General features: G+C 39.8%; 1 protein-coding gene across 3 annotated transcripts; it reads right to left on the reverse strand.

The window, feature by feature from the left end:
- Positions 1-26,493: 26,493 nt before the first annotated feature.
- CPNE8 (copine 8) lies at positions 26,494-118,352 on the reverse strand. Of its 3 annotated transcripts, none has more exons than XM_061366215.1 (20): positions 118,156-118,352; positions 105,681-105,721; positions 98,881-98,927; positions 88,211-88,314; positions 86,458-86,497; positions 83,386-83,462; positions 74,882-74,945; positions 72,504-72,607; positions 70,677-70,781; positions 65,472-65,513; positions 60,281-60,356; positions 53,587-53,640; positions 50,870-50,931; positions 43,286-43,332; positions 42,464-42,645; positions 40,512-40,639; positions 37,292-37,394; positions 33,477-33,534; positions 30,644-30,717; positions 26,494-28,457 (listed from the first exon to the last, which is right to left on the reverse strand). In XM_061366215.1, the coding sequence occupies exons 1-20, from the start codon at positions 118,293-118,295 to the stop codon at positions 28,269-28,271; spliced, it is 1,737 nt and encodes a 578-aa protein (XP_061222199.1). In that variant the 5' UTR covers positions 118,296-118,352; the 3' UTR covers positions 26,494-28,268. The 3 variants fall into 3 exon arrangements, with proteins under 3 accessions (XP_061222199.1, XP_061222198.1, XP_061222200.1); XM_061366214.1 differs by having other exon boundaries at positions 42,464-42,522; positions 118,156-118,336; XM_061366216.1 differs by lacking the exons at positions 26,494-28,457; positions 30,644-30,717; positions 33,477-33,534; ... (2 more) ...; positions 42,464-42,645; positions 43,286-43,332 and adding an exon at positions 46,442-50,071 and having other exon boundaries at positions 118,156-118,336.
- Between the last annotated feature and the right edge of the window lie 22,487 nt (positions 118,353-140,839).

The following is a 140,839-nucleotide window of genomic DNA, read 5'->3' on the forward strand; positions in this document are numbered from 1 at the left end:
AGGTCCATAAAAGAAAATTGTCTCTCTTGTTAGAGAGAGGCAGAAGGAGACTCTGGTAAATGAACATCATTTAACTTAATTCTGATTCCCAGAAAAAGCACTGGAACAAACAAATGTCCTATTTGTAAGTCCTTCAAAAGTAACAAATATACAAGGAATAGTCACTGTAGAATTGTCGTATGCTAATAATGTGCATTGATGGATTCGATAACGTCTCACATGGGATTTTTGTTAGTAAGATGGGTGGATAATACCTACGAAAAGCTGAAGGTGAGCATAAGCCACCAGTCAAAGGGAAGGGGTTTGAAAAGGCCAGTCAAACCTGGCAAATCACCAAATAGTCACAGGACTATGCCACAGCCAGGGGTTTGGCTACTTAGACCATGAGAAGAGCAACTGGTGCCATCTACCTGAATTTATGCAAAGCATTTTACACTGCCCTGCAGTACTTCCTTGTCTCTAAACTGGAGAGGCATGGATCTGATGGATACGTCACTCAGTGGCTAAGGAATTGGCTGGATGGTTGCATTCATAACGTTGCGGTCAACAGCTCAATGTCCAAGTGCAGACCAGCGATGGTGTTCCTCACAGTTGGTATTAGCACCAGCACTGTTCAACATCTTTGTTGGCAATACAGGCAGTGGGATTAAGTGCACCCTCAGCAAGTTTGCTGACAACACCAAGCTATGTGGTGTGGTTGACACACTGGATGCCATCCAGAGGGACCTTGACATGCTTGAGAGGTGAGCCAATGCAAACCTCGTGAAGTGCAACAGGGCCCAGTGCAGGGTCCTACAACCTGTGTAGGGGCAATCCCAAGCACATATACAGGCTGGGAGAAGAAAGTTTCAGTTTCAAAGGAGTCGTGCTGGGTCTGGGGTCTCCGATCAACATTTTCAACCACAACTTGGGTCAATATAGTTTGCACATTAGGTTTACAAAATCTGATGGAGTTGGAGGTGCTGCTGAAGGAAGGGAGTTGGAATTAGTGTTATGTGGGTAGACTGTGAAAGTGACCTGGAATTTTGAATTCAGTTCAACAAAAGGGAAGTCCTATGTCCAGATAGGTCCTGTCAGCAGCACAAATAGATGGGGTATGTGGCCATCGTGCAGAACAGGCTGTAGGGTTTTCACTAGACCAAGCAGAGCAAGGGACAGCCTTAGTGTTCTGACCAGGAACACTGCAGGGAAGTGGGACCACTGCTGTATGAGGAGGGCAGTGGGAATGGGTCAGACCAACGTCCCACCCTGCTTCATGCCCCAGACTGCCCCAGGCAAGTGTGGGAAAGGTGCTTCCCTACTAATGAGCCTGTGACAACCCAAATGCAGCTCCAGGCACCTCTCCCCTCCAGGCACCTCTCTCCAGACACCTCAACTCTCCTCTGCCCTGTGGAGTGGGTATTACCAAGAGATCAGCAAGGGCTGGTGGAGGCTCTTTGATGTCTTCACCAGCTGATGTGGGATCAACTTCAAAGCAGCCAGTGCTGGTTCCCTACTTGTGCTCTCTCTGCAAGTGCACCTACAGGGACCCCCCCTGCCCTGGTCTCAGCCACAGCCGGCATCCACGAGCTATCCCACCCCCTGCTCCAGCAGCCAGGGGAGCTGCTTTCCCTCTGTGGTGTGGGGATGAGCAGGATCATGATTGCAGGTGGCAGGATCAGTTTTGCTCCTGGAGACATGAAGGAATCAGACAAGCAAAATACAAGTGGTAGCTGACACTGAGCCAAAGGCTCTTGCGGGACACAAAGGAATTAATTCAAATAATTATCAAACAATGTCAATAAAACAATGGAGAACAACATGGGTTACGTGCATCCTGCTCTCACAGGTCCTAATACTTTGGCCTTTTCTTTCTAGCTGCTTTTTGGAGAGACCCTAGCTGGAGAGTACTGAACGATGTCCTTGGGTTGATCTTAATTATCATGAGCACTCTCTGCGTTTTCCAACTTTCATTACTCAGATGCAACGAGCAAAGACTGCTCCAAAAAAATCAGACGACACAATGTGAAAATTGATTCATGATCACTGTCAGGGAACTTGGATATAATAGAGGAAGAAAGTGTTTCTTGTAAACCTTTCCTTGCCTAATATTAAAGTATGGTTCCTTTCTCTTCTTCTGCAAAGAACACTTTAATGGGACTCTGCATGTGAAAAATACATTAAAAGCAATTATGTCTCTAATTACTATCTTGCTTCTCCTGACCTCAGAAAACATAATCTTGGACTCACTGTTGGGGAATTATTCCTGGGCTAGATGCCTATGTAAATGGAGTCAGGTAAGTGAGACATTTAAGACCAGTGGCTAACAGAAAAGCAGAGCAATCAGAGTCAGCTTGCGTTTTTCCTCGCAGAGGAGTTGCTCGGAGGCTGAGTTCGCAGCATTTCTCACTCCTGCTGCTCCAAGCACTCACAGAATCACCATGTCTCTGGCACTGAACAGCCAATATTGATGCTATCTACCTGATTGCAGCAGTGTTCTGAACTGCTTCACACACTGCATTATTTGCTCATGTTTCCACATACGATGATGCCTGGCACTTAGTAAAAAAATCCTGGCAATGTTCTTTGTGTCATGAGAAAGACGATGACCCTCATCCCAGATTTGCTATGCAAGAGCTGCATTTTAATGGGAAACATATTTACAAAAGAAAAATGAAGTTTCAGCCTACCTTTTAAGCATGACAAGGTTAACATTTGTGGTAAATGGCTGCTGGATTTAGGATTCATTCTCTAAACTGTCCTGTGCTGCTGAGGAAGGCCTCCCTAGTACATGGAAATCAGCCAGTTGAGTTAAAATGAGCCTAGTAGCAGGACTTCTTGAAAACCTATTCTTGTGCTGCCTTTGCACTGGGAAGTTGGGAAGTATCACCATGTTTACTTTATTTCCTGCCCTCTGGCCAGATGGCTTTCACTGCTGCTCAGCCACCCCATGATGCATCCCTGCTGCCTGCCACCTGCAGCAAGGTAGGGGAGAGCCAGTGCTTGTGCAACCCTTCAGTGCACCCCAGAGAGTGTTAGGGCAGATGTAGCTGTGGTTGGGCTCACTCAGCTGAGGCAGTCACAGCTGTCACACAGCATGACACTGGTGTCAAGGGTAACTGAGGAGGCTCCAGCACCATGAGGCTGTTGGAAGGATGCAGCTGTTTAAATGCTCAGGCCTAGAGGTTTCCATGAGCTACCCCCATGATGGCTGCAATTTTTAATCACTTCAACCATTGCAAGTAATTCAACAAGAGGGCTTGTCCCATTGTGCTCAACTGTGGAATTTGGGGATGGAAAGCCATTTATTTTTCCCTTGATAAAACCAGATGTCAGGCACGCAGTGGCTTGGGGAATGTCTTCCCACTTCTTTTGCATAAGACAAATCATGTTTCTTGATCTTCTTGTCATCAAGGCAAATATGGAGTTCTCTGAAAAACATGCCACTGTTCCCCTTGAGTCTGCAGATAGCCAGAAGCACCAGGCTGGGGGTGTCCATCAGCCTGGGGGGCATCCACCAGCCTGAGGTAGTGTCTACCGCATTCACCTGAATGGGACACTAGGTGTTAGGTCTGGCCATGTCACAAAGAGCTAAGCTAAACAGGCTAGAGAGGCCATTCTGATCCTTCTTTAGAGGTAAGGGTATTAAACTGTCCCTAATGTGCTGGGGCAAACAAGACTGGACACCCTGGGGAGAATTACAGCTCATTACACATGAGGAACAAGGGAACATGCAGGGAAAGAGGTATTCTTGGATTTATTTCTGACTGAAACTGAGGACAGATGATTGAGAACAGGATGTGGCAGCAGGGTTTATCTGTAGGTATGAACAGACTCCTGCAAGTAGATCTATACTAGTAAGTGTGTCAGCACAACACTACACAGTTACAGCAACCTCCTCTCCAGGTAGCCAAAAGAAACTGCAAAGGAAATTATATACCTCCAGAGATATAACCTTGTTGTAAGCATCTCTTGACAGGAATTAAGTTCAGCCTCCTTGGAGGGAAACTCCTGCTGCTGCTCCTTCTAAGGAGAAACCAGCTCCCAGCAGTGCCTGCACTGCCTCTGGGTGTTTCTCCTGCTCCCAGGCAGGAAGGAATTAGGTGACCAAAGTTACTATTCCTGAGTCACAGGCAGTGAAGCTGCTCCTGGATGGTGTTAAGGGAGTTTGCCAGTGATATGAAATCCAGATTTGAGATCAGAGTAAAAAATTCTTCCACTTGTTTCATTTACTTAATCCATTTCTTTTGTCCTTGGTGACTCTTCCAGCTATCAGCAAGGACACAGGCTCTCTGGCATGCTGGGTGCTGGAGCTGGAGACGGCATTATCAGTTTTATTGGGTTGGTCTCACTCCTGAAAAGCTTAAAAGGAACTATTATTTCATTCCTGGTTGCATTTTCAATGCCTCTTCAATCTAGAAATGGTTTTTCCTTCTCTCTTCTTGACAGTGAAATAATCAGAATCCTTTTCTCAGGCCCCTTTATACATTAAAATTGGTTCTACAAGCAGGTACCTTGCCAGTTATTCTGCTCTCTTGGAAAAGGATCAGACATATTTATTGTCCTTGTATTTGTAACCATAGCAAAGTATCTTACGTTATCTGTTCTGATGCTTATGTGGCAGTGCTGCTGTTTCCTACTTTAAGTATGTCAAATTACCTCCCAGTGCTTCTAACTTTATTAGCATTTTCATAGGCCCCTTTCTTACAGATTTATAGGAGTCAAACGTACAACCTGCTTGGCAGATTTTGGGCTTTGTGTTTTGTAAGGACATACATCCTGTGCTCGCATGATCAGGGCTGGATATCACTGGTTTTACTTGTGGATGTAGAAGAGAAGGAGGAGTAACATTCACTTGCCCAGAAATGTGACTGCCTCCAGGCAATGCTAAATCCCTGGGGCCCTTCTGCTGCAGAGACAGACACGATATCTTCTACAGAGACTTGCTAATCAAAAAGCAGAGCTTTTGGGGGCTGCAAAATAACACCAAAGCACAGAAAAATAGGGAAGTCCACGTGCAAGGAAACCGTGTGAAAGTCTGGGTAAATTAAAGTATCATATGAGGGAAACAAAGCTCATGAGAAAAAGGGGAAACATTCTAGATTCATCATCAGGCATCAAGGACTAAAAGGAAATATATTGGAGGAATAATGCAAACTTCTGCCTCCTGTATTAAACAATTATATCCTATTAAAACCTTCAACACAGCATATTTTCTTGCTTAATTTTGTGACCTCACTTTATTACAATTGATTAAACATAACTAAATCAATTAGGTCGTCTTTAAAGCTGGCCTGAAAAGGAAAGAAGCCATATCACTTCTGCTTCATTACCAAGCAAGCATCTTTTTTTAACGTCACGCACAAGGGTATAAGACTTCCTGTTGGTTCTGTTGTTAGTTCTTCATTGTCCTTTGGAGATTTCTAATTGATTTTCACAAGGCATTTGTGTACTCTTAGGTGTGTGCATGTGCAATCAGACCATACAAGTAATTTTCCTGCAAGGCTAGAGAGCGAATGAGTTGGTAATACAAAGGAAATGGTGTTTGAACAACTGGGAGAGGTCTGTTAAACACTTAAAAAGTTCTTACTTTTTCCTCAGTGCTTACTCCCTCCAGATTCCCACAGTGCTCTTTGTATCAGCAATAGTGTGGCCAGCAAGACTAGGGAAGTGATCATCCCCTTGTACTTGGCACTGGTGAAGACAGCACCTTGAATACTGTGCTCAGTTCTGGGCCCCTACAAGGGAACTGGGATTGTTTAGCTTGGCGAAAAGAAGGCCTTATCTCTCTCTGCAAGTACCTGAAAGGGGGTTGTAGCAAGGTGAGGGTCAGTCTCTTCTCCAACTAATAGGCTACAGGACAAGAAGAAATGGCCTCAAGTTGCATGATGACAGATTGAGGTTGAATGTTAGGAAAGATTTCTTCACAGAAAGGGTTGTCAAGCACTAGAATGGGCTGCCCAGGGAAGTGGTTGAGTCACCATCCTTGGAGGTATTTAAAAGACATGTAGACGTATTCCTTAAGGACATGGTTTACTGGTGGACCTGTCAGTGCTGGGTTAATGATTGGAGTTGATGATCTTAAGGGTCTTGTCCAACCAAATGGTTCTATGGTTCTATAACACCACTGCCTTCAGGAAGAGGAAGAGCCCAGTGAGCAGCACTATTAAAAAGATCCAGCACTGCAGGCAAAGGCAGAATCTCATTTTGTCCTGGGCCTTTCACCCTGCAACACAGCCCAAATCCTCATGCACCGGCAGCAAAGGTTCAAGCGTGCATTATCAGGATGATGGGTTTAGGGGTTACCATTTATGAACATGGGGATGAAAGAGAATGCACAAACTGCATCAACAGGGATGAAAGTCCCGGAGATGTCAGAGGGCAACCACCATCTGCGTGTGCGAACACCCATGTCTGAGCTGGTCTTCCTTCATAGTCAGTAGAGAGAAATAGGCACAGCCTATGTGAAAACTCCATCCTAATGAAGCTGCCTGAAACAGACAGCCTAGCTGCTAGCTAAGCAGTACCCTGTAAGAGCCAATTTCTCACTCCCCACTAGAAAGGGAGCTCAGGGTGATGGGCTCATCTATAGATATTTGCACCACAAACATCTAACATTAAGGCAGATGAATCCTTTGATTCCTCCATAGCTGGTTTCAGTTGCAGTGCCTTCTGCCTCTGTGTGTATTTTTTCCTGTCTTCAGAAGTATTGTATGACTTATAAGATAACCTTCCTTGGGAAAAGAGCAAACAAAATTGATCAAAAAAGAACCATACCCTCTTGATGCAGCAAATACTCTGATGAAAGCCTGGCAATATTTAAAGGCTTTGTAAATGGATAATTCTGGCACTGTTGTGCTAATTTGCAGCCTGTCTGCTGCTGTAGAGCCCAAAAGTGCCCCTTGCTCCTGTTATTAGCAGTCATTGATTTGTACCCTGCTGCAGACATGCAAATTGCTTTGCCAAAGAAATTGATCTTTGGAGGAGTGCTAAGTCCAGAAAACCAGTTGACTGCCCTGAAAATAGAGGCTGCTCAAGTAGAAGCCAATGCAGGCTCCCAGTCGTGGTATTCAGAGCTCTCCCAGCAGCTTCCTTTCACTGAAGGTCTGAGCCTCATGCACACTTGAGCTGGTATAAATGATCTTTTAAAAGTGCTCACACTCTGAATATCCCAGCAAACAACTTACATTTAAAGAAGCAGTGAGCCAATACAGCAGAATACCCTGTTCATACAAACTCTCTCCTATAGCATGATTTTCTTCCACTGTTTGTTGGATTTCATCTTTGTCCAGAAGAACGTGAGTTAAGGGCTTTAGTGGCCCTCCAGCAGCTCTGAGCTCTTTTCTCCCTGGATGCTGGGCTGTTGGTGAGATTAGCTTGACATCATAGTACTGAAAGCTGAGAGAGTGAAAAAAATGTGGTGTCTGATCCAAGCTCTTTAGAAAACAGCTTAACAGTTATTACTGAGAAGTGGTCTGTGCTCCTTGGTCCATTACAATCAGAAAGAAACTGGACAGGGCTTTGGGATCACAGAAGGCAGAACCAAAACATATTCAGTCAATAATTTAAAGACAGTCTTGAGAGATAAAGGAAAAGCCATGCTGTCCATGGCTGACCACAAGCATGAAAACTGTGCTCACAGTTGACTGGTGGCACAAAGGATGGAAATAGATCATTTAGCACAACACTTGGAGCCTGGCAGGATGCAGAACCAAAACTTGCAGCCTGAAAAGAAAGTCCAGGGTTATTGGAGTTCTCACACCAAAAGACCCCCATGCTTGATGTCAGTGGCAGCTGATGGAGCCCAAGGGACCGTTACGTGCTCCTGCAGTGGGGACACATGTGGTGGTGAGGGGACAAGCAGGCATCACCCTGCTGGGGACAGCAGGGCTCCCAGGCTGCAGGCAAAGTCTCAATAGCACTTTGGAACAGTGAGCAGCAAAGATTTATTATCTAGCCTGTATGGCCCATTTGCTGTTATCAGTTTTAATTTGGAGAGGGTCACAGTGCATTCTTTTACCGTATTGCCTGGTTCTTTGGCGAGAAGGCTCAGAGAAGCACCTGATTTATCTTCCTTCTAGCACTTATTGCTCTGTGCTTACTGCTACATTCCCTTTTCTGCTTACGTAAAGCTTAATAGGTCCAACCTTCCTGCTGCCTTCACACAGCAGTCCCAAGATACTGCTAATGAGAACAAATTGTATTTTGGCATTGAAGTTTTGAGATCCAGCGGAAAGCCTAAGGTTCAGTAATCTAGAAGGCGTGTAATATCAATTTGTGCAATGACATTAAAATGGCGCTCTAGTGACTGGAAGATGATCCTGGATAGATTTAAGCTAGCAGCAAAATAAGGACTTTCTGCAGAGTAATTCATCAGTAAAATGGCTGGGCTGGGATGATAGAATATTCTGTGTCTATTGAAGATCAGAAGTCTGCTTCCAGGTGTGTGAAATACTGGAACTTCTTTTCTGGTCTTTAAATTTATGTTTTTACTGGTTTTTTTTTTTTGGGGGGGGGGGGTGTTTTCTGCCTTTTTTTCTTTTTTCCAACTTTGCATACTTTGGCAAAGTTTTCTTATAGTTGAAACAGCAATTAACACAGGGGCATCCATAGGGAAATACTGTGATGTGGGCCATGCTAAGGGGAAGACCAGCTATCTCCCTCTCAGATTTATAAGCCTGATTCTGAGTCCCTGCTTTTCTCTGTGCTGTTCGGTAGCTGGTGCAGTGCTGTGTTTTTGACTTTCAGCCTAGGAACAGTGCTGATAACACCGATGTGTTTCGTTGCTCCTCAGTAATATTTACTCTGACCAAGGACTTTGTGAGTCTCATGCTCTGCCAGGGAGGAGGGGAAGCTGGGAGGAAGCAGAGACAGGACACCTGACCCAAACTGACCAAAGAGGTATTCCATACCACAGCACATCATGCCCAGTATATAAACGGGGGGCAGTTACCCAGAAGGGCTAGATCACTGCTTGGGGTGGGCTGGGTATCGGTCGGCAGGTGGTGAGCGGTTGTATTCTCTTCCCTTGTTATTTCCCTTATCATTATTATTATCGGTGGCAGCAGCAGTGGTTTGTGTTATACCTTAGTTACTGGACTGTTCTGATCTCAGCCCGTGGGAGTTACATTCTTTCGATTCTCCTCCCTATCCCTCTGGGAGCTGTGGGAGGAAGTGGGGGGAGTGAGCGAACAGTTGTGTGGTTCTGGGTTACCAGCTGGGCTTAAACCACGACATGTGGTTAAACTAGAGCTGCTACCTTGTGCTTCAGCAACTGGAGGGGCTTTAGGGAGTGAGTGATGTCTACAGACATCATGGATCAGAGAGCTGCTGTTGAAGGTCCATCTGCACATCCAGATACTAAAAGACATGGGGCCCTCTTTTCCCTGTGTGCTGACCAGTTTCAGGAGCCACCCAGCGCCCTAGGCAGAGAGGCAGGTAAGAGCCCTGGACTGTGGAAGGCTTGTGCCCTGCCTGCTCAGTGGATGTGTGTTTGCCGCATCCATGAAGAGCAAACCAGTATTTGATGTGCTCATGTCAGAGAAGTGGGGAGCAACACAAGGAAGGAGACCATGGTGATGCTGGCTAGGGAGGACACAGGCTGAGCCTGGTGCCTTTCTTTCCCTGCAGTGTGAAGGAAACTGCATGGAGTAGAACTGGACTTTAATTAATAATCAGTTACCTGACAGGTTAGGCAAGCCTCTGCTGGGAAGGGCTGCAGCAAAGGCATAGGGACACCACCTTGGTAGCCCCAGGAGGCTCTTTCCAGCCCTCTTTTTTCACAGCTTTAAGTGCAATATGAATCTGACTGGCTCTTTCACTATGTCACACACATGCCAACAAGACCCGTGCTGCTTGTACCAGGACTGGATCAAGTCCACACTGCCAACATCTCTTTATCCTGCTTCCCAGCTTGTGCAGCTTTTTACCCTCCTGACTGCAAGCACCCTCATTCAGCCACAAACCAATGTAGCTCAGGATCTGTAGGCATTTGCTGTCAACTCCTAGTCCCACTGTGGCACTGGCGCAGGCTGCCACCACTGGCCCCATGCAAGCAGGGACAAACCTGATGCACCTTATGTCTGCAGAAGTCAGGTTTTGGGTGGAGCAGTGGGGTCTGCTGCCACACTCTGCCACATCCCCTGAACATGCTGTCATATCCCCTGAACGTGTCAGAGCAGCAGCATTGCCCTTTACCAGGCTGGGGAAAGAATCTACTCCCAGACTCTCTCTTCTGTGCTGTTTGCTTTGCAATGGCTCTGGCAGGGAATGTGCTTTGGAAGAGAAGGCACATGAACCTGTAGTAAACCTGGCTGATGGATATTTCTCATGCACTCCACCAAAGGACTCCTCCTCAAGCCTAAAGACCTGCTCTGTGCAAGGCACGGACAGGAAAGTGGAATAGCAAATGGGCTCTGTGCACTGTCAGAGGTAGCTGGACCAGCGTTTGGAAAGCTCTGGCCCCCAGCTGAAAACACGTATAACACTGGGTGTCAGGATTTCAGGAGACCATTGCTATACTTGGGAAGAGTGATGGAGCACCTCTTCTTCAAGCAAAGAATAATACAGCACAAGTCAGTCTTCACTTGTGAGATTGTCTCAGGCACTGCTATGAGAATTTCCCCGACCTATACTAAAGAGAAATGCAGATCATGCAGGACATGTAGTGATAGGACAAGGGGTAATGGCTTCAGGCTGAAAGAGGGCAGATTTAGTTTAAGCATTAGGAAGAAATTCTTCCCTGTGAGATTGGTGAGGCCCTGGAACAGGTTGCCCAGAGAAGTTGTAGCTGCCCCATCCCTGGCAGTGCTCAAGGACAGGTTGGACAGGGCTTGAGGCAACCTGGTCTAGTGGAAGGTGTTTCTGCCCCTGGCAGTGGGGTTGGAATTGTATGATCTTTATATTCCCTTCCAACTCAAACCATTCTATGTTTTTATGATTCTACAATCATAAAGTCTCTTTGTCTTTTAAAAATGGCATTACTATTGCTGAGAGCAGCTCCTGGCAGATAATTCTGCTGGTGGAAAGAAGGCAGGAAAAGGCACCCTGCTCCAGCCAGGGTAATTGGAAAATATCTGCCAGGAGCCACTGCCCAGGAGCTGGGGAAGGGCTCACACCACTGCACAGACACCACTCCCAAGGCAGCCAAGCAGAGCAAGGTGTCCTTTCAGTGCCTAGCACCACTGGTAAAGAAAAGGTAGCTTCCAAGCCCTTCCTAGCTGCCAGTGAGATTAAACCTGGCCTGGCCCACAAGGCTCAGCAGCAAATGATCCAAGAACCAGCTGTCACCCAAAATATATGGTGATGGCCAAAACAAACTCAACAAGGTGCAGTGTCTCACCTGGAATCTTTCCACTGCTGGCCAGCTCCCGGATCTTCAGACAGCCATGAGCTCTTGCACCTCCAGCAAACTGTTAGAAGCTCAACATGGTTTACTGCTGAGTGTCTGTTGACTATTACAGCATTTATAACCAAGGGGAAGGCCTATTCTTCTCTGACAGTAAATCTATGCCACAGAACAGAAGAAAAAGCTTGTTTTGACTTGTAATATGAGTAAACCTGACAAGGATGGAACAGAAAGGTGAAAGAACAAAAGGCCATTTGTATAGCATTTAAAAAGTACCAAACCAAGAACAAAGCTGAAGTAAGGCAGCTGAAATGTTTGAGGTGCTGCTGCCAGAGCACTTCCCTCTCTTAGTTTTTTTCCAAAGTCACTTTCTAAACAACTAATGCAACTATTGTCTCTGCAGCCATGTCAAAACCACTTCCACATTCCTCTGGAGCCTTATCAGCTTCCAACAAAGGGGTCGGAACAATCCTACCTTTGCAGTATGGATAGCCAACATCCTTGTTATCTGCTTTGTTTATGCCTCCCATGGTCAGATGCAAATGGTGCTTGAGAGAAGCTCAATGTCCAGGTTCTCACATGACCCTCAAAAGGGAGATCCTGACGCAGAACAGAAGAGACAGACATGAAGGGATGGCAGAGCTGTGAGCTGAAGCAGGATGAAGCACGAGAGGGACATGTACAGGAAGTGAAGGCAACGTGGACAGTGAAGGAAAAGGACATGCAAAGGACATCTATTTCCTTTTAACAACTATTTTAGTAGCAATAGAAGTTCTATGGACAAGGCAGACTTTGTTCGTACAGAAAGCTCTTGCAGAGTTACCTGAACAAGTCTTTGTCCTTGTACCCCCACACAGAAAGGGTTCTGCCTCCCCACGCCAGGCAGAGACATGCCACAAAGGAGTAGACCCAAGTGGACATAGCAGCAGTGTTTCCTCCAGTGCTTCACTGAGGATGAAGTGGAAGCTTTGAGACACAAAGAGCAGCCACAGATGTGTGAGGGATGTGGTGGTTATCAGTAACATCTTCAGCAGCCATGCCTGAACCCTGCAGTGACCTGCTCTCCTCAGGGATTGCCCCATTGCCCTTTTCTTTGAACAGGGAGGTCAGCCCAGAGGAGGCAGGCAGTGAGGTATGGTGCTGCCCTTGCTGCTGCCATCTCCTCCAAAGAGGAGTGGAACAGGGGCCTCACTGCTCCCTGGAGGAGACAATTCCAAGTCCAAGTTGAAGAGCTGATGCTTCACAGTCTGTATGGGTGAAAAATCAAACAGAGCAGACTAAATCGATTACACTAATTAAGAGATGCAATATCCAGAGAAGAACAGGACAGTATCTTCTCTGGGGGACATTAGTTGTTGCCCAGCTGAAAAATACAGTTTTCCTTACTGATCTGTCCTGGCTAATGTCCTTACAGATGTGCTTTGGAATAAATTAAGCAGTCATTGGCTAAGGTTTGTGTCTGTTCAGTTATTCCACACCTCCAAGGGTTTTCTTATTTAAGCTCAGACATTAAAAGAATGAACAAAAAATACTCTTAGTAACTGAAAGGAAGACTATTTTCCCAGCTGCTGGCAACACAAGGCATGTCTTGCATTCCGCTATGTCAGAGCTAAACCTTGTGTAATCATAGTTGTAGGAGGTTTTGTTCTGCACCCCTCTGGCCAGGAGGCTGCCGTGGCTGCCGTCACATTCATCACTGTCCAACGTGATTCCTGCACAGCTGGCACAGATTGGGATCCAGCCCATCAGTGCTGAGCCTCTTGGTGCTGCAATAGCCAACAGCCCTATCCGGATAGAGACTGCTGGTGACAGTAACATCTGACACCTCTTGTGCTTAAAAATGGAACAGCAGGACCCAAAAACAGGGCAGGGATGAGAACCAGAGCTGGGAAATGAAACAGCACTATGAGGAACAGGGCAAAGGGCTTGCTTATTTATCACTTCTGGGTGAATGGCAGCGCAGTGTGCTGTGAGTGGTAAGTACTAGAGAGAGCACCAGTTTCTAAGGTTTAGTGCTTCTGTCCAGCGTGCTGGAAATCCCGCTGTGCCCGCCACACACAGACACTACACTGTGAGGCAAATTAGCAGTGAAGGTCTCTTCTGACTGAAATCCAAGTGAGTTTTAATGCTGTCGTGTGAACCCCTCCAAACGTTGCAAAACCAGACTTGGCCCTGGCAAATCATCCCTGTGGTGAAGGGCAGAAGGATGTTGCTGTTGGCAGTCCCACCGCATGGCTGTGAAGATGCAGTGTCTTCCCAAGCAGTGATAGTTTTTTGGCTGCTTAGTAGATGTAGCCAGATGCAACTACTAAACAGATGAGTCCTTTGTTTATATATTCACATTTTCTTCAGCCTGTTTGTTCCTCATCCAAGTGTTTAATCAGTGATAGTGCTTAAGGAGGCTGTATATTTGTTACCTACTTAATCAGATGAAAGAAGGCCCTTTTATCTTCTTTTATTTATTCTCAGTTAAGAAAATGCCTCAACTTGTGCATCGGAGTTGCTCAGCCCTGCACCTCCTAGGCAGGAGTAAGCAACGCTGACAGGGAAAATGCTTTGTACACAATCTTCCTTTCAGATCTGGTTAAAAAAGGTAACTGGCACTGCCATGGTTGATATAAACACCAACCACTGACTTACTGAACCCTCTACCGACCCTGGACAATTGAAAATGCACTTACTAGAACAGCTTACCCCTATTTATTTTTGTAGATGGATATATAAACCAATATATGTAATTAATACATGGAGGTTTCTTTTCTTTGAGGCTAGTACTGACTGCAGCAAAGTGTGAATATGCTGAGAGAGAGAGAGAGAAAAGAAATATAAAATATATGTTTAATCGAAATTTATAACCCGCTTGAACAGCTCTCTGCTCTTCCCAAGCCATCTGCTTCTCAGCTGATTGCAGCAGGAGCACATCCCTGGCCAGACACCAGGCACCACAAGAAGGACCCAATTTTACAGCAGCTTCCCCCCTCACTGGTTTTAGGTCAGCAGCAACTCATCAGTTTTCTCCCTTTAATATTAAATTCACAGCTTTCTGTGTCATTGCTATTCCTTTTGGGGACTGGGGCTGTGCTCAATTCCTTTCCTTATTGCTACAAAGAATTAGACATAAATGCCTCCACTGGTTCCCCTCTCCTGTAAGGGAGCCCCCCTTAGCCACTTGCTCTTCCGCAGGCTGGGGTCACTGGGCAACGGCATCACTAGTGTTGGTCTCTGGGATCCAGTGTCACTGGTGTTATAGTGCACACTGACAACTGCAGTGATGGGGCTGTACCACTCTCCTTGTGCTGTGCTTGTTCCCCTATCTCCTACAGCCTTGCCATGGCACCCAGCACCCTCCAACCATGTACCCAGCACTGCTCCAGCAGCTGGTCCCTGGATATCCTGTCTGCTGGCTGTGGGGCTGCCTTCTGATCTGGGAAAGAAGTGATGGGAGTATTTGGGTCCCTTTGGAGGTGTGACTGTGTTTGCAAGTCTTCTTGCCCTCCTCTAAGTGCAAGACGGATGCTCATGTACACAGAAGTGCTAACACCCTTGCCCTCTCCTGCTTCTTCCATGGAGCCCACAACAACAGCTGAACCCCTTCTAGACAGCCTTTGCTTGCGTCGCAGTCAACACTTGAGGAGGGATTTTCATTAGCTGCACAGAGCACTGCAGTGCCAAGTGCTTCTATTGGATTTAAACCTGGAGGCTTCCTTGGACAGGCTCCTTGCATGCCAGGGCTTCTGTGCAATTCACTCCTGCACCCTCCAGTGACAGCCAGGCACCAGTCGAGGCTCCAGGCAGACTCCTGTCATGGGCAGTGAACAGCACAGTTGCTGCTGCTGCTGAAATGCCTCAGAGCACCTCAGCCAGGGTGCACAGCTCGGAGGTCACTTGGCACAGGCTGCCTTCCTCTCCCATCTCCTGCTCCAGGAACACAGGAATCACTGTTCATGACTGTGGGAAGAGCCTCGCAGGTATATTTGTCTCACTGTTCACCTCAGCGAGCATGCCCGTGTGCATGTACATGGGATCAGGGCAGAGGTAGATTTGTGTATGAGGATTCCAAAGGTCTCACCACACACCTGGAGGAGTCCAGGCATAGAGCAGTGCCATGGGGGCACAAGCAAGAAGGAAAAGTTTTCTCAGACATACGTGTAACATCTTGGCCTCAGTGCCTTTGTGACAAAGTTGGGTGAGCCCACCTGTTTAAATAAGACAGAACAAACAGTAAAGCAGTGATCCTGCAGCAATGTGAAAATGAATGGTGGAGAGGAAGCAAGAAAATGTTGTAGTCTTCAGGCGCAATCCCACCAAAGATAGCTCAGCACAAGCCAGCTTCCCGTGGTTGTAGCTGCTATATGAAGCCTCCTGACTGGAAGCATCTATTTGGCTAATCCCTTCCTTTTGGGGTGTTTGGGGGTTTTTCTCAGTTTCCTTGTGAGGGCAAATGCCAGCCCCAGTGCTTTCTGGCAGCAGGTGCTATTTGCCTTGTTGGATTTTACCAGTTTCATGTCTTTGATCCTTGTGAAATTTACCTTTCCCCTTTGACACACCAGGACTGGGGGTTATTCTTGCTTAGGAAGTCTTACCTCCCACCTGCAGCTGGGAAAATAATGTCCTTGTGAGAAAAGTGCCCTGAACAGGCTCTGATTCTGCTTTCGTTTTGCTCAGGTTGTGCTTGAGTTTAACTGAACGTTTGTCAGTAGCCACGCAGGTGTAAATCAGAAATAGCCTCATGCCTGACTCATGCAATACTCTGCCACATCTTATCCCATCCAGTGAATGCTCTTGTTTGGCTGCTTCAGTGCAGACGTCTTGCTCCCAGGAGGGTCACTATGTGTGACCCAATTGCTACAAAACCACCCCAGAGCCAGGCAGGAGCTATTGAACCAACCCATCAGGCTGGGGCAGAGGCAGCAGCACAAGGCTGCAGCAGCCGGATAGGAGTCCAGGATGGGGTCCCCACTGGCCCCACTCCCCTCACCCAGAGCCCACCAAGCCCCTACTGGGGCTTGCTCCCAGGAGTGCCTGCATGTGGGGAGATGCACTGAGGGGTGGCTGTCACAGAGATGTCCCCATGCTCCAGCACTGCATGTGGGAGAAGGTGCTGGGTGAGCCAAAAGGGTGGAGGGATGGAAACCACAGCAGAGGGAGGTGCCACTGCTCTGAGTCTCACCGAAGCTCTGATCTGAGGTTAAACACAGCACACAAAACAAGCAGGCGGGAGTTTCCAAGGCATGCAGGGACTTTTCCTTCCTCCTTCACCCCTGTGAGACCTGCCTGGGAACAATGAGCCCAGGCATGAACTAGTGGGGAAGGTGAAGCAGTACATCACCCAGCTCTGTGATCCAGCAACTAATGAAAGCAATCCAGATGTCTGGAGCTTCCTCCACCTGTCCCTGGCTTGTTTCTAGCGGGAGCTGTAATGAGGTGCCTGGAGGACAGAATCATTTCGTTTTCTTTACGGTAATCGCAATTAAGATGGTCTATAATACAATAACAGCAAGAAGAGAACAGTAACTGGAGTGGCTCGCCCGCTTCTCAGGCCTGATGAGCTGAACACAGCATTGCAGTCCTATCTTTCAACAAAACCTGCCCATTGCAGGAAAAGTACATATTTCAGCTCCTACCAACTCAGCTGGGCCTCTCTGAGGACTCTCTGTTGCCTGAGTGTGTGGTCCAGCATGGCCTGAGCATCCCCACAGTACTGAAGCCAGAGTGCAGAGGCACATCTGCCCTTGGAGAGCTCTGGCCTGCACCACAAAGCACTGCCTTCAAGCTGGAAATGTTACCTACAGATTTTAACATGAACATAGAGCTTGGTGCATCTGCTTATGCATTTCATACACAGATATACCTGCAGCTGGCTGTGAAACAACTCCTGCACTGCACTGACCAGTGAGAACTCATTCAGCTCCCTTTACATCTGGACAGAGCTGGTGTTCATCACATGGGCAAGAGCTGCAGGCCACATGCAGGCTCTCATGGGTCACCAGCGTGATGAGGTTTGGTGCCCCTTTGCTTCAGGGATGCGCATCAGGTCTGGGGCTCACTGCCTCCAGCCCTGCAGGAAGAGAATCAGCTCAAGCACCCACACTGCTGCCAGCTGCCCCTGGCAGGGGTTGGCACTGAACTGCTTTCACCTTCCCCTAACCCTCCCACATATACGGCTTCACCAAGGAAGGGGGCTCAGTACCCTTTGGCTCTGCCTTTGGTGTCTCCAGCAGTAACTTCTGCATGATTGAAACCTAAAGGACCGTTACCAGGGATATCTGAAACTCTCGCCCGTGACCATCTGCTGTCTCCAGAGACATGAAGGAAGAAGCATGTCCATTGAGGAGGACATCTTGTGCTGGGAACTGTCCTGGAAGAGGATGCAGGCAAAGATGGCTCAGCCTGGACAAGAGCAGCCATGGCCCCGGTGGCTCTGCAGCGGGTGGCTGTGGGGCTCTTGGCTGGGTGTCAGCTCCAGCAAGCAGCACTGCAAAGGAGACACTGCTGTCTGATGATACAAAGATCACTAATGCTTCTCTTACTGTGTTCTCTTCAGCGGCTTTCTCAACTGCTATTCACATCCCTCCCCCCTATCACCCCATCAGCTCTCCATCATCTCTCAGCTGCCAGACACATTCAAGGTGCCTGTCAGGCTCCTTGCAGCAGTCTCCTTCCATCCCTCAGTCCTTCCTGTGCTCTCCATAGCCCAGCACTGATGCAGAGGATAGCCAGGCTTGTGGCCCGTGGTCCCCATTGCTGCCCCTAGAGCTGGGGCAGATGGTGCCACAGGTCCCCAGCTCTAATGTCTTTGATGAGATTAAGTTGCACTGGTTTTGAGTGTCACTGCCCTCAGCTGCTCACATTCCTGGAGAAATAAACTTTCCATTACCTTTTTCCTCACTCCATTTTCTCTCTTTACAAACCTCAAGGACTACTTCATTCTCAGGTAATCACAGCTAGTCACTCTTATTTAGCTTCCACCCACAATACAAAACCAAGCCCTAAGTGCCGTATTTATCACCAAGGAGTGCTTGCAGGTGGTGGTGGATATTTTTCCTTTGCTTCCTAAAGCTTTCTTGAATCACCGATGTCCCTGCTGCTCCCAGCTGGCCTTACAGGGCACTCTTCCACAAGGAAATGATCCTAAATGGTTGGCTTTTATCTTATTTGCTGTGACGCTCACGCAAGTACCCTCAGACCTGAGCCTTCCCACAGCAGAGCTGGGGATGCAACTGCTGCTGGGGTCCCACCGGTGTGGGGTGCCCAGGGCATGTGTAGCGGGAGGGAAATGCTATTCTCACCTTGCCATCCAGCTTCTGGGACATGACTTGGTGGCTCTGCTGATGCAGTATGGTGCTGGGCTGGGTGTCCAAGCTCATTTAGCACCTCACTGCCCATCCCTGCTTGGGCTGTGTGCAGCAAGCGATGGAGAGCAGCTCCTGCCCCATGCCATGGACCCCATGCAGTGCTTCTGCAGCACCAGGAGTTCAACATTCATCTCGTGCTTTCTTCCTATCAGCCCCAGGCACTGGTGTGAGGGGTGTCTGTGTGGGACCCCTGCCTGGTGTGGTGGGGAGTAAATGCCTATGCAGGGCAGGGGGGAAGAACCTCACCTTTGTGGAACACGCTTGGAGATGGAAGAGAAGGGAGGAAAGTGAGGGACAGAAGGGAGCCCCTGCCCACGGAGTTCAGCAGTACCTCAAGTATCTTGGTTTTCATTTCCTACCTCAGACTAACAAGTTTTAAATAAAGCAACATTTCAACTGGTTTTATCACTGTTAAAAGGAGGTTTTGGAAGTCTGGCACTTCTTGCAATGGCAGGTAATAGATGGATCTACTGACAATGACACCGTGCACATACGAGCAAGTATTTAAAATCTCTCTGTAATGTGAGGTATCTAACAGTGCCAGGAAAAAACCCTTGCTAATACCATGTGTGTGTGCTGAAATGTGTGTTTCTTTTCTGTCTTATTCTTCCAGGTCAGTGGGAAATGCTGCAGTGCTGCCGACAGCACCTCTCAAGTAATGGAATACTGCGATTCAGTGGTTTTCCACACTCGTGATGGCATCACCTTCGTGCCATTTGTATTCCTCCACGAGGCTTAGCAAGATGAGAAAAGCTACTTCAGAAGCAATTGCAGCGTGTCTGCAATTGATTTGTGGGTTTGGGGCTTTTCTTCTTAAGGCTTTACTTGCTGTAACACCTCTTCTTATGCTGGAGGGAATTTAGCACAGGGCAAATGGCTAATTTCATTAGCAGAAGTAATTTCTTCATAGTCTGAGTTGTACCAATTGAATCACAGTAAAATGCTAAAAGGAGTTTAATTCTCAGCTTTTTGAAGGGCTACCAAAGTGGTACTTGCAGAGGAGACTTGTATAGGTCTGAGTTAGAGACAGGTAACAAGTTTTGAGGTCTAGATAGGAGAATGTGAGGACGACTCAGGTTCAAAAGCAGTGGGGTTTCTTTTATCAAACACTTGTCATAGTTGCAACAGAAGTGTCTGCAACTCCAGCTGGAAGAGCAAACCATTAGCTCAACAGGTCAGTGCGGGAGAGCACTATTAGACGACAGCTTGCATTGTAAAATGCTTCGCTCCCCACCAAGGAGGCATTTGTCTCTGAATTCTTACACGAAGAGCATGCAAGCACAGATTTAAGGGCATCCGATAATGTTAATCCAATTACAGTTCAATTCCAACATCCCTTAAATGTTTCTTCAATTCTTTTATCAAGAGACTTCATTCTCTATTACAAGTGAGGGAACTAGAGGTACAAGGAAAACAGCAGTTCTTGCTACTGAAGAAACAGAGTGTTTCTATACAGCCTGGTGCTATCAATCCTGAGGATCCAACAGAATATTCCATGTCCTTCCCTGTAAAGGAATTGTAGGGAATATTTCTGTTGTGGTTTTTTTGTTTACCATCCCACATGCTTAAAACATGAGTTCTAGCTCCCAGGCTATTAAGTGTCAGTTCCTGGAGTACCCAGCACCCTGCTGTAGCCCACACTGGACACAAAGATCCTTCTGGCTCCATTGCTTCAAGTTCATTCCTGAGACTCCTTGAACTCTGTGGTCCTCCCTGAGCATGTGCTTTCACATCCAGATGGAGGCACTGGTGACAGCAGCAAGCTATCCATATGCTTGCCTTCTGAACCGCCCATGCTCCATGAGCCTCCATGAACAGTCTGTGGAGGGGAGATGTCTCGTGCTGAAGGCGAGTGAGGAAAACAGAACACTGCAGAATTCCCAGATATTGCAGGCAATAACCTAGTATTGGTTCTTCATAAACTCATTTTCTCTTGGAAACAAGCCAGATTTACTGCTGTGCCAATACCTTATCTCAGTTGTGCTTAGAAACCTCAGCTGTGCAGACAGTGACTCCCATCTTGCTGTCCTCTTGTACCAACTCGCTTGGCATGTCTTGCTCTCCACCTGATGGTCACCATTCTGGTGTGACCACTGAGACACTTTTCCCACTCATAGCCTTTGCTCACAAAGAGGGGCTGGTCGTCTCACCTGCCCACATAGCAGAAATCTCTGAAGAGCTTCTCCCTTCACCAGCCCACAGATGGAGATGGACGGAGTCAGACAGAGTCTTGGGTGACATGGTTTAGTGTGTGGTGTCCCTGTCCATAGCAGGGGGTTTGAACTACATGATCTTAACGTCCTTTCCAACCCAAAACAGTCTATCATTCTATGAGTCCATCACTTTGAAAATGACTGACTGGAAGCATACTCATATTCCAGGCAAATCTTACCAGAGTCCTCCCAGAGCCTTCCCACCCACTCACTCCCTCTCGCCCAGTGTATTATCCTTGCCTCTATCTTATTTAGGCTGACTACATTTGCAGCACTGACAAACAGGTCTTTGGGAGGATATTTAACTGTTTAATGCATTATTTCCCTGCTCGGAGGGAGGCCACACAACTGGATCATCCTTATCAGCTGTCCTGAACAATTTCTAAGACAAAGATGATGTAATTTCCCTGAGATGCACTAGAAGGGGCCTCCAGTTAGTTAGGGAGGTTTGTCTATCAGCTTGTGTAAGCTTTCCTTGCTGCCAAAGATGATAACATCACCCGTCATCGCTGACCTTTGAGAACAGCTCATTACAGCACCCCTTTGCACGGACACAGAGTGAGCACACTCCCTCTGGTCTTTTGCACACGAAACATACCCAAGTGCTTCATTTGTTTTCCTCACAGGTTAAAACCCATCTGCTTTTTTTTCTCTCCTGGGCTCTTTCAAAATTGTTTGCTTCATTTAAAGTGTGGCCCCATGGTCCAGACACAGTTCCAAGATAAGGCTTTAGCACGGCTGTGCCTGCAGCAATGATTGTCTCCCTCCAAATAAGAACACAAGTGCTGTTTAACATCTTCCAGAGTGATCTTTGGTTTTTATGCAGCAGCATCACAATGTGATTCATATTCTGTTTGGAGCCCAGCCGCGATCTGCAGATTATTAAGTCCAGAAGTGCTGCTTAGCCAGGTATTTTTCATTTTCATTTCATTTGTGCTTATTTATTTCCCCCCTGAATGCAGTATTTTCCACTCTTTATTTTTCACAGCAGTTTATCTAATTGATTCCTGACCTGTCCTCCAATTAATCAAAACCAATTCTGAATTCTCATCAAGCCTCCCAAGCCTGTAGCCCTGGCAAGCTAATACATTCATTGGTTTTATACACATAGACTCTAATCCTTTTGTTAATTGCATTAATGAGAGTATTTGACAGAAACAGCCATGAGAGAATCCTGCTGGGCTCCTTTCCTCCAGGTTTGACAACCTATTGATATTTTCTGTCCCCCTTGCTCACAGAAAGCAACCAGTCAAGGCTGTGTGCTCGCTCCTGTTCTTTTGGGTGTTGCCAATGCCAGTGGAAGTATTTAATGACATTGTGAGGGGATTATCCACTCCCTTCTTCTCCACAGAGAAGTTCCCCCTAGGCAGCACTCCTGTGCTCAGGGAAACTGGCCGGTTCACTTCCTCCTGAATTCCCTTTGGCTGGTGATTGCACCCTGATGGTCCACTCAGCTGAAGACATAGCATTCAGTGCTGATCACTTGGCACATGCATTCAATTGCTTTGATTTCATGATCAGCCTGAAGCAAACCCAACTACAGGACGCAGTACAGGCCACCCAGTTATGACAATCATGTTCCTCTTGAGGCTGAGCAGAGATATTGCTCCCTGGGGGATGTACGAATGCAGAAGTGATGGACTGGCTCAGTGCAGAGCCGCAGCCCACCACAACATGGGAAGGCTGTCCCACCACCCATGGCACGCATGGTGCTAGAACTATGTTGCGTGTCCGAGGCGCAGCAGCTGTATACCTTCTGTAGCATGGAATAGCTGTAAGAATCCTCAGTCACTTCAATGCCTTTGTTTGCAACATAAAATCATCAAACAGGAATCCTAATAATGGAATTGATTATTGTAAAATGTTTGGCTGTAGGCACACATTCAGGAATGTGGTACTTTATGCCCTTTGTTTAGGTGGCCAACTTGAAAATACCAGTCACCTGCAGTCACTTGCACTCTAATGGTAATGAACATAAATGCACAGTGCCGGCCTGAAATAAAACCTGAAACCATACTGTATCAGTTCAGTGGCAAAGAAGAGATAACACACCATGGAGTGTTGAAGAAAATTTGTACTATTGCCATAAAGCAGTTTGAAAGAAAGTTAAGAGTGTATTTTCTATGGAAACAGTGAGCAGTACGGAACAACCACCTGACAATGTGAACGGGTATGGTCAGGCCTTTGAAAGTATTTCTGCCACGATGGCATCGATCTGTTTCTCTCCTGCATTCACATCAGCAGGGCTTTGTCTGATCTCATACAGTGACTCCTGCTGTAGTAGCTCATTGTGGTCATCAGAAAGGGTTAGAAACAACCTCTGTCAGGGAATCCAGCCCCACCAACACCTTCCCTAAACATCTGCCCAATTTGCTCCAGCATGCCTGGGTGACCTACAGTCCTCTGTCATTTCTTCCTGTTGATTCATGTGTTATTTGAAGTCTCAAAACGAGCTGGGACTCTAAGCTAAGGCCTTACCATTTTGAAAACAATGAAAGGATTATCTCAGGTGGCCTATATTCAAAACTTTGACACCTTCCCTTCAATGCCATTTTGTGATCCTCAGACACTATTCTGCAGAACTGCTGTGCAGCCAGAACCTACCACAACCATACAGTAGTTTTTTGTTACTGAAGTACTCTTATTTGCGCTGATTTAATTTGCTTCTATTTTTCAGGTATTTTTTCTAATTCATAAAGGTTACTTAAGTTTTCCATCTTCGGAAGTGATTATTTCCAGTTGCTATAATACACTAACTAATAACCATCTTTTGTATATTGCATCATCAATGGAAATGACTGAATAATACCAAAAGCAAGAGAGATCCCTATGGAACATCAACTGCTGTATTTTTCCAGCTTGATAATGAAATACTGAAAGCATTTTTCTGAGCAGTCTAACCAGTTTTGTAGTATTTTGTAACACTTCAAATGAGGCCACTAACTCCTGCTTGCTTTTAAAATGCTTTTAAAGCAGCTGTTTCTCTCTTATCGTCAAGTTCATTATATTGCTTTTTAACATAATTGTCTCAAAAGCATGTATTATAAAAAAAATGAGTCATAGATGTAAACCTAGGCTTTGGTTTATTTTTTAATTGACTATTTAATTCAATGATTATCCCTTTTCTGTAAAGTGTGAAGGAAAAAGACATAAAGCATTTAATTTTCCCCTAGATTACTATTTGCTCATTCTTTTGTTAAATAACACTCACCTTTCCTTCCCTTTATAGCATGGGTTTTAGGAGGCTTTACCAGTCACAATAGTTTAATGGTTTCATCGTTTAGTGGTGGACTTGGCAATCCTTGGGTAATGGCTGGACTTGATCTTAAAGGCTTTCTCCAACCTAGTTGATTCTATAACCTGCTCTGTGGTTCTGTCCTTTTTCACACATAGCTGTGCTATCTCTTACATTTACCCACAGCAACATCCTCTCCCTTTCTATTCTTGTTGATTTTTCTGTTTAAAGAACTTCTGATATGGTCATAATAGCCTCTTACTATGCTGCCTGGTTTCCCACTGCATTGGCATAATTTGTCACTGTGTGTCCTTTTATTAGTTCGCAGAGATGATAATCATTTACCATTCTGATTATTTCAGCCATTTTAACAAGTATTCTGGAGTGAATTTCATTTGTCCCTACTTAGGTGAGAATTTCCAGCTTTTCAGAATGTGTCTTTTCAGAGAATACCTGCTCTCCTGCACTTTGTTCCTCTCCTTCAGATACCTCTATGGGGGACCCCACTTCACAACCCTTTTTGTGTGCAGAGGCGAGATGATTTGAAATCCATGACAATTCTGCTGTATAAGTTGCCATCTTTGCCTAGAATGACAAAATACTATTTCTCAACTTAGATCAAACCAGTTTTTCTTTCAGATTAGCAAACAATTCCTCATTAGAATCATAGAATAGTTAGGGTTGGAAAGGACCTTAAGATCATCAAGTTCCAACTCCCCTGCAATGGACAGGGACACCTCACACTAAACCATATCACCCAAGGCCTCGTCCAACCTGGCCTTGAACACTGCCAGGGATGGAGCATTCACAACATCCCTGGGCAACCCATTCCAGTGCCTTACCACCCTAACAGGAAAGATTCCCTCCTTATATCCAATCTAAACTTCCCCTGTTTAAGTTTCAACCCGTTACCCCTTGTCCTGTCACTACTGTCCCTAATGAAGAGTCCCTCCCCAGCATCCCTATAGGCCCCCTTCAGATACTGGAAGGCTGAGTCGAACCTAAACTAGTCACTCTTGTGTTATAATCTCCATGAAACCATGCCCTTCCTCATTTGTAGCAACATTTGGGCACCTTGGACACTGCCATCACATTTCTGTCTGTGGTACAGAGAAAATATCTGTTCCAAGATGGACACCAAAGGAAAAGAGCTTTTGTCATGGCCAACAGCTTCCGTTTCTGGGCAACTCATCTGTCTGCTAATACATCACATTATACCTTTCTTACACATAAATATTCCCTGCTGCTCTTCATTCATAGAAAACGATCAAATTTTGGTAGGAACCAATATTTCTTGGGAAGGAATATGAGGTTTGTGTTCCATTATTTTGAAAATAAAGCCAGAAGTACAAATGGCTGCATATGGTATTTTTGAGTAATTCAAGTTCTGACCCTTTACTCTCGTCTCTCATACTGGCATGCCTGAGACTACTACATGAGTCTACTTAACAATTCTCATTCATATTACAGAATTGAGATGTCAAACATATAGGGAATGTCACGGGTCTGTAAGAATTCTCTTTTTCCCATGAGAATAATTAGTCCACTGAACACATCCATACCTTTCCATTAAATAGGTTAGATTTAGAATCCAACCATAGAATCATAGAATGGTTTGGATTGGAAAGGACTTTAGTTCCTTTAGTTCCACCCCCCCTGCCATGCACAGGGATACCTCACTCAAACCATGTCACTCAAGGCTCTGTCCAACTTGGCCTTGAACAACACCAGGGATGGAGCATTTACCACTTCTTTGAGCAACCCATTCCAGTGCCTCACCACCCTCACAGTAAAGAACTTCTTCCTTATATCCAACCTGAACTTCCTCTGTTTCAGTTTTAACCCATTACCCCTTGTCCTGTCACTACAGTCCCTCATGAAGAGGCCCTCCCCAGCATCCTTATAGGCCCCCTTCAGATACTGGAAGGCTGCTATGAGGTCTCCACACAGCCTTCTCTTCTCCAGGCTGAATAGCCCCAATACAGAACAGAAGGAAAAACAGCAGTGCAGAATAGGCTGGATAGACAAAATAGTGATTAAATAATACTAATTTTTAAAAGTTCCTTCACTTCTCAAATCAGTTGTCAAATCAGCTTTGAGACTGATCTTTAGATTAATAAAGATGCTGGTTAAATGAGAGCTAAAAAATTACTGTAAGCTGAATAAAAGACATTTGTAGTTCTGGCCTTAGAATAAAAACCTGCTAAATACATGGGCCACTAGAAACCAATAGGAAAGTCAGCATAAAATTTGTCTAAACAAATGAAACAGCAGAATTCTAATATTATTTCAGTTATTTCTAAAATGCCAATAGTAAATATGAAAAAGAAATGCAGAAGACAGAAGAACACCACCACCATTCAGTAGATTTAAAGTTATTCTTTATGATGCACTTTCATCAAAATTTGCAGTTGCCAAGTATCAAATTTCATTCATGCAACATTAATCCACTAAGAAATACATATTTTGGTGAGAAAATTAAAGTCCATATTTATGTAAAAACTGTTTTGAAACAAAAATAAAACAAGATTTATTAAAAAAACCTTTTTTTTTCTTTTTTCTTTACTAACAGAATAATTATCTGGAAAAAGTAATTTCCCACATGAGATAGTTAAAGTAAGTTAAATATATTTAAAAATGGAAGAGTCTGCATTTACATAGTTATATACCATTAATATTGAAGATACGCTTTCCAGCAAAAAACTTCTCATGCTTAAAAAATGCACCTTGGTTTTATATTGTACATTACAACATATAGTAGTAAGAAACAGAAGTAGGAAAGAGGTCATATGCAAAGGAGAAAAGTTACACTACAAGACAGCTACAACTGTGACACAAAAAAATTAAAATGGTCCATTTTAACAGTATTTGAAGGCAATTCACAATCATTTCAGGAGTTTTGTGAAATTTAAGGCCATTAGTTCTAAATAAAAGGTATTTGACACAAACTCACAAAACTGTGTATTTTGTAAAAACTATACGTGCAAAACAATTTTATAATTATATATGAACAGGCATATCATAAAAATTTTGGGTAGTTCAGTACACAAAATAGTGCACAAAGTAACATGGTTGTGTGATCTTTAAACCAGTTTATCAACACCATCGTTCATGCATCCTGAATGGCAATGTGATTAAATGACAGTATTAAACCCCAATATTAAGAGTCAGCATCGCTTTGAATGGGCAATCTAGACAAAAAAGTTAAAATTTTAAATTAAGTTTAAAGCAGTCTGTTATAAAACATCTCCTGTAATCATTCCAGAAGACTTTTCTGATGCAGAATTTCCAGTGCTTTAAGGGATGCATGATAAGATTTAATGAGCTCAGTGAGTCAACTGTAATACTCTGATAGTTCTGATTTGAGGTAATTTTCTTTAATTACTTATAGCAAGTAACTCTTCCAATTTGCTTCAGTAACTAGTTTAATAAAAGACTAAGCTGAGATAAACTTAGAAATTGAAGAACCTCTGAAAAAATACACATACCTCCCCCTCAAGGTTTGGAGTTAGTCATAAGTTACAGGCAGTTATGTTATCCACATTTTAGGCATTTATTCTCAAATTGGGAGATGAATGGATTACTAAGCACTGATTGAAGCAATTCAGGTGTTGGCAAACACAAACTTATTTGTCCTTAGCTTTCATTTGTATTTGTCTGGACAAACATTCAAAGAGATATTGCTTCTCTTGTTATCTTGTGACAAACTATTGCAAGCTAGAAGACACGCGAGTCAATATTCCAAACTTTAATTCTTAAGAATAGTTATAAAAGTACAGAAATTTAAAAATAGTAACATGTAAACATTGATATAGAGGAATAGCATTCCTATACATTTATATACACAGTATTCAGAGAGGACAGTATCTTCTGAGTTGAAATCCTGACTTGTGCTTTCCCCTCCAATAAATACATCAAAAAGTAGGTTTTTTTTGTAAAAAATAAAATAAAACAAAGTAAGAGCTAGAGAGAACATCAGCATTTTGCTCCTACCATTTAAAAGCTTTCCAGTTGCTTATGCAACCATAACAGAATTTTGGTATGTGAAGAGAATCTTTCCAGCTCCAAAAAGTTATCAGAAGCTACTGCTGCATCCAGAGACTTTTGACTTATGAGGAATGCTAAGCACTTTGGAGCAGTCAGATCTGAGTCTGCAACACATGAATTGGTGGTGTATAAGGTGGTGGTGCAGGTGATGGCTTTATTCCTCTGACTCTCATGTAGGACAGAAACTGCTCTGGGATCTCAGCTAAAACATCTTTAGCAAGTCTTGCCATGCTTAGCACGTGGTTTCCACTTCGGTCAATGTAATCTCGGAATGGCACAAACTACAGAACAAAAGAGAGGTCCACAGAGGTCATTATGCAGCCACAGAATGCAACTTACAACACAAAACTAAGGAAGTTTTATTTAGTGAGATGGAGTACACACATTATATATACATATATTTATATGTTCCACATTTTATATATATGCACACACAATTTCTATTATACTTTTATATGTTTATATAGTATATATAAAATATACAGAAATATATTTTCAAAAGTACCTAAATATATTACACGTTTATTTTAAGAAATTTATATATAGCGTATTTTATATTGCATTTTTACATATAATAACAATATACAAAATTTTCAAGAGACACAACAGATACATTACTATGACTAACTATTTTCCTAAAACATCTTCAACAGAAAAAGGACAGAAAGGGAGCAGAAATGAAATAAACTGAGGAAGAATTTGTAATAGTAAATATAGCAGAGACAGTGATGCACTGCTAGCAGGCAATTTTTTGGCTTTACAAATTTTACTGGAATATTTCACAATACTGTTATAATTAACATTGATTTCACTAGCTAATTTTAACTAATACACAAAAAAGATAAACTTTTTGTATTTGAGTAGTTAATTTCATTAAAGCAAATCAGTTTTATCCCACCAGATATAAAATACAGGTCATACCAAACTGAAAGGATTTGATGCTATTCCTTTTTATTTATTTATCTAGCCTATAATGTATTTGTTAGTATTTAGACAGAAAATGAGCACAAAATGGTATTGCTTTGGGACAATGACTTGGGGCAAGTTCAGACTGTAATATGTTAACAGTAAAAAGATGTTTTATTGCGTTTCTGATATTCAGTGAATTCTGAAGAATACAAAAGGGTATTCATTGCGTATGATTTTTCATTTCTCAGCAGAAATTAGAACTTCTGATGCAAGGCATTTTCATGAATCTTGTTTACAACATTTAAAGAATTCTATATTTTTATGCTCTTTGAATGCAAAACCAGTAGCTTTGGGAGCTGCTGTTGTTTGGAGAAATTATGTGCAATTACACTGTGTGTATTTAATGCATTTAAACATAAGTGCAATGCATGCCAGGGATATCTGAATCAGCTTTAAAGATCTGACATGGCACAGGGCTTCGCAGAAACACTAGTCTGGTGTCCAGAAACGTTTCCATCTCTGGAGGAAGATCTCCACATACTGCTCTGTTGAACAGCATGGATATATACAGCATAACAGGTAACATACAGCTCCTCTCTAACCCGGTATTAACTACCAAGGAACATTATAAACAATGGAAGTTTAGATTAGATATAAAGCAGTCCTTTACTGTAAGGGTGGTGAGCCACTGGAATGGGCTGCCCAAGGAAGTTGTGAATTCTCCATTCCCTGGCAGTCCCTACAGTCCCTAATAAAGAGTCCTTCCCCAGCATCTTTATAGGCCCCCTTCAGATACTGGAAGACCATGGGGCTGACTACATGATTGTAGAGAGCAGGCACAGAACCAGAGTACTCTTGCAGAGAAATGGAGGTGTCCATGGAATGCAGATGAGAGTAGCACTCTTAGGGCTTGGTTCAGTCACATAAACACAGATCACAGAATCATAGAATAGTTGCAGTGAGCAGGGACATCTTCGACTGGATCAGGTTGCTCAGAGCCTCAACCTGTCCTTCAGTGTTTCCAGGGATGGGCCATCTACTGCTTCTCTGGGAAACCTGTTCCAGTTTTCATCTGAGGTTTCTTAAAGCATGAGACATCTGCATGGTTGTATGTGGCAGACACAACACAAAAACTAGAAGACGCTCATGGTCTTCTGGACTGGCAGTCAGAGGTAAGACAAGATACCACAGGCATCTCAAATGCACTTGTCAGAAACCTAGGTATTGCTGACTTCCAAAATTTGTAGTTTTGCTTTATAGAACCATAGTGAGATTGCAGTAGAGATAACTAACTTTTCTCCCATGGCTCTATAACCCTAAGACTTTATAACAGTGTCCTGCCAGCTAGGGGTCATTTCCTAATGAATGCAGGTTCACTACTATGTGCTATATAAAAGCTTATAGGTATCACAGAGAGTTTCTGAGCTTGTTATGGACACCACAAAGTAAAGTATGCCAATGCTAAGGTAAAATGAAATCCGGCAATACAGATAGAGACAAGAATTCAAAACAAACAGATCAGTAAAATCTAACTATTAGAGTAAAATTTCTCTCCCACCTGCACAATGTCTCTTTCTGCAAACTTTCCTCTTGAAGAAATCCTCACTACATCACCATCCAGCTCTTCCATGGCTTAAAAAAAAACAACAAACAAAATGAATTCATCTATGAGTTCAGCTCCAGAACAAAAAACAAACTTACTGAGAAAAACTTTAGTCAATTTACAGTTTAGGGCAACAAACCCAACAACTCTTATTTACGTAGCTCTTTAAGATCATTTGCACCATAAATTACATAACGTTTTGTAGTTATTTTGCACTTCTTCATACTGAAAATATATTTTTTTTTGCCTTTTTTGTCACCTTTAGAGAAAAACCCAGACCACGATAAAGTCCTTACCTTTCCAGCTCTCCAAACAGTGAGTGTATCTGATTTAGTAAGGCTTTTTTTATACATTCATAGATGGAGAAGAATTCATCTTCAGCTGTTAGTCTTACAGAAGGTATCATAGGATACAGCACAAAGAGGTAATAACTCACATTCATACTGGAAAAGTAATAACTGTTACTGCATAGGAATGAGGAGTTCTTAAAAAATACTACTAAATTTACTGGGCAACTCTTCTTGTATCTTTCTGAGCAGGATCCAGGAGAACTCTCAAAATTGGCCTGATACCCAGAAGCCGTTCTAGGCAGAAAGGTGTATCTGCTGTCAGTGTCGAAATGGATGGACTTGGCATCACAGATTTTTGCCTGTTCGTTGGATCTGCAATCCTACAATCTTTCTTTCAGCATATGCTATGAAAATCAAAGCCCTGCGTCACTGAGCTTCTCAGGGGCTTACAAACTGTGCTGAGTTCAATGAAAGCTGCATTTCAAAACCTAGTTCTTCTTACGCAAGAAGTACAAAGCATAAATGATGCTACCAGGAGACAAGTTCAAGCCAAACAAAAGAGCATGTTTGTTGAAAGAAAAAGCTAGCAAGTCTGTAAAGCACGTTGCCAGATTATGTTGTTGATGCAGAAAAACTGACGTGTGTTCAAACCAGGAGACTGAACAAGTATTTGAAGGAGAGACTCACTGGAAATTTCCAAAATAGATATAAAGCACATCCTCCTCAGGAAATTCAAATCTAAAAACTGTATTCAGGGAAGCATCATGTTTGCTTATTCTGTTCTTAATGTTCCCCAGATAACTACCCATGGCCATGTCAGATACAGAAGACTGGGCAAAAATGGACCCCTGACCTGACCTCCTGTAGTCATCCTCACATCTTTATGTATGTACCATCTGTCTGAGTTCCAGACTTTTAGAAACTCCTCTGGTAGCCCCCATGGGCTAGGACAAATAAAGGCAGTGATATCATGAAAGGAGTAGCTTAGTTTTTTTATAGCAGAACTGAAGCTTGACTGGCATCTGAATTGTGGCTGAACATATACCCTCCTACACACACACTTCCTCAGCATCCACATCAGACATAGAGTCTGTTGTTTTATCAGGAAGGAATTTCTTTAGATGGAAAAGTCATCTCTCTTCCCTCTTAGGCACTGAAGGACTACAGGTTGGGAATAAATCTAACCCGTGATTTTCACTGAGGCAGCATACTCAAGGAGTGGGGGTCCAAAGACCTGCAGTACAAACAGAATCCTGCCTTAAGAAAAGCGATAGCAGTGACACTCCAAGAACTCTGCAACGACAACCTCCAGAAGTAAAAAGAAGGCAGAATCTACATGTTCTGACTGAATTAAGGGGAGTCAGGAAAAACCCAAGGACTGGACAAACAGGGAGAGGGGGAAAAGGCAAAAGAGGGGTGAGAAAAAAGTAATGCACAACTAAAGTTGGAATTCGCAGGGGTAAAAATGAAGTTTGCACGTTTGCTTCATATGCATTTATGAAAATAAACTGTCTTTTCTCATTGACAGTCGCATACAATCATCTGAAGTGTATGCATCCACCTATACAACCTTTTCAGGGAACATGACGCTTAGATCACTAACACACCACTTGCCAAAATGCGTAAGAAAGTCAACACCCAATAATTTTTTATGTTATTTTCTCATCTTCTTTTCATACTCTGAGAATATTTGTACAAGAATTAAAATGTACAGTCATCAGTGACTACTTACATTATACATTTGTGGTGGTACTAAGTATGTTTCATGCATAAAAGAAAGCATATTGTTTAACCAGAAGTACTAGAATTAAAAAGAAAGTAAGTAGGACTTTGAGGAATAGATATACAGGGAACGTCTATACTTCATAATGCAGTGATATACATGATGGCACTTAATAAAAAGTTCAAATAATGGAAGCAGCTTAGTTATTGCAATAGGGAATGATGTTCCAGGATATCACATCAAAGGGTATGCAAATAATCCTGGTAATTTCTCTCCTGCTGTAATATTCTCTCAGTGCTGCTACACAGTAAGATTCACTCCTCTTATCCAGTGAAACTCAGTTTAACCCGATCACCTCCTCAAATGCATTTATTTTCCGCAGTATTTGATTACTGCGGTAATAACAAATGATCAATATTTCCCGTGAACTTACACTTCATGAGGCAACTACATATCCGCATTGAAGAAATTCAACATTACTTGAACGCACTTAATTTACTGTGGGTTTTTTTTCTACTTGTCTTTTGGAGCTCTCTAAATGCTGAGCCCCCATATGGTTCTGTGACTTGAACAGAGAGCCTGAGGGGCTACACAGCTCCACATGGTAGCTTGTAATCACACTGAGATATCAATCAGTCCAGCTGGAAATGTCAACAGTGCTTACAGCTGGTTCCATATTATGCTCTTTTAAAGAACAACATTTATTTGAAAAGCCACATATTACTAAAATGTAAACAAATCTCAAAAATTCTAGGAAAAACACTGGAACACTTACCATCAAACTCCGCTGGTCCTACCCCAACTATAATTATTGACATTGGAAGCCTTGAAGCCTTCAAAAGAAGCAGAAAAAGAGGTTTAACGTATTACATAACCTCTGCCAAAACGTGTGAGATGTGAGGACTCTGAATAAAAACATGTGGAAGTAATGTGTTAAAAACCATAGTTTTTTCCACCTAGGAAGCTGAGTGGTCTGAACTGTCTGCTGCAGTGGCACAAAATGTCTGGGAGGAAGAGAGAAAGGCAGATGATTATTTTAATTTATTTTCCCTTCTAAAGTCTTTGAATCATATGGGACTATAATTAAACACAACAAACTGCATTAGGATTTAATACTGATATGACTACGAAGATGACAAATCTATCTTAGAAAATTCTGTTAGCTGACAATAATTGCAAATATGTACCTAATGACAGTTTGACATTTATTTAAATGTTCTTTGCTTCTCCTTGATATTATGTAGCTTCCTGGTACTATGTGACACTATCTTTTACATAGATTTTATGCCAATTTTTCTCAAGAGAATAAATCACCTATTTGAGCAATATGTGTCATATATTTCTTCCATGAATAAAATTTTAGTCAAGGCAGTCATTTGTGCCACAAATTAAACAAGATATTGAACTGGATTATGATCAGATTTGTAATTTTAGAAACATAGAATAGTTAGGGTTGGAAAGGACCTTAAGATCATCAAGTTCCAACCCCCTGCCATGGGCAGGGAGACTCACCCAATTCCATGTCAGCTTCCCACAATCCAGGCCCTAAGGAAGGCAAAGCCTAACCCTTCCCCATGGAGAGGGGCTCAGCAGCTCTTTACCACCAAGTAATTCCTGGAAAAACCAGCCCCAGATGAGGATCTGAAGCTGGTGTGATGCTGTTCACCCAGAACTGATGCATCAGATCTTGTTTTGCTTTGTATTTTTGCAGTTCACAGCTTTGGCATACTCCAAACTACAGAAGTAGCTCTGACACTTAAGAGGACTTAATCTTTTTCATTCAATAGAACAAAGAAAAGATGACATCTGGCTTTTTCTTAACACACTCTCTGTAAAACCTTTGAAATTACAAAGTCAGTATTATAAATATTGGATTCTCCTGCCCTGATAGTAGCAACAGATATCTGACAGTTGCCAGAAGTAATCTGAAACTGCCTCTGTTGAGGAGGGTAACAACAGGAAAAAAAACATCTTCCAAATGTTATGGATGACAACTGTTTTTTTATTGAGATAATCTGATGAACAGTGAAATATCTATAGGCATTTTAAACAGGACTATACTCTGGCCAAAAATCACAGAAGTATACCGTCTGCTAAATTAAACTCTGCTTCTCTGAAATCAGGTGGCTGTAACACAGTACTGTATTCTTCTTTTGGAACGTAAAAAGTATTTTTCTTCCTCATTTAAAAGATATCCTCATTTTAGATATATCATCACCATTTCCCATATTTCATCTGTCACAATGCTTCATAGAAAACTAACTTTAAGCAGAAGATTTGCAGTTAATTACTGTAAACATGCTTTTTAAAACAATGAAAATACACTAACCTATAAATCACTATTTAATGCCCTACACCACTATACTTTATATACATTGACTGCAAATTCATCACAAATTGTTACTACATAGTTGATCTTCCAGCTAAAATTTTGCAACAGAGTAAAGAAAAAATGAATAAGCCTTTGTTAGTGAAATACTAATATGCTACTGAAGATAACAGTGAAAGCTGTCTGGCCATGATCCTGGGCAAACAGCTCTAGGTGACCCTGCTTGTGCATAGGGCTGGACAAGATGTCATCCATAGGTCTCTTCTAACCTCCACCAGTCTGTGATTCTGTGATTAAAGGCCATAAATACAGTGTAACTGTAACTGAAATACAGTGTAAGTGTAACCGAATTACTATTACTTCCACCTAAGTCAGTAATAGTACAGAATGTTTCCAAGACACGAAGGCATTTCTGGGACCAGAACACCTTCTGTTTTTCAAGTATTTTTTAGAATCTTGTTGCCTGATTGTAAAGAAAACATTCTTTAAAGAGATTCCTTCTCACACAGACATGGTATTATGTGATATAATGTATATGAAACAGTAAATGTCAAGGACAGCATAAAGACAAAGAGTTAAACTTTTGCATATAAGTGTTGGCATTTCCCAAATGACAGCATAACCTTTAAAGAGTTTGGTAAAACAGAATGTGTCTGACATACATGTAATGAGATAGATGCCTAAAAGCACAATTATTGTTAAAAATGAAATATGTTCCTCCTGAGTTTTATACATATCAGGCTGCATTGAACATCATTGCCCTTTTTATTATTTATTTATTATATAAGACTGAAAAAACTGCTGTTGAATAACATTTAATTAATTCTGTCATGGTATACTGTGCTCACACTTCAAGAAGTACACAGAAAGATGAATGCATCTTCATAAGAAGACAAGACAGCAAATATTCCCAAACTTCAACTCATTCCAAGCTAACAACACATCTGCTGTATTTCCAGACAGCTGCAGACTAATAGGTATTATTCCTGGAAATGAACTATTACTGGAAACATGTTTTTTTCTGTATGTCTTAGTGGCAAATTACTTAACCTTACAAGATACCAGCAACCTGACTTGCTGGTCTCTTACTTAACGGACTTCAAATTGAGGGGGGAGTTAAATTAACAGCTGCGCTTTTTTCACCACAGAGCCCTTTTGTCACCTAACAGAAGCTCATCTAAGAGAAGCTATGTTCTAAACTGCTAGGCTAGATAAGAAGATGAACTTCTAAGCTTATCTCCTTCAAAAGTGAAAGTCAGTTTATCCTATTTTAATACTGGAAGCTGGAAGAGGAGACGAAGTAAACTGGTACTTTCAAACACAGTAATAGCTTTGGGTGTACATACTTCCCAGGTGGGCTGCCAGAGTCCTTATTAACATGCAGACTTTGCTTGTATGCTGCTGGCAAGAACCTGAGGGCATCTTGCTTGCCAGTGGAAGACAGAACATTTCAGTAATATTTTCATGTGCACTCTACAAACTGGAATGTATTGAATCTCTACAGGAGGTATGAAAGTGGGGCTTCAAAAATATGCTGCCTAATTCTACACTACTTATTTTGACATGATGCTTCATTATTTTAATGAAGGCTTTTCACCCACCACTTCATTTTTAACTAGATCCACTGTGGTATGTACCAAATTAATGGTATAGATCTTTTGAAACCCTGTCTGGAAGTTCTGTGTGTACTTCTATCTGACATTTCCCAGGGGCAAAAGCAAAATGGAACCTGTTCATAATACAAAGTAATACTTATATAATTACATCCATAGCAGTTTTGAAGAGAAAAATATTGAAAATAATGCAGAAACTGAGAAACAATTAAGAGTTAAGAAAATCCTAGGGGACTATTTAGAAGGAAATCATATTAGTGGTATGTTTGCCATCTGCGGTCAGAAAGTTCGGGGCAGTTTTTACAAGGGGGGGGATCAAAACTGTCTGCAATTACTAGAAAGATAAAGAACAGTTCACTATGAAAAAACTGCATGGTGGGGTTTGCATGAGGAAGGGCGGGCAAGAAGCAGGTGAACATACAGTACTGGAGAGAAGAGTATCATTTCCCATAGAATACTATCTAATTAAGCTGAGATTCAAGTTTTGCTTTCTTTATGTCTTTATGCATAATAAACACCTGATGTTTGGAAAAAAATACTTATTTATGGAACAAAGGTAGTGCCTAAGTATTATTTAGTTTATTGACTGAAATAATAATTCACAGCAAAATAATTCTTTAAAATGTCAACACTTTTAGCAGAACTTACATTCACTATGGATTCTTTTGTCTGAGCCATATCAGAAATAACTCCATCTGTAATAATGAGAAGAACAAAATACTGGGAGCCATCTTTTACTGAAGCAGCATATCTAAGGGAAGAAAAACAATATTATAATAGAAAAAAACCCTTTATGCAAAGGAAATATTATGAAAAATAGCTGTATTTTAAAAATGTGACTACTAAGGACTAATAAGAAACCCCATGATACAGTGGATTTTGAAAAGTGAAGACATTCATGATTAAGATGGACATTCCATTTTAAATGAGAACATTAGAAAAATGTAACTAATACAATATTGAAATTGATAATCTGCATGTGTTGTATCAGTGAAAAGTGGGAACTATATCACTACCAAGAGAAGCATGGACAGAATGTCCTTTACAGAATCATGAGTCATTAGAAAATCTAAGTTATTTAATAGTTATTACCTCTGGGGAAGATAACTTGGTATGAAAGGCAGACATTAATACTGAATGGTTGGTTTTACAGCACAAATAAAATTTATCAGGAATCAGCACACTGCATAAATATTTCTTTTTTGTTATTGTTGTAGAAAACCAGGTTATTTACTGTTGGCCATACTTGTGGATATATAGTTCACATTTATGTGCACACTTGTAAAATGGCTGAACATGCACCCCGCAACGCTGGCCTAGATATTCGTATCTTTGCACTACCCACAGATGCCCTTTCAAGACTCAAGCTTCTCCCTGTGCTGTACAAAAATACAAAACACTCCCAGTGCCCTCCAGTCCCACTTCGGCCAAAGGACCCAAGAAGCAACTGATCTTTGAAGAAGAGCAGCTTTTGAAGATTTGGAAAGTTCTGGAAACAGAGTCTGTAGCAACCCCACTGAACCCTTTGGCCTTCACACCAGAAACTAAAGTTCATGTATCTTCGACTCCCAAGGGTCAAAGTGTCCTATATAGTTAGAGACGAACTTTTTTGTTGTGTGGAGCAGGCTGCTCCACTTCACTGCTTCACCTGGCAGCAGCCAGTACAGTTCCTACTTCCAGGAAGGCTCTTAGGGCCATGATAGAGTCAGACACTAGAACCTTGTAATAAAAGTAGCAACAAGTAGTATGGAGAGTAGTACAAAATCCAAAAGTTTGTCTCCATATGAATATTGCGGAATATATGTCCAAGTTCAGAAGAGGAGTGTCAAAGAACTCACTGCCTATGAAAGTCACAGAACATGAAAGGCCTGGGTCACTGGACATGATATTTTCTAATGATGCTCATGATGACTGCATGTGCTTAAGAAAATTCTAACTCTGATGTTTCACAATGCATTTCCAAGAAAGTACTGCCAATAAACGATGTGGTAACCACAATATTTACAAGAGTTTGGAGTAATCTGTGTGAAATGGAATCTACAGCTCACAGAAAGACAAATTTTTCTCCCTTCCTCCCCAAAACACAAATGGGTGGAGAAACCACACAGACAATAAACCTGTTGAACATTATGTATTTGCATGCTAATAGTAGGAATTGATCATTAAATATCTAGATTAGCAAGACCTACTGTGGAATACATTTTTGCTACCTGGCAGACACTTCTTTTATCTCATTTTTTCCCACAATGTTTCCAATGATGACTGCAGTGCTAAGGAACGATGAGAGTAAAATAAAAATTCATTATCCTTTCTGAGCACTTAATACTGTCTACATACCTACACTGAAGAAATGGAACAGAAATTTGCTTATTTCAAATTTTCCACAGAATAAAATATTCTGAAGTCTTTTGCAAGAAAGATCTATGCAGAGAGGAGATGACAGAAGACACTAGGTTGAATCTTATGTAGTTTAGATAACTTCCTAGCCAGGGAAAGGATAATATTATCTCCTTAAAGAACTCCTGAAGTGCTCTGAGATCACAACAGGATAGTAATATTTGACATTGTTTCCAGAGATATCATTAGAGGCATATTTTTAAATAGAAGGGATGCAGGAAGAAGAAATTTCTTTGAAGCTGAAGGTAGGTTCAAAGATTAAGTTCAGACTAAGTCATAATTTCTAGTACCATGTCCATGAGAGTCAAAAAAATAGCCAAGAAACTACACCCTAAAGGAAAATGTACACAGATTGTATTAAGAATGATCATGAAAATCATAATGAAGTTACTCAGCTTTCTCACTATAATGTAGTGTGATTTCCTACCAGGATGAGTTCCCAAAGTTTGCAACAACCTGATACGCAGACAAATGTTTGGTATAAGAACTACATATGTGGGTAACAGGCTTCTACAGTTCTGCCAGAGTTGACAAATATTCCTGAGAAACAACTGGTGAGAAAAGAAAGTCAATTTATGCCAATGCTTTGATGGTACTAGATCAAGATTTTCAATTTTAGCAATGAACAGGTGGTTTGGCATTAATTGTGGAATTCTAAACCAGCTCATCTGATATGACCAGTTCTAAAGAAGAAGAAAGAGCCAGAAAAGTCAGTGGGTTAGATTTCCAGTTAACACTGTCAACACCGACACTCAATGCCACATATATGGAATCCAACTGCCATAACTTTTTTCATATTTCTTTACAGTCTGAAAACTGCTAGTGGAGAAATCCTGTCAAAGGAAAGATTAAAAGGAGAGAGCTAGTTGCTAAAGACAAGCAATGGAATATACATCCACACAATTTGAATGGTGTGATTCAAAGATGGAACAACTAATCCTACTGACAAATAACTGAAATCAGCTATCTGGCCATGCTGGGGTGCACAGAGAATTCTTTGCACCATAGAATTTGCAGATTAATTTTCATTGGGCTGTAGAATTAACAATTAATTTTGTTGATGATTTGGCCATTTGAGATTAAGAGAGCTACACACACACAAAAATTCGCATTTTTAAATTTTTGATAGGTTTATGTCTTTTCTCTGAAGCAAAAACGCTGTGATCCAAAAGGCAAAAACGGAACAAGGCAGAGTGATCTCGAAATACTGTCTTTCATTTTGGTTTTAACATGGGATGGATCAATTGGATCACTCATATTTATTTTTAGCCAGTGATGAAATTCTTCAAAATACTAGCACATAGTCTTCAAAGCTACAAGTTAGATACAAGTTAATTGTGTTACACTGAATAAACAAAACAACTGTTAATACCTTTTTAAATGTTGAGCATCACATAGGTGTTAGCCTTTTATATGTGATAGTTATAATGACAATAAAAAGTTCCCGCAAAGTATCTGTTGTGATGCTTACCTGGCTACATGATTTATTACAGGGGCAAAGTTTGTTGGTCCATAAAGCTGTACAGATTTTAGACTCCTGTAATATGCCTCCATTACACCATCAATTCCATGGCAGTATGGATTTTGAGGGTTTCCATTCTAATGAAAATAAGAGATGATTAATCACTAAAAGTAATTATGAAGCAAAATTGATGTAGGTTAGTGAACACTACCCAGAGTACATTTTTAAACAGCAACGACCTAAGCATTCTAGGTTCTATTCAGAGATTTTACTACAAATGGCTAACGTCAGTGTCGTGGCTGGTTGGGAGGGTTAACTGCCTACAGAAGGAGGTTCTAGCAGGCTCATGTTATATGCAGTCTGAATCACTGGAACTGGTTCCTAGGCATAAGTACCATCTTAACTGGAATTAAACAGTCTTTGTTACATGCAACAGCAACAAGTGTTTTCCAGTGCACATTCAAGGTATGAATTACAAGGGCAGATATAAAACTGGCATATTGTTTAGAAACGCAGTTCAGGATCAAAGATTTCTTACTTTAAAAACATCAATGTTTCTGCATTGGAAAACTGATTTTCAAGCTGGTATAAAGAGACGAAGAAAGGAACTTATTCTTTGGAAACCCACTGACATGGTTGTAACTGTAAATTTTTGAGGTAGGCATTTTACTCCCTATCTCCATAATGACTCTACATAATGAGGATACCTATTTACAGATAACAATACAAACATATAAACTAAATCCCAGATTAACAACCTATCTTGGGCCATATGAATGATCCAAGTAAGGCTTCAAAATCTTCCAAATCATCTTACTCTCCTTCAGGTACCAATACCTCATTGGCTTAATGTTCCAGTATCTTATTCTAAGGTACAGTATACCTCCCTGAGAATCTAGCAAAGTAAAGGGGGGTTTTCACTGAATTGATCTAGAACATTAAAAGAGAGTACTGAAAACACTGCTTAGCTTTAAATGTGAAACACCTATATATGTTTATATATGGAGGAAGGAAATAACTACTTTTTCCTCTGTAAAAGCACCACAGTGCCTCATGAATTAATTTTAGAAACACGTTTTAAAACTCAAAGTAGCCAGAAATAAGCCTGCTATTTTAATAACCCTAAGATTATATGTATCAATATATTTGAACTTGCTACATAAAAGTCCAAACAAAGCCTGTGAGCCAAATGAATATCTGCAAAACCTGTTTTAAATTACTATTCATGTGGAAAATTACTATCCATTGTTTTCTAGCACAGGCTGACTGAAGAAATATGTGTCTACAAACACCAGTCTTCTGCCATGTCTTTGCTGCTATCTAATTAAAACTTACCTGATATACCTACACTTGCTGTAATTGTGGCAACTTTATCCTACTCAGAGGAGAACAAAAACCTCAAAATAAGCAAGTAGATAAATATCCACACTAATCACAAGCATCAGTTATAACACATTAACCTTTCTGGAAAATCCTGTTAAGATTTAGCTTTGTAATTTATTATTGGCACATAGACCAATCTCAGATTTGTTCTTGTACCTCAGCTTATAGCCCACTTAGTTATCTCTAAACTAGCAGCCTGTAAAAGATAAAGAGATCCTAGAAAATTATAAACAACAATAACAATAATAACGAAGGATTATCTTGGATCATGGTTCGCTTGCTTCTTAAAATAGATTAGCTTCAATCTGAAGTCTTTCAAGCATCTGTTTCTGTTGCTGCTACAGCTGAGGTTAAAGATGATTACTTTCCTTTATGACTATTTTTGGCCTACAGGGACTTCTTGGCTCTGGATTTTTCTCAGTGACTTCACTATGGTGAAAAATTTTGGAAGAGTCTTTTATACAGAAGAATTAGCACATTCTCTGCTCTTTACTTGTCCAGTAACTGCTTCAGACTCCAAATTTAACACCCAAAATTTTGTCATAATTCAAACAATATATAGATACTTATTTACTTACCAGTGCAAATTCATGTGATACTCTTCCATCCGGAGGCAGTCTTGCTCCAAAACCTAGAGCTGGGAACATTTTATCACTGTCATAGTCCTGAATGATTTCTCCTACTGCTTTCAGTGCCATGCCATAGGCATTCAGTTGATAGGGATTCATGTAGTGCAGTGAAGTAGGCTGTGAAGGGTTACCTGTCAGAGCAAGAACCAGATTTACTTTAAAACTGAATCACTTCAAAATTTTCTCTTTCAAAAATAACAGAAACCTAAGAGAGCAGAGATTGAAAAGAAAAGATCATGAAAAGAAAATGAACTTATTTCATAGATACATAACTGTGGTTGTATGAGGTAAAAATGCAATGTTCTGAATACATTTTTAATAGGTTAACAGTAGTATCTGTAAAGCTATTCAGCATGGAAAGGACAGCAAGAAATTGTGATTAGATTCATGAATTCGTATCTTTATAATATGATATATACTTTTAAGATGAAATCTACAAAAGTATTATCACATTCTGAAAGCAGCCTTGAAGGAAGGTCAAAACTTATCTTGCTTCACCCCACTTCAGCCATAATTCCACCTGAAACTCTTTTTTTTGCCCCTCCCACTGGGCTCTTCTAAAATATCCAGGTTTCTCCAAACAATTAATACAGAAAAAAATAATCAGAAAATACACAAGTATTTTCAGACTGCTCCTACTTACTCAATTTTATATGTAGCAATAATACAATGAAGTTAAGCAGAATACTGCTATAGATACATATGCAAACACATGTACACTTAAAACTGAACACAGCACATACATACACAAGGTATTTCTTTTATTCTTACCATTTGAGGCTGTGAAATCAATAGCTACTGTGAAATTGATTTGGGTTCTGTAGAAAAAGCAAATACAAATCTTATTAACAGTTGTACTGCCATGTGGAAAAATAAACAAGAGATTATAAAGTTGTTTGTGGACAAACTGTAGGACACTGACTTTCTAATACAGGAAATAAACACTGAGAAACCTCTTTTATAAGGTTCCAGCCAAGAGCTATACAACACTAATTTATTAGCATACTGAAAACTATTACTTTACTCCATCCTTCTTCATTGTTTGTGAAAAACCTAAATCTTTAATGAGATTATGAACATCCATAAACATTATTAATTCAGTTTCAACAGAAATACCAATTAATCCTTGCGCATATTTTAGCCCTAGTCATGGAAGACTTTGACAAGGGAAGTAGGTTTTTATTAATCTGCTCCTTTCAGCATTAAGAAAACCATCCTCAATCAGAACATGTTTCAAATCATGCTATGTATAAAATCTCTGGATGGGATATCACAAGTTTTGGCAGTGGATTGTTTTTCATGTGAACATAGTGACTACTTCAAGCAAGTGCATCAGAAAACAAAAGTAAAAACTGGAAGCAGGAATACAAAGACCTGTATCTGGAGCAGTAGCTACATAAAGCCATTATTGTGGATGGATCAGATGTTAGCATAGGTTTACTGTAAAAAAAATAATCATTAATGGACTTCTACAGAGCTGCAATACTATTAAATGCAGTTCTGTTCTGCAGCTTCCTTCAGGACAAAATACTGTCATTCTGGGGATAATCACTCAGCTATAAGATTCTATCAGGAAAAAGAGTTTGTATGAATTTGCTCAGATTGAGTCTTTTACATCTTCCTTCAAATTTCTGCCTCTTAGTGTGTGCAACAATGAACTTAATGAGCAAAAATTAAAGCTCTTTGAAAGTTACTGAACAGATTTAACTCATGTACATTTACATTAACATCAACAATCTGACACTGGGTTCTGCAGTAGTGGTTCTGCTGTTCAAATAACCTGATGTGCCCAGAGAAAATACTGTTTATTTCACAAAAATATGGGTATGAAAAAAATCCCTAACATGGAATCATTTTATCATACTGATCAAGGCTAAAACAAACTAAGCTAGGTTATGGGTGGACTGTCTCCAAAAAGTAGTAAAAGCCTTCTAATGCTCACATTATCAACATGGTCAGTCTGGAATACTTCTAAAAATGCTGTGGCCTCAACATAGACAATGGTGAAAGCTGCTGCAATCTCTGAGAAGACCTAAGCTTTATAAGAGAAGTTTATCATCAATATTTCTGTATTATGCTTTATGCAGCTTCACCACAACTTACTAATGGCATGACAATTTAGATTTACTTTGCTCCATTCTCAAATGTCAGGCCCTGTGGCTTGTTAATCACAATGCCTTTCTGCACTGTTAGCTAGTTGTAAGAATAAAGATCCTAAGAAATGCGCATCAACTAGTTTTCTATCATCGTCACTACAGTGTGCAGACAAATTGTCCTCGTTAGGTGAGAAGAGGTTTGGAAAAACAACAACAAAAAAGTCTAATAAAATACCACTTCTATATTTATGCTTAGAGTCCCTGTTGGCACTGCTAAGTAAAACTGCTTTTGGGCTGTAATCCGGCTGCACTTAAATTTTAAGGGCTCTGGTGTGGTGCAATGTTTGAAGAGTAAAACAAGCCTCCTCCAAGCATTATATGTCACGTACCTCCAGCACAAAGATCTTCAGCGTGCTGAAGATTTTTCCAATGAGGAAAGAAAGAAACCTCCAAACAGTTTTTCCTCAGCATAAGAACGGCAAAACTTATTTGTAAACCCATTTCCTGGATCAGCTGTTCTGATCCAATTAGCAAGAAGAAAAAGATAAAAGGAACATGGCTAACAAAAGAAAATATTAAAACCATATCTAATGGCAAAGAAGAAAAAAGTCCTGTGGCTACAGGTAATGACTGACAGCATTCATTTCTGAAGTTTTCCTCAAAGTGGTGTATCTGTATTATATTACTTCAGATAACAGAAACCCAACTGATAAACTAGAAAAAATCCCTTTCCCATTTACAACCCACTATAATCTGGATGATTTTTGTCCAAGCAGAAGGGTATATATATCACAGTATCTGCAAGTTTGACAACTATAAAGATCATGATATAAAGTAAGATCAAACAGATGTCTACATCTCTAGAATTTGCTCCCATCTGCATGTACATTTTAATAATATCACTACAGAAAACATGCAAGAACTTAAACCAACTACTTGATGTCAACAATTTATAGATGACTGTATATAGATTAGATTCCAGTTTCCTAAATATAGCTTCTTAACGCTATTTTAAAGACCCCAGTGTATTTAGTACACCATGAAAATTTTGGGAAGTCTAAAATGGCATTAAAAGCCTATATAGTTCAGAAAACCAGATCCCACTCTTAATAAAGCTGTCATTTGCATTATGGACACATGACCACAGAGAACATCATTTATGGCTTATAAAGAACCACGGAAGTCAGAACAAAACTCTGTTGCCCCAAAACTCTGTTGGACCAAACCTGCAAACCATGATTGCCCTATGTTTTCAATGACTGTTTTGTTTCATGGTATCACACAACATATGTACGGAGAAACGGAGGCCCAAGGAAGACCTGAACAGTCTCTACAGCTACTTAAAAGGGGGTTGTAGCAAGGTGGGGGTCAGTCTCTTCTCCAAGTAAGAAGCAATAGGACAAGAGGAAATGGCCTCAAGTTGCACCATGACAGGTTTAGGTTGGATATTGGGAAAAGTTTCCTCACAGAAAGGGTTGTCAAGCACTGGAACAGGCTGCCCAGGGAAATGACTGAGTCACCATTCCTGGAGGCATTTAAAAGATGTGTAGACGCCCTTAGGGACATGGTTTAGTGGTGGACTTGGCAGTGCTAGGTTAGTGGTTGGACTTGACGATCTTAAGGGTCTTTTCCAAACAATTCTGATTCCATACTAGAAACATCCCTCTGAACATGATCTCATGGAAAAGAGATATGGAATACTAAGTTACACAAGGCACCAGTTTCCTCTGAGGAAAGGAATAATAAATTGTAAAAAGGTAAAAAACACAGGTCAACCTTGTAGTCAGAATTATCAATTAATGCAATTAAACCTTTTTTGAACACGAAGCTGGGTCTTTCAAACAATTTAACTTCAAATTAACACCATTACAAAAATATTTTCAAAAGCAGCTGTAATATTGTGAATGATTTTTGTATTAAAGATTAAGAAAAGCTATTTATTTCTTTACCATTTCACCAAGACTGAAACAATTAACCAGTCATAACTAAAATTTAAGCCAGAAAGGCTAATTTAAAAGCTGTGTGCCATGAAAACATCAGATATAACTACGTTGGAAGCCAAATGGGATGGCTGGAAAATTAATCTGGATGACATTTCAAGAAGTGTTTTCATGGTAACACACATTATTCTAGAACCAAATTAAATGTAATGAATACAGCTGAAAGTCCACTGTCCTGCTTTTATTTCTCCTGCATGTTTTATTTCTTTTTAATACACTAATTCTTAAGTTGCATCAACTACATATTTTTAAGTTACTGTTATTATTAACCTATTAGCCTTCATCAACAAGTACCTATTTTTAAATAGTAGTCTTGATTAATGTATTTTGTATAAGGGACATTAGCTCAAAATTCCTTAATTCAGAATAAAAACATTCAAAATTTTAAAAAGCTGATAAAATTGGAGTCCGTGACACAAATTTAGGTGCCTGATTTAATGACGCAAATTTTAAAATACATCAAAAGAACACAACTTCTGTTTCTGATAAAGACAATTCTTTGTCTAAGGCCATGTCCTTGCTTTTCCAGCTGTGTTGTTCTCCAAGGAGCTATACTAAAAGCTCATGACACCTGCTACGAGTGATGCTGCAAGGTCATGAGGCTTTGCAGAAAAGCTGCTAAAACACTGACACCTGGCTAGGCAGGCTGAGATGCTTCATGTCCCATCTCAAGGGAGAACTACAGTAAAATATCCAAGCAGAGCAATGTCTCTTACGGATTCAGAGCTGGACAGATCACTACTGCTCTGCCAGTATTTAGCTGGTATAGAAAGACATGGCGTATTTGCTACCTGTACAGGTGATTTTACTCTATACTACCATGAAAAATGGAGAAAGTATCCTAAAAGAAACAGTAATTTTCACCTCACAGTGACAGAGTAGCCATTTTGTTTGTTTCTTTAGGAAAGCAAGTCAAAACTTACTGTCTTTTAATAAGAGCTCTGTCATCACTGATATACATAAGGGAACAAACAAGTCTGGATGTGGCATTTGATTAGTCTTGATAACATTTGTAACAATTAGGGTTTTTTAAACAGTACATTGGAAGGAAATACATATTTCCTCCTGTGGCTTCAGAGTGACAACCAGCTGGTCTGTTAGCGGGGGGAGCTGTTGAAGGTTTGAGGATCACTTACTGCGCAGAACTCTACAGTGGAGCTAATGGAGTAAGTAACACTACCAACAGGCTGCATCCTCTGCATGGTATTTAAGTCCCCAGTGACAGTTATAATTTCCCCTTTGCAGATTCCTGTTTGGCCAAATGCTGTATCAACTTAGAGAACATACTTCTGACAAAGCCTCTACAAGACCTTGCTCTTGTATAGTCTTATTACTCCTTATTATTCTCCAAGGATACAAGAAATATATGTAAAGCCTCCAAAATGTGTAGTTAGGACAGCCATTGCTTCATAAGTTTATCTCACAGCAGGTCTGCTCTGAACATCAAATATGCATGCCACTACACTATATGGTGTAGTGGTTGGATGGAAATAGCTGTCATGAAAAGAGTTCTAGATTTCCATTTGACCATTAATGATTAAATACAGTTACGTTAAAAATGTATGTCGAAAGCCCTCAGAACCTAAACAATGTGTGAGTGTTCATTTCCAAAAACCTGGATGAAGGAAAGGCTTTTAACAGGACAGGAGAAAAACATTTCTTCCTATCTTCCACTAATCTGGGACATAGGAGATGACAATATTTTTGAGTTGCACAAAGATTCAGCTTATTGAATGTCACTGATTTAGATGCCTAGAGTAACTTGGTAGTACACGCCCTATTCTAAGTCAAAGAGTCTAGGAACTTCTGCACAGAAATATCCTTTCTGTCCTGAATCTTGCAACTTTTTGCCTCCTGGTTTCTCTTCCAAACAAAACCAAGCAGACTACGAACTAACGGTTTGACAGTCATTCCTGTAAACCAGGATAATTTCAATTGCTCTCCTGTTCACGGCCTTATACCTTGCATTCCGGAGCTTATCCATACATTTGGAGGTATTTTGATAGGGATATGTTTTTCACTGCTAAGTGGCAGGAGAAAACAGATTTTGAAATATACATCAATTCTTAGCACACTGTACCTATTTTAAATGTGGGAAGGTCAGTATGGCAAAATACAGGATAAAGTATCAAGATGTAAGCAAACGCCAGCTAGTAAGATGTAAGATTCTTAAGAAGTAGGTGGATGCAAAAGAGACATCCACCTCTTTCCTGTTACACTGCTATAAAATCCAGTGTTGTGTAGTAAAATGGAATTAGAATTTATGGACAAACTTCTATTTAATTCTTCAGACCTTTAAAAAAAAACCACAACCAAGTCATATTGATGATACTGATAATGGAATATCCCAATTAAACAGATGCAGACTCAAACCAAAAATGAAATTAAGACTGTAATCCCAATTTATTGCAGTTAAAGCTGTTAAGATTTCCATTAAATCAATATTACTTCTAGACACCTCAAATCAATTACAATGAAAGTTCTGAACATCAAGTATTTCATAAGCATCCATTTACCAAAGATTCAATATTGTGCCTATTGCAGAATCAGTGTTTTCTTACCCTTGCCTAACTAAATGGAAGAAAACCAGGGAATTAAAAAAAACAATTTTGGAGGACATGATGGGAAAACAGACTGATTAATGATGAAATCTTCTCTTCCCCCTTCCCTCATAATCTGCCAACCGGACTGCAACTGATATGTAGTAGTATTAAATGAGATAAATGAAGGGAGAGAGAAGCCAAGAGAATGAGTCTGAGTCTCAGCCTCCTGGTCATGTTTATAAAACTGTATATGTTGCAGAAAGGTAACATTTTATACAAGTACTTCTACAGTTTTCACTGGCATGTACACACAAATAACGGTATGAATCGCTAAACAGGATTCTATATGAAACAATTAAACAAGAAGTATTAATGCTCTGCTCACACTTTTAAGCACAGAGCATTCTGCTGAATTATACTCTATATAAAAGAGCAGAAAAAATCTTAAACTGTAATTATCACCATAGGTCTTCTTTGACTTGCAGTTACAGAGATATACACAAAAATATCAGTAAGAACAACAAAGTATTATTTGTAATCAAAATTTCTATTATTTGTCTACAGAATGTAATTAGGTTTATTAACTTGTATTGTAACATCTCAGTGAGAAATGTGTTAAACCACTCTGAAAAGATTACAAATGCATCCACCATATATTTTTCTTTCCAAATTTAGATATAAAACAATTCTTCAGATCCTTACACACACTCTTCTTGTAGAGATGAATATTGAATGAATGGGGATAAGATGGTTGTGGCAAATATGTACAACATGCTTCACAAAACACTAGAGGTAAAAACTGTTTCTTTGTGCATTTGTGCATACATATACTTCATTCAGTACAAACTTCCGGTAAACACGGATGGATGGCCATTTTCTGCTTCTGTTAAAGTCCACAACAGGAACATAGGATTGCCACTGTTGGGAACAAAGTCAAAGCCCTATATTGCTACTGCCAAAATACAACACAGAGTCCTTTTTCATTTCATCTGAAGCCTGGCTGAAAAATGGCACAAAAAAAGTAACTTTTTTCTTCACAGGTAATCAATGCTTTAAAATACATGTGGGATGTATATTCAGATGGTATGCCTCAAAAATCTATACTAAGTGCCTAGGAACATGTAACAAAGTATTTTCATTTATCATAGAGAACTATGTTCTGGCAGGGAGGTTAAGAGCCTGAGGAATTCCTGGGATTCAACCTAGGCATGCTCTAGGGTAAGCCATGCAATGCTTCTGTCTCTACTTCCCTTTTGGGAAAATGACAATAAATGAGAAATGGAACGTGTTATAAATTTTACATAATTAGTAGTGAAAAAATACCTTTGAAAGGGAAAGGCTCTAAATAAATGCCAATATTAAATACACCAAAGGTCAGTGTAATCACAAGAACTAAACCAGCATTATACTAATTTTATTGTAACTAGGTAATTCCCTTTCAGTTAATCCAACTTTCACTGGCTGATCAGAGGTCATTACCTAATCTCAGTGTTTTAGTACCAACACCAATTCCAACATTTTAAGCGAAGTTCCATGACTTAACTTACATTGGTAACTGCAGGTTTTATGTAGCAAAGGACAGCCTCTAAAATGAGGAAACAATACATCTCTTTACAGATACTACTCAGAGTCATCATATGCAAAGTACATACACAAATTGTTAGTGAATTACATTGAGACTGTGAAAACAAGAAAGGTTTGTTGTCAATCACATACCCGCCTTTAATATAGTCAAGGAATGAAACTTCTGTTTCAATTAGGAAGGAAAGCAATGTTACCTGAAAGCAAATAAAAGAGAGTCAGACATGAATTGTCATTTCCCAGTTGAACAAGTAGAGACATAAGCACAATGTTTTTGGAGCTCTGTCCTTAAGACAAAATTTCCTACAGTATTAGGGAAAAAAGATTAAAAAAAAAAAAAAAAAAGGCAAATTTGGAAGTCTACCACAACTGTTTGTTGGGGGGGGGGTTTAAGCCACATTTAAGCAATAGAAGATTGTGTTCCAGGGCAGGTTACCACATACTCATCTTCTGATCACACGGGTAGTGGTCTAAATGTGTTACTGGCATTTTCAGCAGAGTCCCAGAAGTATAAACTCAAGTGGAAAAGAGCCAGTATTTAAGATCTTCATATACTGCACATCATTTATGAAACAAATAATTTAATTTTGTTTTATCTACAAAGTGACACAAAACACAATATAAGTGCATCAGGCAGTCAATGAAAACTGCCTAAATAACTACACACAGCAAATTCACCGATAACGATACACTGAATAAAAAGGGGGTGGAAGTTTGTCATGAAATTTGATTTGCTTCCAACTACAGCAAAATATAAAACCTGAAAATATCCTCTGTTGTAAACTTGGACTCAGAATGAGATTATAGGCAGCAATTCTGCCTTCCATCCTACTTTCTTTGTCACAGGTTCTCTGTGAGTCTTAGTGACTTCCAAAGTTTAAAACCATCAAATTACCCTTCAAGCTGAGATCAGACAATCATACATAGTTATATATATATATGCATATATATATATAGTTCCACCAGACTATCAGTAGCATGGTCTTCCATATAAGATTGAAAATTTTTATGTGATTTCCCACTGGACACAGCCATTTTAATGGTTCATTTGTTATTACAGTTGGTCATCTTAACTAGTTAAAGAAAATGTTTTCAGTGAATCTGATTTTAAATGGTAAAAAATGAAAACAGACAACAATACCCTTTCAAAGCAGCCGAAGTGTTTACTTCCATACAGACAATACCAATGTTCCAAGTTTTATATGGTTATTTTACATTTCACTGCTTGGTATTGTTCAAAACTAATCATGTATAAACATTTCTGCTTAGTATGTCATTTTGGCTGTCTGAATTTAAAATGACCCCTTAAGTGATAATGAATCGATATGGTTACTGTATGTACACTGTCCTTAAAAGCAGCAGTGAGAGAGTGGTCAATGATAGGTATCCAATTCCCTTAAAGTTCTCCAAAAGCCAGCTCCTATTAGGGAGAATGATAATTTGAAATGTGAAAATTTAGACAACTGTAGGATAAGGAGTATCTTGGATTAATGATGGGGACAGAAAAAAACCTGCAAGCAAACACATAGGAAAGTGACAATTTGGAGAAGCATAAGGGAAGCCTGAAGGAGTAACAGAAGGGCAAATGGATGCAAAAAGGACTTGATAGAGAAATTACAAAGCCAACAGAACACTGATACAGAAGAAAAGAGCAAAGAAAATTGCTAACTACTGTTTATTGGAAATTTCAATGTAATTTGAGACAAAGGCTAACAAGACACAGTTGATTCTGTCTGTTCAAGTGTGACTAAAATATGTTCTTTCAAATGCAGATACATGTGAAGGTGTTAAAATACTTCAAACCAAATTCAACAGGAAAATAGAACATGTAAATGCATTTTTTGCTTTCCTGTACCTTAAGCCAGATTTCATATCATTCTGAGTACACTTACTTTTAGTATTGATTTAAAATAGCAATTTTTCATAAGTTTCTGACTCACTGATTTAGCATAACAGAACTTTAAACACATTAAATTGTAGTAAAAGGAATATGTAAGAAAAAAAGTTACCTAATGAATCAGATCTTGAATGGCAAATGTTCATGGACAAGCTGCTTATGCTTATTTTTTACAATTTAAAGCAGAGGTACAAAATAAGTGTTTATTTTCCTACTGATGAACAGACTTATACAAGCTTTGAGAATGACAAAACATTCCTTCAAGGCTAGAGTTCAGAGTGAAAGTAGCCCTACTGACTTCAGTGGAACTGTTCATGTGGAAAAAACACCCACATGCTGGATCTTTCAAAAAACCTATCTTACATCTGATTAGTTTTGCAATATACAATTCCTCAATATTTATCTTCATTATTTTTAATGATATTTTGAATTTCATGGATTCCAGAACACAGAAGCTGAGAAAATGGGAATTATTTGTATTGCTAATGGTTCATAAAACAGATTATGAACAACAGGACATTAAACTCTCATCCCAAACTGAAGTAACAGATCTTTTAACATTAACCTACAAAAACTCCTATGTAATAAAAAATGTTGACTCATTTTGGTTTAGACATGCTAAGCACACTAGCTTTTACTGATGCTAACTCAGCAGCTAAATTTAAGAAGAAAATTGACTTCTGAAAGTCCATCTGTTTCAGACAAACAGTCCAGTAATTTCAGAAATTTGACTGAAGTTTTAGTATAACTTCTTTTGGAATTCATTACACACTTGGTCAGAGCTTTTATTAAGAGTCTTTAAATTAAAAAAATCTGAAATGAATGCTGTATAACAGTAAATAATTTACTGTTGTGGCCTTCACAGCAGCTTCTGCTCTAATCCTGTTAAATTACAAATCAGTTATATCCTATTTCAAGTTAAAAGCATCCGGTAACATAAAATACATTTACTTACTGTTCCAGAATTAACATACTTTTTCTTTTTTCCCTTTTTCTTTGGATTTATTACCTAGAAACACAGATACAAATATTAAAGCAGTATGATTTATGATCTAACATAAAGACAAGTGTTAAGATACTTTTGATACAGAAAATTGTCTATTTTTAGTGGATTCTAAATTCACTAAGCATCCTGTTTACTTAAGCACCCCAATGCTGGGATACAGGCATATCTGAAAACCAGTGAATTTATCTTCATGGTACCTGCTAGGTAAGACAGTGCTGCTATTGACAAATAGGGGACCTGTGAAACAGAGGTGACAGTCTTCATTAAATCTGAGTACTCAGTGAAACACTTCATTGGATTTTCACAAGATTCTGCATTTTTCTGCGTGCCTGATTCCAGTGTTTCAGTGTACTGTGTCACAACTTCTCCATCTCAAAATGTACCTCTTCACATTCCGGTCAACCTGCTTCCATCTTCTCAGTATTATCTGAGAAACATGAGAGTTGTTCTGCTCCTAGTTTTTGTATTTGGTGCAACAGGATTTGGCTGACAGAAAGAGCAACTGGGGCAACAGATCATACTGTGCCTGAATGAAAGCTAGTCAGTAACTTAATGAAAATAGCACAGATCACCAGGTTACTGGTGTGCAGGAGTTGTGGGGGCTCTGTGCACGCCCCATACTCAAGCATCTTCACAGAAGCCATGCCTATGAGATTTCTCACTGTAGCCACCAATAAAAATTGTTTCCCTTCTGAATACCTACCCATTCAAAGGCAAGTCTCAGTCAGTTTTATCATATACATATTAAAATGTACTGCTTTTTTCAAAATAGTGCATGGAATTTGGAAGCAAAACATTATTTTGTTAATTACGTCAATCCATGATCTGCTATATAACCAGGAAACACAAATCCTCGTGGCTTACTGTCAAGTTCTGATGTAAGCTACTCACAAATGTTCCGTGAACGACAAAGAATGAAAACATTCCCAACTGAAATTTTAGTCACTTAACTGCTATAAAACATTTCAAGAATTTTGCCTGAAAATGTGAAAAATTGTAATATATATCCTCCAAAAATTCTCTCCCCCAAAGCAAAATGGTGTTACATTTGAAGATCATATTCCCTGTGCAACACAGAACAGCTGTGAAACTTAAGGCAGAAAGAGGTAACTATCATTTGAGGTCTTCCCAAACAGGCTAAATGACAGTGACTGCTTCTTTCCTTCCAGTATGCCACACAGTTATCTATTAAGTGTTCATAACAGCTTTTACTGCCTTGCACACGCATAAACCCTTTAATACTTAAGAAAAACCACCAACCAGATAACCCTTTTCTCTTATTAGCAGTATGACTGGCAAGCAATGGATTAAATCTGTGTAATGGTGGTTTATTAACAATTCTTGCTGAACCTCAATTTCATCCAGAAAGTGACTCCTGCTGACAACTGACCAGAAGAGGAAGGTAACAGACTGCCTGCCTGCCCTGTGGCCCTTCATTCATAGCTCTCCAGAAGCCAGTGATCAGGCCTGAGTTAGCAGCATATTTCTTGCCAGCAGTCAGTAAATGCCAAAAAGGAGATTCATCTGAACTTTCTGCTTCAAGCAACTTGATAATTGGCTTAGGAATTGTGAGGAAATGCACTAGAGCTTGGAGTGAAATATCACGGGAAACAAGGCATCTACTTGATCAAAGATGAACTAAATGGCAGCTGATCTCCCTCATGTAATTCCAGATACTACAATTACTATAATATTGATGTGGGGTTTATGTGTTGTTTGTTGTTTTTTTTTAATATATTTTATTTGTTTTGTTTTCTCAAATTTCAGGTAACTATAAATAAACTGAAGTCTCACACCCCTGCAGTAATCTAGGAAGCTACATGAACTCTTACCTTTTATAACAAGGTCAATTGAAAAGTGCTTGTTATAGCAATGTTTCTAATCTAAAAATATGGGATTCCTACAAATTTCTCCACCTGCCTTGGGTCAGTTTGTAAATGCAAAACAATGAAGAAAGAATTTGTCCAGTCTCTTTTGCTCTGATACTGCACAGACAGATCTAGTAGAAGCAATACCAAAGTACAGAGGACTGCAGTGTGGGGAGGCAAATACAAGATGCTCAAGAAATGGACAGTATTCATGGGAGTGAGATACTGATATTATATTCAAGAAACTGCAAAATTAATTAAGATGTTATGACAGAATATTCCTGGTAGAGTAGAAGTCATGTCAGCGATACAACAGGAGAGGACATTTTCACTGCATACAGTAATCTGTGTTGTGACACTATCCATAGTAAACCACAGTAACGCTGGGTTGATCTTGGATCTAAATATGAAAAACCCCCATGGCTTTCAGTTATCTTTGTCCTGCTCTGCACAGTAGCACCTTTGATCATTTCTTAAATATAATGCAGTACATAATTGGAGCACCCTATTTCCCTACCTTGCATTAGTGCTTGCCTAAACCATCCTACATGTGATCACCTATATTAGGAACATGAAATTCTGCAAAATACTGAAGTTAAATGGCAGTAGTCCAAGACCAATTAAAGGATAGCTTAAGGACTAACACAGATCTGTACACCATACAGGAAAAAAAACAACCTAGGCTACAGCCACATAGGCCTGTCTTCTCATTATTAGCAAGAATATCATTCCATGAGGAATAAAAAACATAGTTCAGTTCAGAGAGACACTGAGCATGCAAACTGGGTGACATTGGAACTCATGGCACAAATAGAGAAGCCGACCTAAATACTTCAAAAAGCATATTCACAAACCAGAAGGAAGTCTTAAGTATTTACTTTGAGGGACATAAGAGGTCTTGAAATTAAACTACCATGATCACCATGACTAATTAGCCGGATTTGTATTACATCTGAATCAGCCTTGGGAGAAGCAGAACTTGAAAGAAGTTCCAATCATGGGATTATGATTGCACCAATGAAGATCTTGCAGCCAGGAGGGTCAGGAGTTTCACCAACCTGGACACATATGAGTCTAAATTCAGGAATAGGCTCTCCTACCAGAATGGATAAAGAGGGAACAGAAGTGCAGTCGTCAAGACAGCTAGTCTTGCAACTGCCCCAAAAGCAGCTACAGCCCATATGAGTGGTGCTGTGTGTGAAACAAAGACTTAAAGTATATTTAAGTCACAGAATCACAGAATCCCAAGGGTTGGAAGGGACCTCGAGAGATCACCTGGTCCAACCCCCCTGCAAGAGCAGGGTAACCTAGAGTACATCACACAGGAACTTGTCCAGGCGGGCCTTGAATATCTCCAATGTGGGAGACTCCACAACCCCCCTGGGCAACCTGTTCCAGTGATCTGTCACTCTCACAGTAAAGAAGTTCTTCCTGATGTTAACGTGGAACCTTCTAATCCACAATTCACCAGGTGGCATCATATAGCAGAAGCACTTGTATTACCTGCAGTATAATTTGAAGGCAGATTAGCTGCCAATTTGAAAGAGGAGTTGGTCATACTAGCAAGACCATGTCAAAGGCAGATTCGGTGGAAAAAAATGATTTTTCCTGTTTTTTCAGATGGCACATATGACCATTGCTCATGTTTGGGAGCCTTAGATATTACTTTCCTCTGGGGAAGGTAGGGGTGAGAGGGGTATGATCAAAATCTTGACTTCCAGTAACACCAGAGATCAAGGACAGAGTCACTAAAGAAATACCAAAAAAAAATATCCCACGCAATGTCCCAGGTAGAAGCTGGGAAAGAATACAGGAAAGAAGAATCACTTTTAGAGACTTTCTAAACAACAGGGGGAAAAATACTAGGTGCCTTATTTTTTTCTTCAAGTACTATATTTGGTCTGCATTATATAAGCCAAGGGTTGAAACTGCTAATGCAGTAAGAGGACCCATTTTATGCTATCAGAACTCCTAGAGAGCACGATTGCTCTGTGTACGATGACACTTTTCAAGAGAGGGCTGCTTTTAACTAGAATAATACTTCGGGTAATCAGACCTAGGAAGGAATGTGCATTTGTACTGTGTTGTGATGACAGCAATCTGTTGCATGAGGATAAGAGCCAGGGTCTAAACCCAAGAGTGAGGCTCCAATAACCAAGGCAAAATGAAGGCAATTTCTAGTAGGATGCACTGTCACCTTTCTTATCTTTCCCTCAGGCACCTTGGCAGATGCTGTTTTCCTGGGTTATGTTCATTACTCAACTGATACAAACATTTTGTAAGTTCATTAGAGGAGATTGTAGACTCTTCAAAGTGAAAGAAAGGAAAACACATCTAAACTCAAAACTGGACCATTCCTGTGTTCAATACTATTTGAACACATATATTTATTATATACTATTATAAACTCTGACGGGGACAAAATATTTCATCAAAGGATCTGTCAAGAGTTATCAGACAGAGGTACTGTCTGGAAATTGTAAAAGAAAAAAATGCACACCAAAATAGTCTCTGTATATCACACAGTCTTTGGGTTCATGACTCTGTGATGTGAAGTACTGAATGTGAACTCCATGTTCGGACTCTTCTAAAGTTCCCCTGTCCCCAGTATATAGACACCTTAGGACAATAAACACAGCACAGACTGTACCTTGCCTACACAATAGTCTTCTTGTGTTGTATGAATGCTCATATCCAGAAATGAAAGACGGCAAAAATTAGAACAGAAATGAGAGAGACAACAAAACAGTGAAGTTAAAAATAAAGATGACTCTTTGCAAATCTCAGTAAGTGAGGCTATAAAAGCCCTACAGAGCAAAAGCTACAGGTACAGCACTTCACCTTAGAGAAACTGAAAGTATGTGGCACAATTCATACACTTTGTCTATGAGCATGTGTGAGATGGAGGGTGCTAAAAACCTTTAACACACATGGCTGGACATGTGCAAATGCAATAACATGTATTTTCACACAGGAGAATAGAAAGGTGTCTGAAATACACACATTAATTCAATGTGAAAATTGCTGTTTATGAGTCCTTGCAGGGGCTATATGGTGACACTGCTCTAATTAAGCAGACCACTGCTCCCAAACACCACCACTACATCAGTATCAGGAGACAGCTGACGGGTTTTGTGTAAATGCACCAAGAATGTCTATCATCAGAACAGTGAATTAGATGCTTAGGAACTAAGCAGTAGCTGTGTGCTAAGCACTAGGCTACTGCTGGGTGAAAAAGAAACTGTAAAGGGCAACACAGGGTTTCACACATACACAGACAAGAGGTGAAACTTGAAACAATGCACATTGTTTTACCATGTGAAAAAAAACAATTCCTTTTACAGGAATTCTGGAAGACAACTCCAACAACACAATGCAATAGACTGCAGACACTTGACACAGTATGTGCCAGTATGGGTACACAGCACAGAGCAGACTTCCTATCGCTGGTCCTAAAAGAAGGATAACCATGTCTTGTCAGCACCTGAACTGATCATTAGTAGGACAACCTAGGCAGAACTTACTAGCTCAGATGAAGCGTAACTCCAACTCACCTGTACTGCTTCTAGCTGGGGAGCACATTCACAGTATTTGAAGTTAAGGTACTACACACTGTTACCTGCTGAAGACAATGCTGAAGTGATCTAAGTTATGCATAAGATTAACGGGGACTCAAAATGAAAATGAAATTTCTTGGATCTATAAAAAAAATGTAGTTTAACACTGCAGAATGTAAACTGATACTTCTCAGTAACAAAATACATTTTAATTCTCTTCCATTAACTCTCCTTATTTAACACATTTTGAGATATCATGATATACTTCTCATTCAAGACTAAGATTCCTCTGGAATATTAATTTAAAAATGAAGTTTTTAATGCAGGAGTCTTACTGATTTATTTTTTTTTCAGTCAATTTTTTGTGCCCAAATCTGGTATATTTTTTAAAGGGCTCTGTCCAAAAAAAGAAAGATGCCAAAAATGAGTCCCTTTATGACACTTCAATTTTATGCATCTTAATTTTTGTTTCCACAAACTCAGTGATTGCTTCTGAGAGTAAATTACAGCACATTTTGAAGCTCAATAAGGTTTGATCTTGGAAAGTCTATTTTGGAAAATCCCAATAATCTCAAACTAAATTCAGAAACGAGTCTTAATAAACAAGCCTGCACAATAAAACTCTACGACTGAATTGACAACTTCCTGTCTATCCCAGTAGCTGGTAGATGTATGAATCCTAAACCAGAAGAGTGATACAAAGGTGGCAACTGATCACAAGAAAAACCCTGCCAATAAATAAGATAAATTATCTGTCACTTGTAAGCCCTGTGTCAAAACTCTAAAGATTCTAAAGTCTGCACTTAATGTGAAAGGCATTGTGACTCTGCATTTGCTGTAGGAATTGTCAGATATTCCTCAGATAGGATAAACCCACATACAACACATGTAACAGCTGGCAAAGGAAATAAATGACAAATTGTTCATACACAAGTGGGGGTAACCCAGTATCTTCTCCAAGCATGCCAACCCAGCTGCCTGAAGTGCTCTTTTTGCCCTATCACAGCCCAGCGTGCATACACACATATGCACACATACCTACTTGTCTCTAAATCTTTTTATGAAGCAACACTTTTAGATTCCCTGTTTTTGTTTATAAAAGGGAAATGTGAAAACATTCCAAAATTTGATTTTTACAAGTACTGTGCAAACTTAATCAATTTGCCATGAAAACATTGGGAGTGTTCTCTTTTATTTCCCGATGCTCACAGTACTTACCTCATACACATTGAACTGAGATTGTCCCCTCGACAACTCTCTGTAACTTGTTGTGAATTCTCCGATGAAATCATGGCTGTATAAAGAAAAAGTTTTCAAATCAAATGCACTGTAAAAATCATGTGTTACAGCTATTCACAAAAGAGAGGACAGTCAATATGAACTGGCAAAGAAAGGAGCAATGGCAAAAGATACAATTTGTTTAAAAACCTTTATTTCTTCCTCTGTTGTGTATTCACTCTATTAGTAATAAACATGTAAAGATGAAAAGCTTAAAACTTTCTGATGGCTTCTGCTTAACTTAGCTGCACAATGAGGACTAGGCTGTAAATCAGTCACCTGACCCCAATATGGCCTTATGGAATCTGAAAACCAAAGCAGGCTATCAAAAACTATCACCATTTTCTCACTGGATGACCATTGGCACCACAGGGTAAGACCATGTAGGAGAAAGGGAGGTATTATGAATGTGAAAGGAGTAACTGGAACCAGGAAAGACCATCCCTACCAACTTGTGCAATGGGACACTCAACAGTACTTTCAAGAGTAAGACCCTCTGGGAAGAGAAAGATCTGAGAAGAGAAAAGCAATCCACTGAGGCTAGTTAACTTACAGCATTAGACATCACTGGAAAGCAGATCTTAAACTAACACTAAAGCAGCGGTTACCAAGCTTTTCCTTTCTAAATTCTATTCCTTCTCGAAGAATACAGTCAACATGCCTGTGCTGTCACCTGTATTTTGAAAACTCCTTTGTCAACTCTTAATGAGTGGATGTCATGCTGCAAAACAGCCACTGTGAGCAGGATGGCTGAGGAAGCCAAGTGGATGAAGCATTGCTGATTAAGGTGGCTGAGTAAGAGGTCAGGAAGCTTGGGCACAGAAACCACAGGTCTGCCAGAAGTGACTGAACTCTTACCTCAGATAAGAGGAGAAATTGCTTCCAAGACAGACTAAGACTCTCCTTAAGAACCCAGTTTTGGAGGTATCATCTCCTTTGACTAAATGCTTTCCAGACTGCAATGACTACTTAACCAGGGGAACAGAGGAAGTCATCCATACAGGTTATGGAATTTCAGTTCCATATAGGCTGTAGCATGTAAGAGATATTTAACCTTGGCTAACCATGGCACTGGAGAAAAGTTCACCTTGGTTAAAGAGGAATCTTTCCCTTTTGTAACAGTTCATACTTCAAATTTTCAAGTCAGCTTGTATATTTCAAAGGCAGAAATTCAGACAATAGCTCAACCACTACCTTTAAACATCCTGTAGCAAGCAGAAGAAACATAAACAATTCCAGACAGGGCGAACTACGGGGAAAAAAACCCACACCATATTGCTTAAAAGTGGTTGTTTAATTCTGAGAGACACTGGAAAGCCTCCTTTTCTTGCAGCAATATGCACAGACTGACAAGAACCGAGCTAGAAAGACATAATTCCTCTGAGTAACAACAGTAAAAAGGTATGGGCATATATAACCAGTCTGAGAGTTCTCTGCACTTCGAATATCATCAGCCTGGATCTTAACACTCAGTATTCAGATGGATGTTATGCCCCTGCACAAGGTTGGTGCTGAAAGATGGGTGTCTGTTAGCATTTGCCTTTGCCATTAGGAGAAAAAGGTACTGACCTCTCCTGATATTCATAATCACACTTCCCCAGATGGATATCCTTATTAGTCTCTGGACTGAGAATCCAAAGGTGTTCTCTTTGCCTTCCTAACACCAAATATTCCTAGACTGGAAGACTTTTGTCCATGAGTGACATATCAGAATACTGAATCACTCTTAGCACACAGAATAATCACTTGATCCCCATCTCCCTAAATCTTCACATTTGAGACTGTGCTCTGAAGTGCTGAAAATCACTTTTGGAATTGCATTAACTTAAGATTTTTATTTTTTTTTTTAATAATCTAAAGGAAAAAAAACCCACAACAATGGAGGAAAGGCAAATAATCACCAGAAATATTTCAATGAGTAGGGGAAAAGTGCAATAATTTAAAAATTAGCTATCTAGCTGGAGAAGGAGGATGAAGATGGAGAACAAGAAATATGGTGAGAAAGCCTGGAATCTGAGATTTACAGTCCCTCCTGCAGGGTTTAGATTCTTAGATGAATGTTTCGATGGCCCCAGGTTAGCATGGTAATATTTACAGTTTTAAAATTCAAGGCAAACACACTTCCGTGTAAGAGATCATAAACATGAAGTCTGCAAAATGGCTTTTGCACCATGTATGTAAGTAGCAATTTCTCTGAAATTAAGTGAAAAAGCCTTCAGAAAGAAATAAAAACACCAGAGTATTGTCAATGTGCCGATGCGAAGCTGCACATCATCCTATTCTTTCCTTCTGCAAAACTTGTCTGCATGTACTTCCCTGATGAGAACGTTCCACAGAAAAGTCTCTGTTTCATGCAAGTGGACTTGTCCAAAGTAACAAAAACCAACTTTTGTGATTTCTTATAGTATCAAATATTTTGGATTTGTCACAGCTCTTAGAAGCAATAAAAAACCTGTTTTGAGACAAACAAATGTTTGCTAATTGTGTTAATGTTACAAAGGCCCTATATTACTATTACTCAAGAAAGTTTAAGTGATGTTTGAATAAATGAGAGCTAGGAATATACAATTACTCTTATCAATGTAATTCATGAACATGACAGTAAGAAGCTCAACACAAAGCACCCTGGAACCACTTTTTCAAAGCACAGATACCACAGAATGGGGAAAAAGCAAAAAAAAACCTGCAAGTCAGGACTTGAGGTCAGTCAAGTCAAGATTCAGAAATCAAGTATATGCACAGTAATGCTGCCTTACTGACTGCAGAATAACCTGCAATACTCAGCATAAATTGCTTTGCTATCTAGCAGGCTCTCTGATGACCTTTCAAAGGTTGTTTCTGCCCACTCTGCACATCTCTGGAGCAAACAAATTCAGCACAACAAGGCGATTAGTGCAACAACAGCTTATAAACAATCCATCGAAAATGGAAATTAACATTAAGTAACAGCAGCACTGTACAAAAACTTGATAGACTAATTCTTGAGAAGGATTCACTTCAGATACATTTGGCAATGTCAAAATTAAATTAGGCACTTAGGTTCTTTGCTATGATCACTAGTAAGTCAGGGGCTCCATGAACTGGCAATTTATTCCAGTTAGGATGGATTCAATCAGACTATTTTTCCCTGTAAGCTACTGAAGTAGCTTAAATGATTAGTCCAATCTAGTTGTCTGATTTTTACATTGTCTGAAGTTACATGAGATGAGTGCTGTCTCATCTTTCTGAGGAACTGAACATGTGAGATGCCAGTGTCCTGCCTGTTTCTAAATGCAAATATGTAGAAAGAAAAAGGCAAAAAAAGTCACACAGTTAGAGTAAGAAGGAGTATATGTGAATAAGTATCCTTCACTTTTGGGGTTTTTTAGATACTGATATTACAGGTATTCAGAGTGGGAGGTAAGCAAAAGCAGATAATATTTCAAACTGTTTGGGAGAGTGTAGAGGCTAATGACTGCCTAAATTGCACAGTATGTTGAAAATTTCACTCAGAATTGCAGCTACATAATACTATTTGTCAGATTTCTTCATTTTCTTTTTAATCATACCTCAGACTGTGATTTTTGATGAAACGGGACAGCACATGGAATTTGATATCTTAATAATGAATGATCTTTGCTTTTTATTAAATTGGTAATATAATTCAATTGTTATTTTTACATTATTAAAAATATTGCAGTTTATACATAAAAGTATAAATATGTCACATTTTTTAAGGATTTGGCAAATCTAAGTGACGAATGAAGGATATTAATAGAAACACATCATTACAGTGATGAAGTGATTTTTTGCTAATATGGCTTTGTTAATTTAAATCCTTGTATTTTTAATTGCCAAATATGTTATTTTGTCTCTCCAGGGAATATCTAATCAAGAAGGATGAACTTGCATTAGAGGTATTTATAGAAGGTATAATTGTGACAAGAATGCTTATAAACCAACAGGCTTCATGACGGAATCAAGTTGAAGGTATAAGCTGAGAAGGCTGAAACTGGTTTTCGACCTTGTCAGCAAGGAAATGTATGGCAGCACACCATAAATTTGCCTATTATGATTACAAAATCTGTTGGGCCACAGAAGCACAGTATCATTAGCTGTAACACTAGAAGCAAATTGCATTAGCAATATTGAAGACACTGCTGTATAATAAATAATATACTCTGCAAAATACAAACAGAAATGCATATCCATATAGTAAAAGATGTAAATTAAGATTAATAGGAAATATTTAAGACAGGCCAACTGAAAGATAAATAGAAATCAATATATTCTTTTATTGCATACAAGTTCTACTACCATGATCTATGAGTAAAGTTTCTAACCAAAATATTAAGAGACAAGCTCAAACATTCTTAAATGGTATCCATCCAGTCAGATAAAAAAAATAACTCTATCTAGTTTGTCAAAGTAAAGGCAATTTGAAAGCCTAACTTCTTCAGAAAAAAGGCACACTCAGATAGCAAGCTTGAATAATAACAGAGTGCCTTTCTTGAATTTAGCAACAGAAACGCCAAGTATATTCTACCATCCTCTTTCTAGCAATGGAGTGATTTAAAACCCAGGTCTTTCAACTCGAGAGTTTAGAACCACATTTTGATGAAGACAGGCATGGAAATGAATGTTCAAACCCAATCTGAAATGATGATAATTAATAGGTAGTTTCCACATTGCAATATCTAAGCAACCATGAAAGAGCAATTGCAGGCTTATGCATTTTATCATACTTGAAAAGCAATGCTTTATGAAGCAGTGGTTTAAGCAAAAGAAAATAGATTACAAAATATATTATGCCTCCCTTCATATGCATACATTAGCTGATAACATGAGATTCACGAAACTGATTTTACAGATCACAAAGCATTTCATCGTGCTTGTTCTATGTATGAAAATACACATACCATGTTTGAAATAGGCTTACCACAAATGCAAAACAAAACAGAACTGTAGCACAGCAAAACTTTTTATCCAGTACCTGTACCTCTAAATATTGATAAATACATTCTCTAGTCCTGTTCTGGCCACTGTGTGTTTATACATTTTAAAACATGCCTAAATGTATAAATATATACAGGCTAACCTATTTATTAAGCATGGCTAGCCCTACAGCTTAACAATAGAATTAATGTCTTACCTTCCGTCTCTATCCCAATCATACACTTCTACTTTAATTGTCCTGAAAAAATAGAAAACACAACCAATTAAAATATATATTAAAATGTACCAGGATTACCTTTAATACTTGTACTTTAATAGCATATGGGTGTAACAACTGTGCCACATCCAGAAGGCATAATTTTCTAGTCATTTCTCATGGGGTAGAAAATAGCATGACACTCAGGTTACTCAACGTATCTTCATGAGTTAAAATACAGCGGAAACTAAAGGAACAATTTCTGTTTAACCAATATATTTTTATCTTCCGAAGCTCTGAATTTTCTGTGGGATTTGTTGGTTTTTTTAATAAATGATTCTTTAAACCTAAAATATTATCAATGTTTTTATGAACAGTAACTATCTAGAACTTATTGTGAAGGTTTCTTTGGTACGTGCCAGGAAAAGGGGTAACTACTGTGGGGTAATAACATCTTACAAAAAAAGTAATATATCCATATTTGAGAAGTGTGCAGAGATTGAGAGGGCCTTTATAACACAAAATCATTAAGCAGCAAAGTACAGATGACAAGCAATGTTCACAATACAAAGTAAATACAAAGTAAAGCACATTAAAAGCAAAAAGGAATTCTAATCTGTGTATTTTGGTTCCTAAATGAAAGTAACTATTCCAGAACACAATCAAACTTCAATCTTGTAGACAGTATTAACCTTTTCTAAACACTGTGCAGTGATGGAAAATAAAGCTGGTGAGATCCACCCAAAATTTTGTGAAGGCCTTGTCTGTCTGTGTGTTCAGAAGAAAGAATTCGTAGCTCTTTACAGACTCCACTCTTTCCCTCTTAAAATCCCCTCTAGCTCTTAATAGAAGAGGATGCTGCTTGGCCAACTGACCAAAGAGGACACAAAAGTGCAGCATAATTTTCTTTTTTTAATTCCTATAAAGCCAACAGGATAGTTGTTTAGTTCTTTCATTGGACTACACTAGTTAGCCATCAGATTACACGACATAACCATGACTCTGGTTCTTTGGAATGAAATGGGACGAGCAGCCTGTGGGATGAGGTAGAACACAACAGACACTGGGTACCAGTTCTTCCCAAACTGCCAGATTGCCCTGGACAGTGTGGGAATACTCATCCTCCTCTTAGTGAGTAAGGAACCGGTGGGTAAGCTGCAAATGGAAGAGGAATGTGGAGATGAACTTTTTCCTTATGAGTGAAGTGAACCTCAAAGGACAGCTCTAACTAGTTTTCCTTCAGGGATGACTGGAAACACACAAAATGTGGAAAACAAAATTTTCCCACGTAAAGGATCAATCTTATTTTACATACTTACTTGAAGAGCCGATTTCTTATAATGCAAATACTATAAAGTATATTATCATCAGCATCAGTAATGAAACAGGAAGCATACCAGGATGGAGACAGTTTACAGTTTTATTTCTCTCCCTTTACTGGAGAAAGAGTATATATAAATTCAGCAATTAGAACTAATGAATCCTATCTGGCCTAAAGTGAACTGAACATGGGATAGAAAAATAACACCTCCAGACTTTCTATATTTTAAGCAACAGCTTGCTTACTGCTATTCTTCAAAACAGTTTCACATGAAGTGATTAGGTCTGTGGTATTAATAGATGAGACAGGAATCCAAGCAATGACATTATAATTTGCTTCCACGGAAGCTGCTCCTCATTCTTCCTATGAAATACATTTGAATATGTGTTGAATAATTTTATTCACAAGGAAGCGACAGTTTTAGGAAAAGGCTGATCAACAGCTGATACTATGTGCACCAACAAATTCATACCTAGGTTTTCATTTTTTATGATATTCCAGAAAAGGCAAAGGATTTGCTTTGTCTGGATGTTTCTCTTTTCAACTCAAATTTAATGTCTCCAACCACAGCATTGCTAGCTTTTACCTCTCTTCTAGAATTTCAGTTTGGGGTTAAGTCACTTTAGAATGAAAACTGATTATTCTTTGGAATGAAGTCAAGACCAGCTCCAAACCTTCTCTATCCCACCAAGTATTTGACCCTTCAAAGGAAACTGTATTTAATTTGAAGGACCTTCAAATATGTAACTTCATAGAAGCAATTCTTCCTTGAATAGCTCCTCTTTCCTGAAATTTATTTCATACTAAAGGCATTGATAACAGATCTTGAGTTTACCTATTTTGCATGACATGCAAGGCATTAAAAGGCCTTTCAAATCTTCAAATACTGGTATTTTATCATTTCTACACTACTATTTTAACTTAAATGACATGGTTTAAAAAAATTTTAACTTAAAAAATCAAGGTTAGAGAATGTTTGGATTTGGATATTTGTGTCTTCAAACCTTTATGCAGAAACCAACTATGTGTGCTATTTGAGAGCCCAAATCAATTGAATCAAAATTATTTTTTTCTATCCAGGCTATTCTGCACTGCCATTTTTAATTCTGTTTGGTGTTGGGGCTGTTCAGCCTGCGGAAGAGAAGGCTGTGTGGTAACCTTACAGCAGCCTTCCAGTATCTGAAGGGAGCCTACAAGGATGCTGGAGAGGGATTCTTCATCAGGAACTATAGTGATAGGACAAAGGGTAACAGGTACAAACTTAAACAGGGGAGGTTCAGGTTGGATACAAGGAGGTTCTTTACTTTGATGGTGGTGAGGCACTGGAATGGGTTGCCCAAAGAAGTGGTAAATGTTTCATCCGTGGCAATGTTCAAGGCCAGGTTGGACAGGGCTTGGAGCAACTTGGTGTAGTAGAAGATGTCCCTGCATGTGGCAGGGGGTTGGATCTAGATGATCTTTGAAGGTCCCTTCCAACCCAAACTGTTCTATGATTCCATGACTAAGTATTCTCATGAGAAAAGGAGACTTTTTCCAGACCTGTGACATTCCCTATATGTTTGACATCTTGATTCTGTAATATGAATGAGAATTGTTAAGTAGACTCATGTAGTAGTCTCAGGCATGCCAGTATGAGAGACGAGAGTAAAGGGTCAGAACTTGAATTTCTCAAAAATACCATATGCAGCCATTTGTACTTCTGGCTTTATTTTCAAGAATAATGGAACATAAACCTCATATTCCTTCCCAAGAAATATTGGTTCCTACCAAAATTTGATCGTTTTCTATGAATGAAGAGCAGCAGGGAATATTTATGTGTAAGAAAGGTATAATGTGATGTATTAGCAGACAGATGAGTTGCCCAGAAACGGAAGCTGTGGCCATGACAAAAGCTCTTTTCCTTTGGTATCCATCTTGGAACAGATATTTTCTCTGTACAACAGACAGAAATGTGATGGCAGTGTCCAAGCTGCCCAAATGTTGCTACAAATGAGGAAGGACATGGTTTCACGGATGATATGACTTGAGAGTGAGTAGTTTAGGTTTGATTCTGACTAATGAGAATCGTTTGCTAATCTGGAAGAAGATACTGGTTTGATCTAAGTTGATCCCTTCCAAACTAAACCATTCTATGATTCTATGATCATACATAAAATAAAGCAAAGATCTGGTAGAAAACTCCATTCCCTCCCAAAATGATAATTTAATACCACTTTCTTGGGGAAAAAAAAATAAAAAAATAATCACAAGTCAAGTAGCTTCTGACTTTTTAATAAGCCATTTATAAAGACAAAGCCTTATGACTGTGAGTGAAAGCACTATACTTAGTCCAGTGTATGTAAGCACTTTCTACTGTCCTGCTTCTTCATATTGACTACTGAGACTGCCAGTTGATTCAAGAGTTGATTTGTTTATCCTCTGGCATTAGCTAGTAAATTATAAATTATAAATTCAAGGAATGCTTCCCTGGAAGACTTGGTTTTCATGGTAACCAATTAAAATAATTTTGGTGTATGTTTCATGGAATAATTAGCTTGATAACATAATGCAATGGAGTTATGACATGGTAAAATCATGTTGTACTACAGTAACAAAGTGCACATGAAGGAATGGCAATCATGTATATGGAAGCTGAAAATAAAAGCTGAGGTAGAGAAGCAACTCCTTAAATTACAGATTAAAGACACTCACAGGAAAATCATCAATTTAAGCAAAGCCTTACTTAAATTCCTTACATGCAGTAATATATTTCAGCAAAGGATTTGGCGTCTGCTGCTTGAAACATTAGCTCATGTTTAACAGAATGCAATACTGAACCTCTTTGTATTTTAATCAATCAGATAACATACCTTTTGCCTGTGAAGTACCCAGACAAGTGCATTTTACATCACTTGTATCTTTCACACAGTCTACATAAAGGTGAACTGAACCTTAGCACACTTATCTACTACATTCAGCTTATGTATTATGCATATTTTTATTCTAGTCTTCAAACATTTTCTTCATGATTTTAAACTAAATATTGCACTCAAGACTGCCAAAAGCATTATGACTAAGTGAAAAATTTATACTTCCTCAGAGTCTTACTTAAAATAATGCCAGTACTCCAGGTTTCAAGTAGCAGAGATAGAGAAACTACCAGAAATTTAACTGGCTACTTAATAATAACACCAATACCTAAATGTATTTCAAAAATATGAATGGTGACAACAGAGCAAGAAGTCATCAATAGGAAGGTAAACGCTTTTCTTGCTGATATTGCTGTAGGTTAGCATGCCTATGTTTTAAGGAGTCTAAAAATATCCATCATTCCTCAATTTAACTATTTTGCTTGTTACTATTGGGGAAGGATTGATTAAAAACATGGTATTATTATGATTATAACCATCCAAAAGTGGATCCTTTTGCATGGGATCACAGAAAACTTCCAATATGAAGAAGACTACCTTCTGCATTTCCCATCTACTTACCTTATATATTTTAAACGCTTTCATCTATCAGCATCCTCTGACATTACAGTGTCACAAAAGGAAGACAGATCATCATTATTTTTCATTGAAACATTATTAAAAATACTGTGCACACTAGGAACAGTGGCCATTCTTCAGATCAGTCTTTTCTTTTAATCACACCATAGAGAGCAAAGCATATTTTTCGAGAAATCACCACTAACATTTCCTACAGAGTTACCACATTGTCTTTATTTTATTAAATTCTTTAATGCGATGACTGGCTTTGAATATATATTATCCTTTCAAAATTGTGATTAAATAACCTTAACAGCATCAGGAAACTGAACTGCATAGAAAAACTCACATAGAAAAAAACACATGAGTTTGGGGGGAAGAACTGTGTATGCTAAGAAAGTTTAACCTATAGCTTACCGGTCATAGTCTCCATTACAGAGTGCTCTGACAGAAATCTTGAACGCCTGCCACACTGGATTTAATGTATTTTTTATGACTTCAGTTTTGTGGCAGATTGTAAAACTGTAATAAAAAAAAATAAAGTTTTTTACTTTTTCTTTTGTGTCATCAGACACGGAATCGCTATTCATTTACACAATGTCCAAACAGAATTTAAGATAACTAAAAAAGAAATGCAGTGACATCAGAGAGGAGGAAGAACTGAGGAGGACAGATGGGGCTGAGAGAGATTACACACTAGGGTGCTCAATAACTTTAAACCTAAAACGTTCTTACCCAAAACTTTAGCAAGATTTACAAGCATTCGGTGAGTTATTTCAGGCAAAAGCAGCCCCCATACTACTTATTTAAACAGGCCTTGTACAGCCAGAATCAGTCACAAATCGAGAAAGAAAGCGGTCTGCTACAGTTTAAGAAATGGAGCCAAGGGTGTCCCGGCTTTCTGATTCTTGTTCCCCATTTTATGTCTATGACTTTTTAACCAGGGCTGTCTCAGGTAAAACCTATAAGGCTCCATAAGACCCTATGATCATCTTCTCTCAGGCTTTCTCTAAATAATGTAAAATAAAAATACATGGGTTTAAATCCTTGCCTTGGGACTGAATTGTTCAAAAGAAAACAGGAGGCAAGGTCACTGGTGAAATTACTACTGAAATTCTACATACAGATGTGACTAAAGCTGTCCTGTAAGGGAATATCTTCTTTATGTTCCAAAGGCCTGTTTTTATCCTGGCTATGGCTCAGAAAGCATGCCTGAAGCTGAGACAGAAAAGTGAGCATCCTTCTGACCACTGCTGGATTCAGGAGACCAGTAAAGACCCAGTGGCTCAACACTCACCTCTTGGAAGGAAGTGGAAAAGCATGACAACCAAGGCCAAGAGAAACTGCATATACCAGCACTCCCAGTGAATGCCCAGAGAAATTTCACTAATGACCTTAATGCAATTCACAAAAGAGCCCTAACATTTCCAGGATCACAATTTAAGATATTCAACGCTTATTAAGGAAGTTGTTTTTATAATCTGCCTCCAAGAGGAAAAGAGCAGGGAAGAGACACACGGACCCATATATAGGTTTATGTTGACACCTGTTTCAGTTAAGCTACTCAAACAAGTAATATCATGTATGTCTAGCCTATGGCTTGATATGAAGTTATATGTGACGACTATCAGCTTCCAAGAAAAATTGCCAGCAGACCTCCCACGTAAGTAGTATGTTGACCTGAAGTTAGCACGTCAAGTCTTAGCAGCAGAACAGGACAGATTAATCTACTTTAACAAATTAAAGCATAAATGTTGCAAACAGCCACTTATTTGATAAAAAAAACCCCAAACAAATAAATATCTATTGAAGGTATTTTTGAATTCTATTTCCTAGAAGTATGACAAAAGATAAAAGGTGTTTCCAAATTTGCGGTATCTTTTTATCTAAAACAATTTCTAAGGATTAACATATTCTGCAGCTACAATTTTCTTTGAGAATTCTATTTAACATTAAACGCATACTTTTCCTAGAAAAAGTAATATTATTTTACTATTTTTATTACAATTAATTTTATAGTGCTCTATATCATACATTTAACTCTTAAAACCCTGAGCCGCAATATTTGATCTATTTGTTACAATAGTTTTATTCCTGTACTGCATAACTTTATATACTTAAAACCAACAAACATGACAAAAGAAACAGCTTAATCTGACACATCAGAAATTAAAACTATATTACCATCTGCAAATAAGTAAATTGCCTACTGTTTAGCAGCAGAAATACTTAACAGGCATCTACCTGCCATCTTCGTTGCTTCGATGAAATACGAGGAAAGGATCAGATTTGCCAAAAAAGTCCTTCTTGTCTAGTTTGTTCGCACAAAACTGCATTAAAACTGAATCCTGAAATGGGTAATACAGAAAAATTACATACAGCATGCAGTTTATTACACTAAAATAGAAAAGTAAAATTCATTAATAACCATGTAAATAGAAAAATAATGAGAGTAGCTGTCTTCTAGATGGCCTCTACGTATTTGCATTCCTGCCACATCCTTTTACTGTCGTTTGAGCTGCTGGAACCAAGAATTCTTCTGTAGCAGCTGCAGAGGACAGGTAAATTCCTGTGCTAAACGCCTCAGGACTTTTCCATTATTTTCTGACATGCAAAATTGTAGCCTCAAGGAAACAGATGCACAGGCAAGGAAGGCATAATAGAATTAATGTTAGAAACTCCAGTGAGACATGAGTAAGCCTCCTCTCTTCAATGACTTGAACCTGCAGTTGTCTGCTCTTGCTGTCTGTAAAGCAAGTCACTTAGTAGCTTGATATTAAGAGTCTAGAAGCTTCCAGAAAATGAGCCTGGAACATACAAAATACACCCCTTCTGATGACAAACAAGGAGAAAAGTTGCTTTGCTGTGGGCAGGCTAAGTGATAGTCGCACATAGTTCTTCTGTTTGGGTAGAGTCAAGAACGTGAGGATTATAAATGCAAAGATAAATCTGCAGGCTCACCTGCTAACTGCAGCAGGGTCTGCTGGAAGACTGGTCTACAGGTGTAACAGCAGCAAGAGGAAGACTAGGCAAAATGTGCGATCAGCACTGAGTGTGGCAGGGGACCAGGTGACAAAGGACATGGAAAAGTGTTTCTCACAGCCTTCTATGCCTTGGCTAGAAAACCAAACAAACATGAACCTCACAGAATTCCACAGAGGGAAATGCCAAGTACTGCACTTTGAGAGGAATAACCCTGGTGCAGGTTGTGGGACACACAGCTGGAAAGCAGCTTTTCAGGAAAGGACTAGCAGGTGTTGGTGGGCAGCAAGTTGAACAACGTGCTCTTGGCAACAAAGGTGGCAAATGGCCTCCTGGACTGCATCGGGAAGAGTGCTGACAGAAAGCTGAAGGAAGTGACACAGCACTGGTGAGGCCACTCTAAGGGACTGGACCATCTTTCATATGGTGAGATGCTGACACCTGGAATTATTTAGCCTGAAAAAGAGAAGGGATCTTATCAATCTGTATAAACAGCTGCTGGAAAGGAGTAAAAAGACTCTGCTTAGTAATATGAAGTGGAAGAACAAGTGGTAATAAGTGCAAATTGAAGCACAGCAAATTCCATTTAAATACAAGAAAAAAAAATTTTGCTGTGGCTGTGGCAAAACACTGAAGCAGACTATGGTGTCTGCTTGGATGCATTCAAAACCTCAAGTAACCTGCTCTATGAAGAGCAGGAAGGTTGGACTAAGCAATCTCCCAAGGTCTCTTCCAATTTCAGCAATTCAGTGATTCTAAAAATCTTTGCTATTCTGAATACGAGCTATAGATGTTTGGTAAAAAAACCTCAGAAGATCAAACGAGAATTATTATAGTTAATGAATAAACCTAGGTAGGAAAATATCTCAATAAAAGTCTACAAGAGATGGTGACAAACTGCATGACAGAGTGTGCACATGAAAGAGCATGACAGGCAATGCAGAAGAGAGTACAAGAGAGACTGAGTTCCAAATTCTTCACAAGTTCCCTTCAGTGATTTTGAAATAGTCATCACGTATGTAAAATCTGAGTGGGGTGAATTTGGAAGAACATGTGGACCTTGGAGGCAGCCAGTATTTGTCTTCTTAAAAGGGAAAGAAAAAAAAAAACCCAAACCTGTTCTGATTATGGATTTTATAACATATTTGTGGTTTTTAAATAGTTTGTTATAACTGTGATAAAAATGCTCATCTTGGAGGATAAACCCAGAATATCGGGAAAAAAATTCCTCACCAGGTCTTTCCCTTCACCAGACAAATTCCTCACTGCCTTTTAATTATAAGGTTAAAAATCCCAAATTTTACTTTGATGTTCATGTAATGTTCCCTTCCATAATGGAAATATAATTCCATGCCTGAAACAAATAGATCTTTGTTAAAAATAATAAAAGAGATTAAAATATGATTGGTTACTTGGGGAAATAAAGATTAAAGATTCATCTAAGAATCAAAACCTTGATGCTGATGCTTTTTTCTTCTGCTTCTATCTAAAACTAGGAGTAACTCATAGGAAAAAGGTACTCTAAATTCTGTATGTCACAAAATATAAACTTCTACATCACACCTTTGAGAATCTGGTGCTGTATAAATCACAAAATCATTATAATTTAGTTTTTCAAAAAGCAATGAACACACACTTACTCGGCAACAGCCTAGTTCCTCTGCTGTTACTATGACTGTCCCACATTTCTTCCCAGGAATTCCTCTGCAAGAAAACACAACTACGTCACCTCAGTTCCTTGATATCATTTATGAAAGTTACAGCTAACACAGATAAACACAAGGGAAGCTTTCAAGTCACAAAACTGCTGACATGCTGTACAATTTCCCTTTTTGACACTTACTTGTCCTGTGTAAAAAAGTTGATTTACCCTAAGTGAATTGGTACATGAGTTGTATATTTATTCTAACTAGCAAGAAACAAATCAGTTTAATTTTTAAAAGAAATAGCGTAAAAAGCTTAATGGGATGAAATGACAATACCAGAATCTTATTTTTTTGCCCTCCCACCAATACTTTATTTAAAGATGACTCTACAACTTACTGCTTTGTGAAAAGCACCCATCTGCAAATTTTCTTTAAACAAAATACCTAAAAAATACTTTATACACCAGCCTGAAATGTTTATGAAGACACATAATAACCTCACCATATCAGATACAGTAGTTGCAACATAAATTATAATTCACCTAGACAGCCATTAAAATCATGCTGCTGCAACACCAGAAAGCGCAAACCAGATCCTTACATAAAGAACTATACAGGGATGGAAAAGCCACACATAATCTGACAGCATTCAGTGCCAGCAGCTTTTTTTTGAGGAGCGAGGGGCGTGGCAGTGGGAAATGCACATACTGAGATGCAACCTTTTGCATGACGCTGTACTATAAATGAGCAGTTTGCAATATTCAAACGTCTACTAGTGTGTCCGTTAACACACACCTTGGGAATTACTTGTAGATCCTCTTTTCCGAAACTAATGCTATTTCTTAGGCTCATTTTTAGTTCAGAGTTTTAGTTCAGATATTGAACATAAGTAATGATTTGAATAAAAATACTTTCCAAGAAGACATTTAGGTAAAATGACATTTTAAAATTGTATTTCTTTTTTTCTAAAAGAACTAGAGGGCACTCCTGTTCTTCTGTTAAGACATTAATATAAACATTTACTTTTGTTCTTATTTTGCTTGTTAGTTTCCTTAATCCTTTTGAAATTTTGTACAGTGCTCTACAACTCTCATTAAGTGAGACTTAGCTAGACTTACCAAGACTGTGGCATAATAAAAAACTGGTGGGAAAATAGTTCTTAGAAGCAGATAAAAGTTTACAAATTGTGAACATAGGAGCAAATCCTGATGCAAATTTCTGCAAGCTCACTAAAACTCCTGTTTAGAAGTTGATTTTTAAGTCTGTTAAGTGTCGTGGTTTAAGCCTAGCCATAAATCAGAACCACGCAGCTGCTCTCTCACTCCCTCCCTCCCTCCCCCCCCAGTCCCGGAGGGATGGGGAGGAGAATCGAAAGAATGTAACTCCCACGGGTTGAGATAAGAACAGTCCAGTAACTAAGGTATAACACAAACCACTGCTGCTGCCACCAGTAATAATAATGATAAGGGAAATAACAAGGGAAGAGAATACAACCGCTCACCACCCGCCGACCGATACCCAGCCCAACCCGAGCAGTGATCTAACCCTTCTGGGTAGCTACCCCCAGTTTATATAGTGGGCTTGATGTGCTGTAGTATGGAATACCTCTACAGTTAGTTTGGGTCAGGTGTCCTGTCTCTGCTTCTTCCCAACTTCCCCTCCACCCTGGTGCATGAGACTCCCCCGAGCATGAGACTCAGAAAGTCCTTGGTCAGAGTAAACATTACTGAGCAGCAACTAAACACATCAGTGTTATCAGTGCGGTTCCCAGGCTGAAAGTCAAAACACACAGCACTGCACCAGCTACTAAGAAGGAGAAAAAAAGACTGCTACTGCTGAATCCAGGACAATAAGGAACACACAAAGGAATGCTGCTCCTTTACCGTTGCAGTCATTTGCCAGTGATCAGAGGTGCACATGACTGCTCTCCTGGACCTCCTCGGTGCTGCATGCTAAGTCTGAATTTCACAAGGAGAGCAGTGGATAGGGAAGCTATTCAGGGTTTGTTGTGAAATTTTAAATGACTATTCATATACACACAATTCTTCCAGCATTCTTCCATTTAATGCAGTGTGACACAGAGTACAATACAACCAAATCAGAGAACTTTCTTCAAATGACAGGAAAAATAATCTGGACATTCCAAATATTACATGGTACAATTCATGGTTTTATCAGCTTCTTCAAGTCATAAGGTTTTATATCTGCCACTCTTCTACAGCTCAGGAGTGAAAAATACCCATTTTAGCCTCTGTAACAATGGGATATTGAAATTGAAATCTCAGAGTTTCAAAAGATTAAAAAGCTGCATTTTTTTTTTTTTTGAAGAGTACTTCTTGAAGCTTCAAAAACTTCTGAAACGTTGTAGTAACAACAGTATGGAAACCACTTAATTGGTAACATTGCCCAACCCCAAGAGATAAATATGTCTGCAATTATTACTCTGAAGGCCTGGGGAAACCTGGAGATGCATCCCCTGAAGATATTTAGGTGGGTATGGGTAGGCAAAAAAAAAAAAAAAAAAAAAAAAAGGAATTATTGGTTGGTGAGTAGATGTGAAAAGTGCACACAGTATAGTAATATCTAAAAGCACTTAGGGTAAGCTTCGGCTTCATGTATCTCCAAGGTTCTTAAGGACACATGCCTTATAAAGGAAGGATAATATTGCCATGATGGCTGGCACAGAGGTGAAATGCTTAATTAAGGCTAGCACAGCATTTCTCTACAGAACAGAAAGTTCTCACTATTCAGGAACTGAAAACTCTATCAAATGACCTCTACAGTTTGTGACAGTATTAAGTACAATCTTTAAATGCTTGTCTTGACTCTACAAGCATAAAAAAAGTGCTGGATCATTTGCAGACACTAAAGAGTTTGTTCTCTTATGAATTCCCTTACAAACTATTCATTAAGGTAAAAATCCTCAAGTACAAAGTCAGCACGCCGAAAAAAACTTCAGTGGTCACAGATCAGCCAAATGGCAAGACCTTTAAATAGCAATAATGCCTTCTGAGAATAACAAAATAATTTTAAACTGGTCTTATCACTGTATGAAAATACACTGCTTAGAGGTTCAGCAATACAGATCAGTCCGTCCCACTGCCACAGAAATATTGACTAATATTACCTTGAAGATGAGCATGTAAGAGTTCCACCTGTTTAAACCAAGAATGCAGTGGCACTGCCAGTCTTCTTTCACTTTCATGAATAACTGGTACTGAGTCGCCATGGAATTGCTTCTATAGCACTGAAGTGACAATACAGAATTTATGTTTAGACAGCCAGTTTCTCAGGGTAGATTTCTGTGGAAACCCTGAGGGTTTGTGGGGTAATAGTGAGGCAATCTGTATGCATAACCACTGTCAACTCCAATAATCAGTGCTAGCTATCTGACACTCAGATATGGAAAATGTGCCAGTCTAAGTATGAATAGGGTGCAAACTGAATAAAAGATGGTAAAATGTGAGGAAGATCTACGTTTCAGTGGGTCCTACTGGTTTGAGAGCTAGAACCTGCAGGTATTCTACGATCATCTCTTTTTGGACAGTATTTGCAGGAGCAAGTAATTTGACTATTAGAGAAATCAACCAGAAAACCATCAAATGAAAGGCCCTCATCAATATATGCATGTCTCTGGATAAGATACAGGCTTGAGGAGTACTTGTCTTAGAGCAAATGATTCCACGACTGAGACTCCACACCTGCAGCACCTACAGAAGTTTGAAAAGACACTCTGAAGACCATTTGGGCTTCAACAAGGATGGAAAGGAACTGGTGATAAAGTTGGAGAAAGATGACAATTTATCTGGGAATTCAAACCTGAGAGGTTAAACAGAGCCTCCAGTTTTGCAAGCTGAAATGGCAATGCGGCAGAGGAAGGAACACCTTTCTGATCATTAAAACATTTAGTCTTATCCCTGAATTTACAAAACCTAGCTCTGGCAGTCACAACCTCAGATAAGAGGATAGGACAAATATATAGGAAGTCCCAGTTCCAGGGTTCAGATGTTTTTCTATCAATTATGTTCACAGAAAGATAACAGGAGAATGAACTTTCCAAAATAGGCCAGCTGGCTCCAGTGCAACCTCATTAGCAGACAACAGCACTCAGATGTGAATAACTAGCATGGAACGCTCATTAAACTTTGCAATGTCTCTGCCTCATCATTAAAGGGAATCCCTACAGGAATGCACTTAGTAGATCCTGAAAGAAACATTGCTCAGTTATAAAAGTCGCTAGCATCTTCTCTCTAGGAAGACAGAACATGAAAATATCTAATCCTGAAAAAAGCCTGGGAAGGTAATGCTCTGTTGAGAGAAAAATGAAGCTGTGTGATTTCTGGAAGTAGATACATCTGTACCTTGTCCTTTCGTGCTAACACAACTGAGGCACACAAGGCCGGCCTGAGTAAATCTTGAGCATGGAGTTTGTCTTGCGAAGCCATTTAATGAATCTAGTAACCCAACAGGTAAAGAGAGTAAACATTACTGTTAAAATGTCAGGTTCTCCATTTCACCTGCTTTGTATGATCGGATTTACTTTCCAAGTGAAATAATCCCAAGCAAATGTTCATCTCTGTACCTGGCCAGTCTTTAAAATGAAGTGCAACACTAAAGTATGTTCTTGAACAAAATCGCTCATAGTCACAAGGATAGCATGCCAGCACGCTTCCATTCTGAAAACAAGGGTCTTGTATGGCAGACTGCATTGAATTTAAAGCCCTTAATAGTGTCAGAAATGGAAAGGGATGCTCAGGAGACATCTGCATAACTGCCAAGACCAAATAATATTAGGTTCATGCCTCAGATGAGCAATTTTCTGGTTCTTGCAAGACCAATGAAACTTCAAGTCATGCCTGTCATGAAGGCAAAGGAGAAAAATGCGTGTGTACATCTTCACTTTTGTACTCACCATGAAGGTTAGCAGCAAGCTATTCTTTAGTCTGCCTGATAGACCACTGTTTGTCAACCCTCTAGGCTGGAGATGATTTACCTTTGTTTTAATGAAGAACAAGAGTATCCTAAGGGAATTTTACCTGGTGATATACATCTCACTTAGAGTTGGCCAGCTCATGGCAGCCATGGAGTCTTGAATCTCCTGAGTCTTCTGTAAATGTGCAAAGTAGATAGATCTGAAGTTCAAGCTTTTGAGTATTTATAATTTTCATTTCCAAGAAATGTCACAGCTTTCTTGAATGCCACTCAGAGAATGGAATACAAGCTCCTCAAGCTGCTTAAGTATAAAAAGTGCTACTTCAGTAGAGTAGCTGATTGGGACTAAAACAGCACTGGGCATTCTCTTCTTTGTACATCCACTGGCTGAGAACAGAAAAGGCAGAATGATAATGAACTTCAGAAATACTGTAAAGAGAAAAAGCTCTCTGAACTCTAGTCACAGATCATAAAGAACATCCAAATCATGTGAATGTGGACTTGACTTTGTAAAAAGAAGGGTAAATTCGAAGTAGGAAATATCCTTAGGAACAGAAGACATGCAATATTGTCAATTGAATTACTGCTATATGAATATTAAGAAACATTAAACACATGCCAATAAGCAAACAATGCTGAAATGCAATGCTACAGTTTAATGAATAAAATAAGACAACAAACGTCTCCTAGTCACCAAGATGTCTAGACCTCAGAGTGAACAATCAACCAGGGAGAGTTGCCTAGCCACAGCACTGTCAAAAGCACCAGTGACAAAATAAAGTCTGAACACTGGGAAGAGCTCATAAAAAGTCATGAACACTTTTTCATTAACAAATATCTACCCACACCACATATACCAAAAGGAAGTTGTATTTCAAAGTCTTTCAGGTGGACAACTGATTCGGGTCCACTTAGTAGCTGCCATAAAACAGAGTAACAGAAGCCAGACCTGAACAATGTTTGTTTACCCAAGAGAAAAATGTATTATACAGTCCCACACAACTGTGAAATAATTGTAAGACCTTTTTTTCATAGAATCTTCACTGATATCTTTTCCTTCCTGTTACATCAGACTTCACTTAACCTGTACCAAGTGATAACAAACTGCTGAACGGATGATGTTTAATCTATATGTTTAAAACAAATTTCACTAATTTTCTCAGAAAAAAAAGTGTAGTGTGCTGAGTAATTTACCAGTTTTCAGAAAGAAAAAAACTATAAAGAGCTTCGAGAAGTCAGCAAGATTTGTCTTACTAAATATGACAGACTGAGAAAGTTGAGGCAGTTCAGTCTGGAGAAGAGGGAGGAGCTGATCTCTACCTGCAGCCATTGGAGGTCCATGGTGGAGTAGGTCTCCACCTGCAGCCCAGGGAGGATCCTACACTGGACCAGGGGGATGCCTAAAGGAGGCTGTGACCCCATGGGAAGCCCACACTGGAGCAGGCTCCTGGCAGGACCTGTGGCCCCATGGAGAGAGGAGCCCAGGCTGGAGCATGTTTGCTGCAGTACTTGTGACCCCACAGGGGACCCACACTGGAGCAGTCTGGTCCTGAAGGACTGCACCCATGGAAGGGACCCACACTGGAGCAGTTCAGGCTGAAAAACTGCAACCCGTGAGGACTCAATTTGGAGAAGTCCATGGAGGACTGTCTCCTATTGGAGTGACCCCATACTGCATCAGGGAAGATTGTGAGGGGTCCTCCCTCTCAAGGAGGAAGGAGCGGCAGAGACGTGTGATGAACTGACCACAGCTCCAATTCCCCATCCCCCTGTGCTGCTGGTGGGGAGGACATAGAGAAATCAGAAATTAAGCCCAGGAAGAAGGGAGGAGAAGGAGGAAGTTGTTTTTAAGATTTGATTTTATTTCTTATTACTCTGATTTGACTGGTAATAAATTAAACTATTTCTTCCCCCGAGTCGAGTCTGTTTTGCCCATGACAGCAATTGCTGAGTGATCTCTCCCTGTCCTTATCTCAACCTGTGACACTTTTGTTACAGTTTCTCTCCCTTGTCCAGTTGAGGAGGGGAAGTGATAGAGAAGCTCTGGTGGGACCCCAGTGTCTAGCCAGGGTCAACCCACCACAAGCACTCACGGAATTCAGCAAGAGAGGTAACGGCGTATAATTGTTACAAATCAATTTGGATCATCTGCTGTTGGCTATAAATTAGGGGAACTAAATCAAAGGCTTATTTTGATAAAACACCATGTGAAAATGTTTTGCAAAGACTTTTTTTGTCATGTTACTCTTATTTTTCAGCATGAACTGTAGGATAAATGAGTCCTGCTGAAGAGCTGAAATGTGCCTTTGTACAAAACCCAAATGACTGGAAATAAGACATCTACAGACAGAATTTAGTCAAGGCTAATGGACTGGAAGGGCATAATTACAGGAATGCCTCCCACAAAGCAGTGCTAGCCAACCCCTTATAGTTATGATTCAAAAGGATTTGTTTCAGGTATGCACAAGTCTCAAATTCAAGCAGATTAAATCACATTGAAATACCTTCTAAACTTAAAATATAATTAAAGTTTGCCATAGTTTAAGGGAAATATTTCTTTTACTTTAAAATAAAGTTTTTATTTCATAAGGTTCCTTAGATTCAAGGAAATCTATGTAAATTGTCTTTTAGTTTATCAATTTAAATGGTGTGTTCTGAACTTCTATTTCATCCAGAATGTGTTCTAGACACAACCTGAAATTATTTTTGGCATGGAAACAGGAAATTTTAGATATTTTCCAGCCTAACACTTGCACGGGATTTATAAAAATTTAAGTATTTAATTGGGTTATTTAGTTTTTAGCATTTTGTCAGAAAAAATGACAAAAATTCCAAGTCAAAAGTTGTTACCATTACACAAAATGTCCAGCTGAGCCTTTAAACATTTGCTTTTAATGTAATAGGTGAATTTTTAGCATACATTTAGATAAAAATTGTACAATATTTTCAATTATTCAAACACTGAGGAACAGAAAATGAAGATTGTTCAAACAATTCTTATTTTAAATACCCACACATCCCTATGAACAATGTCTTGTAAACATCAAAATCCTCTCAGTGGGAGAAAAATCCATTGATTCTAAGAAAGTTTTTGATAAATTTAGTAGGATAAATAGAAAATATTTGATATTCCACATTGCCTCATTGTTTGGGAATTGGATTAGTGGGAACAATAGAAATACAAGTAGGAACATTTGGACTCGAAACACTGAGAAGTTTTTTTTCCTTGATGCTTGAACAAAAGGCAGTAAAGATTTATGATGTGCCAATTTGTGAACTAAATAGAAAAAACAATTTTAAGATTAGTTTGCTCAAACTATTCTTAATGCAAGTTGTAATGAAGCTGACAAAAATCTTGGGTGAGTCAATTCTTTTGCTAATTGTCCCAATTGAAACATAAATTATCTTAGTCTATAAAGGACTTTTATTGCACCTAACAGTTTATTCTCTCTTAGAAGCCTTGTCTGTTGATCCCAAGTATCCAGATACCTCACAGAACAAAAGCCCTGCAACTCACTCCATGAAACAGTACGTATTCATCCAATGTTCAAAAATGACATACTTACACAATTGGTTTTTCCAATCTGCTCCCCTGTGATCCAACTATTTCTCCCAGTGTACAAAACATCTGTCCCAAAAAATCCTGAAAAGCAGTAACATGAAACTCAGAATTCATATTTCACATTGAAACAAATCTGGTTTCCCATTTATCTGGGCTGTTCATTACTGCAGACCACACTGCTGAACATCACATCTAAATAATAAGTATGCAACAATCATAAAAAAAGACTCACTATTATATATTTCACATAACATTGGTTTATATTTACAAAAGTAACTCTAATACAGTCCACTTACTGGTTTTTTTCCTGCCTGTTTCATCGACAAAAATTAAACTGAGATGGAAACAAATTAAAAGGATTAGAGACATGACTATTTATTTACCTTCTTTAACTGGAGCTTTTTAATAAATTTCTCTTTTATGAAGATATTGTACACTGATTCTATGAATATCTTGGAAGCTAATTATGTTGGCAACATTCAAGCCTGTGCAGGATCTGTATGAGCATCCTGGACTGCAATTATACACAAACACTGCCTTAATGACACACACTTTATTTTCCTGTTTTATACTTTGCCAGTGAAGACTTTCATAATGTTTCCCTGTGACCTAAGTGGTATAAAAATATGAATGGATTTTCAAACTGTTGTATACAATGATTTTATGCTGCAGACCCACTCCTTATGTTCCAAGTGAAAATAGCTTGCTAGCTCTGTTCTTCCCAGCATCACTGGCAGTAGTGCTAACAGTAGCTTATAAGGTTTGCTCATAAACAGTAATGATCGAGACACTATGATTCCTATGCAGCAAACTGTAACTTCATGATATTGTGTACAGTAGGGAGTATCTGCAGAAGTAGTTCTTACTCTTCTCTCAGCCTAGGTCACTCATTGATGTCTCTGAGCTGTGCTAGTTATGGATCCATATAATGAACTGGTTTTGAGAACTAATCCCACCAAAGAAAATAATTGCAAAAAAAAAATACTTTTTTTAACTATGTCCTTTAATTGATCTGACACCACAACACTGCTTCCATAAAGATTAATTTTTAAGCCATTTTAAAAGACTTATCTGAAAAGACTTATCTCCTCTTTCATTTTTAAAAACATTTGGCATGACATATTCTAAAATAACACCATTTTCTACACTGAAACCACAATTTTCTTTCCTTTTTTTTTTTTTTGGTGGCATTTGAATGATTAATTCCTATTAATTCCACAGTCTGTTATTAATGACAATTGTCCATTACTCTGTTCTTTCCTTAAATCAGGAAGTTACCATGAACATAAAAGTCTGATTTCAGGTAGTCAGGTTTATAAACATTATTAGATACAGCTAAAATCCATCTAAAACAGCTGAAAAACTACAGACAGCAGCACTGTCTGGTCTGGTTACTTTATACATCCATTATAAAACTTGGCAAACTGAGAAGCAAATGAAGCAAAACTTGAGTCGCTGAAGCTGAAATTCTTCAGGTTGATTTTTTCATTCCCCCAAACTGTTCAACTAGGAAATGACACTGCCCAAAGGAATGGGTCAACAGATTTTTAGAAACAAGGAAGATTTTACTCCACACAAGGTGACTACAACACATGAGCAGTCTAGCTATGCAAATACTATTGACATGCTTCAGAAACAAAGCTGCCAGTGCATGATACGAGCAAAGCTCTGCTCACTTCCTACCTACTCACTGCCTGAATTGTTAAGAGCTACTGGAAAGATACACAGGAACCTGGCAGCAAAAGGAACAATCCAGGCCAACCTTGAGCACTTCAGAAATGACAGAAATTATCAGCTGTGGTTAAGAAACACATTTCTAGCTACCATCTTTCATAGCGTTCTCAGAGCCACCATCTTCTTTGTTGTGCATATATTCTATGTGCATAGTTTGGATGCCTTCAGCACAAGTCTACACCAACTCATATAGATTTCCTCTGGAAGACAATGGACGAAAATAGGTATTTCTGATATTAATGTTAATGTGTAAAGAATAAAGCTTCCCTCCACAACTGAAGATTCCAGGAAATAGGCTCTGTTTAAAAAACAGGACCTAATGCATCCAAACATGCTTAGCCTATACTAATTGGAACATTGCAGGCACATATGTAATTTAGGAGCTACTTGAACAGTCTTCAGAAGAACAGTGATTTGTTTTCTCATTGTTTTGTTCTGGTTTCCCATGGGCTCAGCAAGATATTCAAAGCTGAGTTCCAGTTTCCATAATCAAACAATGAAATCTAGGCTGTATATCTGTATACATCTTTGTTTGCACTTCCTTAGTGACTAACTTATATTGTGTCTTCTTTTTTTCTTAAAGCTTAATTACAAGTTTTTTTGTACAAAGAAGCATGTTTCAGGGGAAAAAAAATAATTCAGATAAAGTAGGTACCACAGAAGTGCAAATAATCTTGAGCAGAAGCCCAGGATAAGCCTTTATCCTTACTGAAGACAGTATACAGAAGACTTCCCTTTTCTGCATCTTCACAGCTAGCACTGCAATTATACAGAGCATCCTTCCAAGATGACAGAGATGAAAAACAGTTTGCCAGGATGTTTAAATCATTACACGGTGGATCCAACTGGAGATCAATGGCTGAAAGTCTTTTATTTTCACTGTGAAACACACACAACATTGCTTCTATTATTCTCTTTTGCTCCAGGCTCCAAAAGGTTCACTTATCAAAGCTATCCTGTACTTATTTAAAAATAAGTCACTCAGAAGCCTATGAATTCTATCATCACATCTCTAAATTTTAAAGTTACTATTTAATCCTTTCCACTTCAGGATGATATGAGTATAAAAAGTTTCTACCAATACTAATAAGGAAAAAATCAAAACATGTTTACACTTTTTAAATCCCAGAGAAGTAACAACAAAATGCAGCATATCACATATCTGAAAAGGTATGCATGGATGCTTAAATATGCCCTCTCCAGGACAAATGTCCCGCTAACATTGTAACACACAACAGCATTTGTCTCCATTCATCTGGTATTACAGTCAAGAGGAAATAAACGTATTTAGGAAAGTGTAAGCATTTCAGCAGGAGAAAGCATAACAGTGAGGAAAACTTACATGTTTTGATAGGTTCGGGCTCTTTGAGTCAACATCATAGCTTAAAAAGGAAAAAAAAAAAAAAAAGAATGTGATAACATAGTTGCCAGATGACAGATCCGAGATAAATGGAAGAAGACAGAACCCAAACAATTCTTTCACCTGTTTCAGTGTGTGGAATTTACACAGATACATGAATGGAAGTCTCACCAGTAAGAATGGCAGACTGAATCATCACAGATTATAGGATTAGGTTCACTAGCTATTTGAAATGAAACCGTTTTCAACAAAGTGCAGCCTTCTAAGAGAAGTTATTTTGATATTCTTATTTGAACAATGAAATCTGCCAAGGAACAGAGCAAACATTAAAAAATAATCTTAGAAAACAAACTTGTGAATTATTTTCTTAGGTAGTTCTTCAGTCATTTCACTAATTAAATAGAAATAACTGACAATAAATTGAATTGCTTCTAACTATAGTTTGACTTGCTCTTTTCAGTTTATCAAGAGATATACTTTCTTTCTGTTTATCAAGAGATATACTTTTTTCTGTTGCAAAAAAGAATCATACGTGGAGTCTCTTTCTTTGAAAAATAACATTAAAAACAGATACTCTGGTTTCAAGTTCAGAACAGATTTGTGCTCTGTGGAAGAGGCAGCCAAATCAACATTCCTACACAGCCCCAACTGTGTCTTTATTTCAGCAACGCCTTACCTACTTGGAAGAAAATCCTTTATTTCACAAAGTGACTATCTGTTAAAGTTATTTTCAATAGCAGGCAGTAGTTACACTCAGCAGATTTAATGGCATTGAGCCCAACTTTTGAAATAAAAAATAAAGTCTGCACCAGGCTTCCATGGTGACGATGAGAGAATTCGTACCTGGCCATTTAGAAGCACCCTGCAATCTATCTTGGCATTGATTGTTTCCTTTCACTCTCTGAAACCATTTAAGCCTAGATGGAAACAGCTAGCTGCTACTTGTGTTTTGAACACAATGAAACTTTTTTCCTCACTCATCCCTCTGACACTTCTGCTAATTTAGGAAGCATTCTGACCTGCTATTAAAAGACATTTACAGCTAAAGAAAAGTGTATAGTTTTTGTTTGTTTCCATGATACAGGAAATGCTGCCATTCAAAAGCACTTCAGTAAAAGCTTGATTATCACAAAGACTGAATTGATAAGAATGGGGCAAAATGTAATAGATGACATGCAAAGTGACCTGATGCCTAGAATCTCAATTCTGTTTAACAAAGAATAAAGTGAAACTCAAACCGATCCCACCAGTGGAAATAAATTAGTACATCAGGAATAATGTCAAAAGCCACCTACTTCTAGAACAACGGCTGTCATTTTAAAATATTACAGTTTAATATACTTAGATGCATACTGGCATTTATTTCAGTAAAGAAAATTTTGGCTGCGTACTACGTGTACAACATTATATTTCTGGACAGTACGTTCATATCTGTTTTTTTGGCTATGCTGCAAGAATATTTTAACATTTTGACATCCTTAGATTTTTAACTATTTCTAAAAGTGACGACTGTGAGTAGGATTGTACTTTAACCAGTTAACACCAGCCAATTTCTTAAAAGTCAGTCATTGTTATGTTACACATTTATTTCTGATGAAGCAATGCTAAATCAATCATGTTTATTGATGTATCCCGTGTGAACACACACTATCTCTTTCCAAGTTAATTTTATGGTGCACAAAACTTGCTATGTTTACAGAGACTGCAACATTAGAGTCAGAGATTTTTAACTTACAAATCAAATCGCAGATTCTCTCTTTCTTCAAAGAAGTAGTCCATTATAAATTTTCTAACAAAATCTGGATTTAAAGTATTATCGATTACTTCTGTTCTTCCAAACTGTAAAACAAAAGTGTAAGTTTAAGCCACATACTATAATGAAGAATAACAATACCAATAACATGTGAGATGCGAGAGAGCCTGTAAAAATTCTTTGGAACAGATGCCATGAAAGAAAATGACCCTGTTTACATTAACTGATCAGTTATCTGTGGATGGAGACAGACTGGCAGAAGACTTTGTGTTTCAATATAGAGTGGTGCACAACTTCTATTGTATCATTTGAGATTTATAAACATCAGGTCCCAAAGCCAAGCAGAATCCACAAAATTTTGTGGAAGAAATTCAGTAACACAAACATCCACCATAAACTAAAAAACAAAACAACAAAAACAAAAACCCCAAAACCACAAAAAAAAACCCAAACCCCAACAACAGCAAGCAAAAGTTTGCATATATTGCTTATTTCAGACAGCTTTAAATATTAGGAAACATAGCCCATCTGCTAGAAGTGTGTAATTTTTGCATTACCCAGCTCCTACTTCACCTCAGTTCAGCTCTCTCTTAATCTCTTCTCTATGGTTTCTGCGAAACACATTTTCTTTCTTGGTGTTTACAGGAAGAGCCTCAGCTTTTGTCAACATGAAAATGTTTTAAATAAATAAATAAGAACCCAACCCACCAGAACCAAAACACTTCAGTTCCTTTACATCACAGATAGACATGACTGATCATAAAATATCAGTGTGATTATTTTGGTCTTGTTTTAGCTGTTCTTTCAAGATAGAGAAGAGATTCAGAGCAGCCCCGCAGAGAAGGACTTGGGGGTGTCGGTTGATGAGAAAATGAACATGAGCCGGCTTCAGTGTGCTCTCACAGCCCAGAAAGCTAACCGTATCCTGGGCTGCATCAAAAGCAGCGTGACCAGCAGGTCAAAGGAGGTGATCCTGCCCCTCTGCTCTCGTGAGACCTCACTTGGAGTATTGCATGCAGTTCTGGTGTCCTCAACATAAAAAGGACATGGGACTGTTGGAACAAGTCCAGAGGAGGGCCACGAGGATGATCAGGGGACTGAAGCACCTCCCATATGAAGATCGGCCGAGAAAGTTGGGGCTGTTAAGCCTGGAGAAGAGAAGGCTGCGTGGAGACCTCATAGCAGCCTTCCAGTATCTGAAGGGGGCCTACAAGGATGCTGGAGGAGGACTCTTCATCAGGAACTGTAGTGACAGGACAAGGGGTAACGGGTTCAAACATAAACAGGGGAAGTTTAGATTGACTATAAGAAGTTCTTTACTGTAAGGGTGGTGAGGCACTGGAATGGGTTGCCCAGGGGAGTTGTGAATGCTCCATCCCTGGCGGTGTTCAAGACCAGGCTGGAGAGAGCCTTGGGTGGCATGGTTTAGTGGGAGGCATCCCTGCCCATAGGAGGGGGCTTGGATCTAGATGATCTTAAGGTCCTTTTCAACCCTTATTATTCTACGAGTCTACGATTCAGTGGTACTCAGGAAACAGAACAAAAAAGCGGCTACTGAAAACGGCATTTTATTTTGCCCTACACATTGTACGTATCAAAACGTGTTTGAATATAGTGTACTAAAAAGCTTCTTGACAATCTGCTGAAAGATCATCATTAAGGAGTCCTCAAAACTGCAATTTGGGACTAGAGACTTCTGAATGACTCAAAGACTGCCAACCTCTTCATTGATAGGAATTAGCGAAATCAATAAACATGGATAAAGAAAGAATAAGCCTCACTGCAACTGCTTTCGAGATGCATTTCCTAAAAAGGTTTTCACATCACATAAGTGAATCTAACCACTATGACCTGTACAGAGCCCCTCAGCTTCCGAGAGGAGCAGCCCTATCTCAGCCCCTGCATACTTAACATATATGTGGTATGAAAGGACAGAGCATACTCCTGTTTCTTCCTCTCAAAATTAAGACATTTCATTGTTTGATTCTTATTAAAAATAAAACAGCAAAGAACTCCAGCCACATTATTTGTGTGCTTTAAAGAAACTCCATTACAGTCAGCAACTCTTCTCTTTGGAACGACCATGCACGCATGTGTTCAAGTGGCAGGGGACTGACTGCAAACACCCTCATTCCCAAAGCTCATCTGGAGAAGTGGGCCTATCACTAAGAGGATGAGCGATTTGCAGAAAGCAACTATCCACCCAAAGATCTCAGGTACAATAAAACATTCAACAAAAGTTAATACATCTTCAAGACACAGCTCTATAAATGTCTTAGGAAAAGGAACAATCCTCAGGAGTGACACAGTGGTGATTCGTGTCTTTACAGAGTGCTTGAAACCTGTTAGGTACCTTCCACTTTTTTTATGCTGTGAGTTGTTCAACTGGGACAGTCTTATTCAGAGATTCCAGCACTTCCTATAAAAGACAGAGAAGCAAAACTATCTTCCCAATGAACGATATCATCTCCAAATAAAAAGGCAAAGAATATTCAACATACAGTGTCAGTTAGCATACTCCTTTGCCAAGACTACACCATTTCTTAAAACCTAGGTGGAATGATTTCCTGGTGTCATGGGAACCTTGATATTCCGTGTAAGAAGGCTTCTGAGTGTGTTGCAAGGCACAAATTGTTTAGAAACCAAGCTTACTCATTAGCAATCACTGTATTTCTTCAACTCTCCTAAGCCAAAGCAGCAACTACGAAAGCGGTAAGCATTATACAGATACAGGCAGGAGAAATCTCCAGAAGCTCTCCAGAGTGATGAAGATACTAAACGTTCAAAATGAGATCCTGAAGTCTCTTAAGGGAGGAGTAGCACAGGATGCATGTGATCCTGGAAACAGATCAGAACAAACAGTGTGATCCTTACTGCTTGTTTTAGATGACAAAAGTCAGTCTCTTGAGAAATGATTCAAGGTATTCTCCGAAACATGGGGATAAATTTGACAGGCAGACTGCTGTAAAAAACACCTTCTTGAACCAACATTAGTGACTAAAATGGCCGAATATTCATCTATGAGAAACAACAGGAGTAGTAGAAAGTTAGCATTTCTCAGACAATAATTATGGCTGGAATATTTGCCTGAGCTAAAGGGCCCTTCTTTCCCCTGTGAATAGTAAGGCTCAAATTTTATGCACATTCCAAGTCTCCAATCAGTTTCCAGGTCAAATAAATCTCAGAGTTTATAAATAAAATCTTCCCCTGTCAGCTGCATGCTTTATAACATTCAACAATATTGAAACCAGGAAAAAATGAAAGCTGGAATGGCTGATAAAATGAAATATGCAGCAATATCTAAGCATTTAGTAGTGTGCGAAGGTATGCACTGAAAATGAGAAGCTGTGCTCTGACACAAGCCAGTAAACGGCATTTCATCACACCAGGGATGAGAAGTGAAAACAATGGGGTCATAAGGACTGTCCATTTTGCAGTTCTGAACAGGAATATATCTCCTGTATTTTTTCCCCTCAAGGGTCCTGTTTCTTCAATTTGCACTTTTACAGCAAACTGTCAATATTCTCTCAAAGCTGCATAAAGACAAGATTTATTCTTAGTACCAAAATCCAGTAAATCCTGACCTACTCTAGAAGCAAAAGACTCAAAAAAAAAGATCCAAGACCCACTAAAATTGGCAAAGCTACCAGAAGCACAGCAAGTAAGTGAAGAACACATACTAAGTTCTAGTCTTTCATGCTATGTCCAACAGACTCAGACACACATACACAGATTTTTAAATGAAAACGCCTCCCAGCCTTGTACAGATTCAAGTAGCAAATTGCCCTGGGAGATTCACCAAGCAGGAAAAAGAAAGGTTACTAAAGTTCTTGAAATCCTCAAACTAGGACAAGCTTGAAGGAGAATAAGAGAATCTTCAATCTTGTGGGACAGTTCTATATACACAGAAGACAGAGGAAAACAAAGAATACAGGGAGCTGTAGCCTAAGAAAGTTTATTTTCTGCTGCCAAAGCCATTATCTAAATCGAAAGGCACAAACCTCAAATAACTGAGTGAGCTCAGAGGATAACTTGTCAAAAAAGTCCATTTAGGGCCACTAACACCTCTCGACAAATCTCTTGCTTGACACATTCATAAACAGATCATTTCGTGACATTATGATCCTTTTTGAAACAGTAAAGGCAGTTTGCACAACAGGAGGATATACCTGACTTCGGAAAAGACATTTAGAGGAAAATAAAGTTAATGGCTAAGGAAAACAGACAAGAATCAGAGAATACTTGAGGCTGGAAGGGGTCTCGGGAGATTCTGCAATTCCACCTTCTTGCTCAAAGCAGGATTAGCTAGAACAGGTTGTCCAGTCAGGTTTTGAGTATGTCCAAGGACAAAGACTCCACAATGTCTCTGGCAATCTGTTCCAGTGCAAGATCACAGTGAAAAGGGTTTTTCTAATGTTAAATAGAATTTTCTGTATTTCAATTTGTGCTCATTGACTCCTGTCCTTCTGCTGAGTACAGCTGAGAATAGTCTATCTCTGCCTTCATACCAGGTATTTATAAACATGAGTAACATACAAGCCTCCTCTTCTCCAGTCTGAACAATCCCAGCTCTCTCTGCCCCTCCTCATATAAGAGATGCTCCCACTTTAATGTCTTAGTGCCTGTATCTTTTTCACAGAGGGGAGCTCAGCACTGGACTCAGCACTCCCAGCTATGGTCTCACTGGTGCTGGGGGCAAGGATAACCCCCCTTGACCTGCTAGCAGTGCTGACCCTAATGCAGCACAGATGCTGGCTTGCACACTCAGAAACACTCTACATTTCTCTCACATGGAAGGTACTAACGGACTGGGAGCCTGACAATTTCTACAAGTGCATGAAAAGCAAGATGAAGGCACACAGCAAGGTAAAGGAAAGATCTGTTTCCTTTTCTTACTGCACACTGTAAAATGACTGTGACTTGAGGGGGACACAGACACTCCCCTCAGACAAAAAAAAAAAAAAAAACCCAGCTTATTTGTACAGCCTTGTAGACTCCCTCACGAAGTTCAACAAAGACAAATTCAAACTCCTGTGCTGGCACCAGGGACTGAGTGGTGGGGTAGGAGATCTGCAGAAAAAAAGGTGCTGGTGCATGTTTAACAACATGTTGAGTTGTATTAGGGTCAGCACAGCCTGCAGATTAAAGGCAATAATTCTTCCCCCTCTATTAAACACCTGGAAAACTGGGTACAGTTTGGGGCTCTAAATGCAACTGAATCAACAGACTGGAAGCAGTTCTGTTAAACAGACACTTACAAAAAAAAAAAACACACAAAAAAATAGCTATAAATCTATCTCAATATCAGCAGGCTGGAGCACACAACTTGAGGAAAAGCCAATGGAGCCCAGTTTATGGGAGAAGAGAAGGCTTAGGAAAGATCTGTTTCCATTATCATTCTCTACTACCTAAGCAGCATGACAGAAAACATAGCCAGACTGTTCACAGAAAGCACAACAAAAGGACAAGATGCAGTAGTCAAAAGCTGCAGCAAAAGAAATTATGAAGGTATCTAGGGAAACACTCTTCCAAAATGAGGGGTTAAGCACTGGAATGGGTCACCCAGAGAGCTGTGCAGTCTCTGCTTTCAGAGAAAGTCAAATCTTAGCTGGGAAAGGCCCAGAACAACCTGGCCTAACTTTGAAGATGGCTTCGCATGGATAAGTTGATGAACTAGACACAGCAGATAAATGCTGTCCAGGAGGCTGGAAAGATTCCTTTTACCGATATTATTCCATGACTACATTATCTTGGGGTTTTATAGTTCCATTAGAAAGCAGAACTACGTATGAATTAGAAGGATGTATGAGTTGTATGAATTAGAAAAAGAAAGTTAATTCAGAAGGAAAAAAAGTTGTAAAACGGCAGCTAAATGTCAGTTTTTATTTTTTGAAACAGTAAAGTATCATAAATGTGTAAGTACTTTTCCTCCCATGAAATCCACATTTTTTTCAGTAAACAGTATTTCACTTTACACAATAACCATGCTACACCTGGGAAATCTTTCGGACTTGATTTAAAATGCATGACAGAATTGTATCAGTAAAAAAAGGTAAATGTGCAATATGGTGATTATTTAATTCCACTGAGGCCAGAGAAGGCCTAACAGAATGCCTGTTACATTGCTACCTTTATGGCTCATCAGTTAAACTGAAATTGTTACAAAACTCAGGAGATTCAGTGGCACTGCTAGCTTTTCTTTATATTATTTTAAATTACTTTTAATTGAGGCTTGGTTTTTGGTCTCTTTACTTTTTTCCAATGGCTATACAAATCATTCCTTTGCATTAAATATAACTAATTATTTAACTGAAAAATCACTATTAAAATTTCTTAGAGATGACATTAAAACGCTGACCTCTAAAAACCACCAGTCTACACTTTTCAGTTAAATGAAACATCACCTTTTAAATCTGTTTTCCCAATTACCTACAGCCTTTTTAAGTAGAATAGGTTATTTCTATAATCCAGTCACTTACAACTAATAACACAGCTGCTAATTAAATAGTTCTCCACGTGGCCTAGTTTCCCCACTAACAGTTGTGTGAAGCTAAAATCTTAATATGGACAACAAGCAAGTAACTTCAGAGACATCATTTAGGAGAGTAACAGAATCAATCCTTTTCTGGACTCGCTCCAGCAGTTCAGTATCTCTTGTAGTGAGGAGCCCCGAACTGAACACACGATTCGAGATGCAGCCTCACCAGTGCCAAGTACAGTTATTAGTATTACTTCCCTAAAAAAAAAAAAGGCAAAAAAAAAGCTACAAACCAAATAGATTTTTACAGAATTAAATAGGATAAATATATAAAAGGCAACTATGAAGACTTGGCAGAGCAGCATTAGTTATACTGAGTGATTGGACAGTAAAATGGCAGATGAAATTCCCTATGGATGAATGAAACCCTTACATGCATATCAGGAAAAAATGTAGCAGCTAACTTAATACATCAGTTAGGATGGCTGAATAAGCAGTGGAAGTACATAAAGGGAGAAGTCTTTCTGTTGATAAACTGTACAAGGACTAGGTTTAGCTCATGATGGTATTTTCTGATTTTCTTACAAACTGGTCACTTTCAATATCTTGGGGTTCCAGTGCAATTTCTCTAACTGCCTTCTCTCTCAATTTAATGACACAATCAAAAAAGATGCTTCTTTTTAGTCTCCATCATATTTATTCCAGATTAAAAGAAAAGGGAACAGAATCAATGAACAAGAAGGACTGAAGAATAGGAAGCCATGAACAATTATTTTAGAAGAAACAATGGAAATTTACTGAGGACATAAAATTACATTGGGCAGCTCATGAAGTCATGTCTGAATTCCAGACAGGTACACAAATGTAATTTGCATCCAATGCATTGCTACAGTAGATGGACCAGAGGCTCAGTGCCTCGCTTCATAGGCAGTTCCTTAACAGTTACCCATTGCTGCATACTGCCAACAAAACTGCAGCTGGTTGAGTATTTTACAATGCCAACTACTTATTTAACATTCACCTTTGAAATGCTTGCTCTTGGTTTCAGAATGAACATCCTCTTCGAAATGAAGAAATTTGCATATATCTCTTTGCATATATCATTTAAGGCTTTTGTTGGTAACAGTAAGTTATACTGAGCCATATTTCAAATGTGTCCTCATAAAGTAAGGAGAAGTAAATATTTTAAAGCCAAAACTTCGATTCGGATGATGCATTTGTTGCCAGTTATATTAAGTGAAATACGTGATGATCACACTATAAGTGAAGCCAGGGCAACTGTTTTGAAAAACAACACTCTATTAAACTGAGAACAAAACATTTTAATTCTTTGTTCAGGATTTGGTGCTAAAGAATAACATTGGGTAAAACCACTAGAATCTGTACCACAGTCAGTGCCCAGAAACCATCTACGCTTCATTAAAGGAAAGATTTAACTATTGTATTGAATCCATCTGAATAGCTATCCATCTGAATAGCTTAGCTGAAGGCAAGAAAAAAAAAGCACAATGCTAGAATAGAGTATTAGGAGAATTATGGAGATTATGAAATGATTTACTGTGGTTATGATCCCCAGGTATTTTCTGCAGTGTTCAAAAGAAAATAATTAGGCAAAAGAAGGAAGAGAAATATGAAAAAAAGGATGAACAACATAAAGTGTGTTGCCATGACGCAACATCATTAACATCTACACATACTATCAGGTTCTTGTTATGTCTTTTTTGTCTTCTACAAACACATCCAGGTGAAATCCACCTATATAAGCTAGTAAAATATTAGATAAAGTGTTTAAATGCAACAAAATGGAGACATACGTAGATTTTTATTGAAAAAAAACACAGTATTAGTGCATTCACCATTGGAGGCAAAAAAAAAGCATTTAAATAAAGATATTTTATATAAGATTACCCATCTAATGTATATATCAATTAATCTTCTATCTACCACCTTATTTTTTACCACTGGTAAAAATATAATACACCACATGTAAAATGCAATCCTGACTCAGTCCCTCTATCATGCAAACCTCTGAATTTTAGCTGTCATAACAGCTAGTAGGAATCAGATTCTACCCACCAAACTTTACATCTGACATAGTTCAAAGTGTAGGCTTTTGATCATTACTTGGAGGCATTTCTAAAGAATGATTCATCTGATATAAGGCAGACATCTAAATTAGGTCTGATTAACTGCCCTCAGGATGTTATCTTTTTCCCTTAACTATAAATAGTTTAAACAGTCAACTGAGCAGAAAATACCTGTACCTAGACCTCCTCCTCCTAGACAATATAGAGATAATTATGTCTTAAAAGAGAAAACAACAAACAGAAAAAAACCCACCAAGCCTTTCTAGCAACTGCCATGTCAAAAGTCTGGTTTAACCCATGTGGTTCCTAAACTGTCATATAATAATGCTATAACCACATGCCCAAGCGCATCGTGCAGCCAAGATACTCTAAACAGTGTCAAGATGCAGTCCAAGCAATAATGTTGCAGACTGCCCTATTCAGGTGGTTTTGTTCTGGTCAAGGAAATAAAATGGCAAAAGACAATACAAAGCTATAAAGAGGTGACACACTGCAACTGTTACAAACTTGGACTTGTTAAAATTACGAGCAGATAGAACTTTTCCATTGACAATCTCTTAAATCGCCTCAAAATGAGTACATGGAACAGTTTCTAAGGTGATAAGATGACAATTTTTCCAACGGGACAATTATATTAAAAATGGTTAATACTTCTTCTAACAGTTACAACAGAGAAGCATGAAAATTCCATAAAATTACAGATGAACCCAAGACAACAACAAAAGCTAGAATTTCTGACAGAATCCTCTTAACCCTCGGCCAAAAGAGGACATGAATGCTTTAGTAACAATCAAGGCTTGACTGCCAAACCACACCGATGATCTTCATATGCCTGAAGACTCCTAGTTTTTAGGATTGGCTATCCAGAACATTTAGAATTCTGTATGTCCACAACTTCTGCCAATTTAATTGATTAATGAATTCCAACTTAGGGTCCTCAAAATGACATTTCTTAACATAAATCAGAGGAATGTGATCCAGTAGGTATACTGAGAGGATGTCTAGTGCAGTTAGAACAGAGAGCAGCAATTTCACTAAACCCAGCAAATTTAATAGGTACAATGTTTCATGTACTGCTCAGTTACACGAGTTTTTCTCCAAGCAGGAGACCAATTCAATTCTCTCATCTCATAAGGACTGAAATCTACATCCACCATTTTTCAGCAAAGCAGAAAATAAGTTTCTCCAGGCAACTACCTAGTATGAGGGAACAGGTCCAGTTTCTGTGCCCCCTGCCCCTCCATTGGAATGTTTAAATAGTAGTAATAATATATCAATTCTAAAAACGCAAACATCAGTCCTCCTCTCTTTTACAGAGAAAAATAGTAAGATAGTTCATTCCTCTCCTGGCTCTATTCTTAGAACAAATGACCACACAGTGGACCACTTACAGTGAAGAACAGTTCCATCAGTTCTCTCTGTAAGGCAGCTAAATAGCACATTTTATCAGTAGAGAGATGAGTACCCTCCCCCAACACTGTCAACTCTTTCAAAGAATAATATTAATGGAGAAAAATTAGGTGACTAAGTACAGGGAGACAGTTCCAGGCTACAAATATTGAACTCGTGTAGGTAATTAATTTAGAGGTACTTGATTTTGTTTCTTAAAACATCTGTCCAGTGTTTATAGGTTAAGACAACGTAGTCCAACCTATGCATAATCCCCTCCCTCCCTTGTTGCCTGATGTATATGCTACTCAGCAGCACTTCTCCCTAACACTACATGGGAAAAGTAGACCTCTACCACAACTAGAAGCTAGTTTTGCTGACACCAACCATCACCACAGCTGAATTCTTCCATAGGATTTGTACTGATGAGTGTTCTTCCCTCTTGATAGCCACAGACATTGTCCAGACTGATAGCTAAGTTTGATTTCACTTATCTCAAGGAGATTGTAAAACAAGAAACTCATGTATTTTCCCTAATTTTGTTTTCCCTTTTGATGGAAATATGCGATACAGATATGGAAATTGAGATTAAAGTGATTAGGTTTTAAAGACTCTTTATTAAAGAGGCTATGACATGCCCTCTGTTGCTAGGGCAAACAACCAGCCTGAAGGATATTCAAAAGGTTTATACATCTTACCTCTCTCCATTCTTTGTTTCCAATGGCTTGTGTGTACAAAACACAGACTGTGAAAAGAAAAATAATAAAAAAAAAGTTGGGTCATTTTCAGCATTTGACATTTTTTAAGTGAACCAATGTTGTAGTGTGTTGTGCTGTTGAAATTAACTAGAACAATAAAATAGTAATTTGTTTTCCCTCAGTGTGTTGTTGCAGCACTGACCTAATAAATAGGGTGGTTCTGAAACGAGAAGCAAAACTCATGCTTGACCTCCAGCAAATCACTTGACAAACATTAGCAGTAAAATGGGATAAAAGCAGCTCTTCATTAAATGTGGATGGTCTGGCTAACCTAGTTAATCTAATGCAAAACTACACCAAATTATGTTTCTTTCAAGAGATGAGAGAATTAAAATAAAACCAAATGAGGACCCTACTGGGAAAAGAGAAAGGGGAAATAAAAGTGGAAAAAAATAAGTTCTCATGTTTTCTTCCTTAATTCTGCTTCAAATTATTCATATATATATTTAATTTTCTTGCATATGCATTGTTAAAAAAACAAAACAAAAACCTAAAAAAACACCACAACTAACACCTAATGAAAAATAGAATTAATTAAGTTTGTTGACGTAGGCTTTTTTGGGAAGACCAAGCAGCATACTCCCACAGGCATCACTCTCTTTACAGATCTGGTTTTCCATTAGAGAACACATTAATCTGCAGCGTCCATCACAGGGACTGGTGATGGAGGTATAGTGATTATAAGCAGGTCTTTTAAATACTATTATAAGCACAAGTAATTTGCACTAAAGTTGTACTATACACTTTTTTTTCCCCCTACAGTCTTGGGCTAGTTGTAGCTGACAACCATAAAACAACTTTTACCTGAAACTCCACTACAGCCCTTTTCTAAGCAACAGAAATACAGATATTTGAACACTTTCCTCCTGACAAAATCTTCTCCTGTGCCCATCATTATTTTTCGACACAAGGTTAAAAATAATACTGTTTTGGGTTGCAGCCTTGAACACTAACAATAGAAGCCTGGTTTTGTTTTCAATAAAATCAGAATCATCAACAGACATGAAATAAAAGCAGAAGTAAAAATGAAAAGCAAAGCAGAAATGAAGTCAAGCTTCAAATTACATTTTCTTCTTACTTGAAAGGTATTTGGTCCACATACAAACGAAAAAAACCCATCCAAACAACAGCAAAAAAATCCCATTAGGTAGTAGCAAAGTAGAATAAAAACCAAGTTCAATATTTTAGCTTACATTCAAGTCAAAAGTTAACACAATCCAAATTTTTCTCAAAGAAGATACTCTTGTACAAGAAAAAAAGTTTACAAAAAAATTCAAAATCATTCTTTTGAAATAGACGTCTGTCTTTCTCCTTTTATTCTAAATGAAACCTTGGACAATAATCCTCTAAGCTTTGGTTCCTGCTTAAAGTAGGATGATTCCAAACCAACAAGCCTATTTCTACAGCACAGTCTGGAGAAGACAGCTGAACTATATTACATGAAGAATGAAACTAAATGAAAAAATGTAAGAAAACAGTGAAATGGAAGCTGTGAAATTAGCTACAGAAGTGTCTGAAGCTTACTGAACTTCTGATTGACCTTTGTACCTAGTAAGATCTGTGTCAAAGTAACCCTGGGAGAAGAAGGAAATGTCAAAGGAAATCCCCACAGATAAAAAACAAGCAAAAAAAAAAAAAAATTCTCTGGAAATACCCTTCCTGCTACAACAGAACCAGCTCTTCCAAGGGTCAGGTGTCCTGTCCTGTCTCTACAGCCATACCTATGGGTCAGAAATATTAACATTTTGTAATTCTTAACTCTCGACACTGATACCACGGTGTCAAACTCAAGATGAATTTAAGGAAATCTTGCAATGAAGAAGAGGGTGGAAGTGTCAACAGTTACCACTCAGTTGTAGATACTTCCCAAAATACTATAGTCTGCACCCTCTTATTTTCCCATATAGTTTGAGCTGCCCTTATCTTGCACTATGGTGTTTTCCTGTTTAATGCAAACATGCTAATCCTTTAGTCTGGCAACTACTGTAACACCCAAACTGCCCTCTTGAGTTTTCCCAAACATAACAATGTATCTACTCCCTTCCAAAGAATTACAAGCCACAACGAGGTTGGTCTTTTCTCCATGCTACCTGAATCTTCCCATGATTCTACAGCCAGTTGTAGCAGGGGCTTCCCATTACTCTTCACTCACCAGCTTCTATACTTTCCAGGCAGAGCTTCCTGAAGATCCCTTTGTCCCAGCTGTCATGAGATTTTCCTTATTGAAACTATCTTCTATGGAGAGAGCCTCCAGGGGAAGAGTTTTTACCTCTCTATTCCTTCATATCAGACTCTTTCTATTAAGATAATCAGGAGTCACAGGACTTCACATTAGGGCATTCTATCCTGACCACAATGCTGCCACCACAGCTGCACAGTGGTTCAGTTTGCCTAGCCATTGCATGGGAAGAAAATAATTTTGCCCAAGTCTCATTAGACAAAGAAACATACCAAATTCATTAATCTGTATCTACTTTGCAAGTCTTATCCCACCTCATGAGGAAAGCACTGCTTTAGCTCATTCTCTCAAAGAGGGGATAAAAAAATTGTCTCAAAAATATTCCTAGAAAAAGAAATGGTCTCCAAAATGGAAGAACAGAATGGCCCTAATGCTGCAGTAAATCAATATATATGAGCTGCATTAAACCAGTATGACTTGCTTTGACGCCACTGAGGAGAAAGCACTGTCAGTAGGACACTTCAGTACTGTTTAAAATACTTCATGAACAGGGCTATCCAAGTCTGTCCCATCTATAGCTAATATCTCTACATTATTTCTGTAACTTGCCTCGAGGGAGGCAAAGTGCCAGCTTTCTTCTGGCATGTATATTCCAGATCGCAGGGAACTGGTCAGAACTGGAATAAATACTGAGCAGCAATTACAGTATCAAAGCACAGCTAAGCAAACCTCCCAAGAGAACTGGAAAAAGCACAAGTTCCTTTTCAATTTCAGAAGACTGTTTATGTTGACAAGGGAGTCAACTATCACAGTATCACAGTATCACAGTATGTTAGAGATTGGAAGGGACCTCAAAAGATCATCTAGTCCAATCCCCCTGCCGGAGCAGGAACACCTAGATAAGGTTACACAGGAACGCGTCCAGGCGGGTCTTGAATGTCTCCAAAGAAGGAGATTCCACAACCTCCCTGGGCAGCCTGTTCCAGTGTTCCGTCACCCTCACTGAGAAGAAGTTTCTTCTCAGGTTTAAGTGGAACCTCTTGTGTTCCAGTTTGTACCCATTACCCCTTGTCCTTTCATTGTTTGCCACTGAGAAGAGCCTGGCTCCATCCTCGTGACACTCCCCCTTTATATATTTATATACACTAATAAGGTCACCGCTCAATCTCCTCTTCTCCAAACTATAGAGACCCAGCTCCCTCAGTCGTTCCTCATAAGGGAGATGCTCCACTCCCTTAATCATCTTAGTTGCCCTGCGCTGGACTCTCTCCAGCAGGTCCCTGTCCTTCTTAAACTGAGGGGCACAGAACTGGACACAATATTCCAGATGAGGTCTCACCAGGGCTGAGTAGAGGGGAAGGAGAACCTCTCTCGACCTACTAACCACCCCCCTTCTAATACACCCCAGGATGCCATTGGCCTTCTTGGCCACAGGGGCACAGTGTCGGCTCATGGTCACCCTGTCGTCCACCAGGACCCCCAGGTCCCTCTCCCCTACACTGCTCTCTAACAGGTCGTTCCCCAACCTATACTGGAACCTGGGGTTGTTCCTGCCCAGATGCAGGACTCTACACTTTCCCTTGTTATATTTCATCAAGTTATTCCCCGCCCAGCTCTCCAGCCTGTCCAGGTCTCGCTGGATGGCAGCACAGCCTTCTGGCGTGTCAGCCACCCCTCCCAGCTTAGTGTCATCAGCAAACTTGCTGATAGTACACTCAATTCCCTCATCTAAATCATTGATGAATATATTAAATAATACTGGTCCCAGTACCGACCCTTGAGGCACTCCACTAGACACAGGCCTCCAACTAGACTCCGCCCCATAGACTACAACTCTCTGGCTTCTCTCCTTCAGCCAGTTCACAGTCCACCTCACTACCCGATCATCCAGACAACTATATTCATGTGTGTCCCTCTCTGAGAAAAAGACCAAGAGGATGAAATCAGATTTTCACTATTAATATTCTCTCTAGATAACTGGAGTTTGAAAAGCATATTAGAATTGGCCTAGTCAAATCCAATGAGACCTCAGCATACAGTGACACTATGTGATTCTATCTTGTACAAGATCTAATGGTTGTTAAATTCAGTGAAGGTATGATGCTGGTTTTGACACCTTTCTTAGCTAACAGGATAAAGTTACTGTGTACAAACCAGTCTAAGAATGGTCTTTATCCATTATCTTTCTACTCAACTAAAGGGCACTAGGAGCAAACAAACTAAACTGGCTAATAAGAAACCCTACAGAATACTAAAACTAAGTGTACACTGTTTGGAGAGTATCAACAACCAAAGCTGTTATGCCAAGTAATTTCTTTAGTGGAAATACAGTATGAGCACTTTCAGAGCCCAGGCTTCTCCCTTTGCCAAGGATAGTATTACTGTATTCCATGTTTCTCTACTGCTAACCTCTACAGATAGGCCTGATTGGCAGCATAAGTGGCTACTCACAACTTGAGACCAGATCTCTAAAGCACCCCAGCAATTTCAGTGCTTTAAATAAGCTATTTACTTGAAACAGGAAAGCAGTGTGTTTTGAACTGACAGGCAAGGTTATGACACTTTAAAAAATATTTCCATATACTCTGAATCCATTAAAAAGCACCACCAGTTTGCTTCTCAGAAATATTTTACAGACAGATATCATGAATTCTTTAGGTTTTCCAGCATTCCTTCCTCAGCATAGGTCAGCCAACCAGCCACAACCACTTGGTTTGCCCACCTGCCCTGTGTTGGGGTGCTCACTGGTCACAGACCCTTCAGAGGTGCACTGACTTTTATATGGAGTGTATCCATTCACGAACACATGGCCAGCAGTGTATCTCTGGAAGTGTGGCTGCAGTAATACCTTCAGCTCTAGCTCACAGCTGCTGAGCTTTTCTTCTCAAATAGGTTTGAGCTGGGGCCCTGTGTGCTCCCCTGGCTGGCAGGAGTTCTGGCAGGCAATTTACTCACATGGTTTTTAGAGCTGAATGGAACCTGCTGTGACAGCACATGGTGGTTCATGGCCTCCTGCCACACAGGTCACACTGCAGTCCCCTGCTACTCAAACTCTGCAATTTATGCCTGACACAGCTATCTGTCTGATAAAAACTTGAAGCACTTCTCCCTAATAATATCTGACCTTAAAAACTAGACATCCTCTTCACTTATGTAAAGGTGCCCTGGATTCAATAAAGAGATCTCTGAATTCTATCAGCAGCAATAGGTTACTGACCACTCTTCAAAACTGCTTAACCTGAACAAGTGAGTTTTTATTAGCCAATTAGAAAACATGTAGTAATATGCAAAACACTCAGAACTGCTTCTGCATGATCTCCCTACAACAGGGGCAAGGTACGGCTAATACCTCCTTTTTAAAAATAAAAGGTATTGTAGGCTAGGAACGTCAAAGGTACGCCTAACTTCATGCAGCTTTTCCACAGAAAGTAGAAGCTTTTCCATCAGAAGTCTATTGTGGAATCTCTCACAAAAACACCTTAGGTTAAAAATAGACAAACACACTCACATGACCTAAGTGTATGCCACCAGCACACATGTCCGGACACCTGACAGAAGTGTATGTATCTCAAGTTATGGCCAATGTCAGTAAGCACAATACATTGTATTCTAAGCAAGAAAACCCCAGGCTTAAAAAAATCCCTCACACATTAAAATAGATATGGGGTGATAACACGACCCATCCTTGGTAGTGTTTAAGGCCAGGTTGGCCTGGGCTTGGAGGAACCTGGTTTAGTGGAAGGTGTCCCTGCCCATGGCAGGGGGCTGGAACTGGATGTTCTTTAAGCTCCCTTCCAACCCAAACCATTCTATGCTATGCTAATACACCATAATCTAAGGACTAGTCATTCAACACTACAGCAGTACTTTGATTAAACACTATCAGAAAAAAAAGGAATTTTTTGGTGGTCTCAGTTCTTTGATAAACGTATCATGAAGTGTCTGTTACAGGAAGGTAGTAATGGATTTTAAATCAAAAGTCCCGTCATATATAAATTCATAGTCATGAGAATTTTTGTCGGATCCAGTCATATATTAACAAAACTTATAGGGAAAGTGGGTATCACTACCTGACATGAAAACATTAAGTCATAAACCATGATATGATTATTGATCTGGTGAGGTCATATTTCTCAGAAACAATTTAACTTAATTTTTCAGCATTTGACTCTAGGATTAGTGGACACTATATGCATTAGCAGCAACAAATGCTTCTAGTTTGTTTAGGAGTTTGCTTGCTAGCTTTGAAAGAGATCTAGAACAAGAGATTTTTTAAAAATACCTTTCTGCATTTATTAATGTTAGGAAAATGTAGATTGACTCCTAAATAAGGAACCATGTAGCTCAAGAAAGCAGCATTGAATATAGACTCTTTAAAATTCCAATTCATATAACAATCCATAAGCGTATCTTAGGTAGGTGTAACTTAATTACTTTAAATAGTTGCCACAAAGACAGTGTAAACCTAACTAAGACTGAAGGAAATCACTCAAGTAACTTTTAACCCAGGGTTTACACATGGGGAAGATGTGATAAAAAGAAATAAATGCTGTATACTTACTTGGATCAGATTTAGAAAACGTATCTCTGTCCAAAAGATTTCTGTTAAATAAAGAGAGATAAAATAATCTTATTTATAAAAAATGGTGGAAGATACAAATCAGACACCAATTCATATATGTTTTTAACAGTTTGATAGTCAGCTTAGTTTTATACCCTTCCAATACATAAGATTTACTAGAAGTCAGTCAGCATTAACACTTTAGTAGTCTTACATTTAATTCTATTATACATTTTGGATTTGAGCAAACTGTGGTTCATACACTCCAATACCATGAAGTGAGAAGCAACAAATAACAAGCATATTAAATATATGTAAGACATCAGGAACAGGAATACCTTAAAATCCCAAATATCTAGCAGAGATGAACTTGTTAGTCGAATCCAAAAACTAGACTTTACTTAAAAGAATGGCTATGAGATCTCAGAGCCATCAGGAAATACCTGTAAGAATCTGCCATGGATGAGTAAGATAAAGAAAATGAAAGCATACACAGAACACACCAAAATTAGGAATTTTCCAAATATCTACAAAGTACCTAGGAATAAGCAGTAAGAACTGATTTCTTTGTTGTGCAGTGTAATGGTCCCGATATTGTAGCCACACTTGAGACAACTGAGAATCATCCACAGATGAGGAGGCTCAAATTAACACTAAGTCTAGAGAACTAGGACTGACCAGAAAACTGTTCTTAGAATAGTTACCAACATTTCATTATTGAAAATTTAAAATAAATAATAATAAAAAGATTATCTGGACAAACTACAAAAATGGTCTGAAAACAGAAAGCCATTGAACAGGGACAAGGCAGGTAGCTGAAGTTAGGTATTAAACTCAATCCACAGCAAAAATGCAGTTTAGCTCCATGTACCTACATACACAGCAGTTATACCAAAAATGGTTCTAGACCAGCAGATCAAAAACTGAATGCAAGACAGGAATCTTGTGCTTTTGGGAAAAAAGGCATACTGGAATACATAAACAAAAAAGTTATAGAGTAATTTTTCTGGTCTTCCTAATACTAGCAAACACTAAATTGAAGCAATAATGTTTTAAGCAAACCAATTTCTTGCAATCTAAGACAGACATGGAGCCACCAGAGTCCAGCAGAAGCAGAAGTAATAAGTCTATAGAATGCATCTATGAAGAAAACATTGATGCAAACTGAAGCTGATCTCCATGCATACAGAGCAAGCAGCAACAGGTTTAACCACAAACTGAATCTTCTCCTCCGCAAGTACAGAAGTTGAACTTTATTCCATTGTTTTACCACCTTTCATTGTTAGAGGTGGCCAGACATGACTTGAAATCTCTACCACTGATGGTCTTTAAGAACATGTTAAGTAGCTACAAGTACTAATAAGTTCTTCGATCCTACCCTGGAGCAAGCAGAAGGATTAGCTAACCAGTTTACATCACTTACAGATTACTATTTTTAGTAATTAGTATAGCTTCTTCAGAGATCACCATTTATTACTCTTACATCTAAATCACATTATTTTTGTGCTGCTGAACACTGCTGAAAAAGTGTATTAATACATATTGTTTGATACAGGTGTTCCAAGTGTTCCACTTCGGCTTCAACAAGGAAAAAATACCGTATTCCCAATTTACATACTGCCAAGTCCACATTTCAGAACAAGCAATATGAATAAAAGATAGCTTTAAAAAAATGTTGGGTGCATCTGTTTTATTTAGCCAGAGTAGGCACTAGAATTAAAATTAGTATTTGTGAATGAACCTGACATCTGCACATGCTACTTCTTCAGAACTTCTCTAACCCATTCAGAAGTGCGATTTTTCCTATATGCATTCTATATTTCATATATGTATTCTACCTCACCCAAAAATATACAAATTGAAATATTAACAAACCCAGGAAAACCATTGATTTCAAGTTTGTCTTTGACAACAACCACTACAAGCTACTTTAAAAGACTGTATAGCAAGTTCTACAATATCAGAACTACCAATCCAAAATGAAAATTGCCTCCTATTCCTCTTTAATTATACATACCTAGATATGCCATTAATTTATGGTAACTAGAATTGGTTTTATAGAAATTCATCTGGGGATAATAAAAGCCTAGACACAGGGTTATAAGAGACAGTACATTAGGTTTTGGGTAAGGCCTCCCATGCTCACTATTAGGATTCCAAGCAATTTAAATTCCTCTCCATAAATACTCTACAATGACCTTATAATTGGTATGTTAGCATTTGTGACTGCAGATTAAGATTAAACCATTTTAATGACTCATACTGAGTTAAGGTGCTTTTAGCTTTTTTTAATATTTCCTACTCTGTTTCTTTTTAAGTTTTCTTCCCCTGTTTTCCCATATACATAAAACCATGACACCTGCCCATACCAGCAGCTCAGCCTATCCCAATGCTCTTATTCCAGAAGTTCCAAAAACTAGCCACTATGGGAACAGAAGGAGAGCAAGGTAATTATCTGTAACACTTCCTGAGATGTTCCTGCTCATCAACGATTAGTTTCTCAAGGAATTCTAGAATTCAGAGTATTTCTACACAGTCAGTATCCCTGGAAGGACTGAAATACCAAAGGTTAACAGTGCAATCCAGGTCAGCAAGTGTTTTGAACTAATGCAGCTTTCAATATCCTCCATTAGACCCTTCACACATTTTACCATAAATAAAAAACATCTTCAGCAAAGTTTGCAGACATGCCTGATCTTCCAGATCATTAATAACCAGACAAAATGGTAATGTAAGAATTTAACAAGCTGTTCAAGCAATGCAGCCAGTTTCATAAGGAATGTAAAGAACAGTGCAAATGGGTGGTGGGGAAGTGTGGTTTGTCCATTAAATCACTTAACAGCTCCGGCAGCTGCTCGGTTTCCTCTATACGTTTTCATTTCACCAGTCAGTCTCACCTCCGCGCCTGGCAAAATCTTGGAGCAGATTCTCCTGGAAGGCATGCTAAGGCACATGAAAAACAACAAGGTGCTTGGTGACAGCCAGCATGGCTTCACTAAGGGGAAATCCTGCCTGACCAATTTGGTGGCCTTCTATGATGGGGTTACAGAACTGACGGACAGCAGTAGAGCAGTTGATGTCATCTACCTGGACTTGTGCAAAGCATTCAACACTGTCCCGCATGACATCCTTGTCTCTAAATTGGAGGGACATCAATTTGGTGGATGGACCACTCAGTGGATAAAGAACTGGCTGGAAGGCTGCACACAAAGAGTTGTGGTCAATAGCTCAATGTCCGGCTGCAGACCAGTAACGAGTGGTGTCCCTCAGGGATCGGTGTTGGGACCGGTCTTGTTCAACATCTTTGACGCAGACATGGACAGTGGGATTGAGTGCGCCCTCAGCAAGTTTGCTGATGACACCAAGCTGTGTGGTTCGGTTGATACGCTGGAGGGAAGGAATGCCATCCAGAGGGACCTTGACACGCTTGTGAGGTGGGCTGATGACAACCTCATGAAGTTTAACCATGCCAAGTGCAAGGTCCTACACCTGGGTTGGAGCAATCCCAGGCACAGCTACAGGTTGGGCTGAGAGGAGATTCAGAGCAGCCCTGCGGAGAAGGACTTGGGGGTGCTGGTCGATGAGAAAATGAACATGAGCTGGCTTCAGTGTGCACTAGCAGCCCAGAAAGCCAACCGTATCCTAGGCTGCATCAAAAGCAGCGTGACCAGCAGGTCAAAGGAGGTGATCCTGCCCCTTTATTCTGCTCTTGTGAGACCTCACTTGGAGTATTGTGTGCAGTTCTGGTGTCCTCAACATAAAACGGACATGGATCTGTTGGAACAAGTGCAGAGGAGGGCCACGAGGATGATCAGGGACTGGAGCACCTCCCATATGAAGATCAGCTGAGAAAGTTGGGGCTGTTCAGCCTGGAGAAGAGAAGGCTGCGTAGAGACCTCATAGCAGCCTTCCAGTATTTTAAGGGGGGCTATAGGGATGCTGGGGATGGACTCTTCATTAGGGACTGTAGTGATAGGACAAGGCGTAACTGGTTGAAACTTAAAACAGGGGAAGTTTAGATTGGATATAAGGAAGAAGTTCTTTACTGTAAGGGTGGTGAGGCACTGGAATAGGTTGCCCAGGGAGGTTGTGAATGCTCCATCTCTGGCGGTGTTCAAGGCCAGGTTGGAGCGAGCCTTGGGTGACATGATTTGGTGGGAGGTGTCCCTGCCCATGGCAGGGGGGTTGGACCCTTAAGGTCCTTTACAACCCTAAGTATTCTGTGATTCTATGATTTTACGGGGCAAACAATCAAAGCGCTCCCTCAAACACACGAAAACTGCAGGGCACGTAAGCAGATGCCAATCTACAACCAAAAAAAATGCTGAAAGCAAAAGAAGACTGGATGTATTTCTGGAACTTCATGTTGTCTTTCTCCCCTCAATAGTCAATGGCACTTCCTGCAGAGGCTGAGTGATACAGGGTGCATTTCTTTCCCTTTTACCCGAGAAAAGCATTCTCTTTGGTAGTACACTATTATGTCTCAGGAAGCAGTCCTAGGAAAGCTCAGAAACTCAGAAACCAGAAATATCCAAAACTTCTATTTCTCCTCCTAATCAGAGAACATGAGGAGTATATTTTTTTCTAGGCACATTCAGCCTTTCAAATAAAGAATGCAAAAGGAAAAGAGGAGGAATTGCTACTGAGTTTGAGGAAGGGGGAAAAAAAAAAAAAAAAGAGAAATATGCTTTTACCTGGAGAAACACACACACATCCAGCATGTACAGCAAAGAAGTCTAGGAACATCTGTGCAGAAAGCAGCATTCTACCAGAACGGATTCTGAAGGAACTCATTCCATACTTGCCCATTCTGGAGTGGACCTTCCAAAATGGTTGCAATAGAACAGATGACTAAGTGAAGAAACAAATAGGAACCACAGCAATAACGCCTACTTGTCTAAACTGGAAAGCACAAGACTGATTACAAATGCTGGGATAAAGGTTTCTGTATCATGAGATAAATTTCTCCAGGAAAAAATTAAAAGTAATCAGTACATAAGAAAAGTTAAAACCTATTTAGCTATGCCAGTTTGTCAAAATAACAGTTTCTGTGCTGTGGTGCTTTGCTTGAAAAATTGTTTAAGAATAAAAGAGAGTATTTCTATTGTAAGGAACCTACAACAGACATCTAGTCCACCTGCTTGACTACTTCAGGGCTGGTCAAGTGTTAAAGCATGTTATTAACAACACTGTGTCCAAATGTCTTTTAAACACTATGCTGCTTTGTACAGTCTCACACACTCTATGGATTATACGTACATTGACAAAGATTGGCCTATGTTAAAAAATAACATTTATTCACCTTGTTCACATATACTTTGCTTCAAATTTGACTTTAATGATCAGTATTTGAACTTCCTCCTCTGCAGGGTTTAAATTTAACCCTTTGTTAAATCCAACTGCTAAGCAGAAATAAATACAATCCCCCCTTCAGAAATGGCAGAATTCTGGCACTAAAGAACAGAAGTACACAAAAAAATCCCCAACTGTGTTCATATGACTGGAAAAATACTTATTTATACATTGCTTTCAACAGCTCTGAAATCCTTTATGCTAAAAATACAGTTTGCTTCAGATGAATTTGTCACAATCTCTCCAGCTGTTAAGGGTTTATGTTTCTCTTCATCTTTAGATTACATTAAAGTGCAGGCAAAGATTCCTTGGTTGTGAAATAAAGCCCTCGGCAGTTTGCAAACACAGAAGTTAGTTACCCATGCACAATTATTTTTAATTTTTAGAAAATATACATTTTCAAGATACCAGATTCTCATATGAGCGTACACTACTTTTCTCACAGTACACTTGTGTCATTCCATGGGAAGTGTGACTGCCCTTAGTTCATTAAACAAATGCATTTCTGTTTCCTGCACTTAATGTTGGGCCCACATGCCTTTTTCAAAGAAGAACCAGAGAAAAAAAAAAACAACAAAAAAAAAAGAAGCATCTCCTCACTTTTTACTGTGCAGAATGGTATCCATTCTACTACTATTTTTAACTTAACTGTATGATGTCCTAGCAAACACTGTCCCTCAGCCTCAACTGATATTACTGGACTTGCAATGGGCAGTCCTACGTAAGACGATGTATGATCCAAAGAGCCTACTTGAGTGAAGAATCCACTTGACTTCTTGCAGGGTAATTGCACAAACAACTTTCCTGTTGTGGTGGTAGCTTAAGTAGCCACCTTTCCCTAGCTATTTACTCTCTCCTTCTGTATTCTGTCAGAACACAATAAAAAGCAAGCTATCAGCCTCGGGATCTCTAGATTCAAAAAGCCCTGGACCAAAAAAGAAGATTAGACAATTTCTCAGAATTTTATCTTCCTGTCAAAATAACTGGCTCTCTTGGGAAAGACTCACAGGTGAGAAAATGGTGGCTCTCCTGACCAACAGGCAATTAGGATGATACCTTCCCTTCTGTTTTACATTGTCTCCGCTCTTTACGGCACTAGAAGGCCTGGGAAGAAAGCAAATGTACCTCTGATATGCAAGCTTAAGAAAGCATCTAGAATACTTCTTCATAACCTGTGGAGAAGTAATTAGCTCTGCTTGTTCACAAGGAGACCAAGAAGTAATTTTCAGCCTCCCAGTAACTTTGGCAATTTAAACAGATACTGGTTCAGAAGCCATTCTCTTAAGGGAAAAAGAAAGGGAGAAGCAATGTGAAGGGTTAGCCCAGCAGTGCTTCCATGATTTTATAACAATCCACAGTCTTCTCTGTCTAGATGTACACAGTTTCAGGTTGAAACCTCTTATTAAAATTGCTGACTACTCCTGGGGGTAAAAAACAAACAAAAAAACAAAGGAAGAGACAAATTTATTTACTTAAACATAGCAGTATTTTGCGTGAATGCTGTGGAAACAAGCATAAAGTACTAGATTGTGAAAATCTGGCCAAGATACTCTTTGTTAGTGGGTGAAGTGCTGCTCAGATGGCAAAGAAAGAGAACGAGGAAAATAATACTACTACAGAAAGTGTTCGTAATAATAAAGTTGCTTCACACTTCCTAGTACCTCTCTCTTCCTGCTGTCAGGGTTTCCTTTATACACCCTTCTGGGGCTAAGATTATTGGCGTCAGCTGTGGGAGGGTGTTACAGTGAGCCATCAGTGTCCCACGTCTTGTCTGGGGAGAATCATGAAGTTTAGTGGTGGCAGGAGTGGAGCAGGTGGTCTCAGGAGGAGTTTGATATTGATGGCTCCCTCCTCCCCACTCTGAGAATCCCCATCTGGGTTATTTTTCCAACATGCTCTTACACCTCGCTCTTGCTTCATTGGTCTGCAACTCCATTTTACGTCCAAATTTACTGTGTATGGTGTGTATCATATCTGCTTGAGACCTGCTCTTTCAGCACCTCACTATTCCAAAAAACAGGTTTGCCCAGCTCTCAGCCTGCACTTTTTACCAGCCACTGGTGACCTCTTTACAGCACTGGGGTCCCCAGTGGCATCCTGACCCCCCTCTTTTCAGCTTTTGCTCTACTACTCTGTGTCCCCACTTGCAAGACCTCTGCTATCACACCATGCCAATGCTCCTCTGCATTACACTGTCCTTTGAGTGTCACAAATACATCAATATACACAGAATAACAACTTACTACTACTACCTGTAGAAACAAATATGTTTATGCCACACAAAAACAAGCCAAAGAGAAACTAACTAAGCAGTAGCCACCTGGTCATTAGAAAAAACACTCGTCTGGGGTTGGTAGCTAAGCTCCATATAGGCAAAGACAATTTTAGACAAAACTGGGCAAGTCCCGAGACTTGCAGAGTTAGTGTGAAACCTGGGGCCTAGGAATCACAACACTGAATTCACAGGGCAACAGATCTGCCCTAAACTCTAGAAGTCCCATAGTTGCATGCTTAAAGTTCAAACAACACAGACACAGAGGTGAAAGCCAAAGCATGTAAGCTATCAGGAATTCATTTCCATGACTACCTTGATGGACACTGTCACCCATTTATATTTTTTTTCCCCAATATACTAATTTTTCCCAGCTGGAGCCAGCTGGTTGTCCAGTCAGTTTAATTTCAAAGCAAAACCACACAAGATCAACTTTCTGTTGCTGGTCACACATAGCCACTCCACAGACTTTTAATCCAAACTGGATACATGTACACAAAGAAAGCAGGAAAATGAAAACCAGATTTACAATCAGGATGAATTTTATATTCTATATTTTGTACTACACAGAGCTACAACACCAAATAATCTGTTACAGATATCTCTTTCAGCATTGAATCTTTCTGAGACAAGGATTTCTAACAAATGATTGCTATTTTCAAAATCAAGGAGGCAACTACACTGTCTGGAGAGAAGTGATCTTCTTGCCAGAAATCAATGCCTAGGACAATCAAATATATAATTAAATATACTTTTGGGCATCGCAACCACTAGAAAGTGACTGGTTAAGATATTCAGTCTGCCAAACAAAGGAAAAGGCAAAATACCTGAAATAGTAATTTCTGTTCCTCTGTGCAAGAAACTTGAAATTAAATTATCTTCATTACTGAGAATAGCAGTTGCTCAGTTCCATTCAGCCTATTAATTAATATTACACTTCTGGACAAATTGTAAAGTGGCACAGAACTGATGCAAACCAGGCATGGGCAACCAGTTGTGTTTCTGTTGAATTCATCATGATAAGGATTTTATGAGGTCTTTACACACATTATGCCTGGTATGGGAATACAGTGTAGAGCCTATTCAGCATAAACCCATAACACTGAGGACTGCTTGACTGAGCATATAGCCTTGCAGAGCAATACTATCATAAAGTGACCTATGCTGTGTCAGCATGTTACAACACTTTTACTATCTTTCAGATAACCACTAGAAGTCATACACTTTCAAATACACTACTAAAAGTCATAAAGTGACCAAGCTACAGCTTCACTTCCTATAAATATTAAAAATTAGCCTCAAGAAGATAATTCTGATAACTCCTAATTCAGTAAGTAAATAAACATTAACATGAGGCTTAATGAAACTCTTGGACATTCCTGTAAGATAAGGTTTCATAAAGGCTGTGGCTCAGTCAGGAAACAACAAGAAAAAACCTGGGTCCACCAAGCTACCATGAGGAGCAGAAATCACCGTGATATACGACACAGTAAATAGTGAAAAACTTTGTACGTTCACATACAGCACAAACTTTAAGGTATGTTACAACCATCATCTACCCATGTTCTCAACATTAAGTATGCTAGTTCAGTCAACTACATCATAACTGCACTGATAGTAGGGAAGATTAGAATAGAATATGAAGCTTTTTGAGATTTAACTAGATTGGAATTGGTGAAGAACATCACCACAGGGGGAGATAAAGGTGGCAGACACATGGCCTAAAGCTTACCTCAAGCTCACATGGGACCAACAAGTTTACACAGCTAAAGTGAAGATTCAAGTCTAGGCACAGGCCTACACACAGCATGCAGTGCAAATACCCCTTTAGAGGAAGGGGAACCTTTGAGCTGGAAAACAGTAGTGGAGTAAAAGATAAAGCACAGCCTATATTCTCTCTTCCGCACTAACTGGAGAGCCAAGGTCCTGATCCTTCACCTCATGACAATTGTGTAAAATTACGCCAGGTGGCAAAAACCAAAGATCACAGAGCAAGTGACAGTGAAATTTTCATCAGACCATGGATGCCCTTCAGACACGTGATGAAGGGAGCTACAGGGCTCAGAGGGAGATGGCTACTTGAACAACTGATCCAGGCAATAGCAGATTGCTATCAACACCACAGAGGATCCTCTCTGATTACACATTTATGTTGTTCCACCACACTGCATCTGGCTCTTGAGCCAAAGAACACAGATTTTTGATTAAGAAAACCCAACCAAACAAACAAACAACTCAGAAGGTTGGAAATCTACATCTTCCAAGAGTCAGAAAAGAATCGTCAACATTTTATTTGATAGGCACCGACTGGTAATAACTAAAAAGAATTAATGTTTCTCTTCTAGCATTTGTAAAACTATGACATTTTATCAGCCATGGGAATCATAGGAAAAGTTTTTAGTCATACCCCAGAAAGAACATCATCTGATACCCAAAATATTTCCTAATTTTCATAGACAATTTCTCATCTCATAAGATGCACTTCTCCTGAAGGTTACCTCATGTGCCCCTGAAGCTAGAACAGCCTGGCTTGCAGAATAAGAAGTAGCGCAATGCCAGTTGCATAGTACTAGAACCTGGTGAACTTGGTAACATTGACAGTACCAGCACGCAGGGCAAATTAACTTGGGAAGTGCTGACAGATAAACTATACAGAATTAAAAGCTTAAGTGAACAGAGCTGTTTCCTCACTGGGGAAGAAGGAAAGAATGAGGGAAAATAAATAAATAAAGAGATAGAGGAAAACTGTCTAGAGTAACAAGTTTATTTGGGACACAAACAGCTTGCACTGCTTCACTGCCCAGCAAGTTACACCACCCGTACAAACGGAAGAAGTTCCTAGACTTCCTATAATGAAAACAAGCAACAACTTAAAATCTGTGAAGAAAGAACAGTTATCATCTGACAACTGCTGACGGAAACAAGTGACCAAATTGGTTCTCTAACTCCAGCTACCAAGAGAAAATTAATGTTATGACCCAAACTATTTTAAAAGCATTTCTCTTCAGCTGGTAAGGAATACACAACTGCTAATTATTAAAGAATTTTCTGCATGCTCTGAACTTTGCCGTTTGCTCTCTATTTCACAATTTCATTTAACACTACTTTTTGAGAGCCTGAGCCAATGAATGTTTATAGATGAATCACAAATGTGTTAATCGTTAATCTCTGTCCCAATGTCATTCATTTACACTCAATTTTGAAGCATGATTTTGTAATCCAAAACTGCCATCCCAGCGCATTAAGAAGAAAGGAATCACCATAGAAATCCCCATCCTCTGCACTTGACATCAAGACATGTTGGGAAGGCAGACCATTTTTTTTTAAACAAGGAAAAAGAGAGTTTTAACAAAACAGATGTAGCTTTTAAAGATACCTACAAAGAAACAAATATTGAAGCTATATACTGAAATTAGTTACCAGGAAGGTAACTAAGGTCAGAATTCACTATGTCATATACCTACATTTCCTTGTAACTATCAGATTCTTAAATCACTACAGAACAAGGATTTAAAGAAAACATCGCAGGTATATACAAACAATACCTGGAATGAAAGAAACTGCCATTATAAGGGACTGGGGTTAAATCCAGCATGAATGTTCTGGTATCTGTAATTGTGACAGGCTACTTAAGGAACCCAGCAGTAATGCTAGAACCCCTGGATTGCTTTTACGTGTCGCAGTCCACCCTTCAGGGGACCAAGGTTTTCTGAGGTTGCTGCCAGTGAACTTTGCAGAGACAAATGCAAATACATCAGGGCATTCATATGTCAGCCCGGTGACTAGTTCAGTATTCCAAATTCAATCTTACTCCTCAGTGTCTCAGCCTTATTTTCAATGTATCTTTCACAAAACATCAAATCATACTTCATTTACTGCGGAAAAAGAGCGAGTGGTCTGAATTTAGGTTCAGAACACTGTGGTTCTTTATTAGAAGTGGTGTTAACAGCAGCAGCTCCCTAGCAGCTCCATCAGAAAATGGAGCAACGGACTGTAGCACAAACTTTGCCTCATTTCCCAACAGGAAACGACACTAACAGTTCAAATTATCCACTAGAAGCTGCCAGCGAAAGGAACTGCTCTGCAACTTCTAGGGAATGCCGAAGGAAGCTGCGAAATGTGAACGAACACATGAAGATAAAACAAAAACACTTTCAGACCTCTGACGGGAAACTCCCAGTGCTTCAAGGGAGAATGCCGATAAACAAACCACAGCCAAACGAATGTCCGGGAACAAATCTGCATACACTAGATGTGGTGTTAAGGGCTGGCATTTTTGTCATTTATCGGCAGCAGCGTTACTACAAAACGTGACGAGTAACACGCCCGGTTTCGTAACAGTTTTGCAAGAGGGTGCGTTAAACACACTGTGAAAGGATTGCGCCCGATGGGAGTTTTCTCCGTCCCCACCGCGGCACTTGGGACAGCTCAAGAAGTTGAATACCCTCTGGAGGAGGCTCGGCGCACGGAAAGGCGGCTCCCGCGCCCTCTGCCAGCTTCCCCCCATGCCGGCAGCAGTGACCAGCCCGCAGCCGCTCCTCCCCCGGCGGCACCCCGGCCGGTGCGCGGTAGCGGGCGGGCAGCGGAGCCCAAACTGCTCGCAGGCTCTTCCTGAGGCGGGGTATTCACAACTTCCCCGCACTGGGCAGCGCTCTCCGAGGCTGGGTGCAGCGCCCCGGACAGCGCCAGGTTATGGAGGGAAACCCCGAGCCCGGACGCTGCCCAACGCCACTGACAGCCCCCGAGCGGGGGTCCCCAGCCCCGGCACACGGCGAGCCCGGCCTCGCCTGTCTGCTGTCCCTCCGACGCCCCGGGGCGAGCGGGCAGCGCTCCCCTGAGCCGCCGCCGTACCTGCAGGACACGGAGAGCTCCACCTTGGTGGCCGGGATGCTGGAGCTGAGCACGTTAAAATCCCCCACGGACGCCATGTTCGGAAACCCACCACTTCTACTCGTCGCCGGCTGCCCCGCCGGCTTCTCCAGCACGAACATGGGGCAAGGCTGGAGGCAGGCGGGGACGGGAGGGGAGGAGGAGGAGGCCGGCCGGCGGAGAGGGAGGGCAGGAGGCGGTGCCAAGTGGCCCCGCACCGCGCGGAGCAGGACCGCACAGCCCGAGAGCTGCCACCGCCGCCTGAGGCGGGAGCGGGGCGGTGACGTCACCGCGAGCGGGAGCCGAGAGTGACTGCCCCAGCGCCTCGCCCGACGGCCGGTGATCGGGGCGGGCTCGCGGGCCGGGGAGCCCAGCGGTACCGCGGCGGGAGCCACCCCACATCGTGTAGGGCTGGGAAAGGCGGCGGTAGGAGCCAGCCCGCGGGGCGGACCCACCCCCTTCGCTCCCGCGCCTCCACGGAGGTTTCCCCCTCGGCCCCTGCAGAGAAACTCCTGTCCCACCCCGTAGGCTGTCCCGGGAATCCCCTCCTGTCCCGGCTGAGTGAGCCGAGTGACAGATTGCCCCGAACTCCGCCCCGGAGCCGGCCGGTATAGTGCCAACTTCCCCGCCCCGCGCTGTCTGCTGCCAGGCGGACCCGCTCTCTCGGGCCAGGAAGTGCCAGGGGCGCGGCGAGGCAGGGCCGGCGGGCGGGCCCCTCGCCGCCAGGGGGCGCAGCGGGAGCAGTGCGCCGATGAGGGGCGCTCTGCGCAGCGGGGTTGTGAAACACCGAGACGGTTATCAGTGCTGATTGCCCCTGTGGAGAGAACGGTAATTGTTATTGCCAGAGGGTTGAGAGAAAAGCTGTGGGGCTACCGCAGTTATTACATGCGTCGACACGTTGAAAACTGGGAATGTCACTTGATCCCACTTGCGCTCCCCCTTTTTTTAAAGACCTGATCCAATCTACACTGACTCTGTTCAGGATAGTTCACGATAATCGTAACAGTCCCATCATCTCATCTCTCGTGTTTAATTTGTATCCATCATCATGGCATATAAGTAGCCCCGATATTCATGTCTCATCATAGCAATTTGATGGGAGATGGAAGTACTAACGTTGCCATGTCACAGGTGAGAAGGTGAGAGGCAAGCAAATGAAATGCTGTGTCTGTACTCCCACAAGATGCAGGACAGGTCAAAGATCATAGGATATCAGCCCAAATCCTATACAGAAGTCCTCTGCTCCTCTGGCTGCTATGGTTTTATGTGTAAAACTAAAAACATGTATTGTGTTTGTTTCCTAAAGGCAAATGTGGCTCTAAAGCCACAAACATCCATAAAATCACAGAATGGTTTGGATTGGAAGGGACCTTGAAGATCATCCAGTTCCAACCCAGCATACAGTTGGCTTTCTGGGCTGCAGACACACACTGCTGGATCATATTCAACTTTCTGTCAACCAACACCCTCAAGCTCTTCTCCACAGGGCTGCTTTCAGCCCATTCTCTGACCATCCTGTATTTGTGCTTGGGATTGCCCTGACCCAGGTGCAGTACCTTTTGTATCATTGTATATGATTTATACCATATCTTATCAGAATACATCAATTTTGGATTTAATTTCTAGATTCTCATTGGTGTAATTCCAATTTGACGCATGATGTCCATCAAAATAATGATGGACAGAGAGATTGAATGTTGATACCTGGATAGATCCCAGTCAACAGATTAAGCAGTGGAAATACAGAAGGCAGCAGAACGGTCTTATGTACAGGATGTATACTCCCTGTGCACAGCACGTGTCTGAAATGTAACTTCAGTGGCAGAAACTCAGGGAAGATATAATAGATTTTTATTCAGAACCTTCTGACTTCACACCCTACTTCTAATCAGGAAGTTATCACCTGAACTCTCCTTTCTTTCTTTTCCTTCTCTTGCACAGTTGTTGCATACAAAGCAATTTCTCATAAGGTATCACCAAAGCATTTCTTCTTAAGCCAGCCTGTTTTATATTTGCGGTACAGCCAAGAAGCCACGTACCTTCACAAGTATTTTAGGTGTGTCTGCAGGCAGCCAACCTACCACTGAAAATGCTAAAAATAACAAAGTCAAATTTAGTTCACTATTATCTTTGTCAAAACAGTAGTGTGAGAGGATGGGTGAAGGACCACTGGTGTCTTGGGAGGCATATGCTGAGTACAGATAGGGTTCCAGATGACTAAAATTGGTTTTATTATAACAATTATAACTCTTTTTTTAGCATTATAATATTTTCATCTACTCCCTGGGCAACCCATTCCAAGTGCCTCACCACCCTTACGGTAAAGAGCTTCTCCTTATATCCAGTCTAAACTTCCCCTGTTTAAGTTTGAACCTGTTACCCCTTGTCCTATCACTACAGTCCCTGATGAAGAGTCCCTGGTATGGGTAACTTAAAAGTATAGCATTGTAAGTGTGATATGATCATATATTATTTCCTACTGATGCACTCACTGCTTTGGGCCACATAGAGGGTTGATTGGATCATTTTTATATTAGCTGATCTTAATGCTTTATTCTGCTTAGAAAAATTAAATAGTTGGTTATTGGTGATTTCATAAATAGAGCATCCTATGAAAAAAACTAGTTAAGAAAATTCAAGGCTTCAGTGTTGCTGGGGAGATGCCCACCTTCTCTCATGATTATAAAGGCACAGCTATTTTGTCTTCTAATGCTCCAGCTTAGAATAAATACACAGCTCTCAAGCACTGAGAGTGATTTATATGGGAAAGAGAAAAAAAACTAAACCGAGGGCTAGTTGAAAGATATGCAACAATGGGGCTATGTATACATTATTATAACTCTAGAGAGGTACCTTATATTTACTCATTCTTAAATGGCACTGAGGCATGGGGACTGGAACAACACCTAAGTATTCGGACAGTATCTGGAACGTACATATGAAATATCTATCAGGCTGCAGTGTAAAAGAACCATCAGGGCTGTGTGTTGTATATGCTATACTGACATTTGAATGCAGTTGCTGAGTCTGTGACAATTTTGCAGCAGAAAGCAGGACATATTTTCCTCTGTTTCTTTTGTGATTGTTACTTTATTATTGTCAGCAGTTGCTAATTATCAGATATCTACATAACTTGTTTCAATATGTGCAGCCTAATTTAAGGAATGAGGGATATACTTGCAGTAATTACAGAATAAACTATGAACAAACTACAGATTCCAGAATAGCTGTAACGTGTAACACTGAGTGATTGCTTTAAACCATCACTGTTTCCAGGTTTCAGCAGTATAATTGAACCCGAATGCCACAGGATGCGAACATTGATTACTCCCTTCCACCCCCTCAGCTTTCTGCCTTGTAGATCATTATTAGACATCTCAAGAAAAGTTTTATGAGTCAATCTTTGCACTTCTAAAAAACCCCAACCACACACACAAAACTAACACAGACTAATCTGTAGGAAGAAACTGGAAATGGCAGTTGTTCTTCTATAGATGTGAAAGAATTTGTGGATGAGTATAGGCAAGAGCTTTGAAGTGAGCTTCAGTGTTACTGGAACAGAACAACTGCGACTATAAGCCAATGCCATTTTCATGACAACCAAAATACTACTTACTAAGTCTGAATCTGTGATGAATATACAATATTCCTTGGTTCCTCCTCAAATACTTTTTTGGTAATTCCCTTAATTAACATCCAACAAACACCAGCTTTTTATCCTGGCTGCTGTCAAACTTTTTCTTTCTAGACCCTGAAGAATGGAATGAACTTAGCTGTTACTTGGTCCTTGCTGGTAGCTGAACAGAGCACTGAAACAATGCCAATATCCTAATACACACTGCAGTTTGAGAGTTGTGTCTTTCCTGCTTTTGATTACTGTACTTGGCTTCGTTTTTCTTCACTACTGCTAATTGTTTTAATCCATTTACCAAAGACGTAGCTTTTGCTAGTGCATTTGCAACCATCAGCACCACCATCATTACTGGAACCATTATCAAGCACAGTGAGTGAATCCAGACCATATGCTTTAAAAGCCATCAGTAATACAACATGCTGAAGGATATGTTCAGTGCCTTTATTCCCCTAGAATGTATTATCTCCTATAACTCCATGGTTTCATAATCCACTTTGAAAACACAAATGGGTTGAGCTCTATTTTTGTGATAGTAAAGTCTAAAGGAGATGTCTGACTCAGAGATTAGACAGAAAGAAGAAATCTCCACTCCTTCAAGATTTTCACTTTAAATACTAGTTTTTCAAGGGCTTACGTCTGCAGTCTCGCAAGTGTCAAGGAGAATACGTTCTTCAATAAGAAGTATCTAGGCCTGTGTTTCAAAGCCTTTGAAATCTATCCTTACTGTGTGCAGGAGAAAAGATCACCTTGTCACCATGGCATGAGCATGAGGAAGTTAGTGAGTCATTAGTGCAGAGACAGCTAACAATTTCACCATTTCTCTATCACAATGAGTTAGTGATGCACTTGCCTGTGTACCTCTTCACTGATTCCGTGTAGAATAAAGTCACAAAGTATAAATACCATTTCCCCTCTCCAAAGACACGAAGAATAGTTATTCAACAAATACTCTTATCTCACTATGTTACACTTACTGGCTATGTTATCTGTCAACACACCTTTAGCCCTAGGTTAAAGTTTCCTGCATTATTTCAGGATTTCTTCTATTTTGATCCAGGTCAGAAGAGACAGATCCGCAGCAGCACAATCATAAGGCTACTTCCTTCCACATGCTTAGGAAAGCATTCTTTCTTAGCATCAGAGCAGCCATTCCAGGCTAAATAGCACAAGTTCCAGACACAGTTTGTTCAAGAAGTCTTCAAAATGGCAAAGACCCCTGAAGTGCTCTCAGGGTCATCCAGGATGTCATCCAATCCATTTCATGTCTTAACACTTAGTACTGCACAGTAAGGTCTCTACATCTATGAGTGGAGGAATTTTAGATCTACTGAACACTTTTTCTGGCTCTTATCTCTAGAGTAAAGCATGTAACATGGATCTCAAGTTCTAAAAATGTGACTTGGGAGTATTTTGAGTGCAAGGTTTTAGCAGTTAACTAATTCAGATTGCAGTTCAGGTTTCATTTGAAAGGACAAGGAGTCAAAAGCGGTGAGAACTTTATACATCTTCAGCTGAGCCATGGGCCAGACTGATTTAATTTCTGGACAGGTTGCCTGAAAAATGTAAGGATGCATTTATAGCCATTTTTCTAGAAAGACAACTAATGACTAGCTCACGGCACCAGGCATTTTCAGGTGCTGCTGAATTAGAAGGGTTTAATATGGCAGCAAGGGTGGTGACAAAAAGATTGCCTTCATACAGTTTATCTCAAAAAGTCTGCATAACAGTGTTCTCTTCAATGAGCATATGATCAGACAGCCACAAAATGAAACTTCAGCGTATTCATCACAAGATCAGCCAGGTATTTTAATTTTGGAAGAGGAAATCTACTTCTTCCTCTTCAATCACTTCCCATGTTCTTGCACTACTCTTCATGATTGGAATTACTGTATTCTGTCCTTCCCTGCCATGCCAAATCACCTCTAGGCTTTTCATATTTCTAAGAAATATCAGTTGATTTGTAGAAAATATGTGAGTCTTACAAATCACTTTGTAATAATGTGTTTCACAGTTTCTTTCTCTGCCTAATCTCTACCCGCATCTTCTCCCTCAGCATGATTCCAGTGTTCCTAAAATCTCTGCCACTGTTAGCAACACGTCTTTGGAGGCAAAGTGTTCATGTGTAAAATTTGCTTTGTGAATTAGCAAATGCAGAAAAAATTAGCACACTTGGCCTCCACAGCTAGTAGTTATGTTCTACAGTTATTTTCTTTATTGCAACTGGAATAAAACTCAGTTCTTTTAGGAAAAAAGCCTTTGCAGCAGTTCTAAAGCCAAGAGCAGCAAAACCCAAACAGCTATATTTGAGCCATCCCTCTGCATTAGTGAAGATGTGCCTTGTGTAACTCATGCACAAGACTTCATGTTATTTCCTAATAACATAGGGGAAACATCAGCTCATGCAGTTTCAGGTATGGAAGAATTCAGTGTCTCTGCCAAAATAGGCACAGATTTAATCTCTGTGAGTAGGCTCTGGGACAGATTCCATCAGGGAGCACCAATTGGTGGTCAGTTATCTATCCTTAGTTATTCAGACAAATGTGAGGGTGAGGGGGGGGTGAGGATGATAACCTGGACTGATCTGAGTAAGTGTTGGATTGGATACACTGCCTGTCAATAGTCACACACTTGACCTCACAGAAATATATATTCTAGATGATATATCAGGTTCACATATTATATTAGCTTCCCAGAAAGACCCCAGTGGAGCCAGGGTAACGCTATATATTCTAAATAGCCAGCAAGAAACAAACCCTAACATTTCTGTCAATCGCTTTGTAACGGTTCCTTTCACAGCTGTCTCAGTGTAAGCTGAGATAGTGGAGTTTTAGAAAACCTGTCACCATATGTGCCCATACCGTGTCTGTTGCTTCATCATTTTGGAAAAAAAAAAGAAAGTGGTGGGTGCTTTTTTATTCCTTCAAGGATAAATGGAATCCCAGCATGTTGCCAGGTCCCTGCCATGTACTATGTTTGAGGCAGTCATGCTTACAGTGAAGCTCTGTTCCAAATTTATTTTGAAAGCTGGTTTTGATTTTATGTTAATTTATTCACTTCCTAATTTTTATTTATTTATTTTTTTTACCCAAGATTATACTTATTTTGTTGAAGAAACTAGAAAATGCCCTTTGGACATAGAAAATACAGCTCTACTTTCATAGAGGAAAAACTTCATGGCTTCTTAAGGTTCTCTGTCATATTTGTTAACTCACTGTTAGACGTGGTCTAGTGTGAGGTGCTGGAAGTAGATGATCTTAAGGTCCTTTCCAACCCTGACTATTCTATGATTGTACGAACCATAAAGTGCAAGCCTTTCCCACAGAATGGGGTTCTGGAATATTGTCTGGATTTTGGGAAGATTAGAAATTGTGTCTGGAAGGATTTGTGAAATCGTGAGAGGATATAAAACACTCTTTTCCAGCTGAAAGACTTTCTGAGTGGGTAACAGACCCTACCAGTTCCATCTGTGTTGTGATGTGATTTGGCTTCTGCAATTGATTTTATGTCTCAACCTACAAGGATTTCAACAGTAACTGAAATACTGGGAACACTATTAAAAACCTCCGCCCCCACAATTATCAATCACTATTCCTCAATAGGAGCTTTAAGGTCAGATGCTCAGTCTGTCAAAGCAGACTTTAATCCATTAAATCACTCTTGCTTTCATCTCCAGGACAGGCCTCCAACACTAAGATCTTTCTCTTCAGATACTAAAAGAAAGTTTGTCATTTTAGAGTAAATGTAATTTTCTGAGCCACTCCACACGGTTGGGTTCTGCAGAGCCCATAGTTCACTCCCAGCACCAGGCTTCTGGGCAGGGAAGGAGCTGTGTAGTGGTCTGGGTTGCTCTGCTCCTTGGTGGGAGGTGAAAACCTGGCCTCCGCATACACAGCTGAAGATCCCTGCACCAAAAGCAAGGTCCTTGTGCACAAGGTGTTTCGAAGAATTGCAGTTCCCTTGGGGCAAAGTCTTCTTTTTCTGTGCATTTACCATAAGGAAGCTCCAAAGTGAATACACTGTCAGAGAAGCCGATTTTAACCACTCGTGACTCATTTATAACTATGAGCTAAATTTTCCAACTTTATGGCACTTATTTTGATTGCATTTTATAATGACAGTTATAGTCTCAGCAAACATTAATTTATGATATGGGTTGATTTAATGTTATTAATGAACTATCAAAAAGGCAGTCTGACTTTTAGTAGTGACATTTAGCAACACACTAAAATACCTAGAGAAGAAATGAGAACTTCAGAGTTGTTTCACTTTCTTTCACCAAAACAGAAAAATACTTCAGAGGGGAAAGTGAATTTTTAAAAAAATCTCTTCTTTTTTCAGTTCTCATTTATCCCGTCTTTCACGCTTTTTAATTTTATAATATTTTCCATGACATTAGAATAACTTTAAGCAGTTGAGAGCATGTGGATTGTCTTTCAGGAACACTGTCCATCAGATTTTCCTCATTTCATGGTGACATTTAAGCAATTAGGGTTTTAATGAGGCTGAAAATTTGAAGCCCAAATAATGTAATGAGTTTGACTGTCTTCCAGAATGACTGTGGCACTAATGCAGGAATGCATCTAACCATATGCTTGAACACACAACTGTTGTTGGGCAGCAGCAGCCTGCCTGACTGAAGTGAGGTGTAACCTCCCACTTAACATCAGCTGAGTTTGGAGGATCTATTGTACTATTTCTTTACCTGTGGGAAAAGTACCAGTACTGTATTTCTGTCTTCTCACGTGTCACATTCAGCTGTCTCAATGTACTTATTCATATCCACAAATTATTCAAATGAGACCTGATCCATCTAAGTGGTATTTTCACTTTTAAAATACCACTTAGAATTGCACAATGTTTCTCAAACGGGAGGTAAATTAGATTTTGTTGCTTAACAGGATATGAAAGATTAAACCGCATCAGTACCATAGACTGAACTGTGCTGATGGCTGTCAGGACTTCTAATTCTGTATCTGTAATAAATGAGAGCCTTTTGTTTCCTCTTCTTTAGAGAATGGTCTTGCATTCTGATGAAATATTTTTCTTCCCCTAAAGTGACTTCATACGTGTTACTTATCCAACTGTGGAATAAACATTTATCCTCAAAAATAGAGCTAATTTGCTTGGGGCAGTTGCCAGATACCAGCAGCAAACTTTCCAGAGTCACAATAGTAAGAATTCTATGAAAATTCTCCTACTATTTAGGTAACCATACCACAGTTGTGTTAAAGTTATTCTGCAAAAAAAGATGCTGGCTAGCTGCCAGTGCAACAGGCATTTGTCAAAGCTGAGAAAGTAACTTTATGAACACTTTGTTCTTTGTTGTGGGGAAAAAAGCACAACAAACCACAAAGCCCACCCAAACCAAAACCAAAACCAAAACACAGCACCAAAAAAGGCCAAAACAAATGCAAAGCAAAAGTAAATGGCAGATTTAAAAATAGTCACATGGAATGCATTTGGAATTTTCCTCAGAGGTAAACACAAAGCTCCCTGAAATAAACAGTGAAAACAAAAAGATCATTTATTTGACTAGCACTTCCCCATTTTATATTTACATATTTAATTTAGAATTTGAATTGAAATATAAACACAAACAAAATAAGATTTGCTAGTTCAGTAGCTTTAAAAATGGTAAATTTATCTTACTTTGCATGAATAAGAGAAAAATTAGAAAAATGATGATTCTTAAACATATTGGATATCCAGATCATAGTAGAAAATTAAACAACCTCAAACTCAACAGAACAGAAATGAACAATGAACTAATTAAGCTGCTTGACTTTAACAGATAATTTAGTACAAATTAACAGTAGACTTTAAATATTAACTTCAGTTCCTCAGTCATTTACAATTTTGGTGTATCTTTTCATAGTGATATAGTTAGCATAGCTATGTTTGATATATTTGATTACAAAATGTATTTTTAATCCAGTTTGTGTGTTTCCCAAGCAGCATAAATAGCCCTTTAAATGGGCAAGGCACTTCAGAAGTTTCTACTTTCTAAACGTCTTTTGGAAAAAATATTATACATGCTTCAGTATTAGTGTTTATAAAGAACCAACTTGGGTTCCTAACACAAGGATAAAATCCCTATACGTAATTCATAGAATCATAGAATAGTTAAGGTTGGAAAGGACCTTAAGATCACCAAGTTCCAACCCCCCTGCCATGGGCAGGGACACCTCACACTAAACCATATCACCCAAAGCTCTGGCCTTGAATACTGCCAGGGATGGAACATTCACAACTTCCCTGGGCAACCCATTCCAGTGCCTCACCACCCTTATAATAAAGAACTTTCTCCTTACATCCAATCTAAATTTAATTAATAATAATTAAACTTAATTAATAATAATTGCTGAAGATGTACTAATCCTAACTTTCAGGCCAGGTTTAGCCTTGCAACATACCTAATTCCAAGATCCAGCCCATTAATTGAATACAGAACTAAATTCCTCTACTAGCTGGCATCTTGTAGAAGCAGACTCCCAACACAAATGTTCTCCTCAGTGCCACTTAAATCCCACTAACTGGACCATGAACCGTGTGTTAGAAAGAGTCACTCTCAGCTGTGGTTGGGCTGTAACTCAGCTCTTTTCTCAGCTCTGTCAGTAATCTTGAATTTACCCTCTTCAAGACTAACCATAGCCAATGCCTTGGTGATAGCATTGGCTGAGAAGCCTCTCACATTGCAGAACCTCACTATAGCAAAACCTGCTTTATCATCCCTTTTCAAATTAAAAAGATGTTTTATTTAGTTATTCTATTCTAACATTCTAACATCTATACTCAGCCTTAATAGCCCCTCCTGGTGGAGAATCTTAATGCTGCAAATCAGTTATTCATTATTACCTAAAGTTTAATTTAATTCATCTTTTTAAACTCAGTAACTTTCATTTTACTTATTGCTGTAGATGTCTGTCCAACATGAACCTTCACTGCAGCTTTGTATCGTGAGGCCATCTCAGCACGGTAGCTAATGTAGCAGGGAAAGCACCATTTCACATTGTCCAAAATGTGGAAACCTGCTGTTCTTACTAAAGAGTGGTAGGATCACTGAGGTTGGAAGTGACCTCCATGTTTCATCTAATCCCTCTGCTCTGAGCGTGGCCAGCTTCAGAGCTAGGTCAATGTGCTCAGGGCCTTGTTCAGCTGGGGCTTGAAACTCGCTAGGCCCAGGTTGTCCAGCTTCGCTAGGTGACCCTTTCCAGTGTTTAACCACTTGTAAAAATTTCCCCTATATCCAATTGGGATTTCCCTTGCTGCAGCTTATGACTGCTGCCTCTTCCCCTGGCTTTTGTGCAGCTCCGAGGCAACTCTCATGTTATCAACTAGCTGCACTCAGGTAATGGAAGACAGCAGTTAGATGACTCCCTGTCCTTCTCACCTCTAGGCTATACAAGATCTCCTTCAGTTCTTCTTGTTTATTATGTTCTATTCATCAGCTCCCTAATCATCTTAATAATCTTGTACTGGCATCTTTGCAGCTTGACTGTCTTATATCAGGGGTCCCAATGCTGTCCCCGCATGTGACCTGAGGGAAACAATCACTCGCATTTCCCGCTGGCTATGCTATCACTCATGCACCAGGGGTGCTGTTAACCTTCACAGCTGCCAGGGTGCCCTGCTTACTCATGTTCAGTTGGTTGTCTGCCAAGACCTTTGCTGCAGAACTGCTATCGAGCCCCTCAGACCTCATCCTGTACCCATGCCTGGGCTTATCCATTCCAAATGCAGGGCTTTGCATTTGTCTGCCTCAACAGAGGCTCCTCTTGGCCTGGCTCTCTAGGCTGCAGAGCAGATCAGCGCTGTAGATGCTGAAGCCCTACCCCTAACCTAAGCTGTGGCGCAGGAGCCTCTCCGTGCACAGCAAATCAGTGTGGAAAAAGTATTGGTTATTCTCTCAAACCTGGTTGTATTTGCTCATTTACAGTAGTAATTTCTCACAGCATAACATAATATGGTAAAGAAATAAACATTAGTCATGGCACAAAACTTAGCTCAATTTGTTCTTTTAAACTAAAGCATAAATTTTTATTTAATTTAGAAGAAGTCCAAACCATGGGCAGATTGTGGCATTGGTCCTAACATCAGCCTTGGTGCAACTCCCCAACCAGTCTGTGAACTTAATATACTAAAAGATACTCTCAGGTTTTAGAAGCCAAGCTATAACCACCTTCTGCACCATTGCCTTATGTCTGCTCCATGGCCCTTGGTTTTCCTAGTAAGTAAATACAGCACAAGGGTCTATTTGAGTTACTTTCTAAAACTTAGTTATGTCTTTCATTGTGCAATGAATCTTTGCACTTTACATCTACCCTTTTCTTTATATTGTCTGAAACTGAATTTAATATTACCCTTTCAGCTTATCTTTGAAAAGCTCTATTAAAATATGCTATTCTTTTTATAGTTGCTTTCCAAAATAAGCTTCTTACAGACATTTGCTATCTATATCTAATTAATTAAATTGATTCTTCTTTTGTAGTACAGGAAGACAGATAGAGTGAGAAATGCAAATACTAATACTAACACGTTTCATACCCATCAAAGGCTTTTTTTACCCCAGTATGCTATCTGGGAAATTGTATCTGCAATGCAAATGAAAAATAGTAGCAGTAGTTGTACTAAACAGATAGAAGTTACACACGTTTCTTGAACTCTTACTTTTTATGTTTAAAACATTTCTAAATACCCTTTCCCCTTTGAGAAAGAGACCTTTGAAACGTAAGTATCTCACTTTACAGCTGCAAAATTGTTAATATTTTAACTAATCGTGTCCTATTTCTTCAGTCCTTTTTCTTGATGTCAATGGAATGCATATACTTTATTTACAAGCACACTGAAAGTGTGATATTTGTCATATTGAGGCACAAATTAGATATGTAAATAAGGCATTGCAGTAACAAGGGACAGCTCCTATTTTATAAGAATCATTTTTACTGCAGAGGTTAGGATTGCAGAAGTTATTTAGCTAAGTATGTGTAACTATAGCTGCAGAAAAAAATACCTTTTAAAATTATTTGCTCAGATAAAAATTAAAGCTTACTAGAATTAAACTATGAAGTAGTAAATGTTTATGTTGCCACTGCTCCTTACCATGGTTATTGCATGAAAGTGAATTCTGAGACCACTGTTGCACTCATGAACTTGTTACGGGTAGGAAAGAATAGGCACCTTACATGAAAAGCCAAGAATTTATTGTTAGTCTAATGAAAATCTTAAGACTAATCACAATACAACAGTTATTAAGATTATCTAGTCACAATAATGCTACCTGCCACAGTACAAATTATCTGATTAATACAGAATGACATTAATAATAGAGTTAAAACTGTTGTACAAAACCTTCCTAGGATTTATCTTTGATATTGGGCTGTCCCTTAGACTTCCACTATTGGTCCTATACTTGATGGCATCAGTACTGCTAGAGAAGATGGGAGAATCCCGTAATAAGGACACTTCAAGATGTAACTTGTAGCTACCAAAGTCCTTTTCTGGACTTGGTACTTCACATGCTGTCCTAACCGAAGGAGTGCAATTAGTGTGAAACAGCTAGATCACAGCAGACAGCTGAGGAATAGTCAGCATATGGTTATTATTAGTAGTTCTCTGAATTCCCTTTGTGCTCTACACCATCTAAATGTTGGAATTGTTACTTCCTCAAAGAGATTAAATTAGGCTAAGGTTCAACATGTGGATTTTGAAGATAACTGCAGAGGACGGGCAACAGAGAGCACACAGAAAACAAAGAATGCCAGATAATTACTTCTATTGATAAAATCAGTGAATGGAGGCAATGCAATGTAACACATCTAGATTTTACTAAAGGGTTTGATATAATTTCTTAACAAATGATGTGCTGATTAAAAATGAGGGCTATACAAAATGAATGCAGTACATGCTAGAAAGACTATGACTCAGAAAGTAACTCTAGAACACAGTTTATAATGATGTAGAATAGGAGAAGGCAACTAGTAGCCCTTTCCCCAAGGATGGACTGGCCACAGACACTGGATGCTGCTTCCAAGGGGCCTTAGGAAATACAGGAGTCTTGAGTGACAGCTTGAAACTCATTAATTAGATTAATGAGCCTGAAAAGGGAAAGAATTCCCCCATTGAGATACAATATTTTGCACACATGAGTTTAATAAAAACTTTTAAGGGATTGAGTAAGAAACAGTTTACAGTAAGCAGAACTTGGAACTGCAGGCAGCAGTCCTGACCTGGTGCACCCCCAAAAGCAAAGAAACTACCAGCCAGAGCCCTCCTCCTTTAATCAAGCCCCACTTTGCATCATATAATCCACCTGATGAGGGGTCGAGCTGTTATCCCAAAAGGTAGAGCTTGACTGGTGCTATACCAGCCTAACACGTCACCACTCTGCTTTGGTGCGGAGCATCCAGACAGGACCCAATTGCTTTAAGCTGAACTTGGCAGCTCCACTGGGCTGCTCACCAGCCCTGGCCGCCAGGCTGGCTGGGAGCTGCTCTGCCAGCTGTGCTCCGAGCCAGCTGTCCCCATGAGCTGTGTCTGCTGCTCCGCAGTGTCACTGGCAGGCGGAGCAGCTGCTTGGCTCTGCCGGCTGCAGGCTGCTCAGGTGTTGTGCTGGGTTATTTCACACAGCAGTGCCGGGGGTGCTGCAGCTCTCGGGGATGGGTCAGTGATGGGCAGGAATGTGGTGAAGTCATCACCACAGAAAGGAGAGCCCCCACATACTGTCTGCTACAGATTGTTTCAGTCGCTCTCTCCTTGGGGTTTCCTTGTCAAGTCTTCCTGCTCCAGCAGGTGCTTACTGTAAAACTGTAGGATTGTCCAGGCTTTTCCCGTCTCTGTGCATTAACTGATTTTAACAGAAATGCTGTCAGTATTACAAAATGCCTATGAAATTTAAACCTCTTAAGTCCTGACACGTTGCCTGTTTTAGTCAGCAGCTCCCACTGTCCTACAGGTGCCCAAAGTGGGTGCAACCTACACAACAGCCTGCTGCTCCCAAGGAATATCCGCTGGTCTGTCCACAGCTCAGGCTTATCTGAGCAGAGGGAAAAGACCAGCAGATAATGTGTCCTTGTATTTGTATTTAACACAACAAACAGCAGAAGTATCCTTGTAAAAGAAAGCTTTAGATTTTGTTGGGGGTTTTGTTTATTTCTTTTTCTACTTGGAGTGTGTTTCTGCAAGCAATAATCCTAATTCTGTGATTTTCCTACAGCTTCAACTACATAGTCAAAACATCCATCTTTTCCTGTCTGTTGCATTTGCTGCAGTACTGAAGCAATAGTACTTGTTAAGCAACATTAGTAAGACTGATCACTTGCCTATTTTTGGCTCGTTGTCAGAGCAAGATTAAGGAACCAGTTATCCCACAAAACATTAAAGCTAACCTTCAGTCAGTACCCTGCAGTGGTCTTATAGATCACTTGGCTGAGCCAAACCAGTTAGACAGTCACTGCTGCCATATGTATGGTATACAAATGTCTCCCAAACATAATGCCTAAACTATTGGCCTTGTTCTTCAGATTAGTTTTATTTAAAAAAATGGAAGTTCCTTCTCAAAGGAGCTTCAGAAACCAGAGATGACTCTAAATATAGTGTAATGGATTATGTACCAGGTTCCCCACGCCAGGCAAGGCTGGAAGCAGAACCCCAAGTTGAATGGGGAAGAGAGGAAAAACTATAAAACTACTGCTGTGCAGCCAGCTGTGCTATTCTCAGCAGTGCTAATAGGAAAACTGTAGCCCCTTTTTCTGTCACATAAACCCACTCTCACCCGTAATCCTTCTGCTCCTCACAGTCATTGTCTCCTTTCCTACCTGTTGACAAAACCTTTATAACATGAGTAGTATAAGCTGCATTATCTTGTGATTGCTTTGTCAGTGTTTTAATTAATATTTTTCTGCAGCACCATCCATTTCTTGCTGAAGGACAGTACATTGAAGACTGTGGACCTCTTACCTGCTGTGCAAAGCTGGCTCTCCTGGAAACCTGTAGGGATTGGTTCCTGGGAAGCTACAAACCATCTCAAGAAGGAGCTCTCTTTCTTATACTCTGTTCAGGATTCATCTAAGGGAAAAAAGTACCACAGTGAGATTTGCAGTGCATTTCCAGTCTGGTGCCTGACGATCTGAATAGCTGCAATTTAAAAGCAGTTGAATTCCTAGAAGCAGATGATTCCATGGATGGAAATCATCTCATCTAGTATTACAGTCTACAGAGTAGGTGTGTATGCGGGGGTAGGTGTCTAGACCCCTAATGTGATCAGTAAGATCTGGTAAATGCTAGCAATGGGATTCAGGGTGGGATGCACCCAGCCAGAAGTTGGAGCCTGCATCAGAAGGGGGTTAGACACTGTGGAGGTGCCATTGTCTGTGCTGATGGCGAGGGGCACCCCACTCACCTCCAAGTCTGGGTTGCAGATACATGCATTCAAGCAGGAGGAATCTGACTTCATATTTTTTTATTCCCTGTGTTCAGTAAGATCAAGGAAAGCATAGTGCATACCAATAAGCCCATAGCAATTTCTAGTCCTAAATAGCACAGAACAAATAGCATTAAGGAACTGTAATAGGTTTGATTTGTTGAACATACGCAAGTATTGACTGCATAGGAACTAGCATATAAAACTCATTATAATTATGCCAGTGATAATAACAACTACAGGGAATATTAATTTCATACTGTCTCTAAATTAGCATCTTCCATTTTCTAGAGGTGGAAAAAGAAAAAAGCATGAAGAAAGTATTTGTGCTTGAAGGGGTGGATTTTGAGATGTACTTATAATAAATTAATCATTGCTCTTTAAGGTTCATGCTCAATAATAAGTATAAAAAGCTCTATTAAGAATATCAACCCAAATAATCAACAGTTGTCCTGCTTCATAGGTTTACAGTTAAATCAGTAAGCTTCATATAAAAAAAAGTGAGAGATAAACTGCTCTGCTTGGAAACTGAACACAGCAGAAGTTTGTTAAAGGGTATCTGAAGTAGGTTGATAAAAATACTATGTCACCAGTACCTGTCATGTCTACAGGAGTATATTTGCCAAAGACATATCATTAAAACAAAAAATGCAGTAATATTTGAAAGGATGTCCTTTATAAAGCAGTATTTCAATAACCGCTGATTTGATCTCTGCACCTCAAAACAGGGTATTGTAACGGTATTATAGGGATAACATTAGGAGTCATGAAAGTTGATTTACTGTCCCAGAAAAGTTAGCAGCAGCAAGCTGACCTAATAAAGCAGAAAGAGGAGCATTAGGAGTACTTTAACACTGCTGGGAGTGCTGGGATCACACTGCCTCTCCAGCAATTAGGCTAAAACTTTGTCAAATGTTTGTTATGGATCAGGTTTCAGACGGAAGAAGGCACAGCATGAGCCTCTTACCCCTCCTTTCTGATGTGTAAGGATGAGCTCCAACACAACCAAAAACCACAAACTTCTCCATAATTTCCTTTGTTCTGGTTTGCTGGGGCGGGACTCTTCATTAGGGACTGTAGTGATAGGACAAGGCGTAATGGGTTAAAACTGAAACAGGGGAAGTTTAGATTGGATATAAGGAGGAAATTCTTTCCTGTTAGGGTGGTGAGGCACTGGAATGAGTTGCCCAGGGAAGCTGTGAATGCTCCATCACTGGCAGTGTTCAAGGCCAGGTTGGACAAGGCCTTGGGTGATATGGTTTAGAGCGAGGTGTCCCTGCCCATGGCAGGGGGGTTGGAACTCGATCTTAAGGTCCTTTTCAACCCTAAGTATTCTATGATTCTATGATTCTTTTTCACCCCCTTCCTCACCAGTTCTATTACTCTTTAGGGGAAGCTTCAAACAATTTTCAAGCTATTTAGCCCAATACTGGGCTAAATTTAGCCTTGAAGCTAATGCCTACCTCAGAAAGTACTACAGTGCAATAGGACCAAACTGCAGAGTGGAGGCTAGGTGCTGAAGAGCCAGCCCTATCCCATACACATTATGGATTATTTACTTCACATAGCCTGAATGCTTCTTGATGGTTGGAGTGCACTGCATGTTGTCCTGGAGAACCTATTCTAGTTCAGCTCTTGTGAAAGAGATTGATTTCACATGCTCCCAGACCTGAGTACAGTAAATGGAGACAGTCAAGAGCTTCACTTCAAAAGCCTGCTCATCTGAACTAAAATGCTATAATATAAGAGCCCCCTTTGCCCCTTATCACTTGCAGAAAAGTCAGTAAAAATTCTGTGCATCACCCAAAATATTAAATTTGCCCTCAGACAATTTAAAATTAAAAATGTGTGCAAATATTTTATATAACAGCAGTTTCATAAACTCCTCCAAAATCCTAAATAAAACATCCTTTTATTCTATTTTTATTGCCAGCTTGACATGAACATTTAATGTGCAAGTGTATTTTATGAATATATAAATAGCTGCTTTTTCAAAACAAGGCTCGAATGTGTAGCTGCAGGTGATCCATTAAATAAGAAGCTCTTATAATACACACAAAAATACAGTTGTCTGGTTAATGTACACAAAAGAAGGTTCATCCACATACAAAAGAGCTCTTGAAGACATAACAGTCATCTCCAAATTGTTGATCCGTGGTTTGAAGCTCCCCTTAAATGCTGAAAAGCAGGAAGCATCTGTTTCAGACAGGCAAACAGACTCTTGGCATCTCCCAGAAAGCACTGGGTTTGCTTTCATTGCTTTCCACCTACATGCTCATTCCAGACATTGTAAGTTGGAGTTTCTCAAACACCTTCTCCTTTTCTAGCTTCTAATCCTCTAAGATCACATGAGACAGATTAAGAAATAATGAAATGCTACATAGTGTGTGCACTATATTATTTTCTTCAGTGTGGTACTAAAAAATCTGTTTCTTTTCTGCCATAAAGTACAGAATTTCCAGCTGCTTGATCTAAAAACACATCAGTATTAAGGAAGTGTTCTTTTGTCTTGGCAATGGCTCATAACAGTTTTCTCTTCAGACTTTGCCCATGGAAGGAAAAAGAGAGGAACATTGCTTGTATCTTCAAAATTATTGTGCAAAGTTTTATATATATGAACATATGCATATATATAGATTCAGTAATTGCCATGCTTTTTATCTTGGTTTTCGCAGATTTATTCTCCAGAAAGCATAATCAGGTGGTGAAAAAACAGCCTTTCAAAGAGCAGAGAACAGGGTTGCTTTCCTTTTTGCTTGCTCTGAATTTCTATTGAAATTTCTATATTTTATCTGGGTTTAAAATTTGATTTTTAAACTAGAAGTTGAGAGGCCTTTTATGCATGATTGGAAAACTACCATGATGTCATGGTCTACAAAAGTAGTATTACAAATCTGTGATCTGGACTCTTGATATAGAGGGAGAATATACCCAAATGGTGTTATTACTTCTTGGAGAAGGCATCAGGAGCAACATTTAAAGGAAGAGGCTCAGAAAGACTTAGAGCAGGAAACCATGTCAGGACTGAGAGAAACTTCATCATTCGCTGTCACCAATGGATGAAGACAGGAAGTGGAGAAGGCAGCTAGCAAGTCAGAGGATATTTCTCATGACAGTCTTACTACTGGTTATTCAGAGATCACAGACATCCTGTTAAGTAAATGTCTCAGCTGACACAATATAGTCTAACAGGCTAACATTGACATCTGGCTGTTCCCATGTCCAGCCTCAGTCATGTTACCCCAAACCTCAGCAGTAACTGGCATGTGTGGATATCACACTCACCTTCCTGTGTCATACCAGCAGCTGAGTGTCTTTGCAAGCGTGCCCATGGGCAAGGGTTGAGGTCTGGGAAAAGGGTCACTGTTCCACACAGCCATGCAGCAGCTCTGCTGCAGGGCTGTCATGCTCCTTACTTCATGCTCATCATAGACTCAGTGATATTTTTCTTCGTTGTTCTAGACACATTGGCAACCTGAGTGGCAAATAGTCCTTGTATGAGAATGGCAACGAATTGCTGTAACTCTCAAGAAGATTACATCTGGTGAATGGAAAAAGCAGTTACAGAAACTTCACAAGAACTTAAACATTTTAAATATATAACACATCAAAACTTACAGAATCATAGAATAGTTAGGGTTGGAAAGGACCTTAAAATCATCTAGTTCCAACCCCCATGCCATGGGCAGGGACACCTCGCTCTAAATCATATCACCCAAGGCCTCGTCCAACCTGGCCTTGAACACTGCCAGGGATGGAGCATTCACAGCTTCCCTGGGCAACCCATTCCAGTGCCTCACCACCCTAACAAGAAAGAACTTCTTCCTTATATCCAATCTAAACTTCCCCTGTTCAAGTTTGAACCCATTACCCCTTGTCCTGTCACTACAGTCCCTAATGAAGAGTCCCTCCCCAGCATCCCTATAGGCCCCCTTCAGATACTGGAAGGCTGCTATGAGGTCTCCATGCAGCCTTCTCTTCTCCAGGCTGAACAGCCCCAGCTTTCTCAGCCTATCTTCATACGGGAGGTGCTCCAGTCCCTGATCATCCTCATGGTCCTCCTTTGGACTTGTTCTGACAGTTCCATGTCCTTTTATAAAAAAGGACACCAAACTTACTAAAACCGCGATTATATCAATGATATTTTATATCTTTGTAGCTATGTGGAGCCCTCCAAAAGTACTGACTTGTCACAGAAATCTAAATATGTTTTGCAAGAAAACTCACGAAACACCCCTTTCATTATTTATAATAGCAAACCCAAGAGGGACTGCTGTGATCAGTTGGTATCACACAGGGTAGGGATACAGTTCCAAAGAGCAAGAACATTTCTTTAACAAAAACATTCACTTCTCATTTAAAAATATCAACTTCAGGAAGTTTCACCACAGCTCTTGACAGGTTATCAGCCTTGGAATTTGTCTAGTTTCATTAACAGACACTGAATCTTACCTTTGCTAATTTAAAGAGGTTCTGCCACTGTATTTCTGCACCATAATTATACTGAGACTGTCATGGAACTGGGCCTGCTCTTGGCCAGTAGAGACGGGTTCAGCTCCTTTGTCATCTCACTGGAAGATGTATTTTTCTAGTCCTTTTCTTTGTAGCAAGCTTATTTTTTCAGCATATTCCACAAATTTCTGACACCAGAATGGGACAGTGTTCCAGCTAGAAGGTACCAGTATATCAAACAGATGAATTATAACATCTTTGCCTTTAATTGTCTGCATACCTGTAGTTGCTCTACCTTCTTATTGATTAAATCTTTCACTGGGAACTCATGCCCAGGTGGTTATCCGATAAGATCCCAAATCTCCTCTAGTTTCAACTTGCTCTAGCAGTCTCACATCTTCTTTTGTCCACTCTTTGTTCCAAGACATACAATAATACATTTGGCCATACCAAAAGATAGGGCTCATGTCCAGCTTACTGAGCATGGCAGAACCCTCTGTGCGTGTTCTTTTCATCTAATTTGTGCTGCTTCCCTCAGAGTAACTGATTCGGGCTACACCATCTTCTCATGTTATACAAAACCAGCATGAGCATTCCACAAGAACACACAGCAGGATCCTTTGAGATTAAATCTAAGATCACTCATTTTAGATGAAAAAAAGAATCGAAGTGTATATGGAGTAGCATGGAGAATGTTTACTTTTTCTTTCCATGCAGAAGTGAAGCCTAATGGCATATTCTTAGTGGTCAGTGTACACTGGCTAGTGACTTTTCTGTGTTCCCTTTATGGCTTTGTGAGGCAGGAACCTAGAATTAATGGGGTTTTGAAATGCAAAGTTAGACTTTTCCCTTTACATTTCAACTCCTCCAGGTTCTAAAGGACTCAGCTGGTGGGTTTTATGGCTAACAAAGACAAGCTGGAGAAAGCAGCTGAGGATCTCTATCTCCAGTAAATTTAATCCATGGCAACAGTTGGGGAAGTTCATGTTTAACCTAATCTAATCTTAAAAGACAGTAAAATATTTGGCTGTAGATTCTTGGATGCAGCTCATATCACTCGTAACACACGTTCTGTGGTTTTTTGTTGAAGTTTTTATCCTTTTCTCAAAAACAAGAAAAGAAATTGTGGTGGTGGGATGAGATCTTTGAAAAAGGGTAAAGGGTCTAAAATTACACGTGCAGTTCAGAGATGGATATGCTCAGAGAGGATAAATAACCAGATACACACACATATAAACTCCATTTTTCTTTGATGTCCCTAATACAAATGCCAAGCAAGGGCTGCCTTGCTTACTTTTATGCAGTAGACATGTGAAATCAGAGCCCAAGGCAGACATATTACCAACTAGTGATTTCCTGTTGTGTTCACTGAAGCTACAAGGAGCAAGATAACAAGGAAGGAACAAAATCCAGGTTGTAATACAAGCCTGAACAGCATATTGATTCCAGTAGGAGGGTATTTTTCTGCTCTCATTTTATTAAACTATATATGAAATTGCTGGGTTAGTCACTGATTTCACAGAAAACCAGTGAGCACTGCCTGGCACCACAAGGTTATCCAGCCAGGGGCTCTTTATGAAGGTGACATCTCCCCTGCTGTCCAGCCACATCTGTGCTCTGACTTCCACACCAGTCTCCTCTTTCACCATTTGTCAGAAAAATTTACCACCTCCCTTCTCATCTCCCACTCCCACTTTACCCACTCTGGGAGGCGGATTGGAGACAAACCCTCTGCACCAAAAAACTCATCCCTCTCCCCAGACAAACCAAACCATCACATCCCCACACCCCCAATCAGGGTGGTTAGAAACTTGTTTTCTCTGACCCAGTGCTCAGATTTCTCTCTCTTTGCTCTTTTGCCTTGATGAGGAGCTAACAGACTCACTTCAAGGGAAAACTGAGAGCAGGTACCTCTTTGTTGCCATCTTAGAGGATACTAAGTCTCTGGGAGAGTCTCCAGAACAGTCTGGGAACAGTCTCCAGAAAGAGCCAGATTCTTGAAAGCAACCCCACATGTTTTCAGCAAATTCTCTGTATAATCACTGGATCCCAAGCCATGCCCAGGCTGTGTTTATTACAGTTCAGGAGCATGGGAAAGGAGACAAAACTGAGTGATCTCATCAGTTGTAGATTTTGTAGTCTGGTACTATTCCCTGATTCGT

This window comes from Neopsephotus bourkii, unplaced genomic scaffold, assembly GCF_033783945.1.
Source record: "Neopsephotus bourkii isolate Nb327-2 ecotype Australia unplaced genomic scaffold, CSIRO-AGI_Nbou_v1 NB_1328, whole genome shotgun sequence".
Taxonomy (NCBI): Eukaryota; Metazoa; Chordata; class Aves; order Psittaciformes; family Psittacidae; genus Neopsephotus; species Neopsephotus bourkii.

What these genes read in the sequence shown, in the direction of transcription:
- CPNE8 (XM_061366215.1), bottom strand. Translation starts at nt 118,295, where the DNA reads ATGTTCGTGCTGGAGAAGCCGGCGGGGCAGCCGGCGACGAGTAGAAGT. An exon ending in GCCCGAACCTATCAAAACAT is followed by an intron (nt 83,463 to 86,457) that starts GTAAGTTTTCCT and finishes ACTGCTTTTCAG; the next exon opens with GATTTTTTGGGACAGATGTT. An exon ending in CTTGACTATATTAAAGGCGG is followed by an intron (nt 43,333 to 50,869) that starts GTATGTGATTGA and finishes CTTTTTCTACAG; the next exon opens with AACCCAAATCAATTTCACAG.